The 141,920-nt window shown below is 39.5% G+C and overlaps 4 protein-coding genes and 3 long non-coding RNA genes across 11 annotated transcripts; 4 read left to right on the top strand and 3 right to left on the bottom strand.

Annotated features, from left to right (window-relative positions):
• Positions 1–13,736: 13,736 nt before the first annotated feature.
• Positions 13,737–15,092, bottom strand: LOC140686736 (uncharacterized). The gene is made up of 2 exons (XR_012060604.1): positions 14,852–15,092; positions 13,737–14,372 (listed from the first exon to the last, which is right to left on the bottom strand). It is a non-coding gene; the product is annotated as an uncharacterized lncRNA (long non-coding RNA).
• LOC140686737 (uncharacterized) lies at positions 14,983–16,241 on the top strand. Its single transcript, XR_012060605.1, has 2 exons — positions 14,983–15,213; positions 16,040–16,241. It is a non-coding gene; the product is annotated as an uncharacterized lncRNA (long non-coding RNA).
• A 3,012-nt stretch (positions 16,242–19,253) lies between these two features.
• Positions 19,254–21,594, top strand: C17H3orf86 (chromosome 17 C3orf86 homolog). The gene is made up of 2 exons (XM_031686144.2): positions 19,254–19,303; positions 20,880–21,594. The coding sequence occupies exon 2, from the start codon at positions 20,882–20,884 to the stop codon at positions 21,392–21,394; it is 513 nt and encodes a 170-aa protein (XP_031542004.2). The 5' UTR covers positions 19,254–19,303; positions 20,880–20,881; the 3' UTR covers positions 21,395–21,594.
• An 8,784-nt stretch (positions 21,595–30,378) lies between these two features.
• On the top strand, positions 30,379–41,313 carry LOC140686563 (uncharacterized). Its single transcript, XR_012060391.1, has 3 exons — positions 30,379–31,103; positions 39,716–40,078; positions 40,184–41,313. It is a non-coding gene; the product is annotated as an uncharacterized lncRNA (long non-coding RNA).
• A 255-nt stretch (positions 41,314–41,568) lies between these two features.
• On the bottom strand, positions 41,569–83,003 carry TCAIM (T cell activation inhibitor, mitochondrial). 3 transcript variants are annotated; one of them, XM_072941091.1, is made up of 12 exons: positions 82,668–82,686; positions 77,601–77,701; positions 73,947–74,019; positions 69,365–69,500; positions 67,145–67,298; positions 64,129–64,381; positions 57,675–57,797; positions 55,159–55,256; positions 54,121–54,212; positions 50,698–50,930; positions 50,148–50,279; positions 41,569–43,287 (listed from the first exon to the last, which is right to left on the bottom strand). In XM_072941091.1, exons 3-12 carry the CDS (start codon positions 73,973–73,975, stop codon positions 43,047–43,049), a joined length of 1,491 nt encoding a protein of 496 aa, XP_072797192.1. In that variant the 5' UTR covers positions 73,976–74,019; positions 77,601–77,701; positions 82,668–82,686; the 3' UTR covers positions 41,569–43,046. The 3 variants fall into 3 exon arrangements, with proteins under 3 accessions (XP_072797192.1, XP_006200760.3, XP_072797193.1); XM_006200698.4 differs by lacking the exon at positions 77,601–77,701 and having other exon boundaries at positions 82,668–83,003; XM_072941092.1 differs by lacking the exons at positions 77,601–77,701; positions 82,668–82,686 and adding an exon at positions 76,360–76,807.
• Positions 43,045–51,287, top strand: LOC116283999 (uncharacterized). 2 transcript variants are annotated; one of them, XM_072941093.1, is made up of 5 exons: positions 43,045–43,922; positions 44,735–45,200; positions 46,209–46,405; positions 47,706–47,906; positions 48,638–51,287. In XM_072941093.1, exons 2-5 carry the CDS (start codon positions 44,980–44,982, stop codon positions 48,697–48,699), a joined length of 681 nt encoding a protein of 226 aa, XP_072797194.1. In that variant the 5' UTR covers positions 43,045–43,922; positions 44,735–44,979; the 3' UTR covers positions 48,700–51,287. The 2 variants fall into 2 exon arrangements, 1 of the variants encoding a protein (XP_072797194.1); XR_004193754.2 differs by lacking the exon at positions 43,045–43,922 and having other exon boundaries at positions 44,135–45,378; positions 46,209–46,380.
• A 2,134-nt stretch (positions 83,004–85,137) lies between the features above and the next one.
• TOPAZ1 (testis and ovary specific TOPAZ 1) lies at positions 85,138–138,417 on the bottom strand. Of its 2 annotated transcripts, none has more exons than XM_072940787.1 (20): positions 138,069–138,417; positions 135,131–137,594; positions 129,553–129,614; positions 128,687–128,814; positions 121,237–121,301; positions 119,393–119,538; positions 117,698–117,783; positions 116,675–116,800; positions 115,592–115,655; positions 110,967–111,118; positions 110,673–110,765; positions 108,856–108,971; positions 103,257–103,323; positions 102,046–102,220; positions 101,228–101,328; positions 98,606–98,771; positions 95,110–95,274; positions 93,117–93,320; positions 88,377–88,560; positions 85,138–85,439 (listed from the first exon to the last, which is right to left on the bottom strand). In XM_072940787.1, the coding sequence occupies exons 1-20, from the start codon at positions 138,415–138,417 to the stop codon at positions 85,220–85,222; spliced, it is 5,133 nt and encodes a 1,710-aa protein (XP_072796888.1). In that variant the 3' UTR covers positions 85,138–85,219. The 2 variants fall into 2 exon arrangements, with proteins under 2 accessions (XP_072796888.1, XP_072796889.1); XM_072940788.1 differs by having other exon boundaries at positions 128,687–128,811.
• Between the last annotated feature and the right edge of the window lie 3,503 nt (positions 138,418–141,920).

Genomic DNA, 141,920 nt, shown 5'->3' with positions numbered 1-141,920 from the left:
ACTCAGAGCCACTCACCCCGCCTTTATCAAGGCAGACCAGCTGGCTTTGGTGCCTGTCCTCCTCTCCCCTGAGAGCCTCATTATGTGAATAAAATTTTTCATAACCTCTTGATGTATGTGATGTCATTTGTTTCAACATCTGAACCAATTTAGGGTAGTGGCATCGAATTGATCCCACCTCCATAGGGCATGCTACAAAGCAGGAACAAAGAGAAGTGGTTTGAATTGTTAAAAGGTTAGACAGTGGAAAAGAGTTCCTGTGGAACTGATCTCAGACCCGAGGAGGTGAGAGTACTGCTGGGCCGATGCTAGCGTCTGAACTCAGAGGAGATGCCCCACGTTGGCAGAACTGCAAGCTTGAACTGCTGCCACCAGAAGGAATTGCCACACTGGAGTGAAGAAGCACTGAGCAGGAAGCAGAGCCCATGAAACCCAGGAAGGAGCAAGTCTCCTCTTCCTCCTCGTATTGGGTTTCTCCAGAGAATCAGAGCCAAGGGGATCTGTCTGTCTATATCTATCTATCTATCTATCTATCTATCTATCTATCTATCTATCTATCTATCTATCTATCTATCTATCTATCTATCTCCATAGAAAGAGAAGAAAGGAATTGGCTCATGTGATTATAGAGACTGGTAAGTCCAAAATCTGTAGAGTAGGCCAGCAAATTGGAGACCCAGGAGAGCTCGTGTTCCAGTTCCAGTCCAAAGGCTATTTGCTTTAGAACCTGGAAGAGTTGATGTGCAGATGAAGTCCAAAGGCAGTCTGCTGGAGAATTCTTTCTTGCCCTGAAGGAGGCTAGTCTTTTTATTCTATTCAGGCATTCAACTGATTAGATGAGGCTTGCCCACATTATGGAAAGTAATTTGCTTTATCCATAATCCACCAATTTTAATGTTAATCTCATCCAAGAAACACCCGAAATAACGTTTGACCAAATGTTTGCATACCCTGTGATCCAGACAAGTTGACACACAAAATTAATCATCACCCTTCTCCGACATTGCGGCTTCCCTCATATTCCGTGACTGTAGAGCCAGCTGGCCAAGCAGAGATGTGGAATGCAGAATTCCAACCCCATCATCACAAAGCATCTATAGAAGGGTGTGTTTGAAGCAGAGACAGTAAGCGAATAAATGACATTTCTTTCCTGAATTATTTTTAAAATTCCTAGGGTGTTGGACTTAAAACTGAGAGCAATATTTCTTGAGAAAATTATGTGTGATAAATTGTAGACAACTGGTAATTTAAAGGTGTAAATTATGTTATATGATTTGCCTCAAATGGAGCAGCCCGCAATTGAATAATCCTCCAGCAGAGCCCAGAGGAAACCAGACAGCAGAGTCCTATAATCCCGAATGTTAAAAGACTCTTCCCATGGTTGAGCTGTCTGCCTTTGTTGCCCAAATGACCCAGGAGCACATCAGTTCATGCCTTTTACTATTAAATCTGTTTAAGCTAGGTAAGGCGAGGAGAACGTATGCATCTAGGTGTATTGGTTAAGTTTCATAGGATATTAACATGGTTTCAACAGGTGGTTACTATTGGTGTGAATTGGAGTCTGATAAATGTATTGGATAGAGGTAGAAAAAATTGGTCTAAGTATGGATGTTTTCCCTCTGTAACTTAAGGTTTGAATGAGAGCAGAAAATAGGCTGCCCTCAGATACATCATTGAGGTTTATTTAAAATGGCCATGGAAGATTCTCCTTTTGTGAGAAAGAGTCCAAAGAGTCATTATGTACATAAACCAATACTAAATATTGAAGTCAGGAACCCAAGAGAAGTGTACTTTTAGATTCATGAAAATATTTCCATGTTCTTGTACACATGGATCTTATTCACATAGAAACAAAATATAAAGTTTTTGGGAAAATCCACAAGTTTTCCTTCTTTTTGGTCCATTTACAATTAAATAATTATACATATATAAGGTTCTATCATCAGATCCACAGCAGACAAGCCCATTCCACCAAGGTGCAATCTAATGTGAACATAAGCAGAAACTTTAATATGTTAAAAAAGAGAAACAAGTAGCAGTTATACATAAGAAGGAAGGCTGTTATCATATGATTCAGCAATCCTACTCCTGAGGAAGCTCTAATTCAAAAAGATAATGCACCCTGATGTTCATAGCAGCACTATACACAATAGCCAAGGCATGGAAACAACCTAAATGTCCATCAACAGATGACTGGATAAAGAAGTTGTGGTATATTTATACAATGGAATACTACTCAGCCATAAAAAGAATAAAATAATGCCACTTGTAGCAATATGGGTGGACCTGGAGATCATCATACTAAGTGAAGTAAGCCAGAAAATAAGAAAAATGCCTTATGATATCACTTATATGTGGAATTTAAAAAAATTTATTTACAAAACAGAAAGAGACTCACAGACAGAAAACAAACCTGGTTACCAGTGGGGAGGGTGGGGGAAGAAATAAATTGGACGTTTGAGATTTGCAAATACTAACTACCACATATAAAATAGATAAACAAGATTTTACTGTATAGCCCAGGGAACTGTATTCAATACCTTGTAGTAACCTATAATGAAAAAATATGAAAAGAAATATATATATATATGTACATGCATGAGTGAAAGAAGCTGTACACCAGAAATTGGCACAACATTGTAAACTGACTATACTTCAATCAAAAAAAAAAGAAGAAGGAATTCTGGTTGGAGTCCTGAGATCAAGCTTGGTGGCTGCATTGTCATCGGAAGGAGATATGTTAGGTAAGTAGAAAGGCTTGCTACTATGATTTTAATTGTATAAGGTGGCTTGTAGAAGAATGTTGTTCCATGTGCTAAGCCTTGGTCACTAGTACTAGAGTAATCCAGTGTCCGAGAGCAGTTGATGTTTTCTTGTCCTTGAATGTGTCATTCATGGACTATGACGCTTCAACCCTAGGATGACTTTTCACTGAAAATTGGTCACATTAGTTGGAGCTGGCAATCATTTTTTGTTTTCTTTTCTTTTTGGCCATCACTTTTTCATTCTTTTGTTCATGGGAGTTTTTTTTTTTTGAAATTGAGGCAACATTGGTTTATAACATGAGTTTGATGTGTACATGTAAGTTTCATGTGTACAACACTATAATTCTACCTCTGTATACACTGCAGCGTGCTCACCACCAAAAGTCCAGTTTCCACCTATCACCATACAATTGACCCTTTTCACCCTCCCCCACCAGCCCCCTTACCCTTATTTTTGCTTTTGTCTTCCCTTGCCTGAGAAGACATCCAAAAAGATATTGCTAAGACTAATGTCAAAGAACATATTGCCTATGGTTTTATGGTTTCAGGTCTTACATTCAAGTATTTAATCCTTTTTCAGTTACTTTTTGTGTATGGTGTTAGATAGTGGTCTAGTTCCATTCTTTTGCATGTAACTGTCCAGTTTTTCCAACACCATTTATTGAAGAGACTTTCTCTTTTCCATTGTGCGTTCTTGGCTCCTTTGTCGTAAATTGGTTGTCCACATATGTGTGGGTTTATCTCCGGGCTCTCAGTTCTGTTCCATTGATCTGTGCCTGTTTTTCTGCCAATACCGTGCTGTTTTGATTACTAGCTTTGTAGTATAATTTGACATCAGGGAGTGATACCTCCATCTTTGTTCTTTTTTTTTAACTCGAGATAGCTTTGGCTGTCTAGTATTTTGTGGTTCCATACAAATTACAGGATTTTTTTTTGGTTCTATTTCTATGAAAAAGGTTGAAATTTTGATAGGGACTGCATTGAATCTCTAGATTGCTTTAGGTAATATGGATATTTAAACAATGTTAATTCTTCCAATCTATGAGCATGGAATATCTTTCCATTTCTTTGTGTCTTCTTCAATTTCTTTCAACAATATCTTATAGTTTTCAGTGTACAGATCTTTTCACTCCTTGGTTAAATTTTATTCCGAGGTATTTTATTCCTTTTGTTGTGTAAATAGGATTGTTTTCTTAATTTCCCTTTATGCTAATTCATTGTTAGTGTATGGAAATGCGACAGATAATTGTATATTGATTTTGTATCCTGGAACTTAACTGTATTTATCTTTAATAGTTTTTAAAAATAAAATATATCTTTATTATTTCAATGTTCTTGCACCATGATACAGATACCTAGTCATATAAACATTGTCTTTTCATGTTAAATATAAATTAAACACAAAACTAATCGTTTTGGTTTTTTTTTTTTTGGTGGTGTCTTTAGGGTTTTTGATATATAAAATCATGTCATCTGCAAATAGTGAAAGTTTTACTTCTTCTTTCCAATTTAGGTGCCTTTTATTTCTTTTTCTTACCTAATTGCTCTGGCTAGGACTTCTGATGCCATGTTGAACATGGGTGGTGAGGGTGGACCCTTGTGATGTTCCTGTCTTGGAGGTAAAACTTTCAGTTTTTCACCATTGAGTATGATGTTAGCTGTGGATTTGTGATATATGTCCTTTATTATGTTAAGGTATATTCCTTCTATACCCATTTTATTGAGATTGAATCACAAATGAATACTGAATCTTGTCAAATGCTTTTTCTATGTCTGTTGAGATAATCATATGATTTTTGTCCTTCATTTTGCTAATGTGGTATATGATGGTGGTTGATTTGCAGTTGTTGAACCATCCTTGTATCCTTGGAATAAATCCCACTTGGTCATGGTGTATCAACTTTTTAACGTGTTGTTGTATTCGGTTTGTTAATATTTTGTTGAGGATTTTTGCATCTATATTCATCAGAGGTTCTTGTCTGTAATTGTGTATCTGTGTATTGTCTTTATCTGGTTTTGGTATCAGGGTACCATTGGCTTCATAAAATGAGTTAGGAAGTGCTCCCTTCTCTTCAGTTTTTTGGAAGAGTTTGTGAAGGATAAATATTAAATCTTTTTTTTTTTAATGTTTGATAATTCACCAATGAGGCCATCTGGTCCTGGACTTTTGTTTTTTGGGAGGTTTCTGATTACTGTTTCAAATCTCCTTACTAGTGATCAGTCTATTCAGATTTTCTCTTTTTTTCATGATTAGTCTTAGAATGTTGTATGGTTTAAGAATTTATCCACTTCTTCTAGGTTGTCTAATTTGTTGTTGTATAGCTGTTCAAAATAGTCTCATAACCCTTTATATTTCTATGATGTCCATTGTACTTCTCCTCTTTCATTTCTGATTTTATTTATTTGAGACTTCTCTTTTCCTGTGAGTCTAGCTAAATGTTTGTCAATTATGTTTATCTTTTCAAAGAACCAGCTCTTAGTGTCATTGATCTTTTAATTCTCTTTTTAATTCTATTTCATTTATTCCCACCCTGATTTTTAGTATTTCCTTCCTCTTACTTACTTTGGCTTCATTTCTTTCTTTTCTAGTCCTTTTATGTGAAGGTTAGATTATTTGAGATTTTTCTTGTTTCTTGAAGTAGGCCTGTATCACTATAAACTCCCCTCTTAGTTCTACTTTTGCTGCATCCCATAGATTTTTGGTATGTCGTATTTTACTTTTCATTTGTCTTGGATTTTTTGATTTATCCTTTCTTTGTTGACTCAATAGTTGTTCAGTAGCATATTGTTTAGTCTTCGCATATCTGTGATTTTTCTAGCTTTCTTCAGTAGTTGATTTCTGTTTTCATACTGTTCTGGTAAGAAAAAGATGCTTAATATGATTTCCATTTTCTTAAATTTATTGAGATTTGTTTTGTGTCTCCTCTAGTTTCGGAGGGCCCACTCAAAGGAAAATCACAAGGCTTAAATGCTCCAGGTATAATCAACTCTGCAAGTACAGTGTAAGTAAGAATATTTCAAAAATATATTTATCATGAAATGTAATAGTATACTAAATAAAATTTTTACAACTCAGTGAAGTTTTGTAAGGTGAGCTCCCCTGTATTCACCAGCCAGATTGAGAATTAGATCTTTGTGGGAAACTCAGAATTCCCCTCCTGCCCTTCTTGATGAATGTCTTTTCCTTCTCTTTCCTGTAAATTAAACCATATTCTGATGTGTGGCAATTATTTCCCTGCATTTCCTTACCTTTTTACCACCTAAGCACACTCCCCTAAACATGATAGTTTTGCTGTTCTTTGTTTTGGGTGTTTTTTTACTTTAAATAGATGGGATCACACCGTGTGTATTCCTTTGTGTCTGGTTCCTTTTCATACAGACTTCTGTTTGTGGGATTCATCTCTGCTGTGTGTACCTCTGGCAGTTCATTTTCTCATGAAAGTGTGGATGGTACAAGTGATCACAGAAAATCTCAGCAGGTTAGCTTTTCAAAGTCCTGACCAGAAGACTGGAAAATAAAGTGCCATCCCTCACCACTCTAAAATATCTTACAAGTTAAGCCTTATCATTGTTTCCAACTTTCCAGCTGAGAGAGAAGAAAAGTTTTGGATGTGGAGATTTTGCTGAAGAAAGGAAATCAGACAGACAATGCAGTGGAGTCTTGGGAGCTATTCCGTGAACTCATGTCAGGCCCACATCTGTATGGTCAGGTGGTGATATAAAGGTAACTGCCCAAGGAGGGAGCATCGGGGAAAATTCAGGGGTTCAGGGAAGAAGTTCTGGATCCTGATCTTAAAGGGGCCAGACCTGGGGAGAGAAGGCTGGAAGGTCAAGAATCATCAGCTCATCTTCCTCCTCACAACAGCAAATGCATCTGCCTCAGATCCAGTGCTGGCTCCAGGAGTATGCAGCTTGTGCAGCTCATGGGGCCCTGCATGTAGGAGAGCCACACACTTGCTTCAAGGCTCTGCTGTCATGGTTTTGAAATCCAGAATAATTTTGAACATTTTGAACTCTACCTGGCAAATTAGGTAGCTGGTCCTGATCAGATTTCAAGGCAGCCCCCAATTAATACTTGGATGGCCAGCACGGCCCACTGACGGGGTGAGTGGCCTTTGTGAGCTAAGAATTATCTGAAGCTCGAGGCAGATCCCTTGGAATACATTTCAGTGGTTTCCTAAAATGTTAAACATAGACTTACCATATGACCCAGAAAATTTCATGTAAAATCATTTCTTGTGGCCCCTTGAGTTATACAGGACATACATACGCACATAAAGAGCAAAGAATGGAATTTTGGCAAACGTTCGCCCTAGCCAGGTTGAGCAAGTTTCTTTCCCATGCTCTGGCATGTTATACATGTCTCACCAACGTGTTTCAGTAGTTGCTACTTACACAGCAACTACACTACACACTATTACCGTAATGTCATTAGTATAATGGACCCGTGTGATACTCAGTGAGTAGAAAGGTGATCCAAGTAACTGCAAACTAGATGGGTGACTCGGGTTGTATAGTTGACAGAGTGCTGAAATAGGATAGTGAAGATGTATCCAGCTGAAAGCAAACTAAGTAATGGTCTTTATTAACAAGTATAGAGAAGAAAAGCTTTTGCCAGATTAGTAACTGCAGATAAGGGGCCGAAAGTGTTACTTTGCTTGGCACCAAAACCATATGTGGAAATAGCAGCTGAACTTGGAGTCGCTACCTGATTAAGTTTATGATCATCCACTGTCATTCTCCTCAAATCCATCTGTGTTCTGCACAGAGCTTGTAGGGTTGTGGTTTCACGCCTTTAATGGTGGCACTAACCCAGGTAGTGGCTCCAGGAACGCAGCATTGCTTTGGTTTACTAGTCTTGTAGGTAGCGGTAGTTCTACACGCTTCCACTGGGCCTCGCCTACCATAATAGCTTTCCCTCCATGGGTCAGGGAGCCCATGTTGGGATTCTGCCAGTTGCTGAGTGTGTCTATTCCAAATATGTATTCCAGACAGGGGAAATAATCACAGGATGGGTTCAGGAACACACTATGCCTACTGTGAGATGGATCTGAGCCGAAACTCCGTTGATCACTTGACCTCCATATGCTTCTACTTTGACCAGGGGACCAGAGTAGTATTCTGGGTCTCTTGTAATTAGTGTCAGTTCAGAACCAGGCTCTGGAATCTCAGAAAAGTCTGATTATTTGCCCTTTCCAAAGCACAGTTACTCTGGTAAACATTTTTAGGTACCTTTGGAGAAGAGGAAGAAGATCAAGAGTATAAAATTTTCTGATTCGTAGTAGGGGGTCCTTCTTTAAGGGGACCTGCCTACCCTTAATTCAAGCAGATCTAGGTTTGTGAACTAGCTTAAGTCTGGGAATTGAGTGATGGATTGTAACTGTTTTCATGATTCAAGTCAGAATTCCATTGACTAGACTTGGAGATTTACCTCTTACTCAGATCAAGTAAAATTTTAGTAGCTGTCCATCCATTTCAGTTCTAGGGACACCATGATCAACTAGGTAACATCAAAAATCTCTGTGGTTCAGACATTCAGATTACTGCTTTGACTCCACTCTTCATACAGTAACCATACCCACCGTGTCTTCAGTGAGTGTTACCATGGGTCACTGTCTCCTCAGGATTCCATCAGCCCCATTGTGTTTAGGAATCTCAGTTCAATGGTCTGTAGATTTCCTTGGTTTTCTATGTAGATAGTCTGAGCAACTCTGACTAATGGCAGTTGTGTTTCTTCCTGCCCAGTCTTGATGCTTTTATTTTTTTGACACGTGTTAATGAACTGGCTAGTTTTACAATGTTGAAGCCTCATCTGATTCCTGAGTTTAAAGGGAACCATTCTAAGGTTTCACAATTATTAGGTATGATGTTTGTTGAAAGATTGAAAATACTAGCCTTATTGTGTTAAGGAAGCTCCCCTATAGTTTTAGTTTGCCAATATTTTTAAAATTATGAGTAGGTGTCTTGTTTAGTCACAAGCTCAGACTGCTTCTGTTGCATTGTGGTGACTTAAATGGATTTCCTAATGTCAAACCATTTTGAATTCTTAAGATAAATCCAAAGAGATATTATTTAAAGTATCTATATACATTGTTAGATTCTATTTGCTAATATATAAATATTGCTAATATAAAAATATATAAAAGATGCATAAAAATTAAGCATCTCTGTTCATGAATGAGATTGGCTTATATTTTTACTTTCCTTATCTAAATTTGATATCAAGTTTATAGTAGCTATATAAAATAATTTGAACTGTCTTCTGTTTCTGACTCTCTGGAAGATTCTGTTTACAATTGGTGTGGCAGAGACCACTAAATGTCCCCCATGTTTTGGCCTCCCTTCTTTTTCAATAATAGAATGCTTAGCTGTTTATAGGACCACTGAAATTAAAGATTCTAGATCCCAGCTTGTTTTGAAGTTAGGCATGGCCATGAGATGTAAACATAGTATTGCAGGGGTTTTCTGGGATTTTCCTTAAGAATTAGCAGAAGTAAAATTGTGGCTCCTACTTGGTCTCTTCCTCCACCCTGTAGCTTACAATGCAGATGTCACCTTCTTATACCAGAAGGACTGGTCCAGTCCCCTAGGATTGGCTAGGGGTGAGCTGGGGGCATCATGAATGCCCAAGGATTTCACACAGCACACAAGATGTGAACCGCACATTTCTGGACTTTATATGAGCATGAAATAGACTTGTATCTTTGTTAGCATACTGTTTCTCATAGGCCAACCTGATCTTAATGTGACTGGAATTTTCTGTGTCTTGAATATTTGCTAGATTTTTCCTATAAAGTCCTTAGGCCTTTACTTTGTGTTTGTATGTGTATATGTCATTTTTAACTTCTCGTTAAACTTCAGTGATGAGAGAACTGATTAGGTTTTATGTTTTTCTTCGTATGGATTTTTAGAAGATGAGATTCTTTTAGGAAATTGACCATTTTTGTCCAAGTTTTAAAGGTAGTATCTAAAAGTTATTTGTGCGGTTATTTTCATTTCTGCTCTATCTTCATTTATGTCCTTTGAAAAATTTCCGTGATTGTGCTTTTTCTCACTTTTTAAAATTAAGTAATCTTGCCAGTTTTCTCATTTTCATTATTTTGCTCAGAGACCTGAGATCTGCTTTTGTCGATTCCTTAGTATCTTTGTTTTTACTATATTTCTGTTATCCTTTACCCCTTCTTTGAATTTACTATCACTTTAAACTCTTAAGTCAGATATTTAGCCTGTTAATTTCCAGTCTTTCTTAATAAATAGAAAGCATTTGAGGCTGCTATAATTTTCCTTTAAGTACCATTTGAGGTGTGTTCTACAAATTCCGATTTGAAGTATTTTCATTATAATTTAATTTTGATTTTATTATTTCCATTTTGTTTTCCCGTTGGCCCTTGAGAATGAAAGCCTTTCCAGCCTTCAAGATCAAAGTTCTCTAAATTGGGTCAGAGTTAGGAACTGTGTTATTCACATGATGAATAGCCTCACTAATTATTTTCTGCCTTAGCTGTCAATTACTGAGAAATACATGTTTTTTAAAGTCCTCAACCTGATGTTAGGATTACCATCCTCTCCATGTAAATGTATCTTTCTTTGTGTTGTCATGTATCTTTAGGATAACATTGATTAGCTGAATTCACATTTAGGATTGTTAAACATTCCTGAAGAGCTGTATCTTTTATCATTACGTGGCAAACATCCATACCCCTGGTAATGCTTTCTGCCTTAAAGCAGGGGTTGGCAAACTATGGTCCGTTGGTAAATCTGACTGCCACCTGTTTTTGAATAGATTGCAAGTTAAGGATGGTTTTTACATTTTTAAATGGTTTTTAAAAATCAAAGGAAGAATATTTTGTGACACATGAAGATTATATTAAATTCAAATTTCAGTGTCCATTGAAGCTTCATTGGAACACATCTACACTCATTCACTCCCATATTGTCTGTGGTACGTTCACCCTTCAGATCAGAGATAGCCCGCAACTTGCACAGAAAATTTACTAACCTTTGCTTTAAAGTCTTTCTGTTTTGTCTTGTTATGGAAGTTCCACCAGCATTTTTTTTGGTTAGTATTTGCATTGGAGACCTTTTACTTTCAGCCTGTGTCCTTATGGTTTTGGTAGATATCTTGAAAACATCTTTTCACTGCATTTTTTCTCATCTGTCCATATCTGCTTTCACCTGGCAAATTTACTCCCCTTACAATGATCACTTCCACTGATATTCTTGTAATCTCTGTAATCTTATTGTAAGATTACTCTCTGTAATTTTATTGCTTTTTAATTTGTCCTGCTTTATCTAAGACGTTCTTTTTCTACTTTTGCTTTGGATTCATTGAAGCCTTTAAATTCAGTTTTTCCCTCTATGCCATATTAGAAATTATACGCTCTATTATTTAAAAGATCATGCATTTTTATACTACATAAACATACTTTTATTGTACTTGTATTAACTTACAAAGTTAATACCTCTACCTCAATTGCTTCAAAACACTGTCTTTACTCACTCTCCATCTTGTAATTTTTTTAATTTTTGAAGTTATTTTTATCCAATTAACAAATTAAAATGAGCAAGTATTTCTTACATAAGGTAAAGTTTTATGGAGCAAAAATTGAGATACTCAACCAGAACTCTTTGATTCTCTCTCAGTTCCTTTTTTCATTCAACAATATTTCATGGACTTCCTTCCAGGTCAGTATATACAGACACTCTCCATCTTATTGCCTACTGTTTTTATTTTGTTTAGTTTTTATCCCATAAACTGGACATTTTTATTTTTGCTTTATACAATGTTTACTACCAGTGTAGACATCTTTAAATATAGCTTACTTTTGCCTGTTTTAAAAAACTTTTTATATAAATGGAATCATAAACTATTTTCTTTCATCTTGCTCAAAATTGTCACTTTTATGCATGTTACTACTGCATGTCATTGTGCTTTCTTTTCATTGTTTTATGGTGTTCTTTGTGATAACACCACAATCGATATGCAGTCCACTCTTGATGGACACTGGGCTCTTTCCAGTTTCTGTCCTGGCTGCAGATGCCTGTGTCCAGTGCTATGAAATCACGCCAAATTGGAGCAGCTCTTGATAATGCTTGATTTTGCCAGATGTCTTCACATTTGCCAATATGATAGAAGTTATGAAAAGCAACATACCTAAACTCATCTTTGCTAGCAGTACCAGTGTTATCGCCTGCAAAGGCTGCCTCTCCATAGTCACAGCTCATAACTGCCTTGGCTGAGTGTATAGAAGTGGTTAGTTCTTTCAGACTTGCAAGGAACCAGATTATTCCACTGTCCACGTATGGCAGCCCACAGTTGGGGGTTACCTACATGAGCAACACTCCAGATCCTTCCAGCTCTCTTTGCATACTGGCTAACTCTAGCCCAGAGACCACTTTTCTTACAGGACTTTGCTAAAAGCAGTCAAGGAGCAGCCAACAAAACCACCATTCTGGGTTCTTATTACCATTTTCCTAATGCCACAAATCTGGTCAAATTGTGGTCTACCCTCCAAACTAAGACTGCAACCTGACCAAACATTTTACTTAAGGCATCAGCCTTCCTATCTCTGCCCAACTGAAGATCGGGTTTCTGTTACTAGGGAGAAGCGGAGAATGGACATCAGTGAATCCTCACTTGTCTCCCTCCCAGCTTCCTCTAGTATCATATTCTTTCTTCCTGAATGACACCTGTTAGACCAGTGGTTTTCAACCCGGGGACATTTGGCAACGTCTGAAGACAGTTTTGATTGGCACAGCTAGGAAGGGTGACATTGAGTGGACAGAGGACAAGGATATTGCTGAATACCGTACAATACACAGCACTGCCCCCACAGGAAGTAACCATAGCTGACCCTTGAACACCACGGGTTTAAACTGCAGATCCACATGTACGTGGATTTTTTTTTCAATAGTAAATACTACAGCAGTACACGATCCCGGGTTGGTTGAATCCCAGGATGTGGAAGAACGGTGGATCCGGATACTCAGATTTTCCACTGCATAGGCGGTTGGCAGCCCTAATCCTCAAGTTGTGTCTGACCCAAAATGTCGAGAGGGCTGAGGTTAAGACACCCGGCTTGAGGCGTTCCTTTAGTCTAGGTCTGATTGTGATAAACCGTGTATCTTGGAAGTCTTTATATTTCCCAATTCTTGAATAACTACCTGAGCACACAAATCTGGGGTGACTACTTTTTCTCAGTGTGTTGAAGATACTATTTGACTAAATTCCATTGTTGTTGTTGTAGGTTATTTTCTTCAGCTGCTTTCAGGATATCTTCAGGCTTCCATGGTTTTGCTACAGTGTAAGTGTGAATGTTTTATTTATTTAATTAAAAAAATTTAGGGGACTAATTCGGTTTATTTAACACCTTTATTGTGGTATGATTCCTGTACAGTAAATACATATTTCAGATATGCAATTTGATGAATTTCGATAGAGGTATTATTTATTTAAAGGTGGTACTGGGGATTGAACCCAGGACCTTGTGCATGCTAAGCATGTGCTCTACCACTGAGCTATCCCCTCCCCCCACTAAATGTGGATGTTTTAAATTATCCCACTTGGGATTCAGTGGGATTGCTAATTCTGAGAATTCCTGTCTTGCATCAATTTCAGAGAATTCTCAGCCTTCTCTCTCATGTGGCCTCCCCGCTTCTCCCTGTTCTGTCCTCCTAGAGCTTTCTTCCTGTGGTTTGTATGTTGTCACTTTGAATTTCCTCATCTCTGTCCTCCTTAAGGAAAATGGCCCTTCAGATCTGGTTCAAGGTCACTTAGCCCTTCTGCCGTCTGTGTCTAGCTTATGTTTAAGCTGTCCATTGAGTTCTTACTCCTAATCATATTTTTTTCATTTTTAAAATGGAAAATACATCTTGGCGTAAAGAATAAAACATTGGATATTATTTAAAAAATAATTATCTAATATAATTACATATATATAAAGATTAAAAAATTCAAGAAAGCCTTCAATATTAGATTTTGAGAAATTTTACAGGTCAAACCAGGTCATGATTTGTGTCAGGCCGGAGGCCTCTGAGGACCCTATACAGGGTCCTGTGAGTAACGCTGACAGCCAGGAAGATGATTTTCTGAGAGCTGAAGGATATCGCCTTCATGGACAAATCATAAAAATAGGAAAGCCCTCGAGCAGGGAGAGTGCCCTGGGGGGAAGGAAACGTAGAGGGCAGTGGCTGAGGGGGTGGTAGCAATGGCCTGCACCGTGGGGGAGGGCCTGGGTGCGGAGGGTGCGGGATGCCGGTGTCCGGCAGTGATGGAGGGCTGTGGACGGCAGCAGGCACCCAGCCAGCGCCTGCTGGAGAGTAGCCAGGGATCCATGGGCCACTTTCTCTCATGGGGGCAGCAGTAGGGGGTGCCAGTGGACTCCATGTCTGTGCAGGGACAGTAACTGAGCCTCTGGGACAGGAGGGAGTCACATCCCCAGCCCCACCTCCAGGCAGGGGTTCACATCTGGGGCTCAGGAGAGAAGCAGGAGACGGCGACGGAGGATCTGTCTTCCACGCAGGGTAGGTAATTTGTGCTGTGACTTCATTTACCCACATCAGTGTAGGTAGAGACTTGCCCTTTGACCCCACCTGACTTCTGGACATCTGAAGGAGAGGAGAGAAAGCCGCGGTGAGTTCTCCATCAGCAGGCAATGGAGGGCGTTGCCCTCACAGCGTGGGTTCTTTCTTACAAGGCAAGAAACCCCATGGTCCATGGGCTTCAATGAACTAACCCCACACCCCTTGGGGGTATAGCTTTCCTCAGACATTTCAGCAGCTTTTCCAGGAACAAGAGGTCACAAACTGTCCCAAGTTAATTTTTCGGTTTGATCAGACCTTCAGTAAGATGTCTCCAAGTCCACTCCCGCTCTAAATAACTGACCCATGTGCTTGCCAAAGGCCGTTTCCGATGCGTTTGTAAGTTCTATTTCTTTTTTTGTTTTGGGGGGAAGGTAACTGGGTTTAATTAATTTGAATGGAGGTACTGCTAAGCACGTACTCCACCATTGAGCTATACGCCGCCCCCCATTTCTTTTCTAAGCTGTGAGTGATGATCTTTCCTGGTGAAATCTGAAAGCCCTTACCTTCTAGATTAGAGTAAGTTTTTAGGTCTGAGCAGCTTTTCAGCTGTTAGATGCTGGGTGGAAACGCTGGTTCCAACTGAGGAGCAGTGAGAGTTCTCTGGGCCTGGGACTGGAATGCTATGTGGGTTCCAAGGCCATGTTCAGTGGGTTTGGGGGCAGGAAGGCTGCAAAGCAAAGGACCACGAGGAGGACTGGCTGAAGACTGGCAGTCCCCTTTCCACCCAGGGCCCTCTCCTTTTATTCTCTGTCCCCAGCATCTGGGCCTTTATGACATCAAGGTCTCTGACCAATCACAGCACTCACCCTTCACTGTCACAATGGGACCTTCAAGGCAATTTGTGGAGGACAAATTTACTACCAGAGTAAATATATACTTTTTTTTTTTTTGCTTTTGCCAGTTGGCATGCCTGAGCAAGGGCAATTATTGAAGTCATAGGAACTTTAATTTCTGGGAGATTTAATTTTGGGGAGTGGTCTATATTTTAAGGGTGAACTTATTTTAGGGTGATATTTAGAAATATGAACAAACAAAATTAGGTTAAAGCTATTCAAGGGCATCACTAACAAGATGATTAAGAGCCTGCCAAAAGCACTGAGTTAACAGAATAGTTTGGTGACAAAAAAGGAATCTGTACTAATTTGGGCATTTAAAAAAGTAGTCATCTTACATGAGAGACTGTATTAGGGTTACCCAGAGAAACAGTGCCAATAAGATATGTGTGTGTGTGTGTGTGTGTGTGTGTGTGTAGAGAGATTTATTGTAAGGAATTGGCTCATGTGATTATGAAGGCTGAAAAGTCCAGACCCAAGAAAGCTGATGGTGTATTTCTAGTCTAAATTGGATGCCAAAGGCAGGAGAGGACTGATGTCCCATGAAGAAGACAGTCATGCAGACCTTTTCCCCCAATCAGCTTTCAGTGGACTGAATGAGGCACACTTTCCACTAAGTTATGGAAATAGTGGAAACATATTTAACTTATAAAACCAGTGTAGGAAATTTAGGAAGTTTGAATCACGAGAAATTTAATCTTGGTCTTAGACAAAACCAAAATACTGGGCTAACATTTTTTTTAAATGATAGAATAAAGCCTGAATCATGCTGAAGTTTTTTTTTTTTTAATTGATGCCTTACTATCTCATAAGGAGTCACAAAGGCTACTAGGTAAATATACTTTTAATTTTTACTAGATTCCCAGTTTATCATAAAAGGATATAACCCAGGAACAGCCAGATTGAAGAGTTGCGCGGGGCAAGGTATGGGGAAAGGGCACGGAGCATCCAGGCCCCAGCTGAGCACACCTCTCTCCCAGCACCTCCACGTGTTCACCAGCCTGGATGCTCCTAAGTATACTTGCTAATGTCCATAAAAAAAAAAAAAACAGCTTAATAACGTTTTTCTTTTTTCTTATTTTGACAAGCTTGGCTTTATCCAAAATGTTCACAGAATACACTTTAACAATTGAATGCATTTTTTGATGAATAAATCCACATTTTCAAGAGAGGGAAAAGAGAAGAAGTGTGATGGAAAAAAATAAGAGGGAATTAGATTTAGATAGCTAATCACTTTTCTCTGTAGGGAGAGAGGAGAAAGTCTAGACATGCACACACACACGAGAGTGTCCCACCTGGTTCTGACATCATTTGGGTCCTTGACAATTATATCGAGTCATAAGATATTTAAAGCCAGCACTTGCCGATTCCTGAGGTACAGAAAGGATGTGATGCCTCCTGTGTGAAACAAAATGACCTGTTGCTTAGGCAAACAAGATAATTTCCTCATGAGATTTTTGTATTTTGGTGTCTAGAGCCTCCATAAAATATATAGCCAAATGTTGATGTTTGTTGACAAAAACCCCATTACCAATCAAGGAGAAAAAAGAATTTTATTCAAGCCAAACTGAGAATTATAACATGGCAGACTCTCAGAGCGCTGAGAAGTATGCTGCCTCTTAGAGGTGGAAGGCACATTTGTCACATACTTTTAGGAGACGAAGGATCAAAGATCAAAATGACACATTGACATTTTATATAAAGTTCAACAAAGATACATAGTCTAGGTAACACATACAAAGAGTGCAGCAAGTCACCATGACCCCTTATGCAGTTGGAAAAGAACGCTAATCTGTTAAGAAGTTACAGTGTTAACATCAGAAGAAAGGGGAGGAAAAAATATCTTTACAGTCGCGTGCAGGCACTCCCACCTTTGAGGAGGTCTGGTTAATGTGTGGTGCAGAGGCACATCACACGTTAGGGAGGGAGGGAGGAGGCCCAGACAGAGAATTTTATGTTTAAAATTTCCTGGCTTGCCTTAAGATGCACATTTTATTTCATCACATTTATGCCAGCTGACACTTTTGTTTACCTAACATGTATACGATTTCTGATTTTAAGCCATTAAAGAGCACTGGAAATAACACCAAAGTGGTCCTGAGCACTAGGGGTGCTGATGAGGGAGGAGATTCTCACATTTTATGTGAGTTTTCGCCAAACAACATTTTAGGGAGGCAATTTTTGAGTTCAAATTGTGTTTAGAAACTTCTCCTATCAATTAAAGAAAACAGACCATTGGACAGTCAGAAATTTGTTTTTGTTTTTTGTTCTAAGACATCTCTCAAATGAGTAATTTTGTCCATATCAAAATTCCTCAAAAGTGGCCACTATAATTCCAAATTATTTTTGGTGAAATTGAGCCTGTGAGAAAGATACGCACAGGCATTTAGCATCATAGTGAGAAAACATCCAGGAAGCAGATGTTTCAGAGTTTTAGGTGGATACGACCCCAGAGAACTGGGTGCGTGACCAGAGGTGTGTTAACTTTTCGTCTGGGAGCTTGTCAAAGGCCAGTCATCGCCAGGCAAGAGTTTTCAAGCGCGTGGAAGACAAAACTCTTAGAACACGATTTTCAAGAGCTGGACGCTGTGGTGAGAGCAAGGGAAATCTTAAACCTGGTGATATTCTCAGTGAGCTGAGTTTCCAAGCCCAGTGAAATGAGGTAACAGAATGAATGAAAATTTCCGGGGAAACCTGCCCTTGTGTAGACCTGTTACTGAGTCAGAGCTCATACTCCTCACTGCAGGCCAGGCTGATAAACTGAGAGACGAGTTTTTGGGGCAAGGAATAGTGACTTTATTTGGAAAGCCAGCAGAAGATGGTGGACCAATGTTCCAAAGAACCGTCTTCCCCGAGTTAGAATTCAGGTTTCTTTTATGGTAAAACAGGAGGGGGTAAAATCCTGACTTGGCCAGACTCTGGAGGGGAGGTGTTATGTCTTTCTTCCTGCAGCCCTTCACAAGTGGGCCTGGTCAGGTTTAGTTTAATGCTCATTACCTGGGAGGCAGGGTTCCTAGCAATGGGCCATTATGTGTAATTAAAGCTTATAGGCAAGATCCCTTTAGAGATTAACTTGTCATGTAATACAAAGGTTCTTCTCTAGTACAGAGATGGGGTGCTGGGGAAAGAAGTGGGCGGCTCAGTTGGGCCTAGACAAGTGGCAGGAGTGGGTGAGCAGAGCCAGGGAAGGAAGAGCCAGAGGGCTTTTCTCTCACCTTATCAATGACTTCATGCAAGGGACAGGCTCACAGCAGTCCCTGGGAAGAGTCAAGGCCACAAATGCCCATTGGAGAAAGTTGTTGGTGGCAGGCTGCTGGGTGGGGAACACCTGTGGTGTGGGGTGTAGTGGAGATTAACTCTTAGATTCAGTGGTGCCTATAGACTGCTTCACATCAGGTGGGCAGCACCAGGCAGATGAGGAGAAAAGCCTAGTTGGATGACCTGGGGTCAGTCTAAGAGGTTGGCCGTCCCATCTCCCGTCCGCACGGTGGGCCAGCACTCTGTGACACTTGGCAGCTGCTGGGTCCACAGTGTGGGGAGGCCCCAAGGTCAGAGGCTGCTTGAGGAGGATTTAAGGTGGCCCTGGGCTGGGGGCTGAATCTCAGCAGATGGTAACTCAGGGAACGGGTCTAATTCTCAGGGAGGTGAGGCTGTCAAGAGGGTATGAAGCCTAAGGTGAGCCAAACCCAGCTGAGTAGGGAGTGGACCTATGAGAAATTCCTAACCCAAGAACCCCTGGCTTCCACTGTGCTAAAAATGAACTAACCCTGCCAGAGAAGGACACCCTCCCTTGTCTATTCTAGAAAAAAACAGATGCCACTGTGGACCCACGTGGTGGGACTGGTGGAAGTCAGGAACTATGGGAAGGGAAAGGGTGGGTGCCAGGGACACCTCTAGGGGGGATATTGGGCACTCCAACAGAGGGGACTGGAGGAAGGATGAGGTATGTGTGTGGGGCTGCACTGCAGAGGTCTGAGGTCACCAGGCAGAATCTAGGCTGATAGGATGGGAAACGCTTTACACAATAAAGATCAGGTTGCTAGGAGACCCCAGTCTTCTACTGCTCCTTTTCCTCTCTGAAGCTCCCTCTACACACTCCTCCCCTGCAGCCCCTTCTGACAGGTGAATGTCAAACCTTCATACCTTTTTGGTCCCCTAGCTCCTAGTCAGCCCCGATCTGTTCAACTCGCTGTGCTCTTGCCACCAGCTACCCTGATTCTGGGAATCCCTGTGGGATGTGCTGACTTCCTCATGGCCTTGTGGACCTTCAAGGGACAGTGGGGAGGTCCTCTCTGCCTGAGGGCAAATCAGAGCATCACGTAGGATGCAGGTGTCAGGACCTTGAAAGCTAGTTGTCTTGGTTGACATTCTAGGTAGTGTACCTTGATGTTTCTCAGGGATGATGGTCACTGTGCATTCTAAAAAATGTGAAGCGACTATCAAGTTTGACAGAAAGAAAGTAGGAAGAGTCCCCAGACTGGCTAATAGACCCACACCAATAGCAGATTTACCCTGAGCCTAGGAAGCTTCAGCTTTGCAGCCCCTCTCCAGCACTGGTCCTGGAAAATGTTCCCGTGGCATATGAGTTCCCCTTTGCTGCTGTAGCAAATCGCCACAAACTTAGCTGCTTGGAACAAGAGCCATTTATGATCTCACAGAGCTGTAGGTCCTGAGCCTGGCAAGTGTGGCTTCGTCCTCTGCTTAGGGTGTCATAAGACCACCATCAAGGTTTTGTCCACCCTTGGCTCTTATCTGGAGGCTCTGGGGAAAATCTACTTCTAGGCTCATTCATTTTGTTGACAGACTTTCTTTCTCACGGTCTTCACTTAGCCTCTGCCATCATCAGGCCAGCACTGTTGGGAGGGTCCTTTTCATGCTTAGCCTCTCTTCCATTTCTTCTGCTCCATCTCTCTGAGCCCAGCCAGAGAAAGCGCTCTCCTTTTCAGAGCCCAAGTCATCAGATTGGGGCACCCAGGTGATACAGGATAATGTCCCCCTAGTTCAAGGTCCATAATTTTAATTACACCTGCACAGTCCCTTTTTGACATAATAAAACATATCCACAAGTTCTGAGGGTTCAGGCATGGACATCTTTGGGGGACCAATACACTGACTACACTTTGTCACGTTTTTGTAAAGTTTGCAAGAGTGATTTTTTTTGTCTTGTATAAGATCCAGCATTCTCCATTCTTTTCATCTAAGACAGTGTTTTTGAACCTCTAGCTCATTAATCATTGCTGCTTCCTTTATGAAATGAGCTTAAGCAATGGCATTAATGAGCATTTTCTTAAGGAGTACAGAAGTGAATTGCATAGAAAATATCAGACTGTTGCACGTGACCATTTGAAATGAAAATGTTCGTATTCACACACACATACACACATATCTGAACTAGATCAAGATGTAAAGTATACTTTTTAGTATACTTTGTTAAATTAAAATGTTAAAATTTGAAAAGAGAATTAAGAAAAAAAAAAGCCACCCTAGAATTCATCAGAACCTCCAGGTAGGCCTGCTCCTGGTCCTGGGAAGATTTCTGGAGCATCTGGGACAACAGAGTCTGGGCACAGTTTGTTTATAGAAGCTCAGGGGCTGGTGGCTCCCTTTGACCCTGGTTATGTCGGCTCAGCCCTCCACCCTCAGCATGGTGGGCTGAAGACGCTGTTGTCCTGTGTTGTCTCCATTTTCCCCTTTGTAGCTATGTCTAACAGTGAGATCGGACAGGGGAAGAAACCTCTAGATACGTTTTTCTGGATTAACGAGGTAACTGGAGAAATTACCTACATTTTGCTGAAGGCAGACGCACCTGCAACTTCTCCAGCTCCTCTTGAGAAGGTCGGAGAGAGGCCAAGACCTCGGTGCGGGAGCCTGCAGGGGGCTCCTCCCAGAGCCCAGGGTGCAGCCAGCACCCCTGCGCGGAAGCCCTCCCCGCCACCCTCTCCTAAGGCTTCACTGAAAGACACTGGCTCAAGAAACTCCCTCCCATGCACACCGACCCATCTCCCGGCCAAAGCGAGAGCCACGAGTCCCCCACCGTTCTCAGTAATTCCTATCAGCATCTCACCACCAGGAGGCGCTCTGCCCGTATTCGGCCCCCTTGAACCAGCCCCTCTGCCCGTTGCCTCTACCTTTCCTCCCAGCCCTTCTGCCCCCTGGGCCTTCACTTGCAAGCTGGAAAATGCCCTTACCGGGAAAAAACGATTTGCCTTTTAAGCTTGAGAGAATTTGCCTGGCGACGGCCTCTAAGCCTTTTCTGAGCCACTGTGACCAGAGCAGCCTATGATGTGCACCTTCATGCCCTGTGAGGACCCGCCTGCCTCTCCTAGAAGCACTCGGGACCACCCGCGGAGTTCTTACAGGAACGAGCCCAATGCTTTCAAACCCAGTATAAATTTAACTTAGATTTGACACAACGTTTTCTAGAACTTCCTTTATCTCCGGAGACATCTTGGTATTTTTAACTCTTTAGGGTTCAATAATTCGGTTCTAATGTTGGTGTCAGAGTAGTATGTTTAGTTCCCAGCCAGAGCCAGAAGGATACCCTCTTGGCTGAGACAGGAACAAACCAGGATGGGTGGGACTTGAAGGCCTGGTGTCCCTGGGCACCGTCTGGGACCACCTGGGCTGGGGACAGCATGGAGGGTCAGCCAGAGCCCTGATCAAAGAGGGGCTAGAGCTGGGTCTGGAGAGGCAGCCTGAGGTTGAGGGAGCCTGTGGGCAGAGAGCTCCACCCCCAGCCCAGTTCTGTGCCTTCTCCGGTGGAATAGCCTCTAAGATGCTCTGGTAGGACAGTGGCCAGCCTCCTGGCCCTCCAGGGATGGAATTACGCTGCCTACTGATGCAGTCATGCTGGGCAGGAGGTGGGGAGGGGGCTCTGAAATGCTCTGTCCCAGCCTGAGGACCCCAGGAAACCCCATTTCTCTGGACTGCACAGTAAAGGCCTGAGGTCCAGCCTTGATTCCCTGGCCAGTGTCCCTGTGACACAGCCAGGACCCCACCTCTCTTGGCCTCAGTGTCCCTCCCTGCACGACGTCTGTGACTGTGTTCCTAGGAACCAGGGCTGGCTGAGGCCCCGGGGACACAGGTAGCCTGGAGTTCAGGCCCAAGGTGGGGTCAGCTGATGCCAAGGGCATGGCTGCTTCTGTGAGTGGCTGAGAGCAGGGCCCATTAGCTGCCCAGGGTGGGTGGGAGGACTGGTTTTCACTCTCTGGGCTCCTTGCCAGGTGGCCTTGACAAAGACCTCTTTGTCATGGCTGGGAGTGCTGGCTTTGCAGGCAGAGTTGTTGGGGCCAGGCCCCAGGCCTGACCTTGCATGAGCTCTCTGCCTCACTGTCATCCGGCCCCCAAGAGTCCCAACAAGGGTCTCAGAGATGCCCAGAGGAATTCAAGCTCAGCCTGGGGCAGGGACCAGGGCTCAGTCTGTACCAGCAGAATGCCCAGGGTGACAGTGACAGTTACAAATCCCCTGGACAAAGCACCCAGAGCCCTTTTGGGACAGCATGGCTTGGTCCTCTGCCTCATGACCTGGCAGGGCCACTTCTGCTGACAGTGTATGACTAAAAAGTGTTTGGCAGAAACTTCCTGTCAAGGTTGGCCTGGTTGTCCATGGGGTCTCTAATCTGGAAAACCAGCAGTGGGTGTCACCCCCTCCACCCACCTCGAAGCAGGTATACAACAACAAAGGCCCTGCAGTTAACAAAACCACAAACTTCACCCAAGACCTGCACTGTAGGCTAGAGTAATTGTGTGTGTGCATGCGTGTGTGTGTGTCTGTGTGTTGGGGGGCAGGAACTAGGGAAAGGATAGAGATCTGTGGGTGGTTCTCATCCTCTACCACATCAGAGATGAGGAGACTGAGGGTCCGAGTGGACTGACTTGACAATTACATGGCTGTGAATGGTGGGGCTGTTTGCTGATGGAATTCAAGTTCTGCTTCCTCAACAGCTGGAGAAGTGGGAGTTGAGGGGATCCAGGGAGCTGAGTGTCGGAGATCACAGACCATAAAGACAAAACCTATTGGGCCTGGACAGGGAGGATGTCCAGACCACCCATTCAGCAGCCTTACCCCTGGGGTCTGTTCCACGATCCCACTCAGGTGAGTCTAACTTCTTGGAATGTGGCTCTGATAGGAGGATGTTTTAGGCAAAGCCCAAATGGCAGGTTTTCCTGTCTCCTGAGCAGAATGCACATGAGGTGTGGGTGGCCTGATGGGGTAAAGATGGGGCGGTAGGTGAGGGTCATGCTCTGAGGAGGTGATGCTTAGGGAAGAGCTGAGGGTGCCAGGGCTGCTGGGTCTGGGCAGGAGACACTGGGGTCTATCGGGCTGTCTTACAGGGACCATGAATCCAGTGTGAGGCTCAGTGGGAAGCATCCTGATCTCACCTGTGTCAGGTCACTGTGGGTTCCAGGTGGCCTTTACTGATGGTCTGTCGCAGAGCCATGAGCCCCCAGGGGCTGTACATCCCTAATGGTGACCTGCATGGATGGCAGCCCTGAATGGGGAGGAAGCCATGAACCCAGGTTGCTGGGATACTGGCCACAAGGAAGTGGCAACTGGCCCGTGAGCCTGCCAAGCCGTCCCCACCCCTCACCGAGCCTGTGAGCCTCGCTCATGTTTACTGAGCACCTACTCTGTGCTGGGAAATAGACAGGGCCATCCTTGTGCCCCCAGCAGGTGGTTGTGGAGGCCCTGAGTTACCTGCGATGGCCTGTTTGCTTCCCAAGTGATGGGATCACCACATCCTGACTCTGGTGAGCCCTCTAATGGTCAGGAAGTTCTTTCTTCTGTCTAGCCACTGCCTCCCTTGTTTTGACTTAAGCCAGTCCAAAGGCACCTGGTTAGCTGTCCAGGATGCTAGACCAGGATGATAGGCCAGTGAAAAACAGGCAAAGTTGCAGCTGTTAGGGAGAAAGTGGCTCCGTGGCTGACCACATTCTCTGCTGCCCCCTTGGAGAGGTCACCTCGCTTCAAGGAAGCAGTTTGGTCAGAGCCTCTGAGGCTTTCTCTCTCCACTTTGGGGCAAGTTGAGCCTCACCTAGAAGATGGGGTGGGCCCTGCCCTGCCCCACTCAGGGGGCTGCAGCCAAGACTGTGTGGGACGTGAGTCCCAGACCTGGCAGAGGAGGACTTCTAGGACTGGGGACTCACTCCAACTGCCCTGTGTGTTGAGACGTTGGGCCCAGAGTACCTGCCTCTCCTCTCTCCCTCCTCTGCCTCCTGGAGGCCCCTTTGAGGGCTGCCTCCCAATCCTGCTGCCTGTCCCACTGGCTGAGAGCTGATGGGGTAGAGTGGGTGGGCTGACCCCTGTAAATAGGGGCTTTTTGGCATGCTACCCCTATCCTGTTCCCCAGGGAGACTGCTGTGTGGGGACAGCCCCCGCCTGTGCCCAGAGTCTGTGCCATCCCCTGTTCCATGCCCATCCGTTGGAGGGTCTAGCACACCTTGCTGGACCACCTCCAACTTGGCTGGGTGAGACAAAAGCCTGGGATGGAACATGGTGCTGTGTGAGTCCCAGAGTGGGGGATGAGGGTCTGGCCAAATGGGCTGCACCTTGAGCCATATGGAGCTGGACATCCCCCCCGTGGGCCCAAGACGTGATCATGCACCAGTTTTGACTGGGATGCAACCTGTGGGAAGCAACCAGGGCGCTCCCAGGTCCTAAAAGCCGCCATGTGCCTGCTCATCACCTCCTGTGGCTTCCCAGAGCCCTTCCTTGCTCATAAGCCCCGAGTGTTCCTCTCTTGCCGGTTTATGCCAAGGCAGGTCACACTGCAGGGCCCAACCATGCAGACACAGGGCTGCAGCAGCCATTCCTTCCAGAACACATTCAGGCTCTGCTGACCCCGGGAAACATGTCACGGAGCCCGTGCACTTCATGTACTTAGAGGAAGAAGTGGCCTGCTGAGCAGCCAGGAGGAGCCACACCTGGCCTCATCCCCTAGGCTGGAGGCACAGCTGAATCAGGGTATTGGTCTGGGTCCAACCAGAAGACACAATTCACATTTAAAGCTTTGTATGATCAGGCACCCAGGATGGCTGCTCTCTGTACATCCCCTGCTCCACCAGTCCCTGCTTCACCTGCTCCTGCTCACATGACTGACTTTCCCTCATATCCTAGAGCCTGCTCAGTAAATGCTCCAGTACTTGCCCTTGGCCCCAGCTGGTGATTGTTCCAATCAGAACGTTCTCCACTGAGATAGGTTAGCAAAGGGGCAGTGAGGGGCGTGCTCCTCTGCCGGTCTGACGTCATTTCCCCCTAGAAGTAAGTTCCGCTTCCGCTGGGCGGCAAGTCGCAGCCGGCACCGCCAGGTCCTGCCCGCTCTCTGCCGCACGCAGTGGGGTGTCGCTCCAGGACCTTGCTTCACACATGTAAGAGCCCCCTGTCCATTAAGCCACTGAAGTGTTTGTCGCTGACCGTGGGCTCTCTTTTAGGGTTTGAGTCTGGCCAAGTACAGGGCTTGCCGGCCTGCGGGGTGCGGCCCAATAACCTGGATAAAAGAATGACTCTAAGATGTAGGAAAAGTCTATGTGGTCCGTACGGCTGAGGGAGAGGCCCCGGGAGGAAGGAGAAGCCTGGAAGGGGTCCCCTCTCGAGGCCCCGTGTTCAGGCCTCAACAGGTGCAGAGAAGTTGGCTGGGTTGCCTCGGCCACGGCTTTCCAGCCACTGGGTCAGTAGGAAGCAGCTCTCTGGGGCACAAACCAGGTGCAGGCACTTTAGCAGATGGCCAGGCCTGTGGACAAGCAGAGGAATTAGGGCGCCAGTGTGGGCAGGAGGCCTGGAGTTTGCAGTTTGCGGGTGTTACTGAGGCCAAGCTTATACTGCTCATTGCATGACAGGCCAGTAAATGGAGGGATGAGGTGTTGGGGCAAGGAATAGGGACTTTATTCGGAAAGCCAGCCAACCAATAAAATGGTAGATCAGTGTCCCAAGGAAGTATTTTCCCTGAATTAGAATTCAGGCTTCTTTTATGCTAAAAGGGGAGGGCGTGGTGTTCATTTCTTCCTTCCTGCAGCCATTCACAGGTGGGCCTGGTCAGAATGTTTCCTGTGAGGTAAACAAAGGTATTTCAGTTTAATGCTCATTACCTGGGAGGCAGGGCTCCCAGAGATTTGCCATTATGTATAATTTAAGCTTCTAGGCCACTTCCTTTCAGGATTAACTCGTAGCAAAAGCAATTGAATACAGACGCTAAAGTGAAAAAAACAGATCCGATATGGAGCCAGGTTTGTTCTCCTCTGTTGCATTGTGAGGGACAGCAGGCCATGTGTTCTTGGCCTGTGGCTGGGCAGGTCTGCACCAGATGCCATTACACCACACTCTGACCAAACCACCCTGCAGCCTCCAGAACCGGCAGAAAGGCCCCTCTCTCTGCAGTGTCCCTCTGGGGCCCTTTACCGGAAAGGCTTGCCTTTGCGCTCACTCTGAAGGACAGAAACTTAAAGGAATCCTGTTCATTACTGCAGAGCGTGTGTGAAGGGTGGGTTGAGGCTGAGCAGGAATAAAGGGGGAACTGGCACAGAAGGCCTACACACAGCTCTGTCCTGGAACCCATCCACCAAGGAGAAAAGCTCCCAGCAGGCAGATTAGAAAAGTGAGAGGCTGGAACGAACCCAAGTGCCCAGTGAATAGTGCACGCTGGGTAGGGGCTGGGATCACAGGAGACCCTGTCTTTGGGGGTGTGAGTGGAGGTCAGATAATGCCAGGGTCTCAGGTGGCCTAGGCACGATGCCCAGAGATGGTGGGTTCTCTCTGCAGAGTCATTCAGGGGCAGAATGAAAGCAAGTGGGATTTGTAATGGTGATCCTGTCACCAAGTGCAGTGGATTGAGTGGTGACTCCAGAGGTTACGTTCATGCCCTCATCCATGGAACCTGTTAACAGTACCTTCTATAGCAAGTTATGTGATTCAGTTAAAGATCTTGGGAGGAGGTGCTTGTCTAGATTATCTGATGAGCCCTGAATGCAGCCACATGCGTTCCTTTTTTAAAAAACTTCATAAAGAAGTTTAATATACCAGCTAGATTCGTAGAACTGGTATCCTATGCCATTTCTTTACTACCATTGGGTCTTCTCAGTGATAAAATGCCACATCTAAAAAAATGGCTTCTGGTTTTTGGAAACTTAATCACAGCAGGATGCTACATGCTCTTAGAGCCTGTCCCAGTCTTGCACGTTAAGAGGTGATGGCCCTCCAGAAAGTGAGACACTCAGGCAGCTTTTAAGAGAACAGGTTTTTGTATTCATAGCAGCGGCTTCCAGTAACTTAGGTTCTGTGATGTGCTATTGTATCCTTGGACCCTTTTTTCCTCCAAGGAGGCTGAAAAGAAAGGAGCCAGCAATACAGTTATGGGTATGATCTTTAGATGTTATGCTTTGTTGGACTTGCTGGCATCTTTGGCATTTGGAAAATATTGAGTACATATTGGAGCAAAATTTATGTTTGTAACAGGATTGTTTGCCTCAGGAGGAATTACAGTTCTCTTTGGTGCACTGGACCAAGTTCTAAAAGGACCAGTGTTTATTGCTATCTGTTTTCTAATGGAAATAACTGGTTCAGTAAGTTTTGCTGCAGCAGTAACTGCATCTTCTTCTGTCCTTACAAAGACGTTTCCAAATACGGTGGCTGCAGTACTGGGAAGTCTTGAGACTTTTCCTGGACTGAGACTAATGCTACAGCTTCCTTTATGTGGCCCCTTGTATCAGTCGTTTGCCTATGCAGGGCCTTTTATTTTTCTGGGATACACAGTTCTACCCATCAACATGTGCATTTTACATATTTATGGGTCTGATCCAGGAAAACACTTAAAAAGGATGGGAGCCTCTCATACGATAAAGAGAGAAGAACACTCTGATGGATGAAGAGGCCCAGGGGCTCCCTTGGACTTGAGGCCCCCAATTCCAGTTTCCCCACAGGAGCCCCGGGTAACTTTGACAGTGGGTACTGTCAAAGGGGTACAAGGGGTATGGGAATCCGGGAAAGGCTGCCTCTTTGGTATTTCAACTGGTGTTGAGTAGTGCTATCAACTCTTTGGGGAGGAATGGCCGAAATGAAGCCCTGTCAAAATTGACTAGTACTGTCTTTAGTCCTTCAAACACTTGAACAATTGTGAAGATCTTTAAGGAAAAATTGAATTTCAAGTCTTGTCACTGCCATCAAAACAGACTAGACAGGAGACTTGGTTTTACCTGGGTGTGTACTTGAATATTCCGTACCTGACGTGTCTGACCACTGTCACTGTGCCAAACCGAAGAGCGGCTGCAGCGAGTGGGTCCTCATTGTGCACCACTTAGAGGTCAGATTCATCTTTGCTTATGGATGGTTTTTTAAAAATCCTTTTACATGTTTAGTGGTTATGATCCAATGTGTCATAAGTTAATTTAACTGTAAGTTTAGTTTAAATCAAATATGCAAAGTTGACTTGAATTTTGAAAGCAAATTTTGACCGTTTACAGAATTGTTTAAATTACAGTTTCCCAGACATGTGAGCTTTCCCTTCAGTCATCTTGCGGATGCATATTAAGGGCTTAGTGTTAGGATCTGCATGCCTGGGGCACTAAAAAGACAAATGACTTATAAATACATTTTGCTTATATTTTGTTCTAGGACTGGCACTGCTGTCAGTGGAAAGTATTTTTTAACTAATCTATTACTGAGGAATTATATTTTTGCATTTCAGCTAAAATGAGGACCATAGCTAATATTCTATAAGATACAGTTAATCTGTAAACCTGAAATTCATGTGTTTCATATGCTCTGAACTGTATTTTCCAACTTAAATTCGAAATGCAGTATAGATTTGGAAGAGTCCATATTTTTCTAGCAACTCCACTTTATATTATTTTGTTGGGCTACATATAGAAGGAACTATTTTTATTAAAAGCTAAGAAAGCTGTTAGTTGAGTTTGTCATATTTGTACATGATTGCAGGTGAGTCTATCCTCATTTAAAGAAAAGATGGGCACTATTTTAAAGTGATCTTTAATATATTTTTATATAAATGAATTTGAAATGCAGTTTACTTTGGTCTTTTCTTATCAAGTCCCATAAATCTTGTATTTGTATCTCATAAGTGGAGCCATGACTTAATGTTAACTCTGCTTTTTCTTTTGGGTGGCATAACCTACATTAACATGAAGGCTGAACATTTTTAAACTTTCTTTTCTAGAAATAATAACAATGATTTACTTTATTAATAAAAGGTACTTTTTTGTTGAGCTTTCATGGGCATTTATAGATGAAGGGAAACAAAGGTTACATGTACTATAGAAATACCGGACACAGTCTGAAGTGGTTAAAGCCCTTTTGAAAAAATTGTCCCCCGATTTGGACTGCCTAATGCTCTTCAAAGTGTTAACAAACCTGCTTTTGTCTCTAGCATAACCCAACAAGTGTCTAAAATGTTGCAAATTAACTGGGAACTACATTCATCCCAGAGATCACAGTCAACAGGAAAAGCTAAGAAAATGAATCATACATTAAATAGGAGTGTTGCTAAAATATGTCAAGAGACAAATTTAACTTGGGATAAAGCTTTGCCAGTTTCCCTGCTATAGATTAGGGTGACTCCCAGAAGTAGGCTTAAATTAAGCCCCTTTGAAATATTGCGTGGTAGGCCATTCATTCCAGGCATCTCCCCAGGCAGAAGAATCTATAAATGCTCTGAAAGTCCTAGCAGTTGCCAGTTATGTTAAAACTTTGTGCACTCTACTAACCTCTGTTTATGAGTTTGCCTCCAGGTCTGTCTATCCAACTGAAATAGCCTTACATCCTTCCCAACCCGGAGACTGAGTCCTGCTCAAAACCTGTAGGAAACAAGGGTCTGAACATCAGCTGACTGCAAGGTGGACAGGACCACACGTGGTAATTATTTACCACACAGTCGCCTGTCAGGTTAACTGGGGTAAAGCCATCGTCTCATCACACGCAGATTAAAGCAGCACCACCATCATCAGAATCAGAAAATGACCCAACTCCTGAGAGGCCTGGGCAGCGATGGGTTTGTGAACCCTTGGAAGACTTAAGGTTACTCTTTAAAAAAGATAAATATTAAGATTATAATTTCATTGTAGCTGGAAAAAGGTCAACCTATTTGTTTAATCTTGTTCAAGTAAAGAGCACAGGGAAAATAGTGTAATTATGGCACAGCCTCAAAAGTAAAATTCATAGATTTGTATCAGGAACTGGAACCAAGAACCTCAAGTTCAACAGAGTACTGAGGGGTTTCATCCAGTTCAAGTAGATAAAGAAGGAAAGAGGGTTATACGACCGACTAGAGATTCTACGAAATGTTCCCTGTCCAAGGCTGATCAGTTCCATTCCATGATCAGCCCTCATGGACCCAGTTCAGCAGGAAGCGGTCACTCCTTTTCCCACAAGGTTGTGGAATGGACATTGACGGAGGGGAATTGTAGAAAAGAACAAATCCGACTCCATGTTAGACCTGTTCCTTTGACTTTAACCCTGTGCTCTGTTTCCCAGGCTTAGTCTTGCTGGCTCTGCACCTTTTGTGAAATAATGTAGCCTATAGGCCGAAATAATAGAGGACAGCCTATTCTCAAGGCTCTAACCTTTAATATATTAACACTTCCCCATTTATTTAAGGATAACAAGTTGCAGAATAGAAAATAACATTTGTTTTGTTGGAGGTTTACAGGGACACCATGACCTGACCCATGTGGACAGCTGCAAAAACAGAGGATTCAAAGAAAAAATAATTCCTACACCAAGAAGTTTGCAACAACCAAGCATAGCCCCTCACCCTTTTAGTATAAAAGGAGCCTGAATTGGATGGTTCTCCAGGACATTAGTCTCCCATTTTCTCGGTTTGCTGGCTTTCTGGATAAAGTCACTATTCCTTGCCCCAGCATCTTGTATCCCGATTTATGGGCCTGTTGTCCTGCGAGCAGAATAGGATTGAACAAGGTAACAATATCATATGGTATTTTTCTTTCTCTTTTTGGCTTACTTCACTTAGGTTGTCGATCTCTAGGTCCATCCGTGTTGCTGCAAATGGCATTACTTTATTCTTTTTTATGGCTGAGTAGTGTTCCATTGTATAAATATACCACAGCTTCTTTATCCAGCCATCTGTTGATGGACATTTAGATTGTTTCCCTGTCGTGGCTGTTGTATATCAGGCTGTTATAAACATTGGGGTGTATGTATGTTTTTGAATTAGTGTTCCCTCTGGACATATGCCCTGGTGTGGGATTGCTGGATCATATGGTGTGTCTGTTTTTAGTGTTTTGAAGAATCTCCAAATTGTTTTCCATAATGGCTGCACCAAACTACATTCCTTGTAGGTGGGTTCCATGTTCTCCACACCATCTATAGCCTTTATGGTTTGTGGGTTTTTTTCTTTTTACTTGAAAGAATCTTAAAAATTTAACTTCAGTTTCTGAGGTAAAATGCTTTATAGTCTTTCAACTTCAATAACAATATACAGCAGTATCAGATACCCCTGGCATAAATATGTATATGATACATATATTTATGTAACATTACATCATGTATATTATACATATTGATGCAAAATTGGAAGAGTGTATACAAAGGGGGACATCTAAAAGGCACTGCTGAATGGAGTTAAGATTCCTTACATTTTGTGTACACAACACAGTGTATTCTGCTTAAGTGGATAACTAGTGAATTCAGCTCTCACTTGTGAATTCTCATTTGTGGACATTTTAATGATAGCCATTGTGACTGTTGTGAGGTGATACTTCATTGTAGTTTTGATTTCCAATTCTTTGATAGTTAGCGATATTGTGCATTTTTTCATGTGGCTATATGGCATTTGTTTGCCTTCATTGGAGAATTGCTTATTTAGGTCTTCTGCCCATTTTTGGATTGGGTTCTTTGTTTGTTTGTTTTGTTTTGTCATTAAGTTGTATAAGCTGTTTTATATTGTGGAAATTAAACCTTTGTCAGTCACATCATTTGCAAATATTTTCTGTCAGACCTTATGTTGTCTTTTGATTTTGTTTCTGGTTTACCTGGCTATGCACAAGCTTTAAAGTTTGATTAGGTCCCTTTTAAAAATTTTTGCTTTTATTTCTATTGCCTTAGGAGAATGACCTAAGAAAATATTTGTATGATTTATGCCTATGTGCTCTTCTAGGAGCTTCATGGTATCATGTCTTATTTTAAATTGTTTAAGCTATTTTGAGTTAATTTTTGTGTAGAGTATAAGGGAGTTTTTATTTTATTTTATTTTATTTTTATGTTAGGTACAGTCAGTTACCATGTGTCAATTTCTGGTATACAGCATAATGTTCTAGTCATGCATATATATATATATATATGTAATTTGTTTTCATATTCTTTTTCATTAAAGCTTACTACAGGACACTGAATATAGTTCCTTTGCCAAACAGAAGTAGCAATTAAAAAAAATCTCTTTTTATGTATAGTGGCTAACTTTTCAAAAATTTTAACTCCCAAATTTATGCTTTCCCACTTCTTTCTCCCAGCAGTCAAGATTGTTTATGATGTCTGCATGTCTATTTTTGCTTGGTAGACGACTTCATTAGTGTTGTCTTTTTTTTTTTTACTGTAGAGTTAATGTATGAGTGTTACCATATGGTATTTTTCTTTCTCTTTCTGGCTTGCTTAGAGTGACAATTTCCAGGTTCATCCATGTTCCTGCAAATGACATTATTTTATTATTTTTATAGCTGACTAGTATTCCATTACATAAATATACCACAACTTCTTCACCTAGTCATCGGTCGATGGATATTTAGGTTGTTTCCGTATCTTGGCTATTGTATATAGTGCTTCTATGAGCATTGGGGTGTACGTATGTTTTCGAATACAGTTCCCTTTGGATATAAACCTAGGAGTGGTATTGCTGGATCATGTGGTAAGTCTATTTGTAGTGTTTTTGAGGAATCTCCATCCTATTTTCCATAATGGTTGCACCAAACTACATTTCCCCCCAGCAGTGTAGGAGTGTTCTGTTTTCTTCACATCCTCTACAGTATTTATGGTTAGTGTTTTTTTTTTTCTTTACTTAAAAGAATTTTTTAAAAATTTAACTTCAAATTCTGAGGTAAAATACTTTTTATTCTTTCAACTTCCATAAGAAAATGCAAAGGTGTCAGATATCCCTTGCAAAAATACATATATGATACATATATTTCTATGACATTATATCATGTATATGTAATATGTATATGCAGAATTCAGAGAGTTTTTAGAAAAGGGTACATCAAAAAGGCACTGCTTAATGGAGTTGAAGTTACTTACAATTTATGTACATATACACACTTTATCTGCTTAATTGGGTAGCTACTGACAAGCTTTCACTTGTCAGTTTTCATTTGTGGACATTTTAATGATGGCCATTCTGACTGGTGTGAGGGGATATTTCATTGTAGTTTTGATTTGCCATTTTCTGATAAATTAGTGTCATTGTGCATGTTTTCATGTGCTTCTAGGGCATTTGTTTGCCTTCACTGGTTTAGGTCTTCTGCTCATTTTTGGATTGGCTTTGTTTTTTTCATTATGCTGTGTAAGTCGTTTATAGATTGTTGAAGTTAAACCTATGTCAGTCACACCATTTGCAAATATTTTTTGCAGTCCGTAGAGTTTTCGTTTTGTTTATAGTTTACTTAGCTATGCACAAGCTTATATGTTTGGTTAGATTCTATTTTTTAATTTTTGCTTTTATTTCTATTGCCTTGGGAGAATGAGCTAAGAAAACATTGTTAGGATTTATGCCTCTGCTTTTCTAGGAGCTTCATGGTATCATGTCTTATATTTAAGTCTTTAAGCCATTTTGAGTTAATTTTTGTGTATGGTATGAGGAAATGTTTAAAATTCATTGATGTACTTGGGGCTGTTGTGCTTTCCTAACACCATTTTCCAAAGAGACTCTCTACCTTATTATGTATTTGTGCCTCCTTTGTTGAGGATTAATTGGCTGTAGCTCTGTGTTTTATTTCTGGGTTCTCTATTTTGTAACATTGATCCATATGTCCTTTTGGTGCCAATACCAAGCTTTCAGTAACTGTAGCTCTGCAGTATTGTCTGAAGTCTGTGGATTCTGCCTCCAGCTTTGTTCTTTTCTCTCAGGATTGCTTTGGTAATTCTGAGTCTTTTGTGCTTTTAAATACATTTTAGGATTATTAGTTGTAGGTTTATGAACAGTGTCACAGGTAATTTGCTATTGATTGTATTAAATCTGTAGATTGCTTTGAGTAGCATCTCCATTTTAACAATATTAATTTTTCTAATCCATGACCATGGGATATCATTCCATTTCTTGAATCATCTTCAGTTAACTTTATCAATGTTTTATAATTTTCAGCATATTAATCTTTCACCTCCTTGGTCAGTTTACTCCTAAGTATTTTATTAATGCTATTTTAAAAATGATTGTTTGCTTTTCTGATATTTCATTATTATTGTAAAGAAATGAAACATTTCTATATGTTAATCTTGTATCCTGTTACCTTGCTTAATTTGTTTATCAGTTCTACAATTTTTTGTATGGAGTCTTTAGGGTTTTCTGTGGCATCATCTGTGTATTTTACCTCTTCTCATGTTTGTATACCTTTAATTTTTTCTTACCTGTTTGCTATGGCTAAAATTTCCAATACTGTGTTGAATAGAAGTGAAGAGTGTGGGCATCCATGTTTTGCTCCAGATTTTACTGGGAAGGGTTTCAACTTTTCCCTCTTCAGTATTATGCTGGCTATGGGCTTGGCATAAATAGGTTTTATTTTATTTATTTATTTTTTATAAGGAGGTACTGGAAATTGAACCCAGGTCATCATGCATGCCAAGCACATACTCTGACACTGAGTTATACCCTCCCCCTATAAATAGCTTTTATTATGCAGAGATATGTTCCCTCTGTACCCACTTTTGTAAGAGTTTTTTTATCATGAATGGATGTTAAATTTTATCAAATGCTTTTTCTTCATTTGTTGAGATGATTATGTGGTTTTTGTCTTTTTTGTTGATGTGGTGTATCACATTGATGGATTTGCTGTGTTGAACCATCCTTGTGATCCTGTTTGAATCTGACTTGATCATGGTGTATAGTATTTTTTAGGTATTGCTGGAATTGGTTAGCTAATATTTGTTGAGGAGTTTTGCATCTATATTAATCAAAGATAGTGGCTCATGATTTTCTTTTTTGGTAGTGTTCTTGTCTGATTTTGGTATCAGGGTGATGGTGGCTTCATAGAATGACTTCAGGAGTGTTCCCTCCTCTTCCATCTTTTGGAAGAGTTTGAGACAGATGGGTTGAAGTTCTCCTTTGTATGTTTGGGAGAATTCCCCAGTGAAGCCATCCAGTCCTGGACTTTTGTTTTCAGGAAGGTTTTTTGTTGTTGTTTTGTTTTGTTTTTTTAATTACAGATTTCATTTCACTTCTAGTGATTGGTGTGTTCAAATTAGCTATTTTTGATTCTGTTTTGGTGAGTTGAATGTTTCTAGAAACTTGTCCATTTCTTCTAGGTTGTTCAGTTTGTTTTAAAATTGTTCATAGTGTTGTCTTACAGTTTTTTAAAAATTTCTGCAGTATCGATTATAATGTCTCCATTTTCCTATCTTATTTTGTTTATTTGTGTCATCTCTCTTTTCTTGGTGAGCCTGGCCAAATGTTTGTCGATTTTGTTTATCCTTTCAAAAAATCAGCTCTTGGGGTGATTTATTTCGTATTGTTTTTAAAATCTCTTATTTATTTCTTCCCTGGTCTTTATTATTTCTTTCTTTATGGTGACTTTAGGTTTTGTTTGTTCTTCTTCTAATTCTTTTAGGTGTTTAAGTTAGGTTGTTCATCTGAAATTTTTTTGTTTTTTGAGGAAGACCTGTATTGCTGTGATCTTCCCTCTTACAACTGCTTTTGCATCCCGTAGATTTGTTTCATTGTATTTTCATTGTGATTTTTCTAAAGGTATTTCTTTTCTCCCTAAACAGAAGCCTGGGGATTGAACCCAGGGCCTCGTGCGTGCTGAACACGTGCTCTAACACTGAGCTGTTCCCCTTACCCCCCAAAGTATTTTTAAATTTCCTGTTTGATTTCATCATTGTAGTATGTTGTGTAGTCTCCATGTAATTTTTTCCCCTTGTTTCTTTCTGTGTTTGATTTCTAATTTCATGCCATTGTGGTCAGAAAGATGCTTGAAATAGTGTGTTCTCTTAAATTTATTGATACTTGTGTCCCAGTATGTAGTCAGTTCTACAGAGTGTTACATGTGCTCTTGAAAAGAATGTGTGTTCATTGTATTGGATGTAATATCCTGAAAATATTAAGTCTAACTGTTGTGTCATTTTGGACCTCTATTGTCTTAATCATTTTCTGTCTGGAAGATCTGTCCATTGATGTCAGTGAAATGTTAAAGTCTCCTATTATCATATTCCCATCAATTTCTCCCTTTATGTCTGTTAGCATTTGTTTTAAATATTTAGGTGCTTCTATATTGGGTGCATATATGTTTTTAAGCATAATAGTCTCTTCTTGTATTGCTCCTTTTATCATTATATAGTGTCCTTTTTTATCTTTCTTTATGGCCTTTGTTTAAAGTCTGTTTTGTCTGATACAGGTATCGCTACCCTTGCTTTCTTGTCATTTCCATTTGCATGAAATATCTTTTTCAGTCTGTGTGTCCTTTGTTCTAAAGTGGGTCACTTGGAGGCAGCATATTGTAGGCTCTTGTTTTATTAGCCAATTTGCCACTTTGTCTTTTGATTAGAGAATTTAGTCTATTGACATTTAAGGTAATTATTGATATGTATACATTGCCATTTTAAAGCTTATTTTCCAGCTGATTTTATATTTCTTCTTTGTTCCTTTTTCTTTTTGTGGTTTGATAGTTTTCTTTTGTATTATGCTTGAGCTCTCTTCTTTTTTGTTTTTGTGAATCTGTTGTATGTTTTTGATTTGTGGTTACCCTGGATTTCGATTATGTTAACCCATTACTGTATGTACTTGCTTTAGACTGGTAGTCATATAAGTTCAAGCACATTTTAAAAAAAAATTAAAAACCAAACATTTTCTTACTCCCCTCCTCCACATTTTATGATTCTTGGCATCCTATTTAAACATCTTCATATTTATCCTTTAGTCATTCATTTTAGTTATAATCACTTTCACACTTTTAAAAAAATCTATGTACTGGTTTATTTAAGTGATTTACTTTCTTACTGTGATTTTTTTCTTTCCTATAGATTATTCTTTTCTATTTAGAGAAGAGCTTTCAATATTTCTTTTAGCATAGGTTTAGTATTGCTGTTTTGTTTGAGTTTTTGCTTGTCTAAGAAATGTTTTTCTTTGTCCTGTTCTAAATGATAAGCTTGCTGGGTGGAATATCCTAGGTTAGAGTGTTTTCCCATTCAGGACTTTGAATGTATCTTGCTACTTCCTTCTGGCCTGCAGTGTTTCTGTAGAGAAATCAGCTGATAGCCTTATAGGGATTCCCTTGTAACTACCTCCTTGTTTTTCTCTTGCTGCCTTTAGAATCCCCTCTTTATCTTTAACTTTTGCTGTATTGATTACAGTATGTCTTGGTGTAGGTCTTTTTGGGTACATCTTGTTTGGGACCCTCTGTGTTTCCTGTACTGGGATGTCTGTTTCCTTCTTTAGGTTTGGGAAGTTTTTAGGCATAATTTCTTAAAATACACTTTCAATCCCCTTTTCTCTAGATTTGCACACTTTATATTAGCACATAGATCTTGTTTGTTGCTTCACTTTTTTCCCCATCTTTTTGTCCACTGTCCTGATTGGGTGATTTCCATTATTTTACCTTCCAGATCACTTATGTGTTCTGCATTATTTAGTTTGTTTGTAATTCCTTTAGCTTGGGTTTCATCTCAGCAACTGAGTTATGTAATTTGATTGGCTCCTCTTAATAGTTTCTAGTTCCTTGTTACAGTGATCTGCATTTCTATCGATAGCCTTTCTTAATTCCCTCAGTATTTTTATTACCTCCTTTCTGAACTCAGGGTCTGATAGACTGGAGAGGTCTATTTCATTGTTCTTTCAGGGGATTTCTCTTGTTCTTGTAGTTGGGAGTGGTTCCTCTGCTTCTTTGTTTTACTTACATTTCTCTGACTCTATGAATTTAGGGGTAACGGTTATCTACTGTGGTCCTGAAGGGCTGTTTTTATGTGGGAGCATCCCTGTGTAGACTGCATGAGTCTAGTATTTTTGGTGTGAGGGTTCTTTTTAGCATGGATGACTGCCATGTCTTTCCTCCACCTGTGGTGGCTGTGATCCCCTTGATGCGGGTATGATCGGTGTGGTGGTGAGCCTGCACTGGATGTTGGGCAGGGCCTCCTCTTTGCTCTGTGGTTGTCACAGCCCTGTTAGGGGCTTGGTCTGTCTCCCAGTTGTTGCGGTAGAAGCCCCCAGGTCTGGTTCTAAGCTGTAGTGAGAGGTAGAAGGGACCGGAGCACTTCTACTGGGAGAGGAGCCACTGAGTATTCCTCCACAGGAGCTGTCCACGGGGAAGTGTGCTCTGTGATGTTGCCTGTCACCTACTGCGGGAGCTCACAAAGTACTGTTGTTGGCATTGCCCTTGGCCCACCTCAGCTGTAGGAAAGAAGGCAATTGGCCTGGATGTCCCTCAGATGCTGTGCTCACAGTGCAGGTTCAGATCCCCCATAGTGATGCCCCCAGAGATGCCATGGGAGCTATGGGAGTCGGTGCAAACCCCAGCCCTGCTTCTGCATGCACACGTGCCCACAAAGCCTGCCACTGCTAACAACGGATGCGCCCCAGCCACTGGAGCACCAGTGATCTGCTCACATGTCCCGCAGGTGCTTCACTGAGAAATATGCCAGCAGCATAAATCCACCAAAGTCAAGCAGCCTCCAGGAATTGCCTCAGATTTCAGCTGCATCTCTGTGTGGGCAGTCCACCAGCACTTTCATACACCCAGAGCTCATAGTGGTGGAGCCATACCTGCTGTGAGCACATGGAGAATGAGGCTGCTGTGGTGGCGTCCGGCCCCTCCCCGAGCATGTGCGTTGACAACAGGGCTTCTGTGGTGGACCCAGGCTCCCTCCCGTGTACTCTTCCAGGTGCAGCCTGGGACACAGTCCAGTCTCTCCTGGGTGTCGCTGTGCAGCCAGCCCTGATCCTCTCCCCAGGTCTGTCATCTGAAGCCTGTTTCAGCACCCAGTCCTTGTGCACACCAGCAAGGTGGCCAGGACCCTCTGTGCTGGTTTCTCTGTTCTGCCTGCTGCAAGCTGGCTGCTACCCTCACCTCTGAGGCTCCCTATCTGTCCTGGCTGATCTCCCAGCTATTGAAGGGGTTCCCAGGCTGAGGGAACCTTTCTGCTTTCACAGCTCCCTCCCGGGGTACAGATTCTGTCCAGACTCCTTTTCTGCCTTTGTCTTACCTGATTATGTGGTGATCTTTCTTGCAGCTTTGATTGTATGAGGTCTTCTGTCAGAGTTCAGTAGGTACTCTGAGAATTGTTCAACATGTAGATATATTTTTAATGTCTTTGTGGGAGGAGGTGAGCTCCACGTCCTGTTCTGCCGTCTTGATCTCTGCCCCACAACGTCTTCTTAGATGAGAGTGGCAAGGAGTGTTTTGAGGTATACACAGAGGAGGAGATGGTGTGATCAGACAGGCAGAGACTGAAGTGATGTGGCCACCAGACAAGGAACACTGTAGCCATCGGAAGCTGAAAGACGCAAAGAAAGGAGTGGAGAAGGTTCTGGAGGGAGTGTGGCTCTGCTGAACTTCTGGCCTCCAGAACTGAGAGAATAACCTTCTGTTTTAAGCCACCCAGTTTGCAATTTCTTACATCAGCTGCCGGAAACAGATACACCAAGGGAGGCTAAATGATGCTCAGGCCCAGTTCCTCAAAAGCAGCATATCGCCAGCTTGGTCCCTGCTGTGTCCCAGCATTGAGGACAGGGCCTGTACACAGTAGGTGCTGAGTTCATGTTGAATGACTAATAAGGGAAAAATCTTTGGGATATATCTTTCCTAAGAGATTTCCTAAATTCAAAAATCCTGCTTTTTTTGGTGCAGATGAAGTGAGGTACCAGAGCAGGTGTGCTCGTGGATGGTCTGCGGGGACTGCCTCCCCGTCGCATGGCTCCTCATGAGGGTGCCGTGCTCGTCCTGCTGACACCCGCTCAGGTGAGTGCCTGGGGCGGTGACGGAAAGAAAAACCACTTCCTGAAGATTCTGAGGGTGAAATCCAGTGCCCACCCCAATTTGGGCCGCACCCTGTGCTGGGGCCAGCTTCCCCCAAAATGAGCTGCCGGGATGGACTTTGGGGCACACGTACAAATGCTGCTTCCAGAACGGTCGTCATAGGCACTTGTTGGGGTCCAGCACACGCCCTGGCCCGGCTGGAGTGGGGAGAACGGGGGCTGCCTGGGCAGTCTGGCCGGAGGGTGAGGCTGAGGCCACTGCCAGCTCACTCAGGAGGAGCAGGAGGGGTGCCATACTCCTGGTTCTCACAACAGTCCCCAGAGGGGAGCAGTCAGCCCTGCCTCCTGCTGATCCTCGTGCACCAGCTTGGCCAACACTGACCCCAAGGTCACGGCCCCTGCTGTGGTCCCAGCCCCCATGGGGCGGTGCTGCTCAGTGGGCCCATCTAATCTTGACTTGCTCTGCCAACCCCTGGCACTGGCTTGGGGGTGCACTCCCACCAGAGCCGGGGGTGCTTCTGCCTGCACAGGCCCCTTACAGCCCCCGGGATGCCTGGGTTCTCACCCCACCTCTCCAGCCTGCAGCAGGCAGAAGGGCCTTGGACATGTCTCTTCCCTTTTGGGCTTCAGTTTACCCATACGTAACATTGGTTAGCTTATGGAAAAAAATCCCTAAAATGCTCTGTAACAGACAAGTCCCCACAAGGGAAGGGTTTTGAGGGACCAGTACAACTAGGTTGCAGTAGCAGGGGTGTTGAGGAAAGAGGGCTCCAGGGCGTGGACCCAGGTCTGCTCCACCTCCTCCTTGTCCAGCTGTTAAGGAGCGCAAGGGGGCTGGGCTGGCAGCCAAGGACCAGCCAAGGGAGGACTCTGGCTTCCTGGGACAGACTCATTGAGGCCAAGGGAAGGGTGGGTTAGAGGTTCCAAAGGTGAGCTAGCTCATGAGGTAGCCCTGGTCCCTCTGGCTCCACCTGCCTATGCCTCCAGGCTCAGGGAGGCTGCCTGGAGGCGGAGGCCTTGAGGAGAGAAAGGAAGTCTTGTAGAGACCTGTCCACAGACGTGGCTCTGGACAGATGCCTCCCTCACTGGACAGCCCGGCAGGGAGCACGGCCCCCAGGTGAGCTCAGGTTTCTGACCTGAGGCTTCGAGGTGAGAGAGGTCTGATCCTGTGCCAGTTTTCAGTGATGGGAAAGAATTTTCCAGAATTTTTGTTAGATTGGGAGAGGAAGTCAAACAAGCATGAACAAGTCACCAATGTTTCTTTCATAAATTCCTTTATGTTGCAATAGTTGTAAACGATGAATGAGTAACAAGAGAGAACAATGACCTGGTTAACATATTATGCAACAATAAATTCTGAGACAAAGTCCAAAAAGTTACGGAGGATTCTATATTAGTTGATTTTAGAAATGGCATAATCCAAACCTATTTTTCACTAAGTTTTCTTATGTAACCTTAAAAAAACTTCTCACTCTCATCATCTGGCTCTGGAAAATCTTTGTAGTAATAACATTTTTACATTAGGGGAAAAAATTAAGTACAGTTGTTAAGCACAGGTTAAAAGGGATGATAGGCACAAACTGCAATTACAAATCAATACTTACTTGAAACTGAATTTAAACCGTTTAATCAGTGTTTCAGATTAACTTAAAATAGGCTTCAAGAATGGTTTTTAACACCTTTCTTTTCTAATGCACTGTGGAAAATTCTTACTTCTTCAGGAGGAAGAGCCTCAAAAAAGTGTCACCTTGTCCTCTTGAACATGCTGAAGCGGTTTTGGATGTGGTAAAAGGAACACCTGCAGAGAGAGAAGCCCTGTGTTTACAGAGCTTGGGGCTCGGCTGGGCGCGGTTTTAGGGCAAGGGGTGACTTGGAGGGGCTACACCCAGTGTTCACATCACTGGCAGGAACAGGAAGCCAAGGGCTGAGAGAGGTGACAGAGATCCTGAGTGGTCTGAATCATTGCAACTTGACCCTACTTGCTGGAACTCTTTGGGAAACAAAGATTTTCCTGGATAGTGTTTGTTGATGAAAACGAATGAATCACCTTATTCAGTGATTCAAAAAAAATGCACTATCTGTTGGTTTCAGGCTACCAACAGTTACAGTATCTTAATGGATAGGAAAACTTCAAGTTCACTGTCACTGAGGATACTTAGACTTTCTTAGACGGCTTGTGACAGTGTCAATATCATATACCCATTCAATTGCTTTTTCCTGTCTACTCCTTAGGCAAAATTTGGTTAATGAATTTCTGCTACCCATCAATCATGTATTTTGGACATCAGCCTGTCCACAACTGGCTGCAAAGTACACGTGTGTATCAACACATGTGATGTGACTGTAGCGTCCATGCTGAATTGTGTTACATGTGGGCATAAGTTCCCTGACTTCAGAGCTCTGCTGAACGAGACCTGGTGATACCAACATTCACACACATAAAACCTCTCTTGTACTCAGTAGATTCCCCCATTTCATACCACTGCACGTGCTCTTTCATTCTAACATCTTTTCACTCAGTCCTGCCAATCAGGTAAGAACCACCATAAGACTGGGAGATACCACCTTTTTAAAACAAGTTCCCTAGTGGAATTTATTTTTTAAGAAAATGTCTACTTTTAAAGCAGCAGTTAGAAACTTTGTTCTTGTAACATGTAATACTGTTATATCAAACTGTGGATTTAAATACGTTGAAGAGTTTCTTATTTCTTTAAAAAATAATATAGATTTCTGTGTTACTTAATGGTTTCTCCATTCTTCCAGTTCCAAGGAATACAGAGGTCTCCGTCCTGCATAACGGAGTAAAAGTGGGAGACACAGAGGTGCATCCCTTGCAGGTAAGGCAGGGACTGTTCCAGAAGCCTCTTACAGCAGTCCACCATTTGTATACTGGAAACGCTGGGCTCCTTGTAAAACTTCTCCAGAGAAAATTTCTTCGTTGAAGCCTGCATCAGTTCGTTTTCAATGACCTTCAACCTGTCACGTTAAAAACAAACATACTATTGCCACAAGCTAGAGCCAAATAAAAGAACATAAAACGTAAAATACATTTTTATATAGTGGCGCTGTAACTTTCTACTTCCACCCCTGAAAACGGTACCCGCGAAGCCCCAGTGACAGGCTCAGAGGACGTGCCCACGTTACCGTGCAGCACCTATTAAGTTATTTCCACATGTATCTCCACAAGTATTTGTTAAAGCTGTTTTTAGCAGTAATGAGGTGAAAATAATACATTATTTAAAAGGCTCTTCTCCTGCCCCGTGAGCAGCTGGTGACTGAGGAAAGCAGGAGCTGAGAGCAAGACCCCCAGCTGCGGGGGCCCCCGGAGTCCAACCCTGACCCAGAGCCAGCCGGGCAGCGCCTCCCCTCCGGGGGCCACAGCGGCCCCCGCTCCACAAGGGCTTCAGTGAAGTTAGGCCCACAGAGTAAACCGCTCAGCGCTGAGCTCAGTGTCTTCAGTACTTTCCTCAGCAGGTGGCAAAGGTCTATGATGTTTGAGTAAGTGGTTCTGTCCCCCCAACCTCGGGACGTGCGCAAGACGACCCCGCCTTGTCCCGTGCTCACAGGAGGACAAGACCAGCTCGTGCAGCACCTGGGAAGCCACGGAGAAGGTGAGTAAAGCAGAACCGCCCCGGGCAAGGGCTCCCAAACGGGGCTGACTGCAGGACTGCGTGGGTTGGAAATGCCTCCGAGGCTCCACGGAGCCACCCTTAATCTCTGCACGAGAGAGAAAAGCGAGCGCCATAGCATATCCGTTACCAGAAAAACACCCGAAAACAGAAACGGTCCCTGCAGCCCGTCTGCAAGGCAGCCAGCATACTGAGTCCCTTCGTCAGCAGGACCCAGAACCCTGTCCGGGTGGGTGCTCTGGGTTTTCCTAGAAGGTTACTCCTCCTGCACAGTGCTGCTTAGAGAGTCAAGCGGGCGGACAGCAGTTAGGCCGGACAGGGTTCTCAGTCTACTCTCACCAGGATTTGGCAGGAAGAACCCTAAGGTACCATCAGCGGTAGGGGTTGCCAATTTTTTTCTGTAGAGGGCTTTTTTCCCTCGCTTAAAAAGAAAAGGGCGGGGGAATGGCTACTAATTATCTGGCTTAGAAATGAGAGCCCAGCAGCGCCAACTACAACGACACGTCTTCCCACTGATCAAGGAGGGGCCGCATTTCCATTCCTTCCACGAGAAGCCTCGGGCCTCCTCCCTGGGTTCCCCTGATCCCGGGCCGACCTTCACAACCAGGGGGGCCCGGCAGCCCCTGGGATGCCACGTTGGGGGAGCGCGGGTCTGGGAGGCGCTCAGGTGCTCTTCAGGGCCGGGCCCCGCACAGGAGACGCAGGGAGCAGCCCTTCCCTCCTTGGGTGCCTCTGTTGTCTACAGCAGACTAATTAAAAATCTTTAAAAAAATTGCTTTTGGCTTTCTTTCTAGTTTCTTTGCTTCAGTGTGTTTGTACCACAAAAAAACAGAAGAGGAGAAGGGAAACAGCCTGAACAAGAGAAGCATCGTGCCTCGTGAGTGCGGCTGGCGGGACGTCCTCCCGCTTCCTGCGGATGCTGAGAAATGGCCAGGCGTTTCCTGGGGGTGACCTGTCTCTCCCTTGACACAGTTATGTCTGCTTTTTTCAGTGAGAAGTTGCACTACTCTGTCTTTGACATCTGAGTGTGTTCTCCACGATGGCATCTGCCTGTTCCTACTGTCTCTTGTTCGTGACTTACAAGTGCTTTCTGGAGTTCCAGTCCAGGTGGTGGGGCAGTAGGACCACGAGCTCGCCTCTCCTCGCGACTACTGCAAAACCACAACTGGCTGCTAAACAACCACTGGGGAAAAAAAAAGACTGGAAACTAACAAAAAAGGTCTTCAACTGGAAACAGAAAGAGGGAACCACAGCAGGACCGTAGGAGGGGCACGCTCGCAGTATAAATCGGGTCCCAAACCCTGGGGTGGGCGACCCACAAGCTGAATAATAAAGTCACAGAGGCCCTCCCACAGGAGTGAGTTCTGAGCTGCACGTCAGGCTCCCCAGCCCGGGGTTCTGGCACTGGGAGGAGACCCCAGGACATCTGGTTTAGAAGGTCAGTGGGGCTGAACTCCAGGAGCCTCACGGGGCTGGGGGAACAGAAATTTCATCCTCCTGGGAAGTGTACACGCCGGGTCCAAGGGCAGAGGCAGTGATTTCATTGGAGCCTGGGCCAGACTTGCCTGCTGATTTTAGAGGGTCTCCTGGGGAGGCAGGGGACAAGGCCTCACTCATCAGAGGTCCAGGACCAAGCTCCACCCAGCAGTGGGCAGGCACTAGCTCCTCCTGCCAGGAAACCTGCATAAGCCTCTAGTCCAGCCTCACCCACCAGGGGGCAGATACCAGAAGTAAGAAAACAATCCCAAAGCCTGTGGAAGGAATCCACAAACACAGGCCTGACTCTACACTGGGACCAGCTGGACCCTGGCCCTTGGGTGACAAGAGAGTGTACTGCTGGGACACACAGGACCTCTCTCCAAGGCCAAGAAACATAACTAAGCTACCTAAAAATACAAATAGAAAGACAGACAATATGAGGTGGCAGAGGAATATCTCCCAGGCCAAGGCACAAGATAAAATCCCAGAAGTGATGAGGAGATAGGCAATTTATCTGAAAAAGAGTTTAAAGTAATGATGGCCAAGATGTTCAGAGAACTTAAGAGGAACATAGATGCACAGAACGAAGTTTTTAGAAAAGAGTTGGAAAATATAAATACCCAAACAGAACTGAAGAATAAAATCACTGAAATGAGTAACATACACTAGAAGGAACCAAGAATAGACTAAATGAGGCAGAAGAATGGATCAGGGAGCTAGAGGCCAGATTAGTGAAAATCACTATTGCAAAACAGAAAAAAGAATTAAACTATCCTCATTTCTTTTCAGAAAACTCTGGGACAACATGGAGTGCACTAATATTTGCAGTACAGGGGTCCCAGAAAGAGGAGAGAGAGAAGACCTGAGAAAACTTTTAAAGAGACAATATCTGAAAACTTCCCCAACCTGGGAAAGAAAACACTCACCCAAGTCAACCCAAAGAGGAACACACCAAGGCACGGTAATCAAATTGACAAAAATTAAGGGTAAGGAGAAAATATTAAAATCGGCAAGAGAAAAGCAACAAATAACGTACAAGGGAACTCCCATAAGGTTACCAGCTGATTTTTCAGCAGAAACTCTCTATAGGCCAGAAGGGAGTGGCATAATCTATTTAAGGTGATGGAAGGGGGGAAACTTACAACCAAGAATACTCTATCCAGCAAGGCTCTAGTTCAGATTTGATGGAGAAATTAGAAGCTTCACAGATAAACAAAAGCTAAAAGATTTCAGCACCACCAAACCAGCTTTACAGTAAGTGTTAAAGGAACTTCTCTAGTCATCAAGCCATGAGAAAAGAGAACAAAAAAGAAAAAGAAAAAAACAAAAGACATACAAAAGATTGCTTTGGCAGTTTGGGGTCATTTATGGTCCCATATGAATTTTGGGATTGTTTGTTCTAGTTCTGGGAAGAACGTCATTCTGACAAGGGCTGTGCTGGGCCTGTACGTTGCTTTGGACAGCGTGGCCATGTTGATGATGTGGATTTTTCCAATCCAAGAGCACAAGATGTCTTTCCATTTCTTTGTATCTTCAGTTTGCTCCATCAATGTTTACCATTCCCAGAGTATAGGTAACCTCCTTGGTTAAGTTTATTTCTAGGTATTTTGTTGTTTTTGATGCAATGGAAATGTTTATGCCAGTTGTAAAATTCTGGTTTTTGAAGTGGAAAAAAAAAAGTGAATGAAGGGCCACAAATGGCAAAACATCAAAAACAAAAAGCTACAAAGATGTACTGTATAACATGGGGACTACAGCCAATATTTTATAACTATAAGTGGAGTACAACCTTTATAAAAATTTGTGAATCACTATATTGCATACCTGTAACATATAGTACATCAACTATACTTCAACTTAAATATGATATTGTAAAATAAATACATTAAAAAAAGTACTTTCTGGGCACCTAAATACTCGATAAACGTTAGCTGAGTACATGAACTTTTTTTTCAATTGAAGTATAGTTGATTTACAATGTATTAGTTTCAAGTGTACAGAAACGTGTACTATATATATATACACACATTCATTTTCTGATCCTTTTCCATTATAGGCTGTTAGAACCTACTGACTACAGTTCCCTGCGGATGGTCCTTGTTACCTGTTCTACATACAGTAGTGCATGTTAGTCCCAGACTCCTAATTTATTCCTCTCTTCCATGAACATTCTTTTAAATGTTTATTTCTGCTATATCAAAATGCTGAAATTATTTAACCATTTTTATATTACTGTACATTTCTACTGTTTCCAGTTTGTCTAAGTGATTTTTCTATGCGAAATAGGGAGCAGAGGACAGGAGAAAACACAGAGTTACCACCGAAGCCAACAGCAAGGAGAGCCCATCCGGGGACAGATGGCTTCTCTCTTGGCCCCGGTGAGCCCAGGTTATCACCCTGGACATGAGAGCTGGAAGAGGTGCGACCAGCTCCCGAGGAGTGGATTCCACAGAGGGCGCGCTTCCTACCTTCCGCCGGGCAGCAGCGGTAAGAGCCAGACAGACAAGTCATGCGGTCTGGATGGGGTCTGGGGCCTGTGGGGTCCAGATGGACGGGACCCAGACATTAGTGTGGAATTGTGGCTTTTAAATTGCTCGGCAAGCTGAGGGTCCTGCAGAGGTGCTCAGAGGGCCCCCTTGGGGGGATGGCCTCTAGTTCCTTTCCTCTGTAACTAGAGCACCTGTGAGCTTGTCTCTTGTTTATAAACTGGGTTTCCAGTTAAGAATGCACTTTAAAGAGATGCAGCTAAGAACTGTCTGCAAACCGCTCTCAAAGAGCAAGTGTCAACTCAGGAAAGGGAGCCACGAGCCAGCGGATGAAATAAAGGAGGCCTTACCAGGGAGGGAGCACCGGGTAAAGGAGGAGAGAAACAGAGGGAAGGGAAACTCAGCCCAGAGTCAGAGGAAGGGCAGAGGGAGAAGACTAAGAGGGAGGGGACGGGGGAGAAGCAGTAACCAGAGGGATGCCTTCCCCACGTCTGTGTCAGCCTGGGCTCCTCACCCAACTCCCCCTGCAGTCCACTGACTGCACTCCCATCTCCTGCTAGAAACAAATTCCAGGAGGCTGGGGACCAGGCCCTCATCTTTCTACCAGCAGTGGCTTTGACAGTCACAGCAAACGATGGCTGAATGAATGAATGCATGGTAACCAAACCTCCTTAGGCAACATTTAGAAAAACAACCCTCTTGTGAATTTAATACTCTGCCTTTTCTTTGTAGTAGGTACACAAAACGTTATCAAGTATCACCCTCCTGCCTACAAAACTGACTATAATACATGATTCCTTCAAAAATACAAAGAAAGCACTGCTTATGAACAAAAAAACTTTTTCACTTCTGGACCTGAACAATTCTCCAGTGAAGACATACAAATGATCAACAGGTACATGAAAAAATGCTCAATATCCCTAATTATCAGAGAAATGCAAATCAAAACTACAATGACGTATCATCTCATACTAGAATGGCCATCATTCAAAAGTCCACAAATGATAAATGCTGGGGAAGCTGTGGAGGAAAGGGAACCTTCCTACACTGCTGGTGTGAATGTAGTTTGGTGCAGCCGTTATGGCAAACAGTCTGGAGATTCCTCAAGAAACTCAAACTTACTTAATGTATGACCCAGCAGTCCCACTCCTGGGCATATATCCAGAGGGAACCTTAATTCGAAAAGATACAGGCACCCCAGTGTCCACAGCAACACTGTTTACAAGAGCCAAGACATGGAAACAACCTAAATGTCCATCCACAGATGACTGGATAAAGAAGTTACAGTGTATTTATACAATGGAATACTATTCAGACATAACAAAGAATAAAATAATCCCATTTGCAGCAACATGGATGGCCCTGGAGAATGCCATTCTAAGTGAAGTAAGCCAGAAAGAGAAAGAAAAATACCATATATCACTTATATGTAGAATCTAAAAACAAAACAAAACAAAACAAAACATAACCAAAAAAACACAAAAACTTATTTATGAAACAGACCGACACAGAAAAACTTATGGTTACCGGTGGGGGAATGGGGTAGGAAGTGATAAACTGGGAGCTAGAGATTTGCAGATACTAATATATAAAACAGATAAACAAGTTCATGCTTGGGAACTATATTCACAGGGAATATATATAGCACAGGGAACTATATTCAGTATCTTGTAGTGACTTACTGTGAAAAAATATGTATGTATGTTCATGTATGACTGAAGCATTATGCTGTACACCAGAAACTGACACACTGTAAACTGACTATACTTCAATTAAAAAAAAAATATATATATACAAAAAAAACTTTTCACTGCTCAATTTAATGAAAATGCAGATGAAGCTTGCTTTCTAGCAGTAGTTTTCAAAATCTTAAGCAGTGAAAATTTCTGTTAATCAAGTAGTAACTGATTTTTCCCCCCTTGTTGCCCCCCTTTTCCATCTGGAGAATTTCTCATAGTCTTATCTCTCATTCTGCTCCTGAGCTGACTTCTGTAGGAACAAGCCCCTCTTCTCAAATTGAGGTACGTGATGGTAATGCAGTCTGAGGTTATTATACTGAGAAAATGGCCACATCCAACCCTTGGCAGCACAGGGTGGGGAATAAACAAACACGGAATATCCATGAATCAGTTGATTTCCTAAGTTTAACAGTTTTAACGTCCCATACTTACGAGCTTTGACTACCTCAATTTTTAAAGATTAGACTGAAGGACAAGACAGGAAGGGGGCTAACGGCACTCACTCTTCTTTCCTTTTCATCTTCTCTCTGGCCTGCTGGGCTCTGGTGAGAATAAACCACTGCAGGTTTGCTGGATCGCAAAGGATCGGGATGTTAAAATGCCCGAGCTCGTGCAGGATTGGGGCATATCTGTCACTGCAATCAAACAGAAAAGAAGAATCACTGAGCCCTCCAGCCCCTAGTCCACCCCCAAAGAATCAATTTTGTCTGATTAATGGAAAAGGAATTCATCAAGAAAACCAATTTTAAAGGAAAATCCACTTTAAAAAGCAAAACTGATGGGAAGTTTTGCTGTCCCCAGAGACACCCGATCAGGAAGACCACACATTCCTGGCCCTATGACCTTTCTCATGGTAAGGCCTGTATTCACAATCTCTATTTACAGGATGTTCTAGTGACTTGATCTTTCAGTCCTCTCGAGTGTTGCCAACAGAGGCAGACACTCCTTCAATTCCAAAGAGTCACACACAGAATTACAAAACCATTTAAGGCACGTACACTCACAGCTGATCTGAGTGAATGAATAAAAGTAATTCTGGTTTTAGATACTTACCTGTTAAGGATCATCTGTAAACCGTGCAGACTTCGGGGGTGGAAAGGAACTCTGCTTTTCAGCAGTCTGTTATAGAACACGTCTAGGAGGGAGTAATACTCTTCAAGTGTCAACACTGGCTGTAATTCTTCAATATAAACAACTTGGATACCACCTAGAAGACAGCTTATTTGGTCTTCCAAAAGCATCAGCCTCCTCTGCAGGTCAGAGTAACTTGGTAATCTTTCAAAAAGCTACAGTGTTAAAAAAAAAAAAAAAGGCAGTATTTAGTTTTGTTACTTTAATAGCCCAAATTTAAGACTCCAATAAATGGTATTGAGAAATTTTAACAGGAAAATTATTTTCCTAAAAGAAAAGTTTACGTTAGTGATAAGAAAAAGACTATGTAATGCTGGAAATACTAATATTCAAAACAAACCACTGTAAATTTTAGGAATTTTTAGATAGGAGTTGAAAAGCCTGCAGGAAAAAAATATGTTCCAAACAAAAATAAGTCCTAATATTTATTCAGGTAAGAATCTTAAATGAGGTTAGAAAGATTAAATGGTAGAATAAAGAACAGTTTTAGAAATAAAGCATATGTATTTCAACTCCAAGCCTGTTTTTCTTTGGAGTTTAATTCAGCTACTTTCATTTATGGAGCCCCTACCAGATACTTTAAGCACCCAACTGGGCCCTTGGTGTGGAGAGGTTATAAATGAGTTCATTAAGGGGGGTGGGAAGGGATAAACTTGGGAGATTGAGATTTGCAAAACCACTATATATAAAAATAGATTAAGAACAAATTTCTGCTGTACAGCACAGGGAACTATATTCAGTATCTTGTAATAACCTTTAGTGAAAAAATATGAAAACAAATAAATGTATATATATGCAAGACTGGGCCACTGTGCTGTTCACCAGAAACTGCCACATGGTTTCAAGATATCTCAAGAAAAAAAACAAAACAAAACCCCCAAATCCGAGCCCATGTCCCTGCTTGCCAGGGGCTCAGGGTCGGGTGCAGGGACACAAAACAAGGCACAAGGTCAGGGGGAAGGGATTGGAGGTTCAAGCGAAAGTTCCTAAGCAAGTCTAATGCCATCGATACGAAAAGACAAATAGGATTTAGGGAAGCTTAGATGCTTGTGGGAAAGTTTCAGGGGAAGGAAACAGCACGTGCCATTGTGGAAGCACACACAGGGACAGCAGAGGTGGCTGCTGTGGCCGGGGGGGCGGGGCTGAAGGAGCAGGCGGCGCGGTCAGGGAAGGGCCTGGTGCGCTACGTCAAGGACTCAGATTTCACACAAAAAGCTGCAGTTAGACAACTTCCAGAGAAGGTGAAAGGGATCAAAAACTCTGCAATAATAAGAGCAATAGTATCAAAATTCTACAAATCATTTATAATATACTTCTAACACTGCGAAAAATTACCACCTGCTTTTCAATTTTTCTCTCAATGGGTTATTCGTGTGTAAATGGTAACTACATTGTAAAAACTTTTGAGAGAAGTGTACAGCCATAGAACTTTCATCCAGTTTCCCCAGTGGTGACATCCTGCAAAACCATATACTGTCACAGCCAGGAAATGGATGTGGCTACAATCCACTAACCTCATTCAGATTTCATCGTCTTACTTGCACTTGTGTATTTAAGTGTATGCAGTTTTATCACATGTGCAGTCGCATGCCAGACCGTAGGCAAGATGCAGAACGGTTCCGTCACAAGGACCCCTCCTGCTACACTTCCACAGCCACGGACACCTCTGCTCCCCCTCTCCCCGACCCCTGGCAACCACTCCCCCCTCCCCGATTGTATTACTTGAAGAGTGTTACATAAATGGACTCGTACAGCACGCAATCTTGGGAGACTGGCTTCTTTCACTCAGCACATCCACCCGGGCTGCTGCTGTACCGGCAGTTCACTCCTCCTGTTGCTGGGTGGTGGGCTGCTGCAGGAGGTGCCAGTTTGTACCACCTTCAAATGCTGAAGGATACTGGGGTTTTCCCCCTAGTTTTTGGCCACCATGAACATTACTGTACAGTTTCTGTGTGAACATAATTTTTCACTTCTCTAGTGGAAACGCCCAAGAGGGCAACTGCCGAACCACGTGGTAAGCAAGTGGTTATAAGAAACTGCCAGACTCTTCCAGAGAGCTTGTGCCATTTTACATTCTCAACAGCAATGGATGAGTGAGATCCAGTTTTCTGCATCCTTGCCAGCATTTGGGGGTGTCATTATTTTTCATTTCAGACATCCTGACAGGTGCACAATGATACCTCACTGCAGGTTCAATTTGCATTTCTCTGCAGCTTTTCATGTGCCTCTGTCATCTGTATGTGCTCGTCTGTGACATATCTGTTCATGTCTTTTGCCCATTTTCTAACTGCATTTTTTTTTAATTGTTGAGTTTGGAAAGTTCTTTACTTAGATACGTAATTCTTTATATATTTAGATAAGACTGTCAGGTACATGGTTTGCAAGTATTTTTTTAAACAAATGTTTGATTTGAACATTTAATCAAAGATACATGAATGGCAAATAAGCACATGAAAATATGCCCATCATCATTCACCATTAGAGAAATGCAAATTAAACGCACAATGAGGTAATACCACACACCTATTAGAGTAGCTAAAGGGAAAAAGATAACCATAGCGAGTGTCGGCAGTTCTTAAAATGTATCTGGCTATTCCACTTTTAGGTATTTACCCAAGAGAAAAGGAAATATATGTCCACATAAACATTTGCAGGAAAGTGTTCACAGCAGCTTTATTTCTAGCGGCCCAAAACGGACATAACCCCACATCCATCAACAAGTGAATGGACAAACAAACTACATGGAAACAACAAGGAATAAATTCTTTTACGTGGAAGACCATGGATGAATCTCCAAATAATTAAGCTGAGTGAAACCGATCAGATCGTCCCCCAACCTGCGCTTTGATTCTACTTACAGAAACCTCTAGAGATGTAAACTCATCTACAGGGACACAGAGGGGACGGTGGCTGCCTGGGGAGGGGATGCGGGATGGAGGAGAAGGTTTACAAAGGGTGACGGGTGTGTTTACCATCTTGATAATGGTAATGGTTTCACAGATATTTACATACGTCACACCTCATCAAATTATACATATTAAATATGCGCAGCTTACTGTCAATTATACCACAGTAAATCTGTTCAGAACAAAACAACAGAATGCAGGCCTTAAAAAGTTGTCCTTCAGAAAAGACTATTAAATTTCCAAATAAAAATGGACTTAAAAAAATTAGTCCTCTAAGAAGAATTCTAACTACATAAAATTAAACATCTGATCTACAAACAGCTGAAACTATGATTACAAATTTTTTTCAGTTCACTGACATATTAGCACATGCTAGTTTGAAACAAAAGTCTGTCGACAAATCAGAGATTTCTTTTTTGCTTTGAGAGCTTTTTCTTACCTTTGTCCAGTGATGATGGACATCCATGGTTCCCAGCATCACGTGGCCCACTGCACTCACCCCGGACCGGTCTGTGAATATTACTGTACATCCTGATGATAAAGCAACAGAGCCTCTGGTCACTGTCCAGACAGGCTTCATTCTTTTAGCACTGTGCAAATACTGAAATTTAGTATACAAATTCAGGATTAAATCTGGTATAAGCTTAAAGGCTGATTTTCTGTCACTTTTATTCAGAGTAACAGATTTAAAACTTCAGCTGTGATAAAGTCACATCTATACAGACTTCTAACACTTAGTCTTCCTTTAAAATTGACAGATGTGTATAGCAGTTAAGGGAGATGTATTTTAAAAGCAAATGGAGGGGAGAGTAGAGCTCAGTGGTAGAGCACATGCTTAGCATGCATGAGGTCCTGGGTTCAATCCCCAGTCCCTCCATTAAAAAAAAAAAAAAAAAAAAAAAAGCAAAGACATGGAAACAACCTAAATGTCCATCAACAGATGACTGGATAAAGAAGCTGTGGTATATTTATACAATGGAAGACTGACTACTCAGCCATAAAAAATAATAAAATGCCATTTGCAGCAACATATATGTCCCCGGAAAATGTTATTCTCAGTGAAGTAAGCCAGAAAGAGAAAGAAAAATACCATACGGTATCACTTACATGTGGAATCTAAAAAAAAAAAAAAGAGACAAACGAACTTATCTACAAAACAGAAACAGACTCACAGACATAGAAAACAAACTTACGGTTACCAGGGGAGGGAGTGGGAAGGGATAAATTGGGAGCTCAAGATTTGCAGATACTAATAAATGTAAAATAGATAAACATGTTCATGCTGTATAGTGCAGGGAACTACATTCAGTATCTTGTAGTAACTTACGGTGAAAAAGAATATGGAAATGGATGTATGTATGTTCCTATGTGACTGAAGTACTGTGCTGTACACCAGAAATTTACAAGATTGTAAACTGACTATACTTCATAAAAAGTGAAGGGAAAAAAAAAAGCAAATGGAAATCGTTTAGTTTACCTTTTGCATTTTTCAGTGTTTCCAAGTTCTGCTGGGCTAGGCGGCCTAGACTGTGCAGCTGGCTGCAGCGATGCGCGATGCCCCAGCTCCTCTGCCACCTGGTCCAACAGAGCACACGGCACGTGAGGCCGCGTCCCCGCAGGGGGAGGCTTGTGCTCAGCCCCAGCGGCCCGATCCCCATGAAAGCTGGAGTTTCTTTCTCAAGTCGGCACACTCACTCACTCAGTGAGCCGTTTCCAAAAGAACTCACTTCTCAAGAAGCAACCAAATGGAAAATGACTTGTTTACTAGAGGGTAAAAATATTACTACTATATTCAGCTATCCAAAGATTTAGAACTAGCAAACACACGATGTTTCTCTTTTAAAATAAGAGGCTGAAATGGGAAAAACTTGGAAAACAATCTTTTTCTTCTCCACATTGTTTGATGATGATGATTCTGTCTTAGATTTAAGTTCCAATTAGGAATTCCAGATAGTTTACCAGAGTCCTTTTATCATATTTGAGGGCAAGTGATTTTTATGACATCATGTATCACTTCTCAGCCTTTCGGCTAAGATCAAGTGTATGACATCGTGTGATCTGTTTACTTCACAAACGAACATTAAATCTCAGCGACCAGGTGGAACTTGGTGTTCCAACGACATCACAGAGGTCCTGCTGCATACACGTAAAGGGCATTCAGTGGTATCAGAAAACCCCACCTTTGAACTGTAATCCTGCGATTTACTAGTTCTGTGGCCTTGAACAAACTGCTTCTAGTCTTCCTACGGTTTCTCTGTCATATGTGCAAAGTGGGGACACTACCCACAGCACAGATAGTGCAAATCAAAGGGTGAAACACACGTAAGGAGTAAGGCACTCAAACAAACTCTCAAAAAAACTTAGGTTCCTTCTTTGCCCTAACAGCAATTCTGAAGAATGTCATTTCTAATAAAGTGAAAATGGCTTTTAATATTTTCCCTTTAACCCCCAATGTCAACAGTCACAATGCTTCCTTTTGCTGGAGACTTGGTTAATTTCCCAGCAAGTGGAGAACTCTCATGTCCTCAGTCCTCAAACGTTTTGGTCTCAGAACCCCTCTGCACTCTTAAATTAAAACTGAGAGCCCCGAAGAGCTTTTGTTTATGTGGGTTATAGCTACTGATATTTACCAGAGTAAGAATTTAAGCTGAAGAATTTCTCCACTGTATTGTAAAACAATGTTTATTTCTGTTTGTTTAAGAAACCCTTTCATTTTCCTAACCCCAGTCTGCTTTGACAGATCTTTTAAAATTTATTTATAAAAAGTTATTTTCATGCATATTAATTTGTTTATTTATAAATCTTTAAAAAGGATCTTCTTTGGTTTTCAGTTAGAAAAGGCTATGTTAGTAGACCATGGAACTGGAAGAGCCCCTGTAACCAAAGCTTGGCCTAAAACTAGTGATGTGATGGTAAGAGAGCGGCTACAGACACCCTACACGTCCCCAGTGTAAACGCTTTCCCGCGAAGTCTGAATTAGCTTAGACAACTACGATTTGCATATACAAGAACAGAACATATGAGCACTATCCGTATTCTGCAAGCACAGGAGAAAGGTGCAGTCATGGTGCCCAGTATTTGGTTCAATATAAGAAAAAAGTCTTGATAATAAGGGTTGAAAACAACAAAACAGGTTACTGTGAACAGTAATAGAAATTTAAGCACTCAGACCAGATGACAGTATCTCAGGGCTCTTGGGGGGGGGTGGGCATGACAATCACGGGACCCCTCCTTTCCCCTTCCTTAGGGTCGTAACAGCTGTTAAAACTTTTTATAATAAACTTCAGCATGTGTGATATCTAGGTTTATAAAAACTTACTTAAAAAGTCATGTTATATGGTGACTATAAATAATAATATGGTATTACATTTTTGAAAATTGCTGAAAGAGTAGATCTTAAAAGTTCTTATCACAAGAAAAAAAATTTTTGTAACTATGTATGGTGACAGATATTAACTAGACTTATTGTAATCATTTTGCAGTGTATATAAGCAATGAATTATTATGTAATACACCCGAATTGTTATGCCAATTTTTTTATGAATTATTATGTAATACACCCGAATTGTTATGCCAATTATACCTCAATTAAAAATAAGAAAAAAAAGTCATGCTATGTAACACAGAACTAAAGAATACAACATTTTTTCTCTCCCTTTCTCTTTTTAAACTTGAATACCAATCTTACATGATGGGGAAATAATTATTTTTTATACATTATGTGCATATGGAAAAGGATATTTTCTTACAAACTTATTATGTAAAAAACCACAATTATTATGCTAAAAATGTCATTATCAAAACCTTACTTCACTATTTTAAACAAGAAATTCCTAACAGTTTTCTTAAATAAACATTTGACTGTTTTCATAAAAAGGTAACTGAAGAATATTTAGTTACCAGAATAATTAAGGATGCAAATATTTAACTGTTAGAAACCTTTACCCACATGCTTATTTTACTCTCTCAATTCGGTTTTCTCTTCTTCATTACCTGATGTCTGAGAGCTGCAGCTGACGGGACAGTTCATCTTTTAAACGATCTAGTTCTTTTCTAAGCGGCAAACTGTTCTTCAGCTTTTTAACAGCACTTTCCCCGTTGTTATCTAACCAGGACCTAGAAAGGAAAACAGACACACACTTTGCAGTACTAACTGTAACGGGAACGTTTCTACTACTCCAAGATGTGCTCAGCACCTTAAAGCAGCCCCCATGTAAACTGAGTTTCCAGTCAAACATTTACTGAAACATAAGTACTCTTACCAAGTCTGCTTGTGTAGAGTAAATACCTACTTCTAAAACAGGTCTCTTAAAGAACTGCCAGCAGCTGTTAAATCACATTCTGGTTATGACAAAAAAACAGATTTTAACTATGCCAAACCTGTCGCTAGATTTCCAGAGGTGGGATGATTTTTAAAAACATTAGAGATGCTTCAAACCTCACTTATGGTTATTGCAACTGTCAGCAGGCCACATGAGATGGTTACTACTTCAGTCCCGCACACGCAGGGCGGCCGCCCTCCTCCTACTGGAGCAAACGAGCAGGTACCATTTCAGTACAGCCGGGCCGCGAAAAAGTCAATCCGGAGAAGCATCTCACGGTGCAGGCGACATTTAAAAGGCAATGTTTCCTGACGAAGGAACTCGTGAAGATTACTTTGTGGATTCCTTTATTTTAACCTTGGCTATTAGTGCCCCGAGCTCTCCCCGCTTTCTCCCTCAGCTCTCTATCCCATCCTTCCTCGGCTCAGATCTGACCCATCTCCAAGTCTCTAACCACCCGCCCCCCTCAGGTGGGTCCGTTCACCCCTCTGCTCCTCTGCACCCAACTGAACGCCAGCTCTCGGCTCATCTCAGCCACTTCAGTCTATGATCACCTCCTCCCCTCTTTTATTTGCTCCCCATCAACCATATAAGAGGCTCAGCAGAAAGGAAAAACAGTCTAAGAGGGAACACGCACATGTCATGCGGCGCCCATCCCGGGACATCTGACAGCTCCTGTGGGATACTGTCGGGGCGGGTGGCCGTTAACAAGTAACACGGCAGAAGGGCTCACGTCCATCTCAGAAGTGCGTGCCAAACACGCCTTGTAAAGGTTCCTTTTAATAGTCATCTTAAAGGTTTTAGATGTTGTGATCTACAACATTTAAAAAATTATCAAGACTCACAGAACCAACCAAATCATCTGTATGGACCAAATCTTTCTCCTGAAAGCCTAACAGCGTGTTGTACTGGGAATATGAGGACGACACCCGCAGTAAGGAACAGAGAGATAAGCAGCTGGAACAGAATGTACAAGCTTCGATGAGAACAGAGGAAGAATTAATTCTGCTTGGAAGGTTCTACAGAGCAGGTGATATGGGACCTGGAACCCGAGAGATGGATCAGATTTTTTCAGGCAGAATTGGTGAGAAGGAAGGGAGCACCAACCATGCTGGTGCAAAGGGAATGGTAAGATGAACCAGCGTGCCCAGATCACGTGATGTCTAGAGGGAAGGGGGCATGAGATGAGACCGGAGAGGCCTCTGTGTCTGTGATCATAAAAGGTATGCACACTGGGGTAAGGAATTGGGAACTTACCCTCCAGGTAAAGGTGTTCCACCTTTTTTTTTTAAATTAAGTATAGTTGATTTACACTGTTGTGCTAGTGTCTGGTGTTCAGCCAGGTGATTCACTTTTATATATATATATAAATAATGTATATATATATATAAAAAATATTCTTTTCCATTCTGGTTTGATACAGGATGTTGAATATTGTTCCCTGTGCTATATAGTACAACCTTGCTATTTATTTTATATGCAATAGTTTGTTTCTGCTAATCCAAAACTCCTAACTTATCCTTTCCTCACCAGCTTAAAGGTGTTCCTTTAAGGATCATGTTTTTGATTCACTATGTGTGTAGTCAGTGATAATTCTTCCCACCCCTCTTTAAGAACACTGGTAAAGATTCTGTCGTTTCTGTATGTGTGAGAAATAAGAAAATAAGTAAAAATATCTTACTTTATATCACTGACTACTAATAGCTATCATAATTTTTCAACCTTTTCCTCATTTATTAAGTAATACATGTTAATCAATTTACTTTAAATCATGTAAGAAAAAGGATGATTTGTTGACAAATGAATTACCAAATGGCATACTGTGTTTGATTTGTGGACCAAATGTTTTAAAATACAGACTGAATATAATCTTATGATTACATATTCATGACCTGATTTTTGGAATTTTTACATTTCGTGTATAAAATTTAAGTGGTCTAGTTTAACAATTTTTGTGTTTTGTTTCTAACAAAATGAGATAAAAATGAAAGTTCAAAACACGGTATTTAATTCTCTACCTGTCTATGCAGCTATTAAACCTAGCTACAAGATAAAGACACGTTTTCCAGCTGATCCCAGCAGCAGTTGCGTACAGGGAGCACCTGGATCCTGGTTTCTAAAAATCATTCCCTACCAGAAAGAACCAGGGCCTCTCAGCAAAACGGCGCCACCCAACACTGCATGGCAGGGACAGTCCACATGAGGCTGGAATATCCTGGTGAACCAGAGGGTGAGAGAGCCCTCAGAGGATGATGGGGACAGAGGAGCCCGCTGGAAGGGATGACAAGATTAGAGAATTATCATTTGGAACCATCGTCACAATATGAGATTCGGGCGAAAATCATCAATGAATACTTGAGGTAAGGGGTAAAAATGTGGCAAGTAGAAGGACACATACTTTATCCCAGCCCTGTGCAGCTCCTCAAAAGAAACTAACTGAAAGGAAAGACAGTGGAAAAAACTGGGAGACACCACCTTAATCATATGATTCAAGTCAGTATCACTAGTAATAGGCTCAGTCAACATCATATGCCTCCGACATAATCCACTGAAAACAACACACGTCACTTTGGGGGTACACCTGCCAAGTATGCATAATCTAGCTCTAATTATGAAGAAATTATCAGGTAAACTCAAAATACTCAAGCTGAGGGACATTCTACAAAATAACACCACAGTGATAAAAGACAAGAAAACACTGAGGAACCATTCCGGATGAAAGGAGCCTACAGACAGTGAAGTTACGACGTGCAGTTTGAAGGACACTGAGTTGGCCTATGAACAAGAGGAAGCGTGAATAAATGCATGACAGGAGTTAAAGCACGATCATAAACTTCCCCAGCGCTGTAGAGAAGTCATTCCAATGCTGCAGTCGTCCAACGTGGTATTTCCTGGACATTCGGGCTGATTCAGAACTTAGACATTGAGAGTGAAGTAAAACTACCTGAATAAACTTCAAGTGGAAAAATGGGAGCCTGACATTTACTGACATGGCAGAAGCTGGCAGAACAGTGTTTTCGATGGTTTTTCTAGTCCCATGACACCCTGTTCTTAGTGGGACAGACACTACACAAGGGGTAATTTTGTTTAGATACATACGGATCCTGTTGGCTCCTTCCAGATACAAATTCTACCATTAAAATACATTTTTGTTATATTATTTGATAATCAGAGAATATATGCAAAATATGGGAATACTAAAAGTCACAACACAGAGTAGCATTTCCTACTTTATTTTTAGACTGGCATATAATTAAAAAACACTTGAAGCGTTAAAACATTTCATTTTATCCTTTTTACACAGTATAAAGTGATTCTGCAGTAAGATACAGCACAATTTGCTGGGAAATTCAAAATCACACATGTCCTAGGATGTAGACTGAAATGTCATTACCAGGTACAGTGAGAAAATAGATTAAATGGAGCTTTTTATGACCTGGTAATTCCTCTATGTGGTATCTTTTTAAAAAAAAACCTGATTTACTTTCACAATTTCTGTGTTTTATTTCAAAATGGTGAGAGAATTTCAGCCTGCACTTCTCTGCAGAAACAAAAGCAAAGTTACTTGACCGTTCACACTAAATAATACTGCTATATTTTTTAACATTACGTTCTGAGATATTAGAAATATCTTAGTATGCTTTCAATAATAAATTTCGCTCAGGCGAATGCAATTTGTAAATCAGGTGAAGATCAGTTTGATGTAAATTTGCAGAATCATCATCATTCAGTATGTGCTCCTTGTGAGGCCTATTCTATAAACTGCAAATAGAATACAGACGAGTCAAACAATACAAGAATGAAAATAAAGACAAACTGACCAGAATGCCCACGGTGGTGAACAGGTTCTGGCCGAGTTACAGGTACCCTCAATCTGATGAGGGAGCAGTCACTCCACTCATGATTTGGAAGCTCTCGTATAGTTCAACAATTTTATAATTATTTGCAAAATAATTAAAAATTTAAAAAATTAATAAAACAAGAAACCGATACAGGTAGCATTCTGGCTTTGATAACATATATTCCTGGAATCCTTACTGGGAAGAACTTAACATGAAACAAAGTGCTGGACCAACCTCATCAAGGGGTCCTTCAAACTGGGCAAGGTCCACATTTGGGAAAATGTCCAGACTCGCTGGAAGGGGCTCTGGGCCTATGTGAACACATTGGAACAAGGAAACCGGGTGAGGCTATGGAGATAAGAGATGAAATCTCCCAAATCTGCACAACTCTCATTACTGGACATCGGCACTCGAAGGCACGCTGGTAAAGGCAACACAGATTTTTCTGCAGCATTTTATCTCCGTGACAATTTACTCAACGTGCCCAAAGAGCAGGATGTATTCCTCTTGCCCTTTTCACTGCAGAGCTACCCTCTCCCATCCTACCCTGCCTGGACTGTCCGCTCTAAAATTACACTCATAAGCTAAACTCAAACTCCACAAGGTGTGATGATCTGGTTCGGGAAAGTCACTAAGACAATAGCAACGCTCAAGAAATCAAACCCAAGGGCCTCTAGTGTAAGAATTAAAAACTAAACAAAACAGAAATCTCTAACTGGTAGACTTTAGCAGACAGACATTGAGGAGGAAGATTGAAGGTGATACCACTCAACTCTCAATCCTCTCCAGCCCAAGAAAAATGCAGGGAAGTAAAAGATACGGACATAGCATTATACCAAGAACCAGCCACAACCCCATCCCAGCTCTTCTGTAAGCAACTCTGAATGCTGTCTGTTTCACTTAGGAGAATCCTGTATTAATTTGAAATCATAGTTTTAAAGCGAATGCAAGATTTCTGTTTTAAACAAGGCTAAAACATGTAATGCTCCACCACTGTTCGTTTTATCTGGCGAAGCTAAGGAAACAAAGGTTCTATCTAATAATGGGTTTGTTTCAATGTCTGACAAGACAGCTACTGACAAGTGGATTTGGATAATGATGGTCAGTATATTAGAAAGTTAAATTTCCACTGATTTCAATTTCTAAAGCTGTGGTCTATTTAATTCATGTTGCTATCCTCTTTTAAGAGTGGACAAACCCAAATGAGCTTGTCCTGGTTAACTGTCAACATGAGAACTTGAATTTAAAACAAAGTACACCTCTGGAGGAAATCAAGAATTCATAGTAACACAATTCATCTCTACACAGAAATTTTCCTTAAGACAATGCAACTCTTGCTAAAAACAGACTTTTTTAGTAAACACTAATGAAATCAACAGAGGTATTATTTTTTAAAAAAACGGCCCTCTACATCATTGCCAGGTCACTTCTACCCCTACCATCTATATTAAGCTACTTCACATTTCCATTTGAAACCTCAGTTCTCCATCCCGAGCCTCCAGCACTTCGCATCCACACTTACTCAAAAGTCCTTTAATTCAGTGTAATCAAAATGCTGGATGGGTTTTACGAATCTATGAAGCAGATTAGCAGAAAGAGAGATGACTAAAACATGTGTCCTACTCTTAAAAGCTCACTCTCTAAGGGGGAGGGTATAGCTCAGTGGTAGAGCCTGTGCTTAGCATGCACGAGGTCCTGGGTTCAACCCCCAGAACCTCCATTAAAATAAATAATAAAAAAATAAATAAATAAAAACCTAATTAACCTCCCCCTCTAAAGACACAAACAAAAAAAACCCACTCTCTAGTATAGTGTAATATAATACAATGGAAAAGAGTGTACTTTGATTAGAGACTGAGGAGTTTTACAGGATGAACTACATACAAATAAGGACACGATAAATACTCGGCTTGGACAAGGAACCCGGTGGTTCTGGCTTATCCCGCTGAACTGGCTCTTCAGTTTCCACCTGTTTTCATTACTGTGCCAGTTGCGCAGTCCGAGTTCTGGGTCCTTAGACCCTTTACCAGGGGTAACTTGGGGAGTAGAATTTTTAAAACTTAAAGAAAACCACCTCCTGCATGTGTTTGGTATCAAAAGTTCAAAAGGCCAAAAAATCAAATACAATTAGAAGTATTCCGGCAACCTTAAGTAAGAAACGCGAAATATCTTTTTTGTAATGGTTACTGGATTAGCTATACTTAATAGCATTACTTTGCCTGGAAAATTAGACTTTAAACATGACCGCAAGTATAATTTAGTTAAATAAAAACTCTTACATACGTTAGGGTTGTTTCCGTTCTCCAGACTTGCTCGAGGTCTTCGTCAGGGTCCTTGAATCCAGTGAAGGAGTAGTAAGACTTGTCCCATTTGATGGGCCTGTCAGACATCCCTTTGGCCTCTTTGAGAGGCTGGGAATGCACATTATTATTCAAGTTTTGGACATGTTCAGTAGATAAACTGCAGGAGTTGAGAATATACAATACTGTGCTTAGCAGATCTCTGGTGTGCAAAGTAAATCTGACTGCTCGAAACCCTAGAGAATATAATTCCCCCAAACAATTAATACAGAGGGTCATTCGCTTGACTTTAAAAACATTCTTTAATATAACATTTATAGAACCAAAATCTTTAAAAACACTCCATTACCGATTAAAATTCACCCTACTGGCCAATCAGCTGTGAATAGAAAACTCTGCCCCTTCTCCAAAACTGTACCACACTACCCTAAGCTTCATGAAGTCCCTGAATTGTTAACCCCCTTTTCTAGTCTGGCACCAGTGGCCAGACCCACCCCAGCCCATGAGGGGCACTCATATTTTCAATGCTCTTCATAAATTTGGTCTCTACAGTCTAAGGGATGGACAAGCTTTCCTATGAGCAAGTGTCCCCCAAGACAGTTTCCAGCGCTCAGTGCAGGGGGGAGGGGGAGGGAAGGGGAGGGTGGAGGGAGGGGGAGGCTGTCCTGTGAAAGTGGTTCAGAGGAGAGGGGCCAACTCAGGCTCAGTGGTCACAGAAACTCATTTCAACTTTTCTGAGTTTGTCCTCATGCTTCCCCATCCAACTAGCTAGTGGCTCACTATTTTCAGAAGCGACTCAAAATTCCCTAATTTTAAAAAAAGTTAGTGCTTCACAATCCGATTAAAAAAAAATTGGGAGTGGGGTGGGGAAGTAATTAGGTATGTATGTATATATATATTTATTTATTTTAATGGAGGTACTGGGGATTGAACCCAGGACCTTGTGCATGCTAAGCATTCTCTCTACCGCTGAGCTATGCCCTCCCTTTCCCAAAAACTGTTTAAATTGGTGTAAAAAATTATAGAAGTATTACATAAGTATATCCTTATTGCAAAATTATATAAAGTCAAGTCTCCTGTTGGCAGGCACACAACCTCACACTTTCACTCAATATAGCACTATTAAGTTAGGTACACAAGAATTTAGATCTGCACTATCTAAAATCTGATAGCTACTAGCCATACGTGGCTATTTAAAATTAAAGTAATTGAAATTAAATAAAACGTAAAATTCAGCTCCACAGTAGCCACACTGCAAGTGCTCAACAGCCACATGGGGCTAGTGCCGGCTGCGCCACACGGCGCAGATACAGGACATTCACATCACCACAGAGAGTTCTCTGGGACGGCCCTGCTCTGCCCTTTTCTGTGCTCTTTATGTTTCATGCGACACATATGCTTATGTATCTGCATACACCCACACCCTGGTGTCAACTGTTCCTTTTAAGTATATAAATGGTACCCGCCTGGATCCATTACTTTGAACTTACTTTTGTTACTGAGCGTTGGTGACCCTCCCATGTCTGTATGCATACATCAACCGCTTTCTTTTTAGTAGCTACACACTAATCTATATAACGAATGTAGCATGATTCATTCACTACTTCTGAAACTGATGTGCACAGAAGTTGATTTTAATTTTTCATCATTCCACACAAGGCTGAAATGTGTCTCGTCTTGGCCACTGGTGACCGACATCACAGTCTACACCAGTCTCAGAGCTACCTACCATGCTCACCACACAGATTTATGGCGTCTATGATGAGCAAACTGAGAAAGATTTTTTTAGTTGAATCACTGCCAGTAAAGTGAGAAATACTAGTTGGAGAATTATTCTAGTTGGTGAAAGAGGAAAAGAAAATTCAAATTCCTGCATTTGATGTTAGGAAGAAATAGTTTATCCTTAGAAGAGCTAAGTCAAGGAATAAATCTTAGTTTCGACCTTATCAATCCCATTAATTACTGAATCCAATGCAAGGGCTGCAATACAGTGTGGAATGCCGGTACCAGATCAGACATGTCTTTACTGGGAAATACTACCTAATTTAGTTTGCATTTGATTCCTCAGGTTAAATCTTTTTATATGCATATTGGCTATTTATGTGTGTTTTTCCTGAACTGTCAAGTCACCGTTTGCCCATTTTTTGTAACAGAGCTACTGTTTTCTTTTTGATTTCTAAGAACTCTTTATGTATTAACATTATCTTGTTGTCATATATACTGAATGTTTGCTCACATTTCTAATTTTTTTTTTATAATCTGTTTTTATTTAATAAATGATTCAAGGTTAACCATCAACTCAAAGTATTTTTCTCTTAGCTGGAGCTGACTACAACTGTTTGTTTCAGCATTAACTCACACAGGAAACCCTCGGTAAATCTTTAAATTGGTTTACAGTTCTTGCTAAAAATAAAATTATTTCCTCAAGGATCACTAAAAGGATGGATGTTTACAGAAATGACAGAGCCATATTTGCCCTTAGTTTTAAATATCACTGGATCGTGGCTAAAGCTAGTGACAAAGGACCAAACAGAAGGCTGTATATTAAGACTGACTGGATTTTAGAAACAGCACGAGGCTGGAGTTGAAAGACCTGGGTTCAAGATCTCGACTCTGGTCCCAGGACATCACTAAGTTACAAGTGGGCAAATACTACCCATCTCACAGATCCTTCGAGGACTAAATAAAAAAACATAAGCTATATTAAAAAAAAATACAAACTATTATCTACATGTTTAATGCTTAAAAATGAACTGAAATAAGAAGGGGACAAATAGGAACACTTCAGTTTTCTGGTAAAAAAAAAAAAAAACTAAACATAAAAGGCTTATCAAACACAGGCAGCCAGAATTAGAATCTAATTCTAGGAAAACACTCAATTAAATGATATTATTTTCTACACCCAAGGCTTCAATCCAAAGTTATTCTGGCACTGTCAGACAGGACGGACACGTATCACACGAAGCTTGCAAGGGACACACGAGAAATAAGACACGTACCGGAAGTGCTAAAGTGCTCCTGGCCATCGGAGGAATTCTGGTCTCTTTCTCTTACATAAAACATGAGCTGAGTTGGTTTCAAAGACTTGAAGCCTGGCTTCTGGAGGTTTTCTAAGTAGGCACTTAATCTCTTAAGAGAATTTTCATTGACTTCCTGGAAAGAAATATCAAGGGGCATTTACACACAAAATAGAACAAGGACACATCATAAATTCTCTCCTGACATTTTAAACACATTATTGAGTGTATTAAAGACTTTAGTATTAAAAAAAATATTGGGATGCCATACGTTCTCGGTGAAGGGTAAAACTGTATTCACATCTGACAGCAGGTGACAGAATGAATTCCTTAAGAAAATGCGGCCATGAAGTACTAGAAGCAAACACAGCTCTGTCCTTTATAACCTAAGTGTGGAAAAAGCCTAACTATGACCGAATGTCCCAAAGTAACACATGACTGATAAATCTAATTACATAAAAATTTAAAAAATGTAAAACAGAACACATTAAAAAAAGGACACACACACACACACACACACACACACACAGTAAGCAGTCTACAAAAACTGGGAGAAAATATATGGAAGTTTTTTCATACCAAAGAGCTAATTTTTCTCTGTGTAAAGGTCTTAAAACACACATCCAGAGACTGGCTGAATTATGGTATATTCTTTTGATGGAGTCTGCACCACCCAAAAGCAAAAAAAAAAAAAGAAGGAACGAATGTGACACAGATGATATTTAGGAACTGATATGGAGTGATTTCCAGGATATACTGTTAAAAGAAGAAAAAAAATCCTTGGGGGCGGGAGCCAAGATAGCAGAGCAGAGAGACTCACAACTCACTCTCTCCCACAAATACACCAAGAATTACATCTACAAACCCACTGAATCGTACAGAACACCTACTAACTCTGACAGAGTGGCTCTCATATCGAAATACAGGAGGACTCTCACAAAATAGTGAGAAAAAAAGGAGAAAGAAAAAATCGGTGCAGAAATGGTCTTGCAGGGAGTTTGCAAAAGATGAGAGACTGATGAGAGCTTAATGTCCAGAATATATAAACAGCTCATACAACTGAATAAGAAATAAAACACACAGCCCAATCCAAAAATGGGCAGAAGACCTACAAACAAGCAATACTCCAATGAAAACATACGAATGGCCAGTAGGCACACGAAAAAACGCTCAGTATTGCTAATTATCAGAGAAATGCAAATCAAAACTACAATGAGGTATCACCTCACACCGGTCACAACAGCCATCATTCAAAAGTCCACAAACGATAAATGCTGGATAGGGTGTGGAGAAAAGGGAACCCTCCTGCACTGCTGGTGGGAATGTAGTTTGGTGCAGCCGCTATGGAAAACAGTATGGAGATTCCTCAAAAAACTAAAAATACACTATCATAAGATCCAGCAATCCCACTAGTGGTCATATATCCAGAGGGAACCTTAATTCATGCACCCCAATGTTCAAAGCAGCACTATTTACCATAGCCAAGACACGGAAACAATCTAAATGTCCACTGACACATGACTGGATAAAGAAGCTATGGTATATTTGTACAATGGAACACTACTCAGCCATAAAAAATAATGCCACGTGCAGCAATGTGGATGTACTGGGAGCATGTCATTCTAAGTGAAGCAAGCCAGAAGAGAAAGAAAAATACCACACACCACTTACATGTGGAATCTAAAAAAAAACAATCAACGAACTGATTTACAAAACAGAAACAGACTGAGAGACACAGAAAACAAACTTATGGTTACCAGGGGAGGAAGGGGGTGGGGAGGGATAAATTGGGAGTTCAATTTGCAGATACTAACTACTACATATAAAATAGATAAACAACAAGTTCATACTGTATAGCACAGGGAACTATATTCTGTACCTTGTAGTAACCTACAATGAAAAAGAGTATGAAAATGAATATATATATGTATATGTATGACTGAACTATTATGCAGTACACCAGAAACAGACACAACACTGTAAACTGACTATACTTCAATTAAAAAAAGAACAAGGCTTTTTAAATTAAAAAAAAAAAGTCTTAGTTTTAATTTTCATATCTACAGTTCAAAGCACTGATCACACCACCATGACAATCAACGCAGATTTACAGAACTCTTCGTTGTATGCTAGGTCAAAGGTAAGTAACCTAAATATGCATACACTAAACATTAGTAAATTAATAAATAAATAAACGTTTACCCTTTCCCGGGGGTGCTGTCCAAAGAAATCCGGATGCACAGCAAAATAGAAAGGCCTTAAGGCGTTGACTGCTTCAGCTCCCGACAAGGCTCTCGAGTACAGAAACCAGTATGGAAATATCTTCCCCAGACATAACCTTTGAAAAAGATGTGTTGTCATTCACCAGCACACTGATACACACAAATCCCGACTGTATAAAGTGACAGTAACATTAAAATGACTACGTATGGAAAATACCACAGACACAAGATAGAAACCAAAGTGTAAAACTTTGTGGTTTTCTGAAATCCACAGAAGTTTTAACAAGCAGTCAGTGCCACATGTTTTCTAAAAACAGTGGTGATAAATTTCTCTGATGCAATATGAGAACATAATATTTAATAATAATAAAAAAATTTCCCCTCAAAAGTCTGCCTTGAACTGTTAACTGGCTTCACTGTAAATGACGATTTCCTAAATCATTTTCTTCTTCAGATTAAAAAGAAATCCCAGTATCAATAGTATAATCTTTTCTTTACAGTGAAAAATATTTTGAGAATTGTAATACTTAGCTAGACGTACAAGATGTCTCAGTTCATTTCCTCATTACTAGTATGCTAAAATTATTCTAGTTGGATAACTTAATATTTTGTCCTTAAATTTTGGCATAACTCACCTGGGGGAGTTTTTTTTAAAAAAGTAGTTTTAAATCCAAATAAAATTATTTGCAATTTCCGGGAAGCACTTCCATGACATCTAATTTTGAATGTGGTAATTTATCTTTTCCACTCTATAATGGACTTTGAAGAATATTGTGCACGTTTTGATCGCGTATGTGAGGTATATGTACCCAGTCTTTGGAAAAGTGTTTCATTTTTGAAACGACTGAGGTTACAGAATCATTTCTGAAGATTTTTTTTAATAATTGGGAGATCACCATCAGATTTTCAGATGACCTTTCGTTTTCTGCCTTTTTACAGGTCCTTGAACCTTTTATAAAGTCAACATATAGGCTGTGCATTAAGGATTCTAACAGGAGTTTAACAGTAAAGGAAATGAGCAAAGTCCTCAATGGCAGGCAGCGTAAGTGAACGCTGGTGACACCTGCACTCACTCCCCGCCTGAGCCTTAGTCCCCGTTTCCAAATGTCTGATGGACACTTAGCTGTCCTGCCAGCCTCTCCAATGTTATGTGTCTAAAAAAGGAGCAGAGGTCATCATTTCCTTCCCAGCTCAGCCTGGATACAAAAGGCAAGGAAGCAGTTAGACGGCTCTATCCAGGATTATCGTCCTCCGTTCTGTTACCGAGGTGCCGCTCTTCTCAGAGCTGCTCACACACAGGACCCGAGGGTTATCGCTGCCCCAGCTTGCTCAGCGCCCCCTCCCCGTTTTCACTCCTGAAGTCTTGCGTCCTCTTGCCTTACAATGTCCCTTGAAATCACTCCTTCTTCCCATTTTCTCTGCCACCGACGACCACTGCAAAATTGGACTACGTGGCTTTACGGTCAGTACTCTCTCCTGTTTTGTTTCCCTAGCCATGCTGTGCACACGTTGATTTTCCTAAAATCCCATGATCACTGTATTCCTGACTGAAACACCTGTGACGGCGTTTCAGCTCCAGCAGATTAAGACCCACTCAGCCTGGTACGTCAAGTGCTCTCCAGTGACTCCCCATCTATCCTTCCAACTTGATCTCCAAGCACTCCTTGCAGAAACCCTCAGCTCCAATCCCCCGTGATCTTCCTCATCCTGCCCTTCTCCATCACTTCTAAGTCCTAATATACCCTCCCCATGCCCACTTCTCCTGGTCCAAATTGCACTCGCTCACTCACTACTGCCTTCCTACGTGTGCCAGGAGGCCACGGGTCCTTCCCCTAGAACCTCCTCTTTTGTATCTTCATTATAAATAGTCTTTCCTTCTTCTAAACTCTCATAAAAGAAACTGTGTGCCCCATATACATGGAACATAATACCACAATGTGGAAATGCTCTAGACTCTTCCTCAACTACCACTGCATCCCTGAGGACAGTGAACATGGTTACTAGGGATTTACTGCTGTCAGGGAAGTCAGTGTGGGTCTGCTGGAGAGCAGCGGCCATGACAGGATGAGAGGGGCCGAGGATTCCTGGGAAAGGCAGAAGGTAGGAAGAGCTTTCAGACCATGGTGCAGGCCTGACGCCTACAGAGGAGAAAAGGAAGAAAGGAGCACTGAGGGGCGTCTGTGGCTGCAGCCCCGTCCCAAGGGTTCAGCCACGCCACGGGGAGTCCTTGAGCCAAAGCCCCCACTGCAGGTGCCCTGTGTCCTGCTGGAGGAGACTGACTTCGTGTTCCTGCTCTGCTGAGCCACTGAGGGCCTCAGGGCAAATCTGTGTGGACCCAGAGGGGCAGGGGGCTCAGCGGCTACCACCACAGGGCCTGGCACATGTATTACTGCTCATGTGTGCTCAATGAATACACAGTCAGTGTTTCATGAAAGGAAAGAAGCCAATCAAGAAAAACTAAATCAAGGAAAAATAAACCCCATACAGTATTGTGTCACTTTAGATTGAGAAAATTTGGCATGCGAACATCTAGATGTATGAAGAGGTGTTAGGAAAGGGTTAGATTCTGGAAAAACGCGTCAGTAGGAGAGCAGGCTTCCTGTGTGAAGGGCCAGAGAACAAGTGTTTCAGGCTTTTCACACTGAAGTAGCCACAGGCAAGAAATGAAGGAGTGTGGCGGGGCGGATCAAACTTCATTTACACACATGGTCCGTGCAATCAGCTCAGTTGTGAAATCAACATAGTAACCACGACCAACGTTAAAAAACAAAAAAACCCCAGAGAATATTTCCCGGAACAGAAAATATTACCAGATACTGTGTGTGGCAAGGGTAACTCATGTTAAGAAACTTCTATTTTTATGGGTTGTGATTAAAATATAGTTTTCTGAAGGCCAGGATCAAATGAGCTGGGAAAGCGTGTCTCCAGTACACAAGTACTATCACTGTCAGTGGCGTGGGGCTGAGAAGGTGGGCGGCCTTGAAGGAAATGGCCCAGGAAGTGTTCTGAAGCCCAGTCCTCCAGGCTCCTGCGGATCAAAGCATGAGGACACCACACTTTTCCTGGTGTTCTATGGCTAAACACGATGAACGGCTCAACATCTGACCAACAACCTTTCTGGACATTTTCTAGGATCTCACAGTTTTTCTGTTTCTCTCTCTCTCTTCTTTTTAACAATTTTTTCTCATAAATTCAATCAGAGCAAGTCTCCCTACATTTGGTAATTCTCACCATAAACTGAGTTGGTAGAAAAACTGAGTTGTTCCTCCTAAAGAAATTCCTTTTAACAGTGACCATTGACTGAGATATTCATGTACGTAATAGCCATTTAAAGGCACTAATTATTGCCAAATATGTTTTAGAAATTTAAAACTTCACATGTCATTTTTATTCAACAGATCAAATTTTATTTTGGTTATATACTTTGATCCAGATAAATATTTTATTTAAAAGAAGTTGTGGTATATTTATACAATGGAATACTACTCAGCCATAAAAAAGAATAAAATAATGCCATGTGCAGCAACACGGATGGACCTAAAGATCATCATTCTAAGTGAAGACAGAAAGAGAAAGAAAAATACCATATGATATCACTTATATGTGGAATCCAAAAAAAAAAAAAAAGAAAAAAATAGGACACTAATGAACTCATCTACAAAACAGAAAGACTCACAGACACAGTAAACAATCTTACGGTTACTGGGGAAAGGGGGTGGGAAGGGGTAAATTTGGGAGTCTGAGATTTACAAATGTTAGCCAACATATATAAAAATAGGTTTCATAAAGTTTCTTCTGTATAGCACAGGGTACTATGCTCAATATCTTCTAATAACCTTTAATGAAAAAGAATATGAAAACAAATGTATGTATGTATATGCATGACTGGGACACTGTGCTGTACACCAGAAATTAACACATTGTAACTGACTGTACTTCAATTAAAAAAAAATAAATACTTTACCTGTTTTGACTTGACTATCAAGAAGCCAGAATAAAATCTAATAAGTAATTGTTTAACCAGTTCTATTTTTTTTTTTTAACAAAAGATCTCCTCTCTCTACATGGCATCTGGTCTCTATTCTGATTACCCTATATGTGCTTATGACTGTGCCAACTAAATTTTACTGCTGAACTCCTTACATCCTTTCTTGAAGTGCTAGATAGGATTTAGATTATACACACATAAACAGCAAATGTAGTAGTCAAATGACCTTACGACACAATTTCAATGTAAAATGGTTTTCTATATGACAGCCATAGGCTTGAGGGCAATGTGATAAGAATTGTGCTAAGGACAAACTTCTACCTTTTCTCCCTCTTAAACTTTTCACACTGAACTGTTCTGAAAGATGGTGTTCTTTTAATCTTCTATTCTGAATGGAACTCTTGGAAGAAAGATCTGGATGTTCACATGATTTTTTTTTTTTATTCCTGCCCTCCACCATAATATCCACAAAACATTTAGACTTTGATAAATCAGAATAAATTGAAATTAGCCAAATACATAACAGATTCCACCCCGTCCCTACACTAGTTACAGATTGAATCACAAAACTTACCTCCTCACAGGTCTCAGGTGGCAAAACATTTCTGAGTATATATGCAGATCAACTCCCAGGCATCCATCAATTGCTGAAAAAGTTAAGCAGATACCAATAATGAATAAGTGGAATTTAAAATTAAAAACACATTGCCATTTACATTAATGCCCCCCCAAATGAAATACTTAGTTACAAATCTAACAAAATATGTATAAGATCTACATGAGAAAAACTATAAAACTCTCGTGAAATATATCAAAGAATTAAATAAGTGGAAATTCTATGTTAATGGACAGGAAGACTCAATACTGCCAAGACATCAGTTCTTTCCAACTTCATCTGCAGATTCTATGCAATCCCAACCTAAATCCAAGCAGGTTCTTTTACAGATATCAACAAACTCATTCTAAAGTTTATATGGAGAGGCAAAAGACTCAGAACAGCCAACTCAATATTGAAGAGGAATAAAGCTGGATGACTGACACTACTGGACTTCAAGCCTTACTGTAAAGCTACAGTAATCACGTCAGTGTGGTACTGGCGAAAGAACAAATGGATCAGTGGAAGCGAACAGAGAGCCCAGAAACAGACCTACAAAAATACAGCCAACTGATCTGTGACAAAGGAGCAAAGCCAATAGTATGGGGCAACGATAATCTTTTCAACCAATGGTGCTGGAACCACTGGACATCCACAGGCAAAATTATTAACCCAGTCACAGACCTTCACAAAAACTAACTCAAAATGGATCAAAGACCTAAATGAAAAATACAAAACCATAAAATTCCTAAAAGATTACCTAGGAGAAAACCTTGATGATCTTAGGTATGACAAATGACTCTAGATACAACACTAAAGGCACGATCCATGGAGGAAAGAACTGATAGGCTGAATTTTATTAAAATTAAAAACTTGTGCTCTGGGAAAGACAATGTAGAGAAAATGAGAGGATAAACTACAGACTGGGAGAAAATATTTGCAAAAGATACACATACCTGACAAAGGAATGCTATCCAAAACATACAAAAACAAAAACAAAAACAAAAACAAAAAATAAAATGCAAAAAACCCAACAATAAAACGGACAATCTGATTATCCAAAACATACAAAAACAAAAACAAAAAATAAAATGCAAAAAACCCAACAATAAAATGGACAATCTGATTAAAAAACAGACCAAACACACCTCATGAAAGATGACATACAGATGGCATATTATAAGCATGTGAAAATACACTCCACATCATATGTCAGCAGGGAAATGCAAATTAAAACAGCAAAGAGATATCAATATACACTTATTAGAAAGGCCAAAATACACAACACTAACATCAAATGCTGGTGAGGATGTGGAGCAACAGGAACTCTCTCATTCATTGCTGGTAAGAACGAAAAATGGTACAGCCGCTATGGAAGACAGTCTGGTGCTTTCTTACAGAACTAAAGGTACTCTTACCATATGATCCAACCACCACACTCCTTAGTATTTACCCAAATGAACTGAAAACTTATGTCTACACACAAACCTCCACACGGATGTTGACTTCCATTCATAACTGCCAAAACTTGGAAGTAACCAAGATATCCTTCAGCAGGTAAACAGATAAACTATAGTACATCCAGACAACTGAATATTATTCAGTGCTATTAGTATTATTTCATGAGCCCTCAAAGCCATGAAGAGGCATGGAGGACATGTAAATGCACATTAGTAAGTGAAAGAAGCAAAGGAAAAAAAGAAAACAAACACATGTATGTGCATGTATGACTGAAGCACTGTGCTGTACACCAGAAACTGACACAACATTGTAAACTGACTATTCAATAAAACTATATATTAAAAAAAAAGTGAAAGAAGCCAATCTGGAAAGATTATATACTGTATGATCCCAACTATATGACATTCTAGAAAAGGCAAAACTATGATGATAGTAAAAAGATGAGTGGTTTGGAGGGGAAGAGGGATGAAGAGGTGGAGCACAGAGGATGTTTAGGGCAGAGTCACTACAATGGTAGATAACACATCACTGTCCATGTGTCCAGACCTTTGGGGTGTGTAAGACCAAGAGGCAATCCTAATGCCAACTATGGCCTTGGGGTGATAATGATGTTAGTGTAGGTTCTCTGATTTTAACACATGTACCCCACAAGGGGTGGGAGTTGTGTGTGGCAGGGAGGGGATATGCGGGAACTCTGCATTTTGCTCACTTTGCTGGGAACCTAAAACTGCTCTAAAAAATAAATCTAGTTTTTAAAAAGGTTAAGTAGGTAAAAGGAACATGGTTTGAATCACATGGACTTTTCCAACAATTTTGAGCTTCAGCAAGAATTTCAATGAAACTATAGTCTCCAACGTCAACTGACCAAGTGATTTAAAAAATCCTATGAGCAGTCTCTTATAAAAGTCTTGAAAAGCCTTTTATTACTTACACAATAATCACCAGGTAAAAAGTCCTTTCCTGCCCCCTGCTTCTGAAGTTCTGAGCTTTCTCCACGCCTCCATTCTCACAGACTTGCTGAGTAGTATACTCATTGAGAAAAACCACCAAAGGGCTCAAGCCCTATTCTGTCAAATTTTATGCATTAAACATGTTTTAAAAAAATGTTTTCATAATGCAGTTAATATAGCTGAACCAAGGTAATGCAATGGAGCATAACTGTCATTAACAGAATGATAGGAAGATGTATTTTAAAGAAAAATCAAGAACAGCCTATTAAAAAAAAGTGCATTTTTAAGCAACAGTGCATAGTTGTATTTATCTTCTGGTTGACTGCTGCGGCAAGAGTCTTGTGGATACACAGTGTTACAGGCATTCATTTAAATGTTTAAAAGGGTGATTTTTACTTAACCATTCACCTTGCTATTCTGTAACACAGACAACAGAAATACTCCTCCCATTTGGAAGATTTCTGAGAATAAATGGAGACACACTGAGGAAGAAAGAACCATTCTGATGAATGTTTCAGCGCTGCCCGTGACGGACTGAAATCTCACCAAAGGTCATCACAAAGTGAACACTGCACTTAGGTAAGACGGCACAGGTACAATGCTGGAAGCTTGCAAAGAAATGATGAGAAGCACAACTCTGCCCAGTCCAGACCTAGCTCTCTCTAGGTGATAGGTAGCAAGTCCTTTCCCTTTTTTTCTTATTGCCTAGTTTGTTTACAATGAACAGGTGGAGTATGTTCTTAAAAATTAACAACAACAAAAAAATCAGTGCTTCTAGCACACAAAATTAAATGACAAAAATGAATCCAGCAGGGATGAGTGTCATTCACTCAGTATCTAAGACAGGCCCCCAGCCCTGGGAAATGTGTCCAATGACAGTCCTTGATGGTGGTCGCAATCTAGCTCAAGAAGAAAATAGCTTTTCCTACTTACACATAATGACGTTCCATTTTTTTACATTATTAAGAAAATTTATGCCACTTAATTGCAAAAATACCAATAAATCAGCTAAAACTGTGGGTAAGAAATGAGGAATAGACTCAAGAGGCACATGATCACCCAAGAGTACAAGTGGGAAACAGATGAAAGAAAAATGCAGCCAAGCTCTAACCAAAATCCTTTTCTCAGCAGAAAATGATCCTAAAAGCAGCCCTGAAAAGTCAGAAGGACTGAACAATGAAGGAAGCACTTAGGCCTACGATTACAACATCAGCAAAGTAACCTGTTTTATTGGTCTGTTGCAGCAATATCTTAGAAGTTCATGAAATCAAAATGTCTCCATCCGATGTGCAAATGTAGGTTGTCCAACAGTCATGCTCCGTGCTGGATTTTCAAAAGCAAGGCATCAAAACAAACAAAATGGGGGAAAGAAACTCATGATCACTGATTTGAAATAAAAGGTGTTAGGAAGTTTAAAAGTTAAAGTATACTAAAAAAGTAATAACATTTTTTGAAATCAACTGAGAAAAGACTGACTGCCTCAAATTTGATTCACAAAGAATTTGAGAGGCAGGCAGCCAAGTTATACTGCTTAGGAGCTTACATAGCTAAACATTTATGAATAAGAACTGGTAAGAGGCTGATTGAGCCAAGAAAGCCACTTAAAAGACCTGTCTTGAGTTACCTGAGAATTAGTCTCCAAAGAGTCACTCACAGCAAAGTTGCAAAAATTAGGGTATCTATCCTTAATGACTTTCAAATACTGAGCATAAAGTATGTTGTGCAGAGAATTATAGAGCATGTTTTAGAAGTGTTTCCATCAAAAATAATCAAAGCAACAACAAAAAGTTTTGTAGTTCAAAGTACTGGTCTTTACTTGCCCAGAAAAATTACTCATTCACTGTTGCTTTGTATTCATAGGGATAATTAAACTTAGTACTGAGCAATGACTAATAAAGAACATTAATACTTGGGAGGGTGACAAGAGATTCTCCCAAAGAAAATAAAATGTTCTCAAATACAAGTCCGAATGTTAAATCAAGGTCTCCAGATAAAAGAATTTTTAAAAGTTAAGCTATTATAGATTAAGAGTTAGGTGTTTTTCTGCCTCGTTTTTTGGTAAATAGGCTATTTTTTAAAAAATGGTTCACACTGCAGTAAAGAGAATGAGAATCTACACTTTGCTTTCTAGTAAGGTAGCTACTAGCACATGTGACTACTACGAACTGAGATGTGTTTTAAGTGCCTACTGGATTTTAAAGAATGCAAAGTATCACATAAATAGTTTTTTAAACTGATTAGATGTCAAAATGGTAATTTATTAAAATTAATTTCACTTGATCTTTTTGCTATTTTTTTAAAAAAAGCAAAACACAACCAGCTTTTAACTGTCTTTAATTTACAACCAGAAAACTTTAAATTGCATCTGTGGCTCACATTGTATTTCTACTGGACCATGTTGATGTAGGCCAATTCAAGGCAGATTTAGCACGACACTGTCAGAGAAGGCAGTCTGCATAATGGTTAGGGAGGCTGGAGCCTCTAAGATCTGAATTCAAATCTTGACTCCATCAGTGCCTAGCTGTGTGAGCAAGGACAAATTGCTTCACCTTCCTGAGTCTGTTTCCTCATCTAGTAAGTAAGACAGATGGTCCAGGAGCAGTTTGTTTCTTTAGTATCAATGAGCTTAACTTGTGTGTCGTTGGTAAGCAGGGGAGAGATGTTACATGCATGTTTCTCCCCAGCATGTTAATGATTGGAAATGACCAGAGGTGGGCTTTCTACAATTATAAAACCCTTAATAGAAAAAACACCTGAAAGTCCCCTAGCAGTTCTTTCCCTTGGTTTAAGAAGCAGATGGTTAGTGGCTTCCAGTGTGTCTGCATTTTCCCACATCAAGCCATCTGGGAAGCTGCCAGTGCAGATGAAAAAGCCAGAAATTTCCACATGTCTTGTTTTGAATGGTATTTTCCCTCCAAAAGCCTTGGCTAGAGTTAGTGTGCAGAATGCCAAGATTTCCAGCATGTATGTCACAGGAAAAATACCTGTGTCATATGTACTATCACCACACACTGCCCTAAAATCGAAATATAAAATTTGTCATTAACTTAGAGAATACTTGGGGCTAACACCATACTATAGTCAGCTGGACAGGAGTAGTTTGCTCAGAAACTTTGTCTTTGCTGTAGAAAATGTCTACTGAGTTACTGAATTTTATTGAAATTTGTCTTGATTTTATAAAAAAAGGAAAAATGATAATCCTAATATTGAGAATAAGGACTAACAAATTTACTACAAATGAAACAGCAATAAATATGCGTATCATTGTTGGCTTTTATCTGATGCTCATTAGACTGAAGGTATCTGGGCTGTGTATTTAAGAAAAAAATGCTGCAAGACAGATTTAAAATGCTGGAAATATTCATTAAAGATTGTTTCTAAAAGGTGAAATGTAATCTTAAACATAATTATTTTTGAGTTCTCTGGATATGGAATCCTGCATCAGACTTTTGTACACGTTTCTAGGAGGACATCATGTGAAAGCAGGTGCTACTTCTCTCATAGGATTTTTGTGAAACTTAAGCAAAATAATGTGCATAAGTGACTTAGCAACATCTGACAGAAAATTTGTAAAAGTGGTTACTGTTGTTACTTAACTCAGAGCGTATAAAAACCTGCAGAATTTTTCCCCCTTCTAATGAGGGCTCATCTATAGACAGAGCACACAGTTAAATGCAACATTTTCCCTGAAAACAAATTTTGTGATAGGAAAACTCAGAATTATTGCAATAAGGGATCAATGCCTGAAAGTCTTAAAAAGACACTGTAAGGCTACAGACAAGTCAAAATGCACAAATGAACAATTTAATTTCACAAACTTTAGCTAACACAGTGAATCTACCCCTAAACAAGTAAATACGGCTTATTATTCAAAGACAAAGAAAGTTAGCACTTGCTTAATAATAAAAACATTAAGCTTTCACAGTGGTAGCACTTCTCATTTCAAAATGGAAAAGAATCGAAGTGGGTAAAATAAAGCATATTGTGCCGTGGCAACCGCCTTTTTTATGAATTAATATTGGTTTTTTAAAGACACTGTTTCTCAACTGGGAGGTGGAGGTCCAGTCGGAGAGGGTACATGACTTCTTTTTGCCAACAGCCCTTCCTTCTCACCCAGCAGTGGTATTTCTATAGAAAAATGCCTACATACATAATAAGAAAGACATTTATTTAATAATTCTGATCTACACTCAAATAAATTATTATTCTAGGATGACCATTTCCTATTTAAATTCTTGGAAAAAACTGGTTATTTCCCATAAGCTCTCCTTTAAAAGAGGGCTCTGACAACTAAGTAACAGGGAAGATGTGATCAGATCAAGACTCAGTTTTGGAAAAGGCAGAAGAGATAAGAAGGCAAGAAAGAGAAGGAACCATTCTTTAGGGCAAGTGGTTCTCAAGCTTGAGAACCACTGCTTTAAGGAATCCTGATTCTATCACGTTATAGGACTGAGGCAGCTGGTAGGAAACCTTTAAGCTTTAATTCTTTAAATACACTTGCTTAATACAATTTTAGGAAAAGATCTTTAGATACCCGACTGTATGCTAAAAGTCAAATGAAGATTTTAAGTTTTGCTTGAATTCGTTCTTTGTTTCCTGTGTGGTTTACCCATTTTTTAAGACGAAAAAAAAAATCTAAGCGTAAATAAGATTAAAGGTGGGCAGGCACAGCTGCTTGCCCTCTCCTGTGTCACAGATCTTGGGTTAGTTCTCATCTTTACAAGACCAAGCACCCAATTTTATCACTTTGGCCAGAAATAAACAGGACCTGGGAAGACGAAAGATAAGGGGCCTGACTGATAATTACCAATGTCAACTTTTAAATTTACTATGAGAAACATAATTGCTAAAAAGACCAAAAGATTCAGATCTGTGGTTCTTTTAATTCCTTACAGGACCAGCTACACAGAAAATCAAATTACTATCAGCAGATTGAAGAGCCACTGCTTCAGAGTAGAACTGGGGCTCCCATTTGCTAGTGAGAAAGAGTCCCAAAGCCTGGGGCATCCAGGCCAACTGCAAGATTCTGGTCTTCAAATTCATACATGAGTGGTTCTTGCCCGTATTCAAGGTAGCCACTATCCTTCCATTAGGAAAAGGCCTCAGGCATACTACAAAATAACTAAAAAGTTTCCTCTGTCTTAACCACACCTGGGAGAAACTCTGGGGCCTTAACTCACCCAACTCATCAACAGGCATTTACCCAAGCATTTATGTGCCAGGCTCTATGCAAGTACTGAGAACAGAAAAACATCAAAAACTAGAAGAGAGAGCCGGAGTGAAAGAACACACAAAGCAGACAATTATAAAACACTGCAGCAAGTGAAACGACTTCGCCATGCAGAGTGTGAGGGGAAACTCCCAGCTGATAACACTTAGAACGGCTGGGTTCTGGAAGGTTTCTCCGAGGAGATGGTATCCTCTGGATGGAGGGTTGGAAGGATGCAGTTCATTTACAAACCATTGTAAATGGCTGCTGTAATCCACTTAATAGTGTAATTACGTTCTATTTCATAAAATGAAAATTTCTGATTTTAACTGTGCTGTTAAATAAAGGAAGGCACTAAATCTGTGCAGTTTCAAGTCAAATTTGGTAGAGATATCTAAATTGGTGGAAAAGCCAAATTATGAGTAGGTTAAGAAAAACTTCTGTTTAAATTACTTTTTATAGAAACAATGTTTGCCAAACAGAGGTCTTCGTACTGATCTTTGGCCATTTGGCACAATTTTTATTTGAAAGTAACTTATTTTAACAGAGTTAATAGCCTCAGGCGGCTCTCACTTAAACTGTGACTTTTCTTAGCAACTATCTTGTAAGATTTTAAAAAGTAGTTTGTTCTATCAAGGAGAGATAAAAGCAGGGAAATTTTCACTGCTTTGCAGTTTAATACTTCTTAGGTAAGAGAAAAAGGCAAAACCCCCGCAAAAACAGGAAGCCCTTTGGATAAATTAGTAAGTTATAGCAAAGCAAAGTATCTAGGTTTTTAAGCCTCCTTTTCTAAATCTTTTGCTATGAGATGTGAATCACAGCAATTTCCTACGGTAAGGCAAAGGCTTACCGCACCGGGGAAATATGATAGTTGGAAACAATAAAACGTTAAATTGTCTTAGGTCTCTCATTTCAAAATAAGTTACAACAGATGCGATACGGGTACTTCAGTCCCTGGCATTGCCTTGGTTCAAAACTTAGCACGACGAGATAAGGTGACTCTGAGCCCTGCCCGCAAAGACCCCCATTTCTGCCCCGAAGGCACAAACGGAACCCCCCTCCCCTCCTCCTGCTACTTACATTCCTTCAACGGTCCGCGCGCCGCTCTTCTCTGACCTGTTCCACCTCCCACCAGACGCCAGCAGTAAGGACGGTTGCTCCTCCCGCAGGGTCGTGCAGGGCGCATGCGCACCGAGGCTCCGGCGCAGCCAACAAGGGCGCGCCGCCAGGCCGGGCGCTCCCGCCAGCTCTCGCCCCACCTGACGACAGACTCCTGCCGCTGTGCTCCCTGAGCCCCACCCCTGGAATCTCAGCTGGGGGCGCACTGCTCCACCCGGCCGTCGGCGCCTGCCGCGGAGGCTCGCTCGAGAGAAGCCCAGGCCCTCGGCCCGGCCACAGACCGTGCCCTCATTGGCTGAAGCGTGCCGGTCTTCCTCTGCGGCGCCTGCGCGCGACGCGAGAAGCCAGTTAAAACCCTACTGGCCCTCAGCCCCGGGTTGACGTCAGCAGCTGGTGCCGGGTGACCGCGCCGCCTTCCCCGCAGCTTAGAAGCCCCCCCGCGCCCCTGGCCCCACTCCGCCTTCTTACCTCCCTGTCCGGAGGGGGCTACGCGCACTCCGCTGAAAGCTTTGGGAGACGGGAAAGAGCTCTACGGGATATGAAGGACGAGGCTGGGGGGGGGAGGGGGGAGTCGGAAGATGATTGGGCGGCAGGTGGCCCGGCCTAGCCTGAGGGTCTGTGGGGAGGGCGGGGAAAGAAGGGCAAGCAGGCACGCACTGAAGCCGGGAGGTGGGAGTCGGGATGGAGGGCACGCGCATGCGCGGGCCCCGTTCTACAGCCCGGCCCGGGTCTCCCATCCCCGGGTGCAGAGGAGGGACGAGGCTGGCTTGACAGATCAGCCCGCGAGCTTTCGGAGCTGAGAGCTTCAGACTTTAAAGGTCTTATTGAAGGTTGTCCTTTGGCTTTCTTTACATAAATATAGCTAATTAAATTTTTTTCTTTTCTCCGGCTCGCATTTTCCTTTTGACTTTGGCCCCTTTAACAACTGGATACTTTGAAACCTTAAGCATTCTCCACCATCAGCTTGGTTTTTTTTTTTTTTTTTTTTTTTTTTTACTAATAGCGGTATTTCGCTTTTGTTTACCCCCACAAACTGCCACGGAAGAAATAGGCAAATATAGTTACCACTCTTTTCCCTCTTCTACCTTTTGGCACTGTTGACTGAGCCGAAAACAAACAAAAAAAACCTCCTCTCGTTCCAGCCCCAAGGGTTCTTCACTTCTCCTTATAAACAATCTGGTCGACTTGTGATCCATTCCATCCAAACCCATTTTTCCTAAAAGCTTAATTTATCATCTCTTGCATCTTCATCCTTTCAAATGTGTCCTTGCCACCAGCATCTAAATGGTCTCATTATTTCTTTAGTTCTTTTCTTTGGGTTTCAGTTACGAAAAGACTGATTTATAATTGCCCACTTACTGTTCTCCACTTGTCCTCAAAGGCACCTTAAACTCATGGTAATAATCTCCAAACTCAATTTATTTCCTAGATGCTGAATTTCAGTAATGACAGTTAGTCACCCAGTTTGTTCATACTAGAGAACTAGGCCTCTTTCCTGACGTCTCCTGCTTCATTTCCCATCTCCCCTTCACAAGACTATTCATTCCACATTTTATCATAGTAAGGCATTTTGCTAAGTGCTAGGTTTTAACTTTTTTATTTTTGTGAGGTTATAGATTTTTCCAATGATGCTGCCAACACCCTATTTTGGGAACTCCTTTAAGAAATACTTTCAGTCCCCCTAGTCACCACTTATTTTCTTACCTTATTCAGACTCTCTCTAAATGATTTTAAATTATGGTTTAAAGTATCTAAAGTATCAAATTTAGAGGATTGAGGATGACCACCATAGAGAATGACTGCTATAGATTTTGAAGATGGCTTCAGAAAAGGAGCTTAACTAATAAGTTGGAAGGAACAATCCTTGTTTGGATATTTAAGTTCTGATATATTTGTTTAAAAGACGTTCTTTAGTCATAGCTAATGTGACATACATAAATTACAAATTTTCAAGATACTTATAGTATTCTAAGATACACTAAAGGAAAACTTCAGAGAATAATTTAAAAATTTTGGTTAACTCAGAAGGTACTCTGGACTTTTGGTGTTTGAGTCATTTTCCAATTTATTTTACTATTCTAGAATACAAATGTAGACTATGCTTCAGAGAGTGGACTGAGTGTTCCTGAGATGTACCTCATACCACTAAAGGTTTTTCTGAAAGCTCCAGACACCTGCTTGCATATTTCTGCTTTATGTCTCCCTCTATTAAATGCTGCACAATACTTAGTTTGTGATTTTCCATTGTTTGGATTTCAGAATAAATTAGGATTCATGACACTTAGGTTTACCTAAATTAAAGAAAAGTCAAAAAGTAATTCGAAAAATTATTTTCAGTATGGATAAAACTGTTATAAATTGCATACATCAATCAAAATCTTTAGTGTTTGAAAATTAACTTACTATAAATCAATAAAGAGCACAAGCTGAATACGGTGAAAACTGTCTTTATTTTTACTGTCTTTTATTTTCAACAATGATTACTTGAACTTAAAAAAAAAAGCCTTTAATAACTAATGGTTATTGAAAAGCCAAACCTTTCCAGCCCACTTCATATTCTCTTTCAGCCACTTCAGGGCAGAACATTGTTCCAAACTATAAACCTGTTCCTTATTAACGTTGACAGTCATGTGCTTAATGAAAAGCTTTGGATCTGATATACGAGCAGCCATGATTAATCTTTCCACTGCAGCTTGATAATCATCCTGACTCCGAGATTTGTTTTCTTCACATCTACAAAGTGAACACCTCACAGAGTCAGAATCTTGAAAAAGAAGCTATATAGTTTCTTCAAAAGAAAGTAATTTACATTTTTTGGTTCTAAGCTATGACAGTCTTTTTACTACATTCTAACAGTGGATCTCAAAGTTGTTTGACTATAATACACTATAAAAGACATTTTATATACACTCACATACATAAAAACTGAACAAGACTTACCTTTATGACAATGTACTATATTTTCTATTCGGTTTCATTTTTCAAAAAATTAAATGGTTCCAACCCCCTAACCTAATTTCACTACACAAATGGGCTACAATCCGCAGTATGGAAACAATAATCTACAATACAGCTAATAACCTATTTTTGAAGTTTAATAATTGTATAATTATTTATTATAATGCATAGAGTATTAAATTTAATCAAATTTGAAGTTAATAACATTCATGTATTTTACCTTGAAATGGCTTTTTAAAATTATAAGCATATACTTAATATGTAGCTCACATTTGGTAATAGAAATTGTAGCTATATGCCTTCACTAAATTTTCAGTTATTTTCTTCAGTCCCAATTAAAAGTATTTCACTAAAGTGCTAGAATTTACTTTTAAAGTAACTTTTCTACCAGTCTCCATTTTCCTATAGGACAGGGAATAGAAGTATTTAAAATAGAGATGTGGCCCTCATTAGGCATCGCTTTTTCTTGGTGTTTCCTGTGTCCTGCTCTTGGTACCCAGAGGGCCCAGGAGAAGGCTGGAGGATGAGCCTACCCGCATTAGCACCACAGTGTGGTCTACAGAGTGGTGGGAGTGAGGACTTCCACCTGGAACAGGAACCAGTGCTCAAAAAGAGCAAAGACTGGTCAGGCACCTCCTAGTACACTCTGGCTTAGGAATCAGTGCCTGAACTCTGGTGGACTGGGCATATGCCAACTACATGCAGTTTTTGAAAGTCTAGTGATGAATAAAACTCTCTCAGAGGTAAAGGCAGGGCTCAGTATGATAATAATAATAGAGAAAACAACATTGGTTTGGACAAAACCAAAGATCCAGGCATGCCACTGTTAGGTATTAGCATCACAAATTCAATACTGAATAAAGAGACTGCACATGTGTGGGGAATGGAAAGCTATGAGAAAACCAAATCCTCTAGAGGCGATAGGAGCCCAAATGCGTCATGCCACTGGGGGGCACAGTGGTGAAGAGGAAGCCCTCATAAAAGAGCTCTAACAAAAAAGCTAATTTTAGTGGGTTAAAAAAAAAGTGGACCTAAAATAAATTATTTCCCAATTCTCCTCCCCTTCAGTATGGGCTGGGCTGAATGACTTGTTTATCAAAAATAGAGCAGAAATGACACTGTACAACTTAGGACACTAGGTTGTTAGATACCAATTTTTCATGGTCCCTTGCATTTCTTTAAGTTTTGAGAGCAGATACACTGACTACCCCTTGTTCCAGATTACAAGAATGTCTAATATAGTGAACAACTTTGAAAGACAAAGAGTTTCTCCTTTTGCAGCAAAAGACAGGTTTGCTTACAGCCTTACAAGGTGGAGACAGTATTTTCTGAAGAGCAGGGGGGCAGGCATGCTTATTATCCCTTTATAAAGGACTTGGGTTCCTAGGTTCAGGACTCCTCTCCTGGGTAACGGAACCCACTGCATGTGCAGGTATCCATCCTGGCTCATCTGTGGGACTTGGGAGCAAGAGGAAGAGATACAAATATGCAGATAATCATGCTGCTTGCTGTGCCATAGGTAATAAAGTCCTGTCTCTAACCCAGGAGTCTTGTATTTTATGCCAGGATCCTTGAAACTGTAGCAGGCTGACCTGTAGCCTCCAAATACAGTGAGATCTCAGAGCCTTCAGAGTTCTTGATACAGGTCTTAAAAGGCACTGCAGCTTCCTCCTTGCTTTCTCTCCTGGATCACTCACTCTGAGAGAAGTTTGCTGTCGTGTCATGAAGACACTTAAGAAACCTATGGAGGGGCCCATGTGGCGAGGAGCTGATGCTTCCTGCCAACAGGCATGTGAGTAAGCCAGCTGGGAAACGGATCCTCCGGCCCCAGTGAAGCTGTCAGGTAGGTGATTCAGGTCCTGATCACATCCTGACTCCAACATGATGAGAGACTGAGCCAGAGCCATCCTGCTAATAAGATACTCCCCAAATTCCTGACCCACAGAAACTAAGATAATATTTGCTGTTTTAAGCCACAAAGTTTTGGGATAATCCAAAAACTGAAACAGATAACTAACAGACTATTCAGTCTGAGGATCTGGTCTGTACCACCAGTAAACTGAAGAAAACTCTGTTCAAAAAACTCTAAAATAGGAACCCCATGAGATCCTCATATTACAAGTTTCCTGGATAAAGCTGACAAATTGGAGTGTTGTAAACCTAAATTCTGGACTTTGAATAAAATTATTTGAAGGGATGCCACTCTGGTCCAAGAGCTATGTTATAATATTTATGCATTTATAACAACATTTTAAAATATTGAGACTAGGCTGATGGCTTTAGTTTCAAGAGGATTCTTGACTGAACCTAATAAATTATCATATAGTTCCCTTTTACACCTGGTTCTTAGATCTTCTGTGATGACCATAAAGATAAATAACTTCTAGGTTCCTATAAAAACTATCAGTACACAAGAAAGATCCATACCTAAAGAAGATCTGTCTCTATGACCAACTAACAAGATCTTTGAAGTTGTTGAAGTATTTCTTGAAAGGTACTAACTTGTTCGGTTTTAAGTCTCAAATAGGTCAAATCCTTTCTCAATATAAATGTTACCAAAGTTTGTCAATACTATACATGCACAAGTATATAAATATATAAATGCTTTACATATGTTTATATATACACATAAATAAAACATTTACATCCTAGGGCAGGTGAAGGGAGCCACAGTCTGCTTTCAGGATGCAGTTAAAAGTTATTTCAACCAACCTTTTTAAAACTATCTGCAGCATCTGTGTAGAAGTTCCAGGACTCTGAATACTACTAGCGTTAGATACCAGGAAGATTTCAACAGCTAAAAGCATTTCGATCTCAGACAAATAGGAAGGAATCAGTAGAACTTTTCGGTATAAATTTCCCTCCAACGGTGGGTAACAACCCAATGAAAGAGCACCTGAAAATCAAGTAACAGATCAGACTTTACTAAAACCCCAACAGGTGAAAACCCAGGTTTCCAAGATATCTAGAGATGATAATTACTTTTATTACAGAATAATTCTTCACATTAGAAGCAGATTTATTGCACAAATTATATGGTAGTGAGCTTATCCTAGTACATGTGAAATCATCCTATGTAAAATGTTTTTGAAACATTAAATATGAAATGAGAAATTTAAAAAAGCCCTCTGAAAAATTACTTTTGAGCCTCATTGGAGCAACTTCCCACTTATTTCAAGCCACAGTCAACACAACATAATTTCAGAATAACTAAAAAATCAGAAATAGCTACTCGGGTGTTGTTTTAGAGGGACCGGGGTCTAATAGCAACTATATATATATACTTATAATAACTCCCTATCTTGAATTATGAATCCATCATGTATAACTGAAAAATTGTGCTCTACACTGGAATTTGAAACAACATTGTAAAATGACTATAATTCAATGAAAATGTAAAAAAAAAGAATTATGAATCCAAAATGTAGAGAGAAAATAGAAAATATAATTTGAAGATTTTACTTTGTATCACATAGATTTACAGTATTTTTGAGCACGCTTATTTATAGTGCTGTTACAGCTTGTGCAATAAATGTGTGCTGTTCCTACTACACGCTGGCAGTGTGCTAAACATGCGATACAAAAATGAATAAAATACATTTCCATCGTGTAGGCACTCAATGTGTTGTTCACCAATTCATGTTCTGAAATTTTCCCTTTCCTAAAGAAGAGATTTAAACTCTTTAAAAATGTTTATGTGCTTATTACAAGTGATACATAGGGAAATCTTCTATACATAAGTCCCGGGACATCCAAATTGTATATGGGCAATGTTACATTGTTATATCTTACTGAAACCAATTTAAATCTGTGTGTAAAATTTGCTTAAAATGTTTTATTAAGATAAGTTTCTTCAAGAAATCTTTCTACTGTGGATGATGATGACTAATCTTTGAGGACCTACTATTCGCCAGGTACATATAGGTTTTATCTAATTTTAACTTGACAATTCACCAACTTTGAAATTAGGCACAACAATGCCCATATTATAGATGGGGGGGGGGGCTGTATGTAAGCACCCTGGCCTTCTGACTCCAGATTTTGGAACCCTAACCTCTAGGTAGTCCCATCTCCCTAGACCACTGCCAGGACCAACCAATCACTGACTTGTTAACTCTCCGAGCTATCAGTAGATATAATTTACGTGCATTTCTGTTTTACTTTTCTGAGCAGAAGAGGAAAACCAAAGCCAATAAACTGAGTAGAAATTTACTCACATTACTTTTTCCCCTAAAATCAGACATGAAAAGAAAAATACTCCATTTGGCTTTAGGGGCAGAAAGTAATAGAAACACTAACATCTCCCCTTCCTGACTTTTTAGCTCCAAGAGAAAAGCAATATTTTTAGGATTAGGTAGCAAATTAGGAGCTTCAGGAAGGCAACTCTGCTGTCCCTGGACAATTTCCTTCTGATTAGTTTGGGGACAAAAGCAAAGGCATCAGGAAAGTGAAAGACAACTCATGGAATAGAAAAAACCCCATGAATTTATATATCTGACATGGGACTTATATCTGAAGTGTGTGTGTGTGTATTTATGTATATGCATATCATAAGTGTACTGATAAGTACCCCTCCACTTGCACACTCAGCAAGAAAAAACAAAACACTCCTCAATTTAAAATAATACAAAGAAAAAAATGGGTGAAGGATCTAACACACATTTCTCCACAAAGATATACAAATGGCCAATAACTACATGAAAAGATGCTCAACATCATTTGTCTTAGGAACATACAAATCACAGCCTCAGTGAAGCACCACTATACATCTACTAGGAAGGCTAAAATAAAAACCTAGTAACAAGTGCTGGTGAGGATGTGAAGAAACTGGAAGTCCCATGCATGGCCAGTGGCAATATAAATGTAAAACAGCACAGCTTCTTTGGAAAACAGTTTGGCAGTTCCTCAAAATGCTAAACACAGATTTACCATATGAGCCAGCAATTCTGCTCCCAGGAGAAATGAAAACTTGTATGTGAATGTTTAGAGCAGTGTTACTCTTAATAGCCAAAAAGTGGAAATAATGCAAACGTCCATCACTGATGGACAGATAAACAAATTCCATACAATAGGGTATTATTCAGCAATAAAATGGAAAGAGATATTGATGCAGGCTACAATATGAATGAACCTTGAAAACATTATGCTAAGTGTAAGAAGCCAGTCACAAAAAAATACATATTGAATGATTCTATTCATGTGAAATGCCCAGAACAGGTAAATCCATAGAGATGGAGACATGAATTGTTGCCTAGGGCTGGGTCGGGTGGGGAACATACATGGAATGGGGAATGAATGCAAATGTGTTTCGGATTTCTTTTTTTGGAGGTGTTAAAGATGTTCTAAAATTAGACTGTGGTGATTGCTGCACAAGTCTGAATATAAAAATGAATGCACTGTGCATTTTACATGCATACGTTTTATAGTATGCGAAATTATGTTAATAAAGCTGTAAACATATTTTTTTTAAAGCAAAACAAAGGCACTGGCACCACAGCCGTAACATAAGTGCCTTAGAAGAAGAATTAGCCATAAGCTCAGAATTAAGTATGTAGCTCTAGATGTAATCATGAGGCACTGAAAATCTTTTCTAGCTTGTGGTAAGCTATGTGTGAAGATAAATCAAAGAGAGTTCCACTGATACTTTAACGTCAACACTCTCAGGAAATGAGATGTTTTGAAGACTGATCAGTGACTATGAATTACTCATTTCATTTTATAACTCAGGTACATTAAATAAAAACAAAAACACTCTTTACCCTATAACCTTACTTGCGTAAGTCCCAGAAGTTTTACTGCACATAAAATTAGGCACAGGTGTGTTTAGATAAAAGGAAGAATGCTAATAAGAAAGGTACTGAATTGTACCCAGGCATTAACTGCTTTAACACACACTAAAAAAAAAAAAATTTAAAAAAATAAATTATCATTAGGGCTGGAAGAATTTGGAGGAATAGGGAGTGACTATTAATGCACATGGGGTTTCTTTTTGGCCTGATGAAAATGTTCCAAGATTGACTGTGGTGATGGTTGCACAACTTTGTAAATACACTAAAAGCCATTGAATTGTACATGTTAAATGGGTGAACTTCATATTTGAATTATATATCAATAAAGCTGCTAATACAAATTTTTAAATGATTAAGTTTAGCTGTTTTAATACAAAATTTTATTTCCAACTAAAAAAACAGAAAGATTCATAGAAATCTCACTTAAATGTTTCCAAGTTAATACTTGTTTCTGTGGCATACAAATGCTTTCCGATGGCACTTCCCCCAAACTGCACATTTGAAAAAAAATGACCTCATTAACATCAATTCTAAAAACTAAAATCATGAAGTTACACCAAATACTACCTATATACTTTGCAGTGTAATTCCTAGCAGTCTTCAAGGAAATAGTATAAGGAGTTGAAACATAACCACAAAAGTGAAATGAAGTGTTATGAACAAACTATTCTACCTTTCCTCAAAATTTCTGATCATCTTAAAAAAAATTCTGCTTTCGAAATTTGATTGTAATCTACAATAAGAAATACATTTTACATAATGACCCAGTACACATATATGAATATATGTAACTGAAGTGAAAATTTTATCAAATAATACTTAACCTTACTATTTGTAATGCATGCTAATATTTTCTTTCTCATTTCATTGGGAAAAAAAGTTACCACTTGCTAAACTGATCACAGCTGGCAACGTGAAAAACAATTCCAAGCTGAGAGAGGTTTTTGTTGGTGCCGGTAGGGGTGGCACAGGGGTGACACACACTAGGTCCTCAAATGTTTGTTATGTGGATGACAGTGGTAAAAAGGAAAATTTAAGACAAATTACTGCCTGAAGGCAGAAAAGAACTCCTTTCTAGATCTAGATTTTACACAAAATTGTGTTCTAATTGAAATACCTGTGAAGAGGCTGGGACTAGATAAAGCGTTAGTTTTCTAAGCTTACTTATTAGAGAGGAACAATTGTAAACAGATTAACAAAGTTCTATGACTAGGAGCCACATGAAAAACTGTTATGTGTCATGCTGCATTGTAACGGCAGCCTCTGTACCTCCTGCGGCCTGTTATAAAATATTCTACCATAAAGATCAGCGATAGACGTGTGATTACTTCTTGAACTTCATTCTACCAATTGTTTAACTCCTATCTGTTTATGAAATATACCAAATTGGTTCAAGTTGTGTCATTTATTTCCTTTTCACATCATCCAGTGGACATGTTAATACACAGAGAAATAAAAGATACAGTAATTAGAAACAAGATATAGTAATTAGTAACAGGTTTCAAAAGAGTACAGATCTGTTTAGACCACTGTCTTTGAATGTGTATCAACTGCTCTTTTTATATATTCAGTGCCTCACTGTAAATATCATACATGGATTTAGGTTTAGAAAATTAAATTAAAAACCAATATATCAAATTTTAATTTTTAAAATGTAACTTACTTTTATAGTGGGTTCTGGCTTTGAGCCATAAACTACTCCTTCCTAAAGAAGTAATCAATCTTCTAAGAAAGGAAAAATCAACAGGGATGCTCTTTGAAATCATAAACTCTGCTACGGAGGATGACAAGCCAAGGCTGTTGCTTTCTATACAGGCGTCCAGAAGTTTATTAAAAAGAAGACTATACTGTGAGACCTCCACAGTTTCTGAAAAGAAAAAATAATTGACATAATGAAGCTGATGTGTCTTCATCTCTTAAACTTCCCTCTTATGCTTCTCCTTTCCCCTCTGGTCTCCTTGGCTCCTTCCTACCCACTACAGGAGTCATAGTCACTAAAATGCAGTCATCTTACATGTTGTCTAAGTTAACAAAAAAAGCACTCAACAGAAGTAAAACCGTTCATTTACTGTGTAATGGAGAATGTGAAGGGAATGTGAATTCAGAGGCTGCATTAACACCTCTGTCCATGGTCCTCACAAGGTGACTGCATGTGCAGGGTCTCTGATGAATGACTGCACAGTTCTGTTTGCATTCTGTCTACAGTGCATATCTCAGACGTCTCCTTCCAATGACTAAAATAAATCATCCCCTCATAAATATTCACTCTCAAATTAAAAAAAAAAACTCAGTGGGGAGGGTACAGCTCAGTGGTAGAGACCATGCTTAGCAAGCATAAGGCCCTGGGTTCAATCCATGGTTCCTCCACCAAAAATAAATAAGTAAAATTAAAAATAAACCTAATTATAAATTAACTTGAAAATAAACCTAATTGCTTCCCCCAAAAATATTTAAAAAATTTAAAAAAACCTCCTTTACTGTGTATGTCTACTCCTTTCTGCTCTTTACTTCGAAGACAGTGAAGCCCCCTTGGAGACTTCCAACTCTTTTACCACCTAGAACCAGTGAGGTGGGTTAGTGCCTAGACTCCAGGTCTTTACCACTTTAGGATTTTTAGTGATCTAGGCCTAATTAGGAAATTTATCTCCTTACTTTTAGTCTCTTTCTAAACATTACCACCAGGGAACTTTCCTAAAACACCAACTTGATTACATCACTCCCTGTCCCCAAAACTCTAGCGACCCCTTACTACACATAGAGAAGGTCTGTTTAGTCTGCCATTCAGGATCTTCCAAAGTCCGGCACAACCATCTGCTCAATCTCACTATTATTACTTTGTTTCATTATAACATAATTATCAAAAGCCTGTTCTACAACAGCCATTGTACGAGGGATACCAAGATAAAGAAAATATCACTGCCTTTAAGGAGTTTATTGTCTAGAGGGAGAAACAGTTAAGAACACTAATTGCAATATGCCAGTGGAATAAATGGGAAAATGGACACTGATAAAGCACTGAGGGGAGGACTTCACGTTAACGTTTTCATTTTCATTAAACATTAACCCATGACTCTGACCCATCCCTCAGCTCATTCCTGACCCAGAGCTTCTGCCGCTTCCCTCAACACGGACTCTCTCTTGCTGCCTGCGTGTGACTTGCAAGCACTCAAGGGCACTACCTGCCACTGCCCACAGTGGTATTCTCTTTCTCTGAACTTGTCGTCTGCTTCATTTCCTCCATTTCCTCCATGTTTTCCTATGTTCCAAGGCAATGGAAAATAAGTTCTATATTTGTTAAGTGATACAAGAAAAAGTATTCTTAATGTTTCCAATGCAGTGAATTCTTTTAAGGTATGACGCTTGCTGGGGGCACTTAACATATTGTTTGCTCATGACTTGACAGAGGTAGGAAAAGGGGATTCAGGAAATGCTCCTTTTAGGAACTGCTGACAATCCAAAGATAAGCATCTGATTTTTTTCAAACCATCAGGAAAGCATATTCAATTTGCAGAGAACACATTTTACAAAAAACAACATCATTAAAAATATGTGCTGGGATATAAAACTCAACCAAAACAGGTGGAGAACTGTTTCTTATTAACAGTTAAACACCAGTTGGGCCAGAGATAATTAAGCTAGACTTTCAAAAAACATACCTTCAGAATTTTGAAAACCTGGTAGATTTTGTAAGACTTCAAATGTCTGTCTGTAAAGGCTCTTTGCTAAGATTTCATGTGCAATTGTACAGAGCAGATTATGCCGATTGAGCACATCCAGTCTATCGCAAGGCCACAGCGGTGTACTGATGATCCACTCTGACTCTTACAAAAAGAAAAAAGTAAAAACACCATGAACATTACACTAAACAGTATAATAATAACTAATGTTTTAAAATATCTTTTGGAGAAAATGGCAAGACCCAGAATGGAATGTACTGAACAGCCGATTAGGGTTTGCCTAAACTGAAGCGCACTGTCTGTCTGGTAACTAAAAACTGTACTATTGGGCACTAACATCAGGACAGTTTATATGCACCTGTGGTCCCTAATAGGACAGTGTCTGTATAGAAGATCCTTATGCAACAGTTCTCTAAGGATTTTCTCACAAAAGGAGGCTTTCTAAAAAACTCAAAATAACTTGCTGCAAATCTGGATGGCAACAGGAGCAAATCTGGCAACATTTACCAAAAAGCTTTAAACTGTCCTTTAATCCAGTAATTTCATCAGAATTTATCCTAAGGACATAATAAAGATTTAGCACGGACGTTTAGCAGGGATTATTGTTCATAGAAACTTAAAAACCAGCTAGTTCAAGAAAAGGGGACTCATGGATCTGTCTCTATGTTTATCTATATTTACTCATAAGAAGGAAAACCATGCAGCCCATTAAGTTATGTTGTAGAGAAATACTCCCTTTCACAGAAAGATGTCCACAGGAAGACAGCTGCCTGAAGAAAATGCAAGGCACTAAGGAGTCTGCAGAGCATCACTAAAGTGGTCAGTAACAAATGTATCCATTTAATTTACACACTCATTTCCAGGTGGCTTGATACGGACTTTTTACCACCATCTTTGCTTATTCATCTCTTCTTATGTCTCTATAATGACTATGTACTACCTCTATAAAGGTAACAAGTTATTTTAAAATTCAAGGGCAATTTCTCAATAAATAACATAGCATTTTTAAAACAAAATTTGTATTCTAGAACATTAAGACACTTTTTTTCAGCCTCCAAATCTTGACTATAAAATTATGGTTTTAAGGATTTTTTTTCTTTGTTTGTTTGTTTTTAATGCTGGTAAGGGGAAAAAGCAAGGTAGGAATCTGCTCCTTATCTGCCAGGGTGCAAGGTATCAGTGCTGAGAAAGAGTTTAAAATGGCTAAGTGAAAATGTGAAAAGCTAAAACAATTGATTTCTTCTCACCGTGAAGTCTGCCACCCACTAAATAAGAAATGTGTAAAATATTCTACATTTCTCAAACTTCATTTTAAAAAAGTTTAATAGGTAATAAAGGCATATGTTTTTAAAAGGAAAAAGTATAGAAAAATATGTGAAAAGGTAACGTGCCTCTCATTCCTGCCCTCCAAGCACTCAATTCCTCTTCCCAGAAGCACCCACTATTACTAGTTTCTTGTGCATACAAATATTTCAAAAGTATAAAGATTATATGTATGTATTCGTTTTTTTTTTTATACCAATGGTAGCATCTGTGTACGCTGTTCAGCACATCCCTTTTTTTACTTGGTAAAAGATCCTGGAGAGCATTCCAATGAGTACCTGCAGATGTCCCTCATTCCATTCCATCATATGGCTATCACATAGTTTCAGTAACTGGTACATCCTTAATGGACATTTAAGTTATCTTGAATTCTTTGTTATCACTGTTGACGCTTAAAAAAAGATTCCAGATAACTTACAGTGCATACGTTTGTATACAGATGTAAATGTGTTTGTAGGAAAAATTCCTAAAAATGGAGTTAATAGATTAAAGGAAATTAGCATTACTAAATTTTGACAGATATTTTATCAAAAAGACAACATATGTGAAGGCTTGTTTCTTTCTACCCTCACAAATGGCATATCACACACCTTTAACCTTTGCTGGTCTGACAGGTGTTTAGGATTTTAATGTTTTTACATCTTAATACAAGTTGAGTATTGCTCTCACTTATTACAAGGCAGTTGTATTTGCTTTCCTGAGAATGGCCTGTTCACTGCAGAACCCTTTAAAGAACAAAAAAATTCTGGGGACAATTTAACATACTTCTGTGGGTCTTTTTTGGGAAGAAATAAAATTCTACTTATGGAAATGACTTTCAATTGACGTGGTCACTGCAAAAGGAAATCTTGCGTTTATAACTGACAGAATCTTAAAAGATAATCTCAAAACTGAAGCATCAAAATTGTAAAAACTGTAAGTCTCCATAGGCCACTCCTCGCCCCTACCACAAACTCTCCCCAGCCTCTACTTTCAGAAAGACTGGTTTTGCCAGAAACTTTGAAGGCAGAAGATCACCAAGCCCACTTCTACCAATGATTTTTACCCTTTTAATTTCTTGCTGCATCTCGTCTTTCTCACAGAGCTGGTGAGCTCCGGCTTGCAGTTTTCTACCTCCTATTTCTATATACATTCTAGTTTGTATTTTCTATTACTATTTTGTATTTTATCTTTCTATTTGGTTGTTCTTCCTCTCTTAGGAAACCTCACTGGCTATGTTTAAGTTGAAGAAAACCTTTTCCAACAAGCTGTTGATCACGAAGTCCAATCAGAACCTCTGTATTCCATAAACTCTCAGCAGTGAACTAATATAGGTGTTTTATATACATATATATGAATATGTATGCATGCTAGTCTTGAGTGTTAGTGTAAAGGATTTCTATTTTATTTACTCATGCATTTATTCAGTCTTTCACCAAAACTCTGTTATTCTTGAGATTTCTTCAGTCTTATAGATCCCATTTTACCAAATAAAATTTGCTTGATGGTGCACGTAGCCAAAGCTACCATTAGATGCTGTGCAATTACTGTGCCATCTACGTTTTCATTTACCTCATACCAAACTAAGTAGCTTCTGCTAGCTTAATCTCACTGCCGTTTCTCTTAGATGAACTGACTTACCAGGGAAAATAAGCTTTCCTTGTCTTGGTTTGAAGCCATGCCTGTCTGCGCATGTACAGATACAGTTTATGCAGACTGCAATAGGGACTTCCCTGTCTCAGCAGCTGAAGCTTGGGCTCTGAAAGCTGGACTGTCCGGGATGGAATCTGGCCTCCACTCCTTACTTGTTAGTCATCTGGGGCAAGCTGCTTAACGTCTCTGGTAACATTTTCTTACCTATAATGTGGGGATTGTAATAATTCCAACCTCATGGGATTTCTATGAAGATTAATTGAGATAATCACGTAAAGCATTTATATGGTGCTTAGGCCAAAGTAAGAACTACCTTTCAACAAAGGTTCATAAAATTTCTTCTTTAAAGTGAGGTTAATGTTCTCCTTTCATTTTACACAATAACCTTTCCTACCCACATGATTACTAGTTTAGACCAAATTATTACCCATAATTCAGTATCAACTTGAGGCAAACACAAAGACAAGAATTTATAACAAGCTTAACAAATTATTTTATGCTAGCATATATCAGAACTTACCCCTTAAGACCCAAATGGCACCATCTAGGGTTCCACATTTTAGAAAAATTTCTGCTGCAATATTCACAATTTGACATCTTGGTGCTAACTTCTCAGGCCCTATAAGTCCTTTTAAACTTGTAAAATGTATCTTTAACTCATACAGTTTGTCTAAGACCTTCCGTCCCTAGAGGAAAAAAAAGAAAAAAACCAGCACTAGTTGAGTATCAATCATCTAGAGTATTATAGACATACAAAGTCACCAATAATTATATAGAAGCCAATTATGCAATTTGAATCACCATTCTAGACTGACAGCTGAACTGCTCCAAGACTCTCTCCTTAAGCCCTTTCCTGCTTAACCAGAGAGATGGGAAGGAAAGGCAGCAAGCAGGGCTTTGCCTCATATTAGCCACGCCCCCTACTGGGCCCCCTTTCAGCAGTTCTCCTTTCATCCGTTTTATTCGCTGTGCTTCCTCTAAAGATTTCATTTGGAAAAAGGATTTCATGCCTTAATGGGGAAAACTACCTGTTATATGTTTTGCTCTTCTCCTGTTGATCACCCTGAGATCCAGGAGGGAGAGTCAGTGAAAAACAAATAGTATCAAATTTAGATAAAGAATGATAGTGGGAAAAAAAAACAGGTAAAACTGTTGGCTGAAAACTGTTTTTTTTTGTTCAATAGACTAATTATTTCACATATTTTACATAAAGACTGCCTCTAGAGTAGACATCAGAAATTGGGACATATATTATTATTTTATACCAGGGGTCAGCAAAATTTTTCCATAAACAGCCAGACAGTAAATGCTTTAGGCTTTGCAGGTCACATTTGGTCAGTTGCATATTATTTTTGGTTGTTTTATAATTTCTAAGTCTTTAAAAATGTAAAAAAAAATTCTTTTTTTTAAAAACTTTTTTTATTGAGTTATAGTCATCTTACAATGTTGTGTCAAATTCCAGTGTAGAGCACAATTTTTCAGTTATACATGAACATACATATTGTCATTTTTTTTTCTCTGTGATAAAGAAAACATTCTTAGCCCACAAATTGTGTAAAAACAGACTGTGGGCCAGATCTGGTTTTTAGTTTACAGAACTCTTGCTTTATATTGTATTATATATGCTGTTTTGAGTCAGATGCATATTATGACGTCAGAGTACTTTCAATGTGACTGTATAAATGAGCGCATTTTTCAAGGGGTATATTAATTCCAACAGTTTTACTTTAATGTTCAAAAAGGAGTAAGTCTCATGAAAAAATTCATGCTAAGATAATAAAATTTTCATACTAAATAAGATAGTTAAGCATTAAAAATTAAAATACAGGCACAAATTCAGCAACCTCTTATATCTTAAGAAATAAAAATAACCAAATAAAATTAAAATATACTCTAAAATTTCAGCAAAATCAGGATGAGTTTTAAAAAAGGGTCTTCTTACTAGGTAGTCCTCAAATTCTCAAGCATTAAATATCCAAGAAATTAATGCTATGATCAACCTTAAGCTGTACTGTGAGAGCAGGGACATGGTACACTCTGCTCATCCCAGGCCTGCTACACAATAAGTGCTAAACCTCTTGGAGACCTTGGAGACTGGAGAAACTTCCGTACAATGATTTCTTTCATTCTTTTTTTTAAAATAATTTAAAAAACTTTTGGCATTTTTATTTATTTTTGTATTATTATTTTATTTTGGCAAGGGGGGAGGTAAATTAGGTTTATTTATTTTTAGAGGAGGTACTGGGGATTGAACCCAGGACCTCATGCATGCTAAGCATGTGCTCTACCACTTGAGCTATACCCTTCCCCCTGTACAATGATTACTTAAAAGTGTTCTTTTTTTTTAATTCATGAATTTTTAATGTATATAAGCGACCATTTACTTAAATGTTATTTCATTTGTAAACTAACCTCTTCATGAAAAGGAATACAAGTCACATTTCAGTAGCTGATTCTAGAGCAACCCCACTCTCAACTACCCTACTCTCTGTATTACTCCATCCCTCAGCACTTCCTATTTCACATTTTCCTGGCCTTTACTTCACTTTATTGAATCTACAGCTCCACCCGCCACCTCAGGGAAATCTAAAGAATGGCAGTACAGCATGGTCTAGAATCCCTACACCGCTTCAATGGTGAGCTAAGCCTCAAAGGAAGACATGAAGACACACAGCAGGGAATCCTAAGAGGTGATTTTAAAGGAGTTCTGTTAATTCTGAGTATCCTGGGTTCACCTTTTTTTTTCTTTTCCTTTTTTTAAATTCAGGTATAGACAGTTTACAATGTTGTGTCAATCCTGGGTTTATCTTAAGAAAGGTCTTCCAAAATTATAATGCTACCAATACTCAGGAGCTGGCAAAATAAATTCTGAATTAAAAGGTACTTCAAATAAATACGATATTTAGCACTGCTTCCTCAGTGTTCCCGATACTGAGCTGCTTCATAGTAGCCCGTCTCCTGCCACCTCCTTTTCACACTTGCCTGATTTACCACCAAATAATTCACTTAGTGTCTGGGTCTCAATTTGCCACCTGCAATGACTATGAGCGAATTCCTAATTTGCGGGGTTAATCCATATTCTGTTCAAAATTTTAAAACTAATTTCTATAAACCAAGCCAAAATGAAAATTTAATGAAGTACCTTGGACCACTGCAACAGCTTGTGATAGAAGTACATGGCACTGATTCCGATTCTTCCCAGCAAAGTTTTATCTGCTTCATTGTTTTGTGGATCTTTGCTAACTGAAACACAAAGTAGGTATATGAAAGAAAGTGAAACAGTCACTTAGAATGAAGGAAAAGGCAAATTTAATATGGAATTAGTGACACTACCACAAAGACCAGGTGTCAGCAAACTCTAGCTCATGGGCCAAATCTGTCCTGTGGCCCATTTTTGTATATAGCCTGTGAGCTAATAAGAACAGTTCCTTTATTTTTAAAGGATTGTTTGAAAAGAAAATTATGTGACACAGATTATATGTCACGTGTACAAAGCCTACAATACTTACTATCTGGTCCTTTACAGAAAAAGTTTGCCGACTCTGACAGAGAATATAGCTGTGAAGAGCTCATGTGGGAAAAAAAAAAGGTCTAAAAAATATACGAATTTTGCTGACTTGTAATAGTGAAGATAGTAACAACTTAATGATTCAAAAATTTAGATGCTCCACTATAACTTGCTAGTAATAGTTTTACCAATATGAATGAAAAATAAAGACATGAAATATCTGATTTTACATTGACCTTATATCGTTATAATCTAATTTAACAATAAATAGATGGAAAAACTTATAAAGAGAAGGGAAAGTATCTAAAACTTGCAATATCAACTTATCCCCAACATGGAGAGTATTAAGAGCTTTATATGCTAAGAACATTGTATTGGTTACAATCAATCAATCAGAAAGAACACTGTAACACACTAGCACACAATACTCAGATCAAAACAGTCACATTTACCTGTTTCAGCAAATTCACAAAATGGAACACCTGGTCTCTCTTCTTCACAGTCTTTTGTTAGTGTTTCAGCAATACAAGTGCAAAATCTCTGCAAATCTGCAAATTTTTCACAGCCTATTTTTATGTTTAAGTATAAATTTCCCAATTTGGTCCAGTCACCTTTTTCTTTACAACACTATGAGAATCATTAAAAACAAAACAAAACAAATGCAAGCTTTCATTTATGCAAATATATTATGGGGTAGGCACATGCAGGCATCAGATAAACAGAAATTAATTAGACATAATCTCTGCAAATCTTATAAACTTACTAACAATTGCTACAACACCAATAACATATTACTGTACAATCTGACGATAGCAAAACCTCCGTAAGTTCCAGATGTCAGCGTTCACTTGTTTTAAGTATCTAGCTCCTAATGTACTTAATGATGTCACCTCCAAACCTGAATAAGATACTGAAGATAGATTTTGTGGAAAACAGATGATTAGCAACATGACTTGAGCTGCCTCCACAGCAATGTGTTATTTTACTACTTTTAGAGACTACATTTTACAGTTATTGGGCCGTTTATGATTTAGGACCCACACATCATCTTGAGCATTATACTTCTTCTACAAAAGGGGCTACAAAGTAAATTTCAGTAACCTTACTGTCTGCCTATTATCTTCTAAACTGAGGAAGTTTCCCACAGCAACACAAATTGTTTAAAGGGTATAAATACTAAGTTAGACTAGACCAACAATTACCAGCATGAGTACAAAAATGATCTTAAATTAAAAAGTAAAATCATCCTGTAAGTCCTCTATCTCTTATTCAGACATTAAGTGCTTGGAGAGTGCTCGTGACCTTGGCTTTACTCAGTCAGGTCACATCCTGCAGCCATGCACGGACCATGACAAGAAAGCCAACTTGTGCACTGAGTGAGTCTGCCCAGTGACAAGAATTAAAGGCTAAGCTACAGATTATTACACCTCAACATAAGTTAATTTTAAACTGAACAACTTCTAGAATTATTTTTAGAAGAGTTCACAACTCTAAAAATTATGTTTGCATTTCAAAGCATTAAGTAGTAAGAAAATAAAACTTTCTTTTCTTCCCTATATAGCCACATTTCTAAAACTTTTTCTAAAGTTGGGTTACTATTCCGAGCTTCTTTGTTGTTATTGGTTTTCAGAGATTCCATTCACTTATTTAATAGGTATCATACCTCTATTTCATTCAAGGCTGACTCTAAATCATACTTCCAGTTCTTTTTAAATTGCCTCATCCGTAACCTTTAACAATAGAAAACAGTTAATTATGTTGACCCCACCAAAAAAAGTCACGGTTGCTCCTAATTCATTTGTTTTATAATTTATGCCTAAGAGACTGGAGAGACAGTAATATACCACAAAAATTTTCAATGTTGAAGAAAATGGCAACTGCACAGATATGTAACTCATACTATTTCCTCCCAAATGATAGGCAGCAAGGAAAAAGCAAATTCCACTGGAAACCATACCTTTAGCCTAACTTGAAGACACAGAATGTCAAAACTTCAAAACAATTGTGAACAAAGAGAGGAAAAAAGTATTAATATGAGCCCTTGATCTCTACTGCTCCCACTCCATCCTCACTGTTCCACAAAGAGTTGTGGCAAGCCGACTGACCAAAACAAACCAAAAATACGAACTAGTAAAGGGACTTAACATTGATTAAGAATTACCATCACAAAGTCCTCACTAAGTTTGAAAATGCTAAGAGAAAAAAGTGTCTGGGTAGGTAAGAACACAAAACACACAGAAGGAACTTAAAAGTTTGTATGATTTAAAGGCAACAATCTGTGAAATGCATAGCTTCTGGGAAAGATAAAAGACAAAAATGAATGGATACGTACCCTTTGGCAACTTGGAAGATAAGAAAAGGGGGGGAAAGGAGAGGGTGCCATTAAACTAAAAATATTGTATAACAGCCAACTATGGGGCCAATTTTGATAATTACTTCTAATGCTTTATAATTATTCCAGAGCATTAAAAAGGACAAGTTCCTAATTTTTATCTATTCATCTTTCGATGGACACTAAGTTGCTCCGTATCGTGACTATTGTAAATAGTGCTGCTATGAACACTGGGGTGCATGTGTCTTTTCAAATTAGAGTCTGTCTTTTCCAGATATATGCCCAGAAGGGGGACTGCTGGCTCATACAGTAACTCTATTTTTAGTTTTTTTAGGGAATCTCCATAGTGTTCTCCATTGTGGCTGTACCAGTTTATATTCCCACCAACAGTGCAGGAGGGTTCCCTTTTCTCCACACCCTCTCCAGCCTTTATTATTTGTAGACTTTTTGATGACGGCCATTCTGACTGGTGTGAGGTGACACCACATTGTAGTTTTGATTTGCATATCTCTGATAATTACCAAGGTGGAGCATCTTTTCATGTGTCTACTGACCACGAGAATGTCTTCTTTGGAGACGTGTGTATGTAGGTATTCTGCCCATTTTTTGACAGGATTGTTTGTTTTTTTTTGATATTGAGCTGTATGAGCTGTTTGTATATTTTGGAAATTAACCCGCTGTCAGTCACATTGTTTGTAAATATTTTCTTCCAGTCTGTAGCTTGTCTTTTTGTTTGTTTATGGTTTCCTTTGAGGTGCAAAAGCTTTTAAGTTTGATTAGGTCCCATTTGTTTATTTTTACTTTTATTTCTTTTGCTTTGGGAGACTGAGCTAAGAAAATATTGGTCCAATTTATGTCAGAAATTGTTTTGCCTATATTCTCTCCCAGGAGTTTTATGGTATCATGTCTTATATTTAGGTCTTTAAACCATTTGAGTTTATTTTTGTGTATGATGTAAGAAAGCAGTCCAATTTGATCCAAAATTGCTGTTTTGATTACTGTAGCTATGTTGTATTGTCTTAAGTCTGGGAGGGTTATGCCTCCAGCTTTGGTCTTTTTCCTCAGCATTGCTTTGGCAATTCTGGGCCTTTTATGGTTCCATATAAATTTTAGGATTATTTGTTCAAGTTCTGTGAAAAATGTCATGGGTAATTTGACAGGAACTACATTAAATCTGTAGATTGCTTTGGGTAGTATGGCCGTTTTAACAATATTAATTCTTCCAATTCCAGAGCAGCAGCATTGGTTTTAATTACAAAATATTAGGCACAACTTAAATACCCATACACTGACTGAATAATCTGAAGTGTAATTTGTATGAATCTATACAATGGAGTATTTTCAGTTAAAAAAGAAGGACGAAATTATCTATGAACTGATTTAGACTGATTTCCAGGATATACTGCTTGAGTGAAAAAAGCAAAGCTGAAGAGAGTATTTAGTATATGCTACACTTCATGTAGTAAAGAGTTAGATATAAGAAAATACATACATATTTGCTCCTTATGAAGGATAACCCCAGAAACTGAAAGACTGGTTACCTTCAGTAGGTGGGTAGAAAAGGGACGGAAAGAAGGAAATGGAAATGGCAGAGTAGGAATAAGGGGGAGCAACACTTGTCATTGCACATCTTTTTAGTAGAGTTTTGACTGCTGGAACAAATAGTAATGTTTCACATACTTCCCTAAATAATTCAAACTGAGTAGGATGTGGGATAACTCAAAATATAGTCCAAACAAAAGCAAATAAACCTAGGGGCAGGGTATATAGCTCAGAGGTAGAGTGCATGCCTAGCATGCACAAGGTCCTGGATTCAATCCCCAGAAGCTCTGTTAAAATAAATAAGTAAATAAATAAACTTAGTGACCTCCTCCCCCAAACAAACAAGCAAAATCAATAAAAAAAATTTTAAAAAAGCAAATAAACCTAAATGGTCTACAAATGAATAACCACAGTGAATGGGTGTGGGGAAAAAAGAACTAACCTAAGTAACTTAGGAAACAATATTTTGGCTGAATACTGTAATATCTTTCTACTAATAATGTACTCTAGGTAGATTTTTTCCCCATACAGGTATGGGTTAGCAGTTCTGAAACTACTTTATATGGATAGCAAAACAATAAGTGAACAAACATATTGCAGGTAATATGAGTCAGGTTTCTCACTGTTAGAGAAAGAATTTATAAATAAGAAAAAGAGAAGGCTAAAATAAACATTAGATTAGATGTCAGATTAGAATCAAGCTATCAGTATATACTCATGTTTTTTCTAATGTACATAAATATTAGAGAAATAAATACGTATCTTGTGTGTATGTATGTTTTCTATACATACATATATATTTCCTAGCCCTGTCCGCTGAGAAGACCTGGCTGCAAGGACACTGTAACTGCCATGACACTCTAGGAGCAACGAACACATTCAGATCTTGGTTTTTAAATACTATTCTCTAATAAAAGGAACCAGAGCTCCTTAGAGGAGTGTTTGTTGCTAATGTTGGGGCAGGGAAGAGAGAAGATGAGACTTAACTTTGTGGCTGAAATAACAAGAAAGTAGTGGAAAGATAAAGAAAACATGATGAAAGGATGGGACCAACCTGAAGGAATTCCGAAAGGTCAAATTTGGAACAACTTGAGCAACAAAATAAATAATGACAGAATTAGATCATAAATAACCTATAGAATAAAATAAATAGCCGTGAGTTCATACTGATAAATTACTGAACAATAAAAGGAGAAGGAACAGCTGTTCTTTACTGAAAAATTCCAATTAATAAATGTAGAAAAAATGTGGAAAATATCATAGTAGAAAGTTGCAGTAAAGAGCCACTGAAGAATAATAAAATTAATGTACGACGTTTTGAGGAGAAACGGAGTAATACATAATGCTAAAGTCTCTTCCCCGAGATACTTATTAATCACAGTGGGACAAAGAGTAACTTTATAGTGTAGAAACTTGCTTGGCAGATCATCTTTTTAACTAAGTGGTCAAGGTTAACTTAGCCAGTAATACAACACGTTGAACCATGTACACCCTACTATGATACCATGAGAGCTGCAGCGAGTTAGTGGACTCATACCAAAATTAACTTCCTGGTTTTGATAATGGTTCTATTATTATGTAAGATGTTAACATGAACATAACAGATGAAGGGTACATGGGAATTCTCTACACTAATTTTTGTAATATTTCTGTAAATCTAAGATTATTTCAAAATACAATTAAGTCATTAAGTGTATGTCGACAAATTTCCTAGATTATATACACACCTAAATTCTCACTGATTTCTTAAATATAAATGTTAGAATTCTTCGTAGTAGCCTTATCTACTGAAAGTAAAAGCCTTTCAAATGAACTATAAACTAGCTAATTAAAAACTATAATCAAAATCAAACTAAGAATAACCATTAAAATTCATTTTTCTTGTCTAGACAAGGATAATTATTTTAAAGAATATCAGGAAAATTCAAATATAAAATAATAAATACTAATTTTTTTCCCCATCTGCCCTGGGGCTGGGTCCACATTCCCAACCATCAACACCCCTTAACTATCTACAGTTATTTTTCTATTTTCTCCTTCATTAAATAGGTCACCAATGTTAATACCTCCTAAAAAATACTAGATAACTGCTTTAAAGTAGGCACATAGGAATGGGCAGAGTGTATAAGGATACAATTTCCAAAATCAGGGAATGTCTAATAAATGATCATAATTTTGGACATAATTGTCATGATATTTAAGCCAAATTAGATAAAACTGTCATAATTAATAGGCAAAATAAAGATTATTAATTATCACTAGTTAAAGGAATCATAGAACTTTAAGAACTCAACTGTGTCTTCAATGCTGCAGCTGTAAGGAAAGCGGCAGCACGCAGAGCTGCAGGTCCCTAGCTGCACATGGCGCCGAGGGCACTAGCGCAAACTCACAGGGGCTCCTCAGGTTATTTCATGTTTTCAAGCGACATCTGACAGACACTGTCAAACTACTATTAATTTGTTTGGATCTAACTATTTAATAAATGATATTGTTAATGGGTTCCCTTTGGCCTCTGGACACTGAACCAAGAAAGTTTAGAAACCTCTGTATTAGAAGATAATGAGAAATGAGATAAAAACAACCGTGGGAGCTCCTGTGAAGGAGCTTTCGGGGCATTCTCAAGGACTTTGGTGGCTGCTACCATTTGCACTTTATCAAATTCGATTTCATTAAAAAGTTATGGTTCTACTGTATAGCACAGAAAACTATATTCAATTTCCCGTAATAAGAAAATCCATTGAGCTGTACGTGTTAGGTTTGTATGCTTTCAAGTCTGTGTTATGCTTCAATAAAAAGGTTTTAAAAATGGGAAAAAAAGTCATGGTTCATCTAAATATTTAAAATTAGTATACTTTTCTCTATGTACGTAACAATTTAATAAAATTTTTTATAAAATTCATTTCATGGCTCTTCTTTTTCTCAATGCAGGTATATTATGATACTACTCTTATAACTATTTTTTTTTAAAGGTGAACAAGTGAGAGAAAGAATGAAGGAGGGGCATTAAAATAGTGTATTCAGCTAACATGACAAGACGTGAATGAAACAGAAAGAAGGATTAAGGTAATCTGTATATATACAAGAGAGTGCATTAAGTAGAATTACGTAAGCTGTGAAACAGAGCAAGAGAAACTTCTTTTACATTTGATCCGCCAGGCACTGAGACGAAATTAGGCACTGAAAAAAGATTTGGTGAGGCAGGCCAGGAGGGTTGGCTAGAGTCAGCTGATGACAGTGGGGCCAGGCCACAGCCAAGGGACAGAGAAGGGTTAGGGTGGGCAAATATCTAGATGTTTGGGCATATGAACATAAGTGCTTTGCCTTCATCCTTTTTAAGTCCTCACCAAAACACATATATTTAAGCCTTAATTATAATGATATTTCTTACCTGGATTTCATTTCCAGAACTATAGTTATTTCTTGCTTGGAAGCCTGTACTTGGTATAAACACTTAATGATACAGTTAAAGTCTTCTGGGTCAAGTACCATCCCAGCTTCAACAAGCTGTAGAACAGAGAAAAAAGTACTCATTCTTAGAAAAGTATGAAGGCATTGAAACCAATATGTGTGAAAAAACTAAGACTGATGGAAGAAGTGAAACATGAAGACAAATAGAATTAAAATTCATTTCAAAAAATCTGAAGTGTATTTTTCTTCAAATATTTGAGAACCACAATAAGATACCTTATTTCAAGAATTTAGAGCAAAAATGAAAATAATACTTTTGAATTCAAACTTGAATATTCTTCCTTTCTCCAAGGTATATCAACCACTTTATCAGTAGTACCTCCTTTTGTTGGGTACTCATTCTATCTTTTAGTAAGTATAGCACTGGTGGTTACACCATATTCCTGATGGTAAAATTCCTGAGAAGTATCAAATTGAGGTTTTACAACTACTATAGGTGATTAGTAACAACTTACAAAAATTTTAATTTATCTATCTACCAGTTTTATTGAGATGCAACTGACATACAGCACTGTATAAGTTTAAGGTGCATAGCATAATGATTTGACTTACACACATCACGAAAAGATTATAACAACTTTGATGAAAAGCCATCATCTCATATAGATACAAAATAGAAGTAAAAGAAAAGAATATTTTCCCTTGTGATGAAAACTCTTAGGATTTACTCTTTTAACACCTTTCCCATATGACATACAGCAGTGTTAACTACATTTATCGTGTTGTACATTACATCCCTAGCACTTATTTATCTTATAACTGGAAGTTTGTACCTTTTGACCACCTTCATCCAATTCCCACTCCCCACCCTCCTGCCTCTGGTAACCACAAACAAGATCTCTTTTTCTGGGTTTATTTTCTGAAGTATAATTGACCTACAACACTATGCTGGTTCCTGGTGCTTTACATTTGGTATTTCCATACATTACAAAACGATCACCAGGATGAGTCCAGTTATTGTCTGGCACCATACAAAGATACCACATTATTCTTCACTGTATTCCCATGCTGTACATTTCATCTCTGTGTCTCATTTATTAGGTAACTGGGAAGTTTGAGTAATTTCTGATTTGAAACACTTCCAGGCAAGTAATTTTGTCAAGTTTTGTAATGTGGAACTAAAGGTATTCACTGAAATATTTGTTCAACTGCTAGAATGGTTCCATTGTTGCTTCCTAAGGAAAACGGGCAGGAAGTGAGATGTTTTCTCACTATTAGGCTATTCTGAAATGAATGGCTGGGTAGTACCAAATACTAGAAAATATTCAACAGAAGTAAAAATTTTAATATACTTTTAAAACGCCAGAAAAATCCTTGTTTTTCTTTTTGTTTAATGCCAAATATAAAGTTAACTCCTTGCCACCATATTTTTATCAATCCACTTTGGTAATGATTTTCTTTTTATATAGTGATTTGTGTATTTATTTTTGTTATAAATGACTTCAAATCTTTTTGAAAAGGAAAATTTTAATTATCCTTAAGGAGTAGAGATGAGGATAGTTCATGAATCTGAAAGAAGTCACCTGGCATGCTTAGAACTATTTAATTAAGGTGAAGACCTGTAAGTCACTGGAGTCTGTTTATAAACCCTATTTCAGGGGAAAAAGAACATTTCTGAAAATAGAATTATTTTGCATAAAGAATGTGAATAAATGGCAACTTAAGACTATGAGCAGAAATAATTATTTTCTTGGTTATTCACTATCAGAGAATAAAAGGGATAAAATAAAATCATACCTTGTAAAACATATCAATTAAAGCAGGTACAGCATTCCTTAATTTCATAGTTGCCACATGCTCAAATATTTTTAGTAACATTTTCAGAGCAGGCTGGATAAAACAAAAAAATTACACTCATTTTCATGTCTTCTTTCAGTACACTCAAGTTTCTCAAATTCATTTATGCTGAAAAACAAGTGTTCTCTAGGAAATATTCAACAAACACAGAAATTTAACTGCTAAATTATAGAAGCAAATATAACAGGGAAATTAACTTAAAATATTAAAAAAAAACATTTTCAAGTTACTTACCAGCATTTTAACCATTATGCTGAGGTTCACTACCTGAAATATTTCTTTCAATAAACAATGTTTGAGTAAAGAATTTAGAAGATCATTTAGCACTTGTAAGTCAAAGTGTATGCCCGGAGGAAACTTTCTGTAGTACTCCATAAACATGTTTACTGAAAATGAAGAAATATGTATTAAGATCATTTGCTGCTTTTAAGATAGTCATCTTTCCTAAATGAGACAATTTTTCTACATTTAAAGATTGAATACTATAAATTCAATTTCTTAAAAGGTATACTTCCAGTATCAGAAATATCTGACATAAATAAATTAAAGCCAAAGTTGGTGGCAATAACAAATTAACCAGGCTTGTTAGGCACTCGACTGGGAGCTAACTCATGTGCTATCCACAAAAATTGGGACCAAATTGCCTCATACATCATGGTCTCAATACAAACTCCTGGGGAGCCACACTCCCAGGGATTTCAGGCAATGGCCTGTTTGGGGATGGCTGCAGACTATTTTGACACATATCCCTTCTTGCTGTTTTAACTCCATCAACAAATTGACCCAGGGATATTTTTTATTCTAGTTTATGATTATGAACACTCTACTACAAATTACAACACTGATTAATTTCCTTTGCAAAAGCAGTTTCTCAATGGACACTTGGATTGCTTCATATTTTAGCTACCATGACTAATGTTGCTATAAATATCAGCACAAGGCTGCACAAGTATCTTCTGAGATCCTGCTGCCAATTCTTTTAACTATATACCCAGGAGAACTGCTGGATTAAACAGTAGTTCTATTTTTAATTTTTTGAGGAATTTCCATACTGTTTTCCCACAGTGTCTGTACTATTTACCATTCCTGTCCACAGTGCACAAAGGTTTCAATTTCTCCACATCCTCACTAACACTTGTTTTCTGTTTTTTTGATAGTAGTCATCCTAACGGATGTGAGTGGTATCTCAATGTAGTTTTGATCTGCATTTCCATAATCATTGGTGATGTTGAGTGTCTTTTTATATGTTTATCAGGCAACTGTATATTTTTGGAGAAATGTCTATTCAAGTAATTTGCCTATTTTTGAATCTGGTGGGTTTTTTTTATTGTTGAGCTTTAGGGGTTCTCTATATATTCTGGATATTAATTGCTTACCAGAAAAATGATTTATAAATATTTTCTCCCATACTATGGGCTGCTGTTTTACCCTGCTGATTTTGCCTCTTAACGCACAAAATTTTTAAATTTCCATGAGGTTCAATTTGTCTACCTTTTTCTTTTGTTGCCCCTGTCTTTGGTGTCATATCCAAGAAATCACTGCCAAATCCAATGTTGTGATTTTTGTCCTTATGTTTTCTTCTCAGACTTTTACTGTTGTAGGTCTTACATTAAGGTCTTCAATTCATCTTGAATTAATTTTTGTAAGTGGTGTTAGATAAGGGTCCAAATTTTATTCTTTTGCATGTGGATATCCAGTTTTTTCAGTACCGTTTGTTGAAAAAGAACTATTCTTTCTCCATTGAATGGTCTTGGCATTCTTGTCAAAAATCATCTGACCATATATGTGAGGGTTTATATCTAGGCTCTCTATTCTATTCCATTGGTTTATATGTCTGTCTTTATACCAATGCCACACTGTTTTGATTCCTGTAGCTTTGTATTAAGTCTTCATGTCAGGAAGTATGAGTTCTCCAGTTTTGTTCTTTTTCAAGATTTTTTCAGGATTCCTTGAGATGCCACATGAGTCTTAGGATGGGTTTTTCACTTCTACTGGGTTACTAGGCTTTTAATAGGGATTGCACTGAATCTGCAGATCACTTTGGGAAATAATGACATTTTAACAATATTAAGTCTTCCAACCTGTGAAAATGGGATGTGTTTCCATTAATCTATGTCTTCTTTCTTTCAGCAATGTTTTGTAGGTTTCATTGTACAAGTCTTTCATCTCCTTGGTTAAGTTAATTCCTAAGTATTTCATTCTTTCTGATGCTAATATAAGTGGAATTATTTTTGTAATTTCCCTTTCAGATTGTTTGTTTTCAGTGTATAGAAATGCAACTGATTTTCACGTGTTGACTTTGTATCCTATTATTTTGCTTAATTCATTTACTAACTCCAACATCTTTTTTTTTTTTCAGAATCTTTAGGATTTTCTACATACAAGGTCATATCATCTGCAAACAGATAATGTATTCTTCCTTTCCAAAATGGATGTGTTTTATTTCTTTGCCTTTTTTAATTGCTCACACTAGAACTTCCATTTCTATGTTGAATAGAAGTGGTGAAAACAGGCATCCTTGCCTTGTTCCTGATCTTAGAGGAAAAGCTTCTATCTAGTCTTTTGCCATTAACTATGGTGTTTGTGTGGGCTCTTCGCATATGGCTTTTTAAATGTTGAGGTAGTTTCCTCTTTCTTCCTAGTTATTTTTGTGTGTGTGTGTCTGTTTATCATGAAAGGGTGTTGAATCTTCTCAAATGCTTTTTGAATATCAATTGAGGTGAGGCATAACTGCCTGTCATGTGGCTGGGGCTAAGGGATGGGTAGCCGCTACCATGCTAAGAGTAGAAATTGACTGAAATGAACAACCTACTGTTCAAGTTTTCCCCCGGAAGCTGTAAGCCTTCAACAGACTCCAGAGTTCCAAAGTAATTATATTAGACAGATTTTGCCAGTGCAACTATTGTCTAGATGGGGAGAAAGATTCTTGGTGCTACCTACTCTGCCGTCTTCCTACAGTGCTTTTTAAAAAAGCTTTGTCAATTCATAAAGCCACTTCGATTAACTTGTAAGAACGACTCTCTCATTTGATTAGCAGTACACAATTCTGGTGAACCAGTAACACTGGATTTTCCTCTCCAGATCTCTTTCTAATTCTCATAAGAGGAAATAATGTTCATGCCTCTGTAAAGAGCTGACTGGACTCTTGTTATTAAAAATTAGAATATGTTGTGTACATCACCAATGGTAAATTTAAAATATTTGAAGCTAATAGCTTTCTTAAATTTAAATTTATATGATCAAAGCTGTATCTTTTGTGCTTCCCTTGGTTACTTTCAGCTATAGAAATGATCAACTTTCAAAAAAATCTGAGAAAATCTTAATTTTTTCTACTGAACTACCAATATATTATATTGATCCATTTTGAAGTATGCTAAGCAGTAGTAGTTTTTCAAATGTTTTTAGTCATAAAACTTCTGGAAAAAATTTTATGTGGAAATTCAAATATAAACAGATAGAAATGATCCCACGGATACAGAGGGGAATGGGGAGTCCTACCCACTCAGTACCTCCCCTTGTGAACTAGGTGGTTCCTGAGGGCTCTCTGTAACTACACCTTATACCAGTGGTATTTAGAGTCTCTTTCTAAGCTGCTATCCAGTTATCCTAACATCATTCATAAAATGAGTCTTCCTTCCCAAACCCTATGGTTCTTCTAAACACTAAACATCTTTTTATATAATGTTGAGTTTATTCTGAGCTATCTGTTCCACTAATCTAAGTTTCTATTTTCACATCAAACATAATTTACACAGATTCTTGTTAACTTCCTGCATTTATTTTTCATTATGGGTTTTTGTTTTCTGTATTTGCTGTTCTAAAACTAAATTCACATGTATTTTTTCCTATTCTTGTACTGGATATTTATATAATCAGAATTATATTTTGGGGAGTTTTGCATTTTTTTCCATGTCACCCTCTTCTTCCACATCTCATGTTATGGAATTATTTCTGGAATATAAATGTTCATCCACATCTAATCATGTGTAGCTTCTTCTGCTTGACTATCACAACCCCTCAGGTGACAGATATATTCCCTATACAGGCTCCTATTACTTACACCTCAACTACTTCCTCCTTGTTACAGCTGGACTAGGTCCAGATCACCAGCTTCCTCAGATGCTTCCTCTAATCCTTGGGGAGATAGCATCACCAGCAAAGCAAACTTGTCAGAGATTTTGTTTTCAGCCAATGAGATTTTAAGCAGATGAATATGAAGCTAAAGTGTTCTATTACCATTTATGTGGCTTTGGTAGCTGTGTCAGGGTGACAACTATAAAGCTTGGTGCCTTCCTCTTAGGACTCATCATACAGTAGGGGAGATGGGAGCACAGAATGGAATGAGGCTATGGAGTCAGATAAGGGCCTAATAGAGGAGGTAATCCTATTTCCTATGACTAAGCTTTGAAAGATGAATAGGTCTTTGCTATGGGCAAAGCGGATGAAAGAAAGGCATCCTGGGTAGAGAGAGGCAGCCTGGCCTGTTATGGGAACTGTACAGAATGATGGATGGTGCATCGGCTATAAGGGGTAAGTACAAAAAGAGAAGGATGGAGAAAAGAAGCAGGGAAGATCCAGTTTCTGAAAGATCCCTTCAGAAAGATTTTAAGCCAATTAACAATAAAAATTTCTATATCATGAAAATATTAGTATATAAGGGAATCATACATGGATAATAACTTTTTATTAACCAAAATGCCACACTTACTATTAATCCAAAGACCATGAGAGCCACTCTAAGGCATTCAGTTTTCATACTTAAAAGTACTGAATTTACTTTCAAACTGTAAGACAATATAGCGCATTATTTGAAACACTCACATCAATGAATTTATAGTAATCATTCCAGTGTCTCATACCTGCACGTTGTAGCAAACACAGCTCGTCGATACTTATATATTTCTTAAACACATCCATGCAAACCTATAAAAGTCATGGAAAATATGAAATTACCTTTTTATACTTCACAGAAACTACACAAATTTCAGTCCTATATTTATGCTTATTTCAATTTTTTAAAGTGAATTTAAAACAATGGAAAATGATGTTAGGTTACCTAAGATTTGAAATGCATACTGAATTCATTACAAAAACCTTATTTAGAGAAGCTCTGTCAAAGAAATAGTCAAGGAGACAGTCAAGATTAGCAAGCAATTGCGGAAGAGAGGTGCAAAATATATATATATATCTCCAACAACAAGTCTGTATCCAGAATATATAGAGGACTATTAAGATGGGTAAGAAAAAGACAATCCTACAGAATTTAGGCAAAATATTTGGATATTTACAGAAAGGGGATATTCAAACATCCAATAAACATTTTGAAAGATGCTCAGCTTCATCAATCATCAGGGAAGGATCACTCCCCACCCACCAGAATGACTTACATTAAAAGGCTGATAATATCAAGAGCTGGTGAGGATGCGAAGCAACCAGAACTCTCAGACATTGCTGGAGAGTGTAATTTGGTAAACCACTTTGGAAATCTGTCTGTCAGTATGTACTAAAGTTGAACATATGCAGACTCTTTGATCACGTAATTGTAGTTTTAAGTATAACCCATCAGAATGTGTACATATGCTCACCAAAAGACATGCAAAGCACCAATGGCACCACTACTGAATTTACCAAATTTAGAAACCACCCATCAAAAGTAGTATTTATCAACAAAACAAATTTTGATATACTCACAAAAGAACATTCAATATTATACAGCAATGAGAAAGAAATGTCTACAATTAGATAAAAAATACAGATGAATTTCAAAAATACTGAGCAAAAGAAGCCAGAGACAAAAGAATACAGATTGTAAAATTCCATTTATATAAAACACAAAACCAGGCAAAGCTCATCGATTAGGAGCTGATGAAAATCTGAATTAAAACGTATGACTGAGATGGTTATTAAGACAATCTCTACTTCAATGACTTAACATACTTTACCTTTTCATCCCCTTGCTCAGGCACATGAGCAAACTTGCATTGTAATCGCTCACAGCCACGTAATGTATTAAAATGAAACTTGCAGTATCTATGGGGTATCATCAATCCTAGGGGCTTCTGGAACATCTAGAAAATTAGACAAATTTTCCTTCTGTGTTAATTGTAAAACACTTACTACGATCAAGTGAGAAAGTATTTGAAGCAACCAGAAGTATTATATACCTAAAACAGTATCATGATAAATTGCTTGCCAGCTAGATAAAACAAAAACTCCAATCAAGTTGTATTTTTAAAAATAATGAAAAGAACACACTTTAAAGCTATCTGTCTGAATTTTTGCAATTTTCTTTAGTGTAAAACTTGTATTTCACCAAAGTTACTAGCTTTACTTTACATGTTTTGAAATTTATACATTCCCTCCTCCTTCTCATGTACCTGCCCTTTACTTTTATAAAAACTTAATTCTATTATTATATGCATATTTCAGATGCATTTATTAAAACCAAAATTTCCTTAGCTTTTCTGATTAACAGAAAAAGGCAAGACAAACAAGTTGCTACAGTATAGCACAGGGAACTATATTCAGTATCTTCCAATAACCTATAATGAAAAAGAATATGTACATATATTTATGACTGAACCACTATACTGTGCACCAGAAACTAACACAACACTGTAAATTAACCAAACTTAAAAAAAAAAAAAGGCAAATGAGTGAAAGCTTTTTACGGCAAGTTTTTCCCATCAACTGCTTTATATCGCTAGCTTTCCTCCTTCATTACAGGGAACTATTCATCTTGTATTTTGTTTTGAATATCCCAACCTCTACCCTTCTGCCTTAAACCTCTTTTATTGTTTGTGAATATCCTCTGAAATGCTACTCATTTTCTTCCCCTTACCACCAACCCCAATTTAAAAATCCATAAAATGTCCAGAACTGCTTAAAAATGATAGGGAAATACAACCAGAAAGCCCCAAAGTATCTGCTTTATAAGGTTTTTTTTTTTTAAATGGGGCACTTACCCCTATATTTTTTTCCCTGTTAAATATTTCACAAATTTCAGGGTTCTGCAGCTTTAGGAGAGAATGTTTTCCTGGAAATCTGAAATCTAGAAATCATTAAGAATGCCATTACACTCCAATATGTTACAACTTACTCCTTTCATAACTATGAAACAGATGACCACTACTATCTGCTTTAAAGTTTCACTTTGGACTACTCATGCTCAATTCACAGAATGCTACCACGGTGTGTTCCTGTGAAACACAGGATAACTTACATCTCAGGTGTTCTTTAAAGTATCTAGATCTGAATTTAACATTTTAAATTCATTATAAGCTGAAGATACTTTCAGTTTTTTTTTTTGATAAGACTTGAGAGTCTGTGGTTTATTTATTTTTTTTAATTTTTAGTGGGGGAGGTAGGTAGGTTTATTTATTTAGTTAGTTTTTAATGGAGATACTGGGGATTTAACCCAGGACCCCATGCATGCTAAGCATGTGCTCTACCACTTGAGCTATACCCTACCCATGAAAATACTTTCTCAAAAGCCTTACATGGCAGCAGTGAGGACTGTATTCAAATGATTGTCTCTAAGTTAAACAAATATTGCACACAATAAACCTTTCTTAGGAAAAAAGAACTACTGACAAACCCAGGTGCTATGGACTAAACTGTGTCCCCCCAGAATTCAGATGTTGAAGCCTTAACCCCCAATGTGACTGTATTTGGAGTTAGGGCCTTTTATGGAAGTAAAAAAATGGAGTTATAAAAATGAGGCCTTGATCTGATAGAATTAGTGTCCTGATAAGTGACACCGGAGAGCTTTCTTTCTCTCCGTGCGCGGGCACCAAGGAAAGGCCATGTGAAGACTTAGTGAAAAGGCTGTCGTCTGAAAGCCAGGACTGAGCCAGAAACTGAGCCTACCAGAACCTTGATCTTGGAATTCTAACCTTCAGAACTGTATGAAATGACTATCTGTTGTTTAAACTACCCAGTCTGTGGTGTTTTGTTACCGCAGCCCAGGGAGACTGCTGCACCAGGCATCATTATCCTCCAATGTTGGTCTTTTAAAATGAGAGTTAGGATATTTAAAATTTATTTTTCCTAAAGATAAGACAAATAAAAATGCTTTTTTATCTTAAATGATTTCATTTTTCACTTTTGCAGCATCAGATATAATTTGGGACAAACTGAAGTTTCTGCCGCATAGCTGTGCGGTACTTTTCATTATGAAAGCTGTAAAGCTTTTTAAGACAAAACATGTGATCCTCATGGGCTGGGTGCTACAGGACACAACACAAGGCGGCATGAGGTCAGTAATGTGAGGCACAGAAGAGCTAGGTGTGAGCCACACAAGCGAACTTTATTGTTGTTAAATATAGTCTTCAATCAAGCTTATTTTGTTCATAGCATTATGAATTATCAAAAAAAAACCCTCACACAAATTCTAAAGTACACTTTAAATTTCTAAAACACTCAAATAAATATGAATATTTTAGGTATAAACTTACCTGTACTACCACTATCACATAAATACAGATATCTCAGAAGTTGTTCCATCAAAAGTACTGAACAAAGGTACACAAATCTTCTAATCTTAACATATCCTACATTTGTTTCAACTTTTTTCTTAACTTTCTGTTTTTGGTGGAAAAATCTCCTGTATCATTTCTTTATTTTCAAAAGCCAATAGCATTGTATTAAGAAAACTGTACCATTCATCCAGGGCTTCAGCAGAGTGTCTTCTTGATGAGCACTTACAGTCAAAGGCGGCACTGGCACTGAAAAGTACAGAGGTTTGGGGCCCAGTGCTGCTAAGTGACATTCACCAACCATAATCTCAGTATTTTTAGAATCACCACTGTGTGAGCAGAAAAAACAAACAAAATCAGAATTTAAATTTATTCTAAAAATGTTAAAGTAATGAGAATCAAATAAGTAGAAATGCAACCTAATGACATGTATGTTCCACACACTGTGCTGCATACTACAGCCATATACTGTGATTCTTTAATGTTTTCAATAGGTTGTTCCTGCCTTCTTAACTAGAAAACCAGTACTTATTAAATGGCTGGGGTAGGGGTAAGAGTGGGGTGGTGGGGTTAAAATTACAGCAAAGTGTTTCTGATCATGCCAAAGAGTCTGAGAAGGAACTGGACTAGTGTCTGAATCCAGAAAAGATCATCCAACAATTCTATTAACAGTGCAACAAGATAAATAAGTGACAAGTATATATATTAAATGTATACATGTACTTGAGATCTTCCTTTGGGAACAAGGTATAAGAAATGTATTGTTCTAGAATGTTCATTTAAACAGCTTTGACTATATTCTAATATGTGAGATCCTACATAACCAATTAATCTGGATGTCACTTACCTAGAAAATAAATAACTTAAGCAAGAGGGAAGGTGAAAAGTACCTCGAAGCTAACAGATATAAATGAATTTACTTTGTTGGAGAAGGACTTGTACCCTCACTCAGATACTAAAACATTTTATCTTAAAAACAATTCTAATAAGATTTTTCAGCTGGGGTTCCTTGGGCCAGGGGAGAATAAAAATAGTAAGAAGAGGAGCCAGTGCTCTTAACAGTTGAAACTTAGCATTGATGGAATTTAAAATTTTTGACTGGAAGACGAAACCTGGGGTGATGGAGTGACTTGCCCCACGTCATACTTCAATGTCATTATGGCAGAGCCAAGGTGATGACAAAACTCTGCAGGCTGCAACTACTTTGTCTGTAAGCAAAATATTTTTGATAGGAAAAGAAAAAGTTAACCTCACTACCTTTGCTTTTTCTTTAAGATCTCCAATGGTCATGAATCATACTGAGCTTCTATGCCAATCTAATTCTTATCTAGGCTTCTCCTTAACATAATGTTATGTAACATAATGAGCATGTAGCAGGATTAGCTAGTGACTTAGGTGAAACACAGACTGATGGATCCCATTTGCAGAGTTTCTGATTCAGTAGGTCAGGGGTGGGACCAAATAATTACTGACAAGTTCCCACATGATGCTGGTACTCCAAGGATCACACTTTGAAAAACACTGTATTAAAGGGACTTACATGTATTTGTCACCTGACTTGACTGTGCCTTGCCTCAACAGCAAAACGGGGGTACAGAACGGATCAAATGATCTCCAAGTTATCCTCTGAATCTAAATTTTGTATCCATATATGTTCTAGTGAGTGCACTTAACTGTCAGTACTAATCACTGCAGACATGGAAGATACCTGCAAACTGCACTGTTCATCTGATTTCAGCTATTCTTACCTTCATAAAAGTCACATACACATCTTTCTTCTTTTATCACTATTCCTTTCTCAAAAAATATTTTAATGGCTCAAAATGCCTAATTAGTGACAACTTTAAGGTAACTAACAATACACCTGACATCTGGATACACCTGACACATTAGTTAAATAATATCCATGTACTGTTTATGGCATAGTAGCCCAAGCATATACAGCAGAGAACGAAAAATATGCCTCAAGATATAAATTGCATGAATGACTCTTCTAACATCATATAATTAAAAATTACATTACAGACCTTTTGCAAACTTCGTAAGTATTTTCTTTTTCGTCTTGAATGGTCACCTTGTCTGAAAATCTACACTGTGAAGAGATTACAGTTAAAAAGTATAAGTGAGTATCTTTGCATTCATTATTAGGCTATGAGGCTTATCAGACCAGAATGTATTAGATGTTAATTCAACAATTAGCTTATGGCCAACCCAGAAAACAGTTCAACTCTACATCATTTAAAATAGTCAATACTGATTTAAAAATTTCCACTGTTGAGAAAAATTAACACAAATCAATACATTTTCCCAGCTTTTGATATCATCCTTAATTATGCAAGCTACCATTTCAAATTATTGTAGACAATTAAACTTATGTTTCTTTTCATTCAGGGAAAAATGCTTTGAGTGACTTTTATTTTTAGGTGGTATTTATGAACATAAATTTAGTTTTCATTAGAAATGTTTTTATGTATTTTAAACATCATTGTATTAAAATACAATTGGTGTTTTGGGAATTGTGATTTTCTAACTATAAGAAAGTCATACAAGCTCAATACTAGACTTTTGAAAAAACAGGCACCAAGAAAACAAACCCCTACCCTAAATCATCCATCATTTGGGCAGCTAGAGATACCCACTTATATTTTACTTTATACCTTTCTAATCTTTTTTAAAGTACATAATTATATTTCACAATAATGGTATATATTATACATACTATCACAACGTTTAGGAAGAACACTACAAAAATCAACTGAGAAACACAAAACATTAACAAACAGAAAGATATATCATGTTCTCGGATGAGAATATTAAAAGCTAAAAAAGTTAACTCCCCCCAAATTAATCTGTAGATTTTAAAAACTACCTTACAATGCGAATTTAAAGCTCTCTTAGAAGACTTTAATAGCCAAAAATATTTTAATTTATAATACATCTTAATATCTTTTAAAGCAAGCCTTCCTTATTGTTTTTATTTTAAAAATAATTGACAGTATGTAATTGGCACAGGCCATGAGCAATTAATGAAACAAAAGAGAAGAAAAGGAATCACTCCATACTTATAAATGGAAAATATTAGAAATGGCATTTGAAATTTGTGAGGAAATGATGCAATAAATAGTAGCAGAACAACAGGCTAGTTGATTGGATAGAAAATAAGCTTGGTACCAATTTACCATATTACAAACAACTTTAGGTTCATTAAACATTTAAATGTAAGAAATACTGGTCAAAAATAAAACAGAGATGAGTATTTATATAATCTGGAGGGTGGAGAAAGCCTAGACTTGACACCAAAGGCAGAAACTGCGAGTTATGATATCAACGCATTTAAAGATTGTTTTTTTTTCCCCCTGTACATTTTTGATTTTGTTTGTTTTTGGGGGTGAGGTAATTAGGTTCATTTATTTTATTTTTAATGGAGGTACTGGGGATCGAATCTGGGACCACATACATGCTAAGCATGCACTCTACCACTGAGTTACACCCTCCCCCCCCAACAGGTTTGAATACAAACATTTAAAACATTTCCATATACTAAGAGAATACAAAGTACACGAAAGCCATCTGTCAAAACAGAAAGGTTATATTGTTTCTACATTCTTTCTCCCAAGATAAAATCTAGATTTATACTGCTAAAAATTTAAACATAATAAATAACACCAAAAAGATATGGGTGAAATTTTTTAATCCTAAAATGGGGAAGGTTTTTCTAAATATGACTCATAACTTAAAAAATCATAATAATAAAACTGATACATTTGACTAAATAAAAATAAAAAGCTCCTTCAAAATAAAAAGTTCCTAAACCAAGTCAAACATAAATGAAAAACAGGAAAAAGTATGGCAACATAAAACAAAGAACAAATATGTTTAATATGCGAAAAGTTCTTACAAATTAAAAAAAAAAATCCCAGAAGAAAAATGGCCAAAGGACATAAAAAAGTTCACAGAAGAAAATGTAAATGGCTTTTACACATGCTAAAAGATGCTTAACTAGACTCATAAAACAAAAGCAAATTAAAATTAAAAGTCATTTGTAAAAATGTACAGATGGACAAAAATTAAAAAATTCTAATACTGAGTTGTGAGTGTGTGGGGGAGAGAAGTGTCATTTTCATACGATGTTGCTGGGAATATAAATCAAAGCAATCTCTATGTAGGACAATCTGAAAATTCTACTTCTAAGAATTAATCCAAAAATGCTTGCACATTTGCAAAATGCCTTATGCTCAAGGATGCATAATGCAACAATGTTAAAATAGCAAAAAATGGGAACAAACCAAGTGTCCATCAATAGTGGAACTTGTTAAATAGAGTACAGCCATACAACAGATAATTACATAATTATAAAAAGCAAAACATCATTACATACATGGAAAGGAAACATTCTCTATTATCTATTAAATTAAAAAAAGATAAAAAATGGTATGCTATCATTTGTATAAAATTAAAAATACCTAATAGGTCCACTTTGAGAAATGGCAAATAAGTACATCTTATTGGACTGATCCTTCTGCAGTAACAACTATAAACCCGAGATAAAATATAAAAAAATCTGCCTGAAAACATTGGAGAGATACGAAAAGGAGGCAGAATCAGAAGGGAAGTCTACACTTGGAAAGAGAGGATGACACTGGGTAACAGTCCTGTTTTTCTGGCTTTATTCCTGAAGGCAGGCCTTAGTTGGAACCATTTGGGAAGGCCAAATATTTGCCCTACTGACACAAAGAACCAGAAGGCAAAATTTAGGGCAAAGTCAGAAACTGGGAAGTGAGGTTGGGAATCCTGGAAAGGAAAGAGTCTAAGGTAGGAAGCCCCCAAAACTGCTTTCAACTTGGTCCAAATCTCTAAAACTGACCCTTGAACTACACCTTTGTAAGGCAGACTCCAAACAACTCAGCTAACACTAAAACAACACAGTAAACATTTCTACTGCCTGCTACCACAGGGTAAGTAACCTGGAGGCTGAGTCCACCCAAGTTAAAACTTAAGCAAGCAATTACCAGATAGCCCAGCAATGGCAGACCTGGGCATTTATTTCAAAATAGCAAAATTATAGACACGGAAAACATATTAACGGTTGCTAAGGTTACAGCTGTTGGGGTAGGGAGGGAGGTGAGACTAAGGGGCAGCATAAAGAATATCTCTGTAGTGACAGAATAATTATCTTGATGGCAACGGTGGCTACAAAAATCTGCACTTCATAAAATATACAGAACTATACCCACTCACTGTACTAATATCAGATTTCTGCTTCTGATATTGTGCTTTAAGATGTAATCATAGGGGAAAAGTACTTTTGCGACTTCCTGTGAATTTATAATTGTTTCAAAACAAATATTAAAAAGTACACTAGCATTTTAACCATCTGGGGCTGAAAACTAGAATCATTAAGCAATTACTACCATGGCAAATCTAAAAATTGTTACATGTGGATTCTGGGTATAACTGATACACAAGAGAAAGAAAAAACAAGGTCTTTGGAAAAGACAAATAAGGAAACATTTCTAAAAATTTACAGAAAACCATACATAAAAGCAGAAAAGGGGTAGGCTAGGCTATGTCCTTCCTGTAAGTCAACCTATTTGCCCTCTAAAGTTCCTAAAATGTTAGGTGAGAGATGGATAAAAGTTTGTTGATTCCCAAATTTAGGAGACAGATATCTTAAAGACAAGTATCGCTGTCAGGGTCATGTATTTTCTGGAGCTGGTACTCTGAAGCTTACCATGGGATCAGAAGGATAAAGGAATCATTCCCCTTCCCTTGAACAAATCCAGGAAGTAGTACCAGACTAGGAAGCAGCTAAATGATTTTGTGGATTATTTTTAAAAGAGCTAATATTGAAAACAGTCTACATCTTTAAAATATTTACAGTGTTAGAAACTCAGTGTGTTCTGGCAAACGTCTCCTAAAATCTGCCCTTGCAGAATTGAATGGATTAAGTCCTCTCTTCAGCTTTAAGAAGAACAGAGCATAAACTGTTTACTTTTTTAATGCTTTAGAGCAAGGGTTGGCAAGCTATGGCTTGCAGGCTGCCTGTTTTTGTAAATAAAGATTTATTTGAACACAGCAATTCACACTGTTTACATCCCGTCTATGGCTTCTTTCTTGTTACAATAGCAGAGTTGAGTGGCTGCAACAGCAACCACATGGCCCACAAAGCCAGACAAGTATTTACTGTCTAGTCTTTTAAAGAAAAGGTTTGCTGACCTCTGCTACAGAGTCAAAGAACTCTGCTGTGTGACCATGGACAAGATTTTGAGTCTAAGTCTCTGTTTTTTCATCTGTAAAGAGAAATAACAGTACACACCTCATGTGCACTAAAGAATTAATTTAGTAAGTCTGGATTGTCTATATGCTGTACAGTAAAGGCTTGCCCCTTGACCTGCTCCTCAGAGGTAACTTCTAAGCCCTTGGAATATGCTGCCTGATAAGTGTATCTTTGTTAACCTGGGGGTCTGGGGTCACACCAGATAGTGTACACTAACAATGTAATTTATGATAGGGGCCTTGAGCCTCTCCAGAGAGCCTATGCTAACAACGTAATTTATGATGGAGAATTTGAGCCACATGGTAAGAGGTCAACCTCTGGAGGGACTGGAGACTGAGTGATTAAGGTCAGTCATGCAGGTGGTCAGCCATGCCTAAGTGGCCAACAGAAGCCCTGACCAGGGTTCAGGCAAGCCCCACTGGCTAGCAATATTCTGTGTTGCTATATGTCACTCCTGGGAGAAGCAAGCAGTGTCCACATGACTCTACTGGGAAAGAACAACCAGAAGCTTGTGCCCAATTTCTCCAGTGCTCTGTCCTATGTGACTCTATCTTTTGCTGATTTTAAACTGTCTTCTTTCACTGTGATAAATTGTAACCTTGAGTATAACACCTTTGCTAATCTCTGTGAGTTCTTCTAGCAAATTATGGAACTTGAGGGTGGTCTTGGGAACCCCTGAACAGCACTTCCAGATATTACAGGTAAGTGCTAAGTCTCCAGCAGTGGCTGGCTGCCATTTAATAAAGCTTCAGTACATACTGGCCCTTACCATCAAACCACTGAGATTCTTATTCACGCTACAGGACACTTCCGGCACTTCAGGACTCCCTTCAAATTCACATTCAGTACCCATTCAACAATCACTTGTGCTATTACTCTGTATCAGCCATACTGCTCTTGGTGCTAAAGATTCATTTGTAAGCAAAATGGACAAAAATCCTTGCCTTCATAAAGTTTCATTCTAGCAGGAGGAGGCAAACATAAATAAGCAAATATATATAGAATGTCAGACCGTGTTAAGTACCAGAAAGGGGAATATGAAATGTTGGGAGAAGGGAGAACACTGGAATTTTAGGTTGGCTGGCCAGGGGAAATCTCCCTGAGAAGATGAAATTTGAGCAAAGAAGTGAAAGAAACAAGAAAGTTAGCTTTATCATTTTTTAGGAGATAAAATGGCAAAGGCAAAGGCCCCAAAGCGGGAGAGGGCCTGCTGTGTTCCAAGAGCAGCAAGGAGGCTAATGCGGTCAGAGCGAAATGGGTAAGGAGAGGAGTTGAAGAGGTCAGAGAGGTAACGAGGTGGGGAAGGGTAAAGGGAATAGATACAGGGCCACGCAGGTCACAGAAAGGACTGTGGCTTTGAATCAGAGTATTAAAAGCCATTGGAGAGTTTGAAGCAGAAGACTGACATGACCTAATTTATGCTGTGCTGAGAATAAACTACAAGCGAGCAATATTAGAAGCAGGAAATCTGTTAGGAGGCTGCTGCAGTAATTCAGGCAGGCGATTATATCAGGCTGAGACTGTGCGGTGTGGGCAGGACTGATGGAAAGTGGACAATTTCTAGACATCATCTGAAGGTAAAGCCTGCAGGATTTCCTTATAGTCTGGATATGGAGTGAGAGAAAAAGAAAGAAAGGAAATCCAAGATTTTGAGCCTAAGTAATTTATAGAGCTGCCATCAATAGAAAAGGGGAAAACTACAGGAAGGGCTGGTTTGTGGTAGGAAAGGGGGTATAAAACAGTTCAGTTTTGACCATATTAAATGTGAGATGCCTAGTTGGACATCCAAGGGGAAAAATCAAGTAGGCAACCAGTCACAAAGGTCTGCAGTTCAGAGAAGAAGTTCAAGATCGAGATATCAACTTGAAAGTCTTAGCACATAGGTGGCATTGAATGCAATGAGGTTGGATGAGACCATGTAAGGAGCAACTCTAGACAGGAAAAAAGAACAGATGCACAGTCTCGGCCCTGGGTCACTCCAACATGTAGAGATTAGGGACATCGGGAGAGGGCAGCAAATCCAACTGGGAAGTTGCAGACAGACAGAAAACCAGGCACGTATGTTTATCCTGGAAGTCATGTGAAAAAAGTTTTGATGTTAACACTGGTGACAGATTGAGTCAGACTGAGACTGAACTATGGCCATTAGATTCAGCAACAAGGAGGTCACTGGAGAGTTTAAGAAGGGTAGTTTTGATGGGGGTGAAGACAAATATCTTTGAAACTGGAGGAGAGAAACTGGAGCTAGTGGGTCTAGACAAGCCTTTGGAGAAACAGGATGACAGCTGAAAAGGAAAATGGGACCATGAAAGGGTTTTTTGGTTTTTATCTGAAGTTGGGAGAAAAGCATGCTTATGTTGACGGGAATGATCTAGTAAGGAAAGGAGAATTACTGGAGCAATTATTTTGAGAGAGAAGAGGTGGATTCTAGCACACAGGTGAAGAGAACAGCCTTGGCCTGTTCATCCACTGCAGCAGAAGTGAAGCTAGTGTTCTGGGGACAGATGCAGAGGGGTGGGCTAATGTACTGGCAGGAACTTAGGAAGTTCTTTTCCAATTATTTCAATTTTCTTGATGAAGTAGGAACCTAGGCTGTTAGCTGTGAGGATGAATGAGGAGGAAGATGGACAAAGAAGAAAGTATGGAATAGTTGCCTAGGAGTCAAATTCTTCAAAAGGTTAATAAACATTATCTGGCAAATAACTGACACCCCAAGTTTTCCCCATCTCATACACCAGTGGTGCATTCCAACATCGGCTTAGGTTTAGCTCGAATTCCTATGCCTCTTACATCTGTGGTCGCGTAACTGACGCTTGCATTCACAGCACTCAGGTACTATGACATTCTAAATCTCAATCAAGATGAGATGATATTCAGTAAATGTGTTTAATGAGGCAGGAAAATACCTAACAATTTAGAAAGATTTACATAGGTTTGAGAGGAACTGCAGGATACTAAAAAGCTAAATGTATAATTAAACAGTACACCCCATTTTCTCAGACAAGTCAAACTCTTAACACTGTGGTAATGCAAAGCAGCCAGCAATATATTCCATGGTCAGAATGCTGTGATTCTTTTCCTCAAGAAAAAGGAGTTACACTTGTCATCTGACAGCAGTGTTACCATAAACTTCTATACTTACAACTACTTGGATCAAGAAATTAAAAAAAAAAAAAAAAAACCAAAAGACTCCCTCATACCTTTTCATCCAAATCTGAGCTTTTTGTGTGTTCACTGAAGTCCCCCAGTTTTTCATCTTCAGAGGTCTCATTAGTAACTTCTCCCAAGGGAATGCCTGCATCTTTGGAATCATGTTTTAGCTCATCTGCTGAAAAGAAATAATATTCAACTGCAGAAACTTTAAATGACAAAATAACCAAGTCATTTAAAGATTGTTCTAAAAATGAGTTAGAATTCAGAGACTCTTTTAAAGTCCAATGTGACAAATATGAAGTAGAGTTTTCAGCAAATTATACATTTATTCCTCCCTCTCTATCAAAATAACTCCATTATATGGTATAAAAAGAATTGCCAGTAAGACAAAATTGAGACATATCAAGATAAATTTAAGACTCTTTCTTGGTTATGTCCAGCTATTTCCAATATATTTTTAAAACTTGAAAGTTGAAGTAAAATTAACTTTCAAATTAAGTTATTTCCTGTAAAGATCCAGTTACCTGAACTTATGATTAGCTGTTAATTACAGAAAATTTTAAAAAGGACTCAGACTTACAATGTGGTAAAGCTTAAATATATATTTCAATTTCAAAATAAGATTACAAAAATTGCTAAGGCCAGTTACCTATCTTTTGTAGATAAAGATACTATCTGTATAACTAAAGATACTAATAAATAACTTATTTATTAAATAACCAACTAGACAATTTCTCAAAATCTGATCTGACAACTAGGCAATTAAAACTGAGGAAAACTGACAAACTGTAAAACGTGCTTAACAGACTCTAAAATGAAAATCTTCCTATTTTAATGAATTCATTTTGACTAGGCCTCAACAGAGATACATAAATAGCTCAATACTGCACGTTGTGCAAATGTTGAATTCTACCTGCTGACAAGGAAGCACAGATCTCTGACTTCATCAACCCAGGATCCAGGACAGGAGGTTCTCTATTACAAAGCAAGCAGAGCTTAAACATTAGAATACACTCCTGCAGAACCATCCACTCCTCTTAAACATTATACACTACTGGCTGTAGCAGCTGGTGAACACGAGCTCTAGTTCTCCAAGGCGGGAGTCTGTCCTGGGACAGCACACCACCAAGATGCTTCATCTGGCTCTTTAATCACTTGTGCTGCAACTGTATGGAGCGCTGCCGTCTGAACTCTTACTCAGAGAGAACTGATGACTGCATGTGTCAAGCATTTAAAACACTTTTAAGTATTACATCAATGTAGTATGTTTCCACTTCTACTCTCAAGCGTGTGCATGTATGTCTTGCTGCCAATGGAAAAAGAAGACGGCTGGAAAGCAGTTTGAGTCTGTTTCTGCAGTCTCTGAAGACAACATACGGTCTGAAGGTTATGGTCATGGAGATCAGAGTTAGACCAAGCTGGGTTCAAATACTGTTCTGCCACTTACTGTGTCAACTGTAGCACAATTATTTAACTTCTTTGAGTTTAACCATATCTGTAAAATGAGAATGCCACCTCCCCATAAGGTTATTGTGAGGATTAAATGAGATAAAATGTTCTCAAAGCCAATGGCATAGGCTCAACAAATGAAAACTACATCTACAGGAGTCCCTCAAAAACAAATGGCCAAACATTGTTCATTTTTAAAAACTTAAGACAAAAATGTATAAAAGTACACTGAATAAAATATAATAAACATCCATAATCTCACCATTTATTCACTTAATAAGTGGGTTTTATTAAACCTGTCCTACAACTGCTCATTGGTTCAGGATTACTTCCTAGCCAAGAAAGAAAATAAAACATTTTATATATACTGTTCTTTGAGGTCTTTGGAAAACATGAAGTATTTTTTTTCCCTCAACATAAACCCTAGAAACAATGAGAAGCTGTTGGAGGAGGCACCTGAGAGGACGTAACTGCCAGCTGACCTGTGAGCTGGATCCAAGCAATCTGGGGCTCCCCGTCCCCTCCCCCATCCTGGGGATGTGTGTTCTGTCTGTCTTCCCCATGCTAGAAGCTGCCCCAGGACACAGCCTTGATAGTAAGGTGTTGTTGGGACCATCTGGATCGTATACATGGCTGAACCCACTCAAGGCTTCAATGCAAACTTTTGAGATTCCAGGGACTGGAATGGAGATCTACTCATCTTGCAGCTTCCCAAGACAAGCCGTGTGTGTAAGTTCCCTTGCTTACTAAACCTGTCACCTACCAATCTGGAGTGGTTTGCCTCTTTCTTCGGTCTCCACCTGCCCTCTGCGTGCGTGCATGTGTGTGGCGTGTGTGTGTAGAGGGGGTGGTGAGGAAGTGGGGGCAGTTTCAGATTACATTTAGAAGCCCCTGAGGTTGCAAATTATCACAAGTATACAGTTTAAAGAATGGGAAAATAAAAACACAAACAAGACACATATATACACAAATTTCCACCCCCAATTCCTACCTCTTGACTCATGTCTACTTGAGTACCTCCATTTCAGTATTTCAAAGGTCTCTTCAAATGAACATGTCTAAATTTGCCCTTATGACCAATATTGCACCATGATCCTGCCTCTTTTCATCAGAGAATTGTAATGCCCTGCTTTGAAATAAGAGAAACCGGATATAATCTTTAACTTCTACCTCTGACCTTGCTCCCATCTGATTGACCAATCTTCACTTTCTGAACCTGTCTCAAATCCACTTCCACTTCTAGCTGAAGTCACCATGTCCTTTTGGTCTAATTATTACAATAGCTCCCCGCCAATTTATTCTCCACACCAGACTATAATGATTTTTAAAATGTAAATCTTATCAAATGCTTTACTTAAAAAGTCCTTCAGTGAATCTCTATATGCTCTCAGGATAAAGTTCAAATCCGTCATGAATTCTAGTTTATCCAGGATGATCCGTTCATGCCTGTTATTCTGGCATAGTGATTATTAATAGCTCCTCATTTCCCTTCTAAATGTTTTGCAATTCCGAAGATCAGTTCTAGGGTTATCCTATTTACAAAGCTCTGCACAACAGACCTTTCTGCATATTCGGTAGCTTCATTTCTCGCCACCTGACCACTAAACCACGGGATGTTATTTCTGACTCTCGGCTGTTACGTGTTCTTCCCTGGGGACCTTCCGATAGGCTATTCCTTCCCCTCACTTTTCTCCTCTGAACTTGTCTTCATCTATTGGCTAGTTCCTACTCATTCTTTAGTGTTCATCTTAAACATCACTTTGACCAGGAGGCCTTTAACATCTTGCACTTCTCTCACCATATTTTATGTATTCGCTTAATCATCTGCCTTCCTTGCTAGACTAAAAGCTCTGTGAGAACAAGGTTCTGTGTGTTGAGTTGTTCTCCACACACTGAGCACCTAACGCCCTCCTGGCCAGACTCTAGGGAGACCCAAATGAAGATGCCCCTTTCCTGTCTAGGAACTCGTAGTATTGGAAGAGGTGCACATAAAGAAGACATAACATACAGAGATGTGTGCCAAGAGAACTATTACAACAAACCCCTAGAATAACAACTCAGGTGTGACTTAAAGGACAACTGAATGAAGAGAAAGGAACTTTCAGATAAAGAAATATATGTAAAAGGATTCAAATGCATGACACATTTTGGAAACAGTGAGCTGCCTGCTCTGCTTATCTTTTATTAACATCTCACCTCACTTTCCTCCCCACCAACACCATAGCTGCCTAAGAGAAAATGGATGCAGAGCCACTAAAGAGCTATACAAAGTCATGCCAAGCAATTTAGACTCTACCCTCAGGTGGCTGAAAGCCACTGGAGCACTGTAAGCAGTCACTGGCAGATCAATTTCTATTTCAAAATATTACTATGGAGGAGGATATACTACTAGAGTTCAAGAAGATTAACAAGGAGCTAACTGCAATAACCCAGAAGGAATATGAATAAGTTGGTAGCAGTGAGAACTGAGAGAAAGGAAAAACCAGGAGAGATATTAAGGTAATAGCAGGAATAGGATAAGTGACAATAAATAGAGAAGAACTGAGGGGTGTTTCTGCAGTTTCTAATTATCCTGAAAGTTACATTCATAAACAGGTATAGATCCAGACACACAGAAGGTTATTCTTCAAAAAAAAAAAAACAACAAAATAAAAAACCCAGAAGACATAAATAGGTACAGCAAGTGTACTGCTCTCATTTCAAAGTATTGTGATAGTATTTTTAATATTGCTGGTATAGTTTGTAACGGTGAGAAATATTTTACTATGAATAACTAAGTTACAAAGAAGGTAAAATTGCACGTCACTTTTGTTGGAAGTAATGTTTGTTCTGAATTTGAAAGACACAAGACACAAAAAATTTAAATTCACCTAACTAAGAAAAAAATAGACAAAACTGCAATCCCCATAAATATTTTACAGTTTTGCATTACTGGAGTAGAAAGTTACAGTTCTGCCTTGATGGAGCAGAAAGGGGAAAAAAAAAAGGGCAGAAGGAGGAAAGGAGAGAAGCAGACTTGGGTGAGGCTACAGAACATAGGGATGCAAAAGAGAAAATCTGAGCAAATAGGAGAGGAGAGTAAGACAGGCTTCTGGAGAATGACACAGATTACAGCAAGTTTATTCTCTACCAGAGCATTTTTCAAGGGGTTGATGAAATCTAATGGGTTGCAACCAGGATTTCTTAATAAAATAGAATAAAATATAAAATATGATAATGCACCACTTACAGTAAGGAAAAATATTGTTTTTATAAATCTATTATTGTTCATAAATACATAGATTCAGCAATTCCTTCAGTTTCACCTCAGGCCCTTCTCCCCTCAGTTAAGTGTAAATAAAATTAAATGTTTTTCCTAAAAAATGGCATGATTCAATTTTTCTAAGATTATATCCACATATATGCATAAACAGGAGTCTGGAATGATGCACACAAATTGTGAGTAATTAATTGGTTATTTTGGGTGGTGAGACTTCCTCCCTTTTACACTTTTAATATAGTGAATATGTACCATTTTTATAAAATCAGCCATTATTCTAAGAAAAGAAAGAATAAAAAACAAACTTCATGCCCAGTTCACACTTGTCTCTATCTTTGGCTGTAGCTCATTGTCAACATCTTGTTAGTTAACAGAGATGTTTGCTCTTGAATGAGGGGTTTGCTCTAGTTTCCCTTTGTATTCCTCAAAGGAAGCACAGTGTAACAAGAGTTACAAGCACTTTTAATAACTATCCTTTATTGACTTCTTACTGCTCATCCAGTGCCACACCAAAACCTTTCCCATTCATTCACTGATTTAATCCTCACAACCCTAAGGCAAGTACTTTCCCTTTTCACAGATAAGGTAAAATAATTTACCTAAAAGGTCACACAGCTACTAGGGCAGGAAGATTCAAAAACCTAGGTCAGATTATAAAGGTAACATTCTTAACCACTGATTTTAGAGTAAGACAGGCTTGGGTTCAAATCTAGATTCTGCTACTAGTAGTGTGACCCTGGACAAGTGACAACTTGTCATCTTCATTTTTTTTCCACCTTCAAAATAGGCAGATTATCATCCTTCCTCATTACACTATTTTAAAAAATAATCTTGGTCTTTCCTTTGGGGGTAAGTTACAAGTTCTTGTAACCCCAAGAATATCAGGAAGAATATAATATCACAAATGTTAACTAAAATGTATAACTACCAGAGAAATTTAAGTCATGTGACATTGAATCTTAGTGGAAAGTGTTTCCATGTTTCCTTTTGAGTCTGTTCACAAAACATTCCAATATTCAAGTATTGTGATGTACAAATATAAATCAGAGCTTGAGAACTACAAAAATCTAGTAAAACAGGGCATAATATTAAATAAAATTTGGGGCAACTAGATAGATCAAGTTCCAACAACACAAAGGTTTATTACTTGGTTCCATTTAGTTGCCTCAGGCAAACTCATTCTCTTTAGGGCTAAATCATCATTTAAAATCATCACCTTAAAAGTAAAACCATGAGAAAATGTTAAGATTTTTTCCCTCTGAAAATTAGTTTAACTTTTTATTCTACTTTCAAGTCCTAATTCAAATAAACTTTTCCAAGGCTTCTCTGTCCCCTGAAAAATAAGTTTTTACCTCACAAGGAAAATGGGTTAAAATACACAGTACTGTTCTTAATAAGTAACTTGGCTGAAATAAGTCTATCTGCATATTGATAATAATTTAAAAACATATGAAAGTATATTTAATTGACTTTTGAAAGAAGCAATGTAAGTAATTGAAAAGGTCACTTTATAAATCACCATTTAAAATTCTGAACAGCTAATCTGCTCCATCATAATTGCAAGGATATATATAATTGTTTTATTTCAATCCTAAGTTTTAGCATAATGACATTTCCAGGTCCCAGCAATAATATACTGTATTACATTTAATAAGTAACTAGGTTAAAAAAAATAACGGAGCTTCAATGATCACTGAATAAATTAGCGACACCTAAGAGCAGAAAGTGCTTTTGAAACCCTCAACAATAATCTCCACCAAAAGGTATACTTGAACATGCATACCTCAAGTCATCGCTTGGTTCTTTTTTTCCTGGAAGCTCCACATGCTTGGAGTCTGTTGACTGGTGCTCTTCAGCAACTTTGGGCTCCTGGCTTATCGTGGGAACCTCTGAAGTAAATGAGAGCTCCCCTTCATTGGAGACTCCAAAGAGGTCCGGGTCGTCTTGAATTACATCAATTAAGAGGACATCATCTTCATATGCTTTAAGAATATCTGGAAACCCAACTTTAATTTCTGAGAAGTTCTTAGTCATTTTTCTACCACTGACTTCAGAGGAAACTGGTTTGAACGTTTCTTGTTCATTGGAACCGAAGGCAGGACTTTTCTCTATATACCCAGGACCACAAGAAGAAGTATTATTTTCAACTGGGAGAGAAACAGCTTCCTTATTAGAAACAATATTGCCTGGTTTAGAGATGTGGTTAGATGGTTTATTATTACCTTGCGTTAAAAAGCTTGGAGAAATACAGGAATCCTTACGGCCGTATAAGTTGGAACAGCTTTGCATTGGGATTACACTACTTCGTATGCTCAAAGTCTGAGGTCTTGAAGTTACTGTGGTGACATTTTCTTTAGTCCTATTCTGCCTTACCTCTGCTCCAGACAAATTGTCAAGAAGTTCTAGGGGACTATACACTTCTCTCTCCGATGACTTGGCATTTATTTCTTTTCTTTTTTCTGTTCTATTCTTAAGCAAAGGAATTTTAAAATTAGTCAGCCGCCCTGTGTTCAACATCTTCACGAAGTCTGGAACCACAAGTGTTTGCTTAGCAATACATGCTTTTCGATGAATAGGTTTGCCTCTGGAGTTATCTGCTTCCTGACCATCCTGGGAAGCCACTGTCAAAGTAGGCTTTGTTAAATTCCCTCTATCTTTTTTTTCACTTCCTGTCAAGTTTTGAGTCACGTTCGTTAACTGAGTATCTTCAGTAGGATTAGAAACTACTTCTGACCCACTTCTGCTCGGTTCCTCTAACTTCATTTTTTTATCATCATTGATTATAGGTTCCTTCATAACCATTAAAGTAGATTCTACTGTAGAGACTGAAGATAAACAATTTAAATCCAAATCCAATTTTTCTCTACTTGAAGATTCACTGTTTGTTTCTATTATGGAACTTTGTAGCATTAACTTGGAGTCAATTAAGTGAGTTTGATTTGTTTGGTGTTTAAGAAAATCATCTTGCCTAAAACTTTCCCGAGACTCAGGAAGAAAGTTAAAATTTGACTGTGGCAAGGAAGCCCTTTTCCAACACCAGGCAGATGTTCTAGCACAGGAATAACAAGGCCAAGTTCTTTTGCCCGTCATTGGTATTGTTCTGCGACAGCTTAACTTAGATTCTTCACCTTCATTCTTCAAGTCTTCCCTCGAGGATCTTCTTTCAATAGGGTAGCGATTGCTAGGTGATTCCATTATTGAGCTTTTCATCGACTTAGAACACTCTTCTGGATCCATGCCTTTACATCCTAAGGACTCGGAAGCATTCTTCATTTCTTCTTTCAAAAGTGGCTCTAGGGTTTTCTGGAACATAGCATTTACGTGATGTTCAGGACTTGGTTTTTTTCCTTCTAATCCTGGAAGACTTAACAAATGATCCGTTGCTGACAGTGAGTCATGGTTTACTTTTCTCAAAACTTTTAAAGGACTTTTTTTATCCTCTAAAGTCTCTGCTTCTTTAACTTCAGCACCTGTTTGGCTTTCTGGTAACACCAGCTCAGACTTGTTATACACACTAGAGAACTTCATCTCAATAACCATTTCATCTCCTTTTTCAGATACCTTCATCCTTTTTCTGGGTTTTCTCCCAACATTGCTCTCCTCTACTGAGTTTTTATTTTTTTCACTCAGGAGGCAGGAAAGCAAGCCATTATTTTTACTTTGGTATAAATCACTTTCTTCTAGCAATAACTTATTATCTCCCATTAAGTTTTCTTCAGTTTGTAAAAGCTGAGGAATAGTCGTGTCGCTCTTAGCTGCAAGACTCCTAGGACTTTCTTTCTTTAACTTTGAGGTATTTTCTGATACATGTATATATCCACCACCAGGTTTAGGTGCAAGGTTATTTTCATCATTACAACCCTTGGAATGGGGGAAACAACTGCAATCAGGTAATTTTAAAATGGGATTATTTTCTACTCCAGGTGACAAGCTGTTACAAGAATATTTCGGAGTATTCTTGTACAGTTCATCTTGCAATTCAATCGTAATATTTTGTGGAGCCTTATTTTCAGTTATTTCGAGAGGTGGGCTTTCTAAGCTTTTAAGTTTTTTAATTCGAATTCTTCTTTTCATACCTTCTACCAAACCTTCCTTACCCAAAGGCTGCAAGAAAGCCATACTTTGACATTCATTGCATTCCACTGTTTGGAAAGATTCCGAACTGGTTAATGATTCCTTTCTTACCAGGTCAATCCCTGGCTGTAGAGCATCACTTGAGGCTTCAGTAACTTTTCTTTTTTCCTTGGCTGAGCAAAACAACAAAACATACCACAAAAGATTTTATATTGAGGAAGAAAAAGCAGTATCACTTAAAATAAAAAATACTGTGAAGTCATCCTTTTTTTTTTTAATTTCCCCAAATAGCTGTATGGAAACATTTATTTGTTTTTAAATCAAAGATTTAATTTCTATTAAAGAACTACATACAAACCTGTATAAGTTCTAAGGCAGCTAAATAACCTCTAGTATTATCATCATATCACACTAGTCAAAGTGAATCACTAAGAGGACCTCCCCTCACAGAACTTCTGACCAAGGGATCTCAACGGGGCAAACACCTTTTAAGGGAACCCCTGTTCCCCCCTCCCCACCCTTCTCCTGGTCAACCGTGTGTATCAGTAAAGCCCACTCAGATTCAAGGGAAACACTAGAGGTAAAACATGGATGGAGAGGAAGGGGTGCAAAGGCTAGCAAGGGGTGACCCCTCAGTGCTGTCTTACTCTGTCTTCCGGATTGCAATGGGAGCTCCGCCTCCTTCGCTGCTTCTAGGCCCTGCTGGTCCGACTGGTCTGAAGGGTCCGCTTGGCCTCTCGGCCCCTCCACTCGCCGCCTTGCCGAGGCCTTCCCAGCCCTGGACGCCTCACCCGACTGGTCACTGTTCACCTCTTCTCTCCCAGACGCCCGGGCCACCATCCTCCTGTTTTGCTTGCTCTCCTCACGCGCCCCGGCCTCAGGGCCGCCGCCTCCCGCTTCGCCTGGCCCTGGACGCCGCCCTCGCCTCCTCGAGCCTCGCGTGTCGCCTCCACGTCCCAGGGCCGGCGTGCGGCCCGAGGGCGGTGGCCGCCGCATCTCCCCGGGCAGCAGGTCTGCTCGCAGAGGCCCGCCGCTCCCGCTCGCAGGAGCCCACCCGCCACGCGAAGGCTGCTGCCTCCGACAGGCACCTGAAGCCCTCAGTCCCGCCCCGCGCAGCCCGCCACCTAGGCCCTGGGACCGGAAGCGGAAGTGGGCCCGCGTGGCGCGGCCCGGGCAGGCGCGGGGGTGGGGGGTGCGGGGTGGGGGGTGCGGGGTGGGGCGTGGGAGGGCCCAACGGCGGAAGGACCGCGAGCCTCTGAGGCCCGAGCCTCTGTGGCCTCGCTGCGCTGCGGTGGGGGGGCTACCCCCGCCCCGTGGCCTTCCACTGGGCTGAACCCTCCGGAACGATTCAGGAGCCTTGCTACCTCCTGCCTCTCGAGGCCTGGTTGCCCCCACACACCAAGTGGCTTCTAACTCCACCCAGATCTTCTGGGGTTACTTTCTATCTGCCTTCCCGACATCCTAAAGGCACTTCAAGCTCCAGTTGTGCAGAACTGATCTTACCTTTACTCACGGGCTTGCCCCTCCTATGTTGATGGATGCACCACCATCTACCCAGTTGTGTAAGCCAGAAACCTAGAAACCATCAGGGGATATGCTTCTTTCCACTTCACTCCCCACATCCACATCCATTAGGTTGCTTGATTCGGTTTTCTGTGTTCATTGGCCACTCACCTTGACTCTGGCTCTCAGATTCTGACTGATCTCCTGCTTCAGCCTCCTAAATTTTATTGATGCCTCCATCCTTGTGCTGTTCCAGTCAGCTTCTACCTGCTGCCAGGCTTTGCCCCTCCAATGAAAGGGTATCCTGGCATTTCGCAGCTTGACCCTTCATGACCTCCTTTGCTCAAAGACTGAAACTAACTGAAAGTCCAAATTCTTTAGTGTGGTATTTCTGTTATGGCCCCTGAATATTTAATTTTGTCTGTAGGGGAAAAGTTGTGCTTGGTGGAAATTTATCACTCTTCTGCATTACCTGATTCTGATTCCATGGGAGCTATTTTACAACTATGTAAGTTGCAAATCAGTGGTAGCAATGCAAAATAATGGTCTATCGACACCCAAATTCTCTCCTACAGAAGTTTAATTGTCTTCTCACCCTCTTTGGAAGAAGCTAGTTTCACCTCCACATGCACATTGGTTTCAATATTCCTGACCTATAAATGTGTCTGTTCTTTGGAGCTATCTTATGAGCCAGTGAGAAAATCTGCCTGTTGAGAAAAATCTTTAACACATTCATGTTTACACCTATATGAGAGTCATGATTTGAAATTGAGCAGGACCTTGACAGTCCCTCCTGGGTACAAAAGCCTCTGAGTGTCCCCTTTCTTGTTTGCAGGCTTCCCCTGAGTTCTAAAGGGCAGAGTCAAACAGTTAATCATTAGGGAAGTGAGGGGCTGCAGAAACAAAGGGAGAGCAGTGAAAAAACAATAGTGCAGCCATAAAGTAGAGTCTTAGTTCCTCCTCAAGGGATGTACATAAGAATCGGATATATATCTTCAAGTTCTGCAGGAACTAAGGCCCCACCCAGTTGAAGGATGGTAACTTCAGGTTGAGTACAAGCATGTTAAACCGAGACTGGAACTAGAAGGCTGATGATTGAGATTCCTGAAACACCACCCTGGTACCTTACCACCAAACAATCAAAAGAAAGTCATGCACCCTTCACCCGCAAATGTTGCCTTTAAAAACACTTCCCTGGAGACCATCAGGAAGTTAATGTCTTTTGAGCATGAGCTGGCCATACTCCTTGCTTGGCAACTGCAATGAACTCTATACTTCCTTCACTGCAACTCAGTGTCAATAGATTGGCTTTGCTGTGCTCTGAGCGAGCAGATCCAAGTTTGGTTTGGTAACAACTTTTATCTTTTTTTTTTTTTGAGGGGGAAAACTATCTTTTAACACCGCATATATTCTTGTCTGCACTTAAATCAATTGGACTACTACTGAAGTTCCCCAGATTCTGTATGCCTGTGCCTCCTACATGCTGGTCCTGGAAATTCTCACTTGTCTGCTTGATGACGTACATATTCCCTTTCAAGATTCAGTGCAAAGATCACCCCTCAAGGAAGCTTCTCGACTACCTTTCTCCTTACATTTGTAGGAGTCAGGTGTTTCTATCTGTCAACACATTGCGTTTGAAAGAGTAAAAAACTAACAAGATGGCTACTGACTTGTTCAGGCCTCTTCTTCTAGCTAAAGTGATTTTATAACATGCTCCCTTTTCTGTGCATTTTTTTCTTAGGTTAACTTATCCTTTTATCCTAGAGGTCTTGAAAAAAGGTCATGGACTGAGCCTCAAGAAAATGGGTAGACCCTCCTAAATTCCTCCGTAACAGCAGCAAATTCCTATCAAGCTGAAAGAAATGCAGCGCCTGTAAAACACCCTGATTATTATCACCTTTTCTGTTCCATCCAGTTTTTCTATAAAACCTCAAGACCCCAATCCCAAGATGGGCTCATGGTCTTTAAGGCATGAGCCTGCTGTGACTCCCTTTGCTGGGCAAATCAATAAAGTTATTCTTTTCTGTCCTCCCCAAACTGCCTCTGCCTCTCAATTCTGCTATGGGGGTATAGAGGCCAGCTTTTCAGCAATGTTTTCAACTGTTTACTTGTATGTCTCCCTCAGGGAAGGTATCTTCTTTTAATCTTTGCATTTTGTGTGTTTAAAGATGACATGGGTGATTTTGAAGACAGAGTGTGTTATGCACTAAAAGATGCTTGGTACGGTGCAGATAATGTGTGTACCGTGGCAGTTTGGATAAGAGGAATATCCTTAGGAGCTTCTGGAGACTAGAACTCAGGTTAAGGCAGTGTAAAGGATCTAGAAACTGTTTTTTTTTTAATCTGCTTGTAAATATCCCCAGTAAAAGGGAAGCCAGTTTAAGAATACCAGAATTTATTTATTTTTTTTAAAGTTATTTTGAAGACTTCAGGCTACCTGCTCTTTCCAAGTTCACTTGGTGCCTCAGTTTTCCCATCTGTAAAATGAAATAAGAACATCTTCTGAAGGAAACCAGACTATGTCATCCCCAAATGTGCCTCGTTGACATAAAAGTTATTTTGCACTGAAGGCAATTAAGCAGCAGCAAATGCAGGAAAAGCTCTCCCCTCTCCCCTTTTTGCCTGGAGGCAAGATATAAATTCTCCTTTCCTAGAGATGGCTCTAGACTCTTAACAGCCTAGAGATGGCACTGGAGAAATCTGCAAATATAACATACTTTTATAAGCTTCCTCCTATATATTTACCTTCCTGCAGTTTAGAAAACTTAAAACTGCTTTCCTTTGTCCTGTCATTTCCACACCAATTTATTGTTCTTTGTTGAAATGCTACAGAAGTTGGAGTTCTAAGGAGTTCTCCTGAGAATTAAATGTGCTCATATTTGTGAAGCATTTAGAACAATGCTTAGCTGATTGTAAACACAAATTAGATTTGTTAAGTAAAAACCTCTGTGTTGGAAGATAAACTACCTAATTCTGACATTTACTACCATCATAAT

The sequence above is a fragment of the Vicugna pacos genome, chromosome 17 (assembly GCF_048564905.1).
Source record: "Vicugna pacos chromosome 17, VicPac4, whole genome shotgun sequence".
Classification (NCBI taxonomy): Eukaryota; Metazoa; Chordata; class Mammalia; order Artiodactyla; family Camelidae; genus Vicugna; species Vicugna pacos.
This window is presented reverse-complemented; position numbering and strand designations above follow the sequence as displayed.

What these genes read in the sequence shown, in the direction of transcription:
- C17H3orf86 (XM_031686144.2), top strand. Translation starts at nt 20,882, where the DNA reads ATGTCTAACAGTGAGATCGGACAGGGGAAGAAACCTCTAGATACGTTT.
- LOC116283999 (XM_072941093.1), top strand. Translation starts at nt 44,980, where the DNA reads ATGGCATCTGCCTGTTCCTACTGTCTCTTGTTCGTGACTTACAAGTGC. An exon ending in GAGGGAACCACAGCAGGACC is followed by an intron (nt 45,201 to 46,208) that starts GTAGGAGGGGCA and finishes ATTTCTTTTCAG; the next exon opens with AAAACTCTGGGACAACATGG. An exon ending in CCTTCCGCCGGGCAGCAGCG is followed by an intron (nt 47,907 to 48,637) that starts GTAAGAGCCAGA and finishes TTTTCTTTGTAG; the next exon opens with TAGGTACACAAAACGTTATC.
- TCAIM (XM_006200698.4), bottom strand. Translation starts at nt 82,773, where the DNA reads ATGCGCCCTGCACGACCCTGCGGGAGGAGCAACCGTCCTTACTGCTGG. An exon ending in GACAGCACCCCCGGGAAAGG is followed by an intron (nt 67,299 to 69,364) that starts GTAAACGTTTAT and finishes ATTTCTTTCCAG; the next exon opens with GAAGTCAATGAAAATTCTCT. An exon ending in CTGCAGCTCTCAGACATCAG is followed by an intron (nt 55,257 to 57,674) that starts GTAATGAAGAAG and finishes CTGTTGGACCAG; the next exon opens with GTGGCAGAGGAGCTGGGGCA.
- TOPAZ1 (XM_072940787.1), bottom strand. Translation starts at nt 138,417, where the DNA reads ATGCGGCGGCCACCGCCCTCGGGCCGCACGCCGGCCCTGGGACGTGGA. An exon ending in AGCTGTTGCAGTGGTCCAAG is followed by an intron (nt 98,772 to 101,227) that starts GTACTTCATTAA and finishes TTTTTCCTCTAG; the next exon opens with GGACGGAAGGTCTTAGACAA. An exon ending in CTGCAGATAGTTTTAAAAAG is followed by an intron (nt 85,440 to 88,376) that starts GTTGGTTGAAAT and finishes TTCACTTTGTAG; the next exon opens with ATGTGAAGAAAACAAATCTC.